We start from the raw sequence: 125446 nt of genomic DNA, 5'->3' as shown, positions 1-125446 counted from the left end.
CTTTAATTATTAAGAAAAATGAAAGCATATATCGACACTTTTTTTTATCTACATATTCTTTTATAACAATAAGTTGAGTTAAATTTAGAATCCCTGATTTTAAAATATGTCGTTAATAGCAATTTGTTCAAACTTAATAATTAGGAAACATCAACCTTAAACGCTAATTACTGAAACAAAATAATAATTTAGGTTCATAATGTCACCGAAGTCAAGCATCACTGGCTGCGGTCAGTGTGCGGGTGGGTGACCACTTGGATCAGTCTGCGTAGGGACCGAGGGTGTGCGGTATTGGTCCTCGTTAAACTGTGCTACCGTAAAGGGCTCGACTTCGCGCAGGTCGTCGGGCTACCGAAGCGGGGGTGTCATCCCCTCCGCAGAGGATCAAAATTGTGATGGCATGTTTTCGGATCATCCTCCGGGATGTTTCCCAGACCGTCGCCAATAGCCCATTGTGCAGCTCTAGTGCGACGTAAATTAACAACAAGACAAGACAACAAGGTTCATAATGACATTAGAAATTTTACAATTGCTCATAGATACTTAAATTTACGATGATATAATTTATAGATATTTAAGAGAATATAATTTTTAAAAAAAATCATAAATATTTAGAATAACTACATTAAAAATATGTTATGAAATTAGGAGAATTCCAACTATATATTTTATTTATACTTTTTATTTACATTTTAATTTTCTTTGACTTCATTCATTTTTTAATTTTTTCACCTGCCTTTCTTTTTGAAGTAACGAGGCGGTTTCTATTTAGATAATGAATTTTTATAAAAGTTCTTGACGACAGAATAACCGTATTGCTGTTTTATATTAACTGTGTCATTTCGGAATTCATTCTTTACATAGTTGTTCATTTACTTTAGGGAACACGCGAAAAATTATACTTTTTCCTTTTGTTTTTGTATCAGAATTTTTGCAAGTTGCAATTGCGCAAACTGGCATTTCGATAACAGTTTTAAATTCTTGTAAATTCACTGCAAAAACTGAGGAAAGCCATTAAAGAAAATAACAAATGTCTTAGAATATCTCGCAAAAAGAAATGATCCAATATTAGTTAGAGCTAGTAAGGCCAAACGCTCCGTTCTTGAAGTAAAAGTGCGAGCTTTGCGCCAAAGTGACGTCACTAGAGTGACGTCGGAGGATCGGTGCGGCGAGAGATACTTCAAAGGAGTGAACCAGCCCTTCTATTCTCTTTAGCCCTGGTACAACGTTAGCTGCCTCTTAGAGAAAATCACTCAAGGTAAAAGAATACTCATCAGGCTCTATAACTCTCAAAATAAACACGCATGGAGTTGGCCTACTATAATACATATAAAGCCTTGATGTATTATTTATCTTAATAGTAAGCAAAATGAAAACAGCTGGATTAAGATATATCCTTGTAATAATTTTTTTGTCTATTGAACTAATTTCTTCATCATGAATATGAAACAGAAGCATTAGAATAAATAATTTAGTTCTCACAGTTTATCTGTAAAGTAAAATTCTCAACTTCTTTTTTTTTTTAAGTATCAGTATCTTCAGATGCTTTAAAAATATAAACTCAGTTTCTTTTTATCATTTCATATAAAGTGAAAAAAAAATCATATAATATAGATTTTTTATAAACTAGGAAGTCTTATTTACGTCATTCACCATCCGCCACCGCCATGAGTATTTTGCAGTCATTTTTGTTTCTTGAGCATTAACAGGATATTCATCAATTAAAAGAAAGAAACTTTTATTGACCCTAAGAACCTTTTATATTGTTTTTCACCAAAGATATTATTTAGCGATAGTGCAAAAAGCTAATTCCTAGGTTTCTGTGCAGATTAAATACTTATTTTGTAATAATTATTTTTGTTGACTGGACGCAGTTTAGTATAAAAAAGGTAAATATAGCTTATTTTCTGTTAAACAATTGTAAAGCAGTTATTAATATGCAGTAACACGTAAAATTTTGGCTACTAAGGCCGAATATGTTCTAAAAAGTAAGAAAATATATTCTGAGATATTATTCTTAAAAGTAAAGTCACGAAACACAGAAATAACTACTAATAAATAGGTATACAAAAGTCTAAATTATAGTAATGATAATTTTATTTTTAAAATTAAGATAAAAATAACGGCATTAAATAAAGAAGAATTAGTTTACAATAAACTTACATTTTTATTTTTCGGAAAAAAAGTTTTGTTCTATTTCGAAAAATACTCGACATAACATGGTTTTAAGAAGTAGAAGAAACTGTTTGACATAGAAATTAACATTAAGTTCTATCTACCAATAAGTATTTGGACACCTATGCAAATGACTATATCTGCGGTCCTGAGAAACGTCACGCCCTCCTGGTATGGATTGAGACCCTTATTGGTCCCCATTCATGGTAAGCTACACCGATGCCTACTGCACTATTTTGGATGACAATGTGCTTCCTATGTTGTGGCAGTTTTACGGGGGGGGGGAACCGTTACTTCCAGGATGCAATGCCAGCTGTCATGTTGCGAGGGTCACCAAGGCTTGGTATGGTGCCAATTGGGGTTAATCGAATGGACTGGCCTGCTCAGAGCCCAGACCTGAACCCTATCGAGAGGCAAGAAATCACTGAGGCAAGAAATTAGATACTTTTTGAACTATTTATTACTCACATGTACGGCAGAATTCGAAGAAAAAGTGATATATTTGTATGCAAACCCAAGAAAAATCATTTTAATATTTGAATAAATTTGTTATTCAGGAGCAAAGCATAAAGCTAATATTTAAAAATAACTATTTAAATCTGAGAAGTATATAATAAATTGGCACCTACAGTGACAAGCCACTATAGTTGCCAAAGTAGAATATATGCAATTAAATTATATATAGGCGTATAGGCCTGCATGAAGCCCAGTACCCTACAGGGAAGATAAACTTTAGAACCAGCTGCACAACAATCCAATTTAAATTGTTGAAATTCATCTAAATCTCTGACAGATTGAGAAATAATTTCTGATTGAAATGCGCGATTCGGATGTTAGAATGACGTATAAAAATATCGAGAATTTAAAAATAATATGGAAATCTGAAACAAAAGCTGCAAAAATAGCGAGACCACGCAAACCACGTGGATTTATTCGTTGTTGATTCAAAGTGCGTTAATTATTGTCTTTTTGTTATTATTTATTTGAATAGGGATATTTTGATGGTTTTTAACCTTAAGGACCTATTATCTGGACAAACCTATTTTTCGGACTTATCAAAGTCCCGTCGATTCCGGATATGGGACTTACCGTTTGTAGTAGGCATGTTCACTTATGCATTAGTAGTTAGTTTTAAACTGTACTTTGATTTTATTACTTTAAAAAAGAAAGTTCCTTTTAACTATTAGTAGTTATTATTTTTAGTTACTTTGTAATATTTTAATGAAATTTATAGGGCTTCCAGTTTTAAACCAATTGGACTGCAAAGGAATTGAAGTGAAACACAGCAATAGCAAAAGTTACGTAATTTTGTTTGCAAACATCTACAGGCGTGCTCGGTAAGTTAAAAAATGGGTAACGAAAACGTATGCCTAAAGCCTAAATGAAATATAATTAGAGATACACTAAATTTATTGTACCCTAATGCCAAAAAAGAAAAAAATGCTATATAAATTTGCCTTAAAATCTATATAATAATTGCAATCTGTTTCATTTTATTTCAAATTGTAAAAAAACAGTTGAACAAACCTTAGTCGTCTTTAAAAAATTTAATTGTTATAGATTAACTAATTTCCAGAGAAAGTTTAATTTTACAGATAGATTTGGATATAGAAAAAAGATAGTTTAGTTAAAAGGTATATTTTATAGATATAAAAAATTTTTTTTACAACATTTCTTTTGAGCATAATCAAGGTGAAGAAAATGTTCTTAAAAATCTTTTTACTCTATATGTTTTACCTCTACATTTTGGAATTTTATTGTTATTTCTAATTTTGAAAAAAAAAAAATTGTTTTCCAAGGAAAAGGCTGCTTTTGGGCCTCAGACTGTTTCACCATACTATTATTAGTTTCTTAGTTTTCTTTGTGGCCAAAAATATTGTTACTTTTAATGAGCTGTTTAAATTATTTATGTAACAAGAGTGAAAACTATCTTTGCATAGATCCTTTTTTATTCATATAGTTAGTATGAGCTTTTAAATTTTTCAAATGTTATTTTTGGGCTAGGATGTTAATAATAGATAAAAGGAGTTTTTTTTTCAATTATAAAGCATTAATCATGTTTTTTTTTTGTTGGACATTTTGAATGATATTGTTCATTGTAAAAGCATTTTGTTTGAAAATAAATTTTTTTCATTATAAATTAATGTGAATTTTAAACTAACTCTCCTTATTTTAACTGTACTCCAATGATAAATGTGAATGTGTCAAATAGAGATTGTAAAAAAATAAAAATTTACTCTTTGATGAAAGGCGTTCTTTCAATTTTAAGAATATCAAGATACATTTGATGATACGATGCAATTCTGAAGTTTCCGAATTATAATTTATTAATTAAAATTAATAAATTCTTATTAATCTACTTCAGGTATTTAAACTGATGTTTTAGTTTATTCGTAAATGTTATATTTATTTACATTTTTTTCTTGTTTTTATTAATTTCATGAGTACAAATTACGATTTGTATCTTTTTAAAGTTAATTTTAAAAAAAATTTTGAAAATTTTTAGGAGCATATTTTCTATGTAATATATATTTATACATAGTAACATATCATTTATGATAATTTTTAAAGGCTCTTTTTTTGTGTGCATTTTTTAAGAATTTGTGGGTTATCAACTTTCTAGCCCTGGTTATTTTTATAAGTGACTTTATCACATTATTGTGAAAAACCAGGTTTTCATCCTGGTAGTTTTATTCCAATGCTTCAGACTTGTCTAAGAAGCAGTGTCAGCAGGCACACAATGCTGCCACAATCATGTTATTAATTTTGAATCCATGACTCTTTTAACGGAGATGCTACTTTTTTATTAATATATAAGTAATAATGAGGCAATTATTACTGATTATCTCATTTTGTTCGATATTAATTGTATGTTTTAAAGTTAATAACAAAAAAATTATTATTTTTTCCAGATTTTTTACAGAATGGCATCTGAAATAGATGAGCTGGTGGAACTATTAGAAAATACATCTATAAACATTGATGTAAAATATAAAGGCTGGGAATGCATTTTAGGTATCTTTTTGCATTGTTTGTGTATTAGTTTAAAGTTATTTATATTGTTCATTTAACATATCGAGGCTTATTTTAATATAGGAAGAATGTGTAACTTTTTAATGCAATTTTTACCTGTGGTTTTGCAAGATTTAATTTGACATTTACGTAACTATATGAGGCCTGAAAATGATTTTGCAAGTGAAATTTCTGGTAGGACATAAATTTATACACTTAATGCAGGGGTCGCATTCCCCCTAAAATTCATAAAATTTCTAAAAGTATGTGCAAACCCTAAAATTCCTAAAAATCTGATAAAATTTTGTTGGTGTTCCTAAAAAATTAGAGTTATAGGCTAAATATAAATAAAAAAGCAATAATCTAAAATATAAGAATGTAACTACGTTAATTAAAACTGTTTTAATTTTGCCACATGGGAATTCTGATCCTAAGAGAGGTTTTTCGATAAATAAAGCAATGCTTAATGTGAGTCACCATGAGTATACTATTATGTCGCTTAGACTAATTGAAGATACCATTCGAAATTATGGAGGAGTGTTGAAGATCACCACAACACTATTGAGGGCAGTAAAAGAATCTCACAAATCATATCAAGAATATTTTAGAAAAATGATCATGATTAATTTGTTTTTCTCTAACTTCTAATATAAATTGCTGATTTGAAATCTAATAATATCACACAATAGTTTTTCTTAATAAAGTAAGGTATTAATAAAGTTTTGATTAAGAAAGTAAAAATTAAATAAAAATCCAAGTTGGTGTTAATTTATTTTTTCTCTTGATTTATTCTCACTTTTGCCTGTTCCTGAATTATGCACTTAATTTCTGATAGGTAATATGTAAAGTTGAAATTTCATTTTTACGCTTTAGAGATTTCATTCTTGGCTTAATAAATTTCAGAGCTTTATTTTATGGCTTGCAATTATCTATGATATGTGTGGATGAATTGTAATAATCTTCTGTTATGCAATAAACTACCGTGTGATCTGTTTTTATCCTAGCAAAATCATATATTACCCCTAAAATTTTTTGAAAAAAGTTCCTAAAATTTCCCTAAAATTTTAAAAAACTTTGCTGCTACCCCTGTTAATGCTTTAAGAATTCAGAACAGTTCAACAAGAAAATATTCAAACAGCGACATCAAAAAAGCACCCTTTTGAAAAACAATTTCCAAGATGTTAGATAAGACATAGAAATGGCACTAAATAAGAAAAAATGAAAGAAAATTAATTATATTTGACTTAACAAGAAATAAAATTATTGAATTTAAGAATTTATTCAAAACATTTTCTTATTCTCTTTTATATCCTTTGTCATGTTTTTGTAATGTAATAAAATCATTCTGTACTCGAAAATTATTATGAGCCTGCAGATACTTTTGGATTGTGTGCACAGATACTGTATTTTTTTTTTAATCATGTTATAATTATGAAAGTCATAGGCAAATAATGTATGTGGGCTAAATAATTGTCGATGTTCTATTTCTTTTTGGATCGGCTTCTATCATAAATTAAATTCTTAAAAACCGAAACAAGGTCTATGAACAAAGTGTACCTTCTTGGTTCTTTTGTGACTGATTTAATTGGCTTCAAACTGCTATCTTTGTGAATAGCTTTAGAATTTTTCCTTCATCATCAATATAAATGCAACTATTTTTGAATTTTCAATATTTATTGTAGACGAAGTTTCAAAATTTTGGCAAAATGCTAGAATTCTATTACAAAATATTCACTTTTTTGAAACAAAACTTGAAAGAATGTTATAAAAATGGAGACTTTTAAAGAAAAATAAAAAGGGACAATCACAGTTGCTTAAAAGATCAGAGAAAATGCTTTTAAATTAGACAGGTCTCTTTGATATTGCATGTTGCAATGAATTCAAAAAAATAAAATACCTAAGCATTGATTAAGTTCTTGATATTGCATTGATTGAGTTCATGTTCAACATCTCACTCAGTCTGAAAGAGGATGTTTTAATATCTTGACACCACATTTATACTTTAAGACCTGAATAACTGCTCCACTAGCATCTGATGCACCATATTACGACATTCAGCTACTCAAAATATTTTTAGATAATTCAGCTTTTAATGTCATCATTTCCAAAGCTCCATTTCAAAAACCATCAAAGTATCTTTGGTACATGTCTGAAGATTTGATAGCATTCACTGTATTTGACAGTAACGTTCCTGTTTTTACATAACCACCTATGGTGAAGACTAAAAATGAAAAAAGTCAAAATAAACTACCAAAACTTGCTACTATTATACTTAACCTTTCAGAGAAAAAAGCTTGAAGATTTTGTGATTGAAAGATCAATTGTATTGTTGAAACAAATTCAATTTCCATGTGAATTCCTCTTTCATACTGCTTCAATTGTATAGGAAGACAGGGAAGATTTGCACCCAGCTTCCAAAACTGCAATAACTATAGCAGTAATGACAACGCTGAACGGGAATTAATCTTATTCACAAGTTCAGTTAATTATTTACAGAAGATGAGTTACAATTTAAATTCCTAATGCAAGTGGTGAAAAAGCACAAACGAGCCTATCCAGATAGTCACAAACATACAAAGTACCTCCCAGGTTCATCAAATGGAAAAATATAATTTGATTTACAATAAATAATTTACCTACTCTTTATTAAGCTTAAACCATTTATAACTTATGATTTTTTATTATAATAGCATTAAGTTAGATTATATTGAAATTGCTTTGTAATTTATTTGCTTATTACCATTAATCACTTGTATTACATACACTGAAATTCAAACTGCTTGAGCTACCTCTAATTTTAAATATTTTTTACATAAACTTGACAAACCTCATTTTCTCTTTAAAAAATACCATTTTTAGATGGTAAGACCAACAAAAATTTTGAAAATAAAAAATCATGCCATTTTAGGATCTATACATGTATTCAAAGATTCCAACCCAAAGTAAATGATCAAGCATGATGTGTAGGATTTTGAAAATGGGCTTAAAGGTACTTATTTCTGATTTACATTTTTTAAAAGCCCTTAAAGGTGCTTTTTCAACTGGGGGTTTGTAAAAAGTGCTTAATTTTTTTCTTTTTCAAAATGTTTTTCTTTGCTGTATCGAGTGTTCTCATATGTTACGAAAAAATCATGATTTTCACTATTTTTCTTTCAATATTTATCTGAAAATAGTTTTTTTTTATCATGATTATGAAAAGTCATTGAAAATATTTTTACGTTTTGTTGATTTTATGTTTATAAATGAACTTGTAGTAGAAGAAAGAAAAATTTATTATTACTGTGCATATCCTAATTGTGATTTTTTTTTTAAGTGATTAATCATTTTTGGAGTGCTTAAAAATACATAAAAGATGCTTATATTTTGTTGAAAAACTTGGCCTGTTAAAATAATTTTAATTTGTTTAATTTTATGAACACTATAAACTTAACTACTTGATTATTATCTCTGAAGTATTTGTTTAAATTGTTTATACATAGTGACTATCATTGTAAATCAAATTTGTAAAATTAAATGAACAATTGTGGATCCTAAAATTGAGTAACATTTTAAATGTTGTAGAAAAATCTTATGTAAAAACAGAAGAAGTTGGAATGCACTCAAAGTTTTATAATTTAAAAATAAATGTTTATTATTCTATGCACTTTTGTTGTAAACTAATTACAGTTTTTCCTCTACAGGTCTAACAGCCACAGATGAAGGGCAAAATAATCTTACAAATAAAAAGTTTATTACGTTTTTATTATCAACTCTAAACAAGAATGAAAAAAATGACCCAACTACTAATTTAGCTTACAAATGTTTAATCAACCTATCTTCCAGCAAAGAAGGTGCTCTTAAACTGATGTCATATAAAGATGACCTCATTATTGACTTGTTATCTAAAATGATTGATCCGACTCATAGTCATATTGAGCCAATGTGCTACATTGTAAATAATTTATCCAGTCATGTTTCTTTTTTGTCTGATGACGAACCTCACAGTTTTCCTATTGATAAATTGAAAGATGTGTTAAAATACTTTCTCTCAAGTGAAGGGAATATTAGGGAGAAATACAGATTTTTAGCATTAGTGTTTGCCAATGTGACCAATTATGTGGTCGGTCGAAAGTGAGTAAATTGTGTTATTGTCATTGGTTTTTGCAGTTAAGAATTTTATTTTATTTATTTCTTTTTGTTTAAATAAAATAATTCTATCTAATTTTGTTCTAAATAATAGTTACAACTATGAATAGATTGAAATTATTGTAAAAGTCATATTTTCAGTTTATTTTGAATGTTAATAGCCCTAATTTGAACAATGATAGTTTAGTTTTTGAAATTCTGTAAAAAATGGTACTTTTGTTATTTTTTCTTGCACCAAAATTATTGTCTAATACTAAATATTTTTTATTACAAAATTCTGTATGTTTAATATATTTTTATTATGTAAAAAATTGAAATATAATACAGTATACACTCGATATCTTAAAGTTGAAGAGACTCTAAAAAAATTCGAGATAACAAGTTCAGAACTAAATATGTTGTAAAAAGTGAAAAAATATATTCTAAAGCATTACTCTAAAAAGAAGAATCATGAAACATAAGAATAACTATTATAAATATGTATGAAGTGATGATAGTTGGCAAGTCTAAATACAACAATGATAATTTTATTTTTAAATGTCAAACAGGAGCAGCAATGCATTAAATAAAAAATAATTGTTTTACAATGAACTTGCATTGTGATTTTTCCAAAAAAAGTCTTTCTCTGTTTCAAAAAAAAAAGAAAGAAATTCTGCATAGTAAGATTTTGAGAAGAAACCCTTTGACAAAGGAATTCAAATTAAGCATTTGGTAGATATCTAAATGTCAAGGGGGAAAATATTTTTTTTTGATGTAACGAGGTTTTCAAGTTATCGAAGTTCCAGTCTCAAGAGTATACTGTAATTGTTATTTTCTATATTTAATTCTATATTTAAATTTTAAAACTAAAGTAGTATGTTAAGAAATGATGCATTTATTTAACAATTTGTTTTCAAATTTTAACATCTATTAAATAAGTTAGGTAATGTATAAAATATTGGAAAATCTTAAATTTTTCTCCATTCACTAAAAATAAAGTATCACATCACAATATTATCACAGTTTTTGAAAGATTTATATATAATTATTATTTTCCTTATTAATTATTAGAAATTTATAATTAAATATTGAATAATGAAAGTCTACAAATCTCATTAAATTTTTGTTTTTATTTTTATTATCAATTATTAGAGATGCTTATGTACATATTTGATTTAAAATAATGAAAATGTACAAATCTCATTGTATTAGGCACTATTATTTTTCTGCTTATTATTAAAGTATAAATAATGAAAGTGCATTAATCTCTATGGATTTTTATAATTATTTTCATTACCAATTATTAGAGATGTATGTTTATAGATCTCATGTAAAAGCAAAGTCTGTCAATAATGAAAGTCCGTAAATCTCATTGAATTTTTATTATTTTCCTTGCTGATAATTAGAGATGAATACCCGATAATTAACAATGAAATGGCTATGGACTGTATCAACCTGGTAGCAGAACTAGTGCAGCATGGTAGGCATTTACAATGCTCAGTAACAGCAATCTGAGCCGAAAAAACCATAATTGTTTTAAGTTTATCCTATAATTTTCCATTTCTTACCTAATTTATATTTCTTTTTATCTAGCAGATTTTTTTTAAAAAAGTTTTTGTTCATTTTTCCATTTAAGATCTTTTAGCACCATTTTTTTTCTCACGATAGTGAATTCTGCGTCAGGGAATACTTCTCATAACTTTTTTTCATGTTCCTTCGATGTTGTTTGTTGTATGGATGCCCAATTGAGTGTAAACGGAATCACTGAGTTTAAAATGATTTGATTTATTACAAAAATTATTTTACCCATTTCATTACTTTTGTATTGTATGAAAATTTAAAAACATATGTAATGACAATTTAAGTTGAAACAAAACATTGCTCTAAATATTATGCATTTTATATCTATTTTATATATTCTGTTAGTATCTATTCTGAAACCATCAACCCCCTCTTATAATTTTGAGTGGATGTTTTGGAGAAACTCCTCGATTAGATATCCATGTAAAGAAGAGTTTTATTATGTAATCATAAAAGAGGTCCAAAAAGCCAATTTAATTAAATGAAAAATAGTGCGTGGAGTCCCTCCGCGTGGAAGAAGTTAAACTTCGCAACCTGCGACATTAATTGTAGAAGAATCAGCAGTCGTAGAAGGATCACTAGTTCTGTTCAACGACTCTTTTTCCTGCTCTGCTCACTTCCGGGCTCTGTAATCATGGTAATATTGTGCATTTTTCCCTCGTGGACCTCTTGAACCAGTGGAAGTGAAGTGCTTGTGGTTGCCTCATCGTCTCGCCCTGGAAAGTGTATTTGTATTAATAATGTATGTGAATGCGTCATAATGTAATTTCAGAAGAGAAAACCTAACAATCAATTGATATTTACAAGAACCGTACCTTGACATAACCTTAAATCCGTCGCATTGTCCGTGGGATTGTTTTCGCTCATTTTTTACAATTGTTACCCACTAAGTTTGAAAATAAAAAATATTACCATATTAAATTATATGTGTATCAAAACAAACTAAAAAAATATTTATCGAAAAACAATACTTTTATGACTTTTATTATTTTTATGCTAGTGAGAACCAAAACAATATGGAAATGAATGAGGGAAAACTGGATTCTACCACGTAATTTCCCGGCCAATAAAAATGTGGCGTTAAACGTTTAACGCAAGCTTGTTGGAAGTCGCATAACAGGGTCCCCACTCTTTTAACAAAGCAAAAATTAAGCACTTTTTTTGAAAAAATTAAGGATTTTTTTTAAAAAAAATTAAGGAATTAAAAATAGTATGATTGTTTATCATCGAATAAATATATACCACCAGTGACAGTGCTAATTATTTAACTTTCTTAAAAAAAATCAATAATAAAAAAATAATAATAACAATTATATTATAAATTAAGTACTGATAATATTATTTCAATAATTGTTTCAGGGCTCGTCAAAGTAGGAACCAGAAAATTTTTTAAAAAAAATTCAGATTGTTAAGGATTAACGACATCTATGAAAATTATCTGTATTCCCTTTTTAATCATTTTATTGAAATTGAATTGTAAAATTAGGTGCAGAAATATATTAAAAAAAGAGTGAATAAAGAAATTTTGGAAAAATATTGAAAAAATTATTACAAGTTTTTATACACTGAGTGACCAAATTATTATGACCACCCCTTCAGTGTCTGCTTCCATACCCTATACGGCGCAATGTGCGTCGAACAGTACGTTCAGAGACGTTCACTGTTGCTCCTTGATTAAGATCACTTGCAATTTGTCGCACTGTTGCTCTCCTGTTGCGCTGCACAACCCTGGCCAGCCTTCTCTCTGATCGAGCATTCAGTACCCTGTGACGACCACAGGTCTGACGTTGAGATCCGGTTTTTTGCCTGATTGTCCATTTTTTGTACACATTAACAACTGCTGCTCTAGAACACTTCACAAGTGCAGCCGTTTTGCTGATGCTCGTTCCGACACATCTCGCACCCACAATCATTCCACGTTGAAAGTCAGTTAAATCACTTTTCTTTCCCATATCTGAGCAAGCAACACAGTATAACTGATGACTCACTTGTTCAGCATTCCCGTGTTATGGTTATCTTGCCCTCTAGCGGCAACGCTGTGACGCAATAACTCATTTGCATAAAACTCTGAGGTGGTCATAATAATTTGGCCACTCAGTGTATTTCGTTACTAAACATGCATCACATATTCAGCTGTGGGCCAATCTTGGTAAATATTCAGTTACGCCAAAAAAAATTCTTTTTCTCTATTAACAAAATGTTTCATTTATAATGGTATATATTTAAAAAATATTAATACTAAGAAGTTGAATTACAGTTATGCATGAGAGTAGTTTTCTTAACTATGTCACGTCAAATTAAGTCCTATTTTAAGTAAAAACGGGTCATACTAATATCTAAGCACCTTGAATCATTCCACTTTTTTCATGTATAGATATTTTTAAATTCATTGCAATAAATATTTTTATAAAATTTTTATAGAATAAAAATACAATTATGTTTAAGATTTATAATTTTCAAACTAGATTGTTCAAACTATAATGTTCTAAATATGCTTAATAGTTCACGGTTAAACATATTAATAATAGGATCCAAAATGATTTTTCAAAGGTATCAACGCATTCCTATGGCTAGAAAATTGGTAATGTTACTTAATTAACAAATATTTATAAATTATTTATTTTCTCATAATTTATAGACATTTACTTGTAATATTTCTTCATCATCCTGTATAATTCTTAATATTATTCTCTAATATTATTATGATTTGATATTTTATTTTTATGGTGAATTAATAGTTTTGAAAAACTCGATTGAAAAATTTTATGAAAAACATATTCAAAGTAATGTGTAACTTAACCACTTTGAAATTATTCCTCAACAGCAAATGTGTTATATTTACTTTTAAGATGAGCTTTACAATTATTTCCAGCCAAAACTGATATTAGGAATTAACTTTAATATTAATAAACAATCTGACAAAAAACATTTACTAAAGTTAAAGCAACCAAAAGTTGAATAGAAACTTTAAAAAAATATATTAAAAAGAAAAAAAGAAACAGTATATTAAGTTGCAATGTTAACTGAGAAAAATGATTATTAAAATCTAAGTTTGAATTTTATTCTAATCGACATTAATAACAAAAAGTTTGTGATCTTTTAATTGAGTAGATTTAAATTTTTATGTAACAATCCGCTTATCCTTAAGAAACAAAAACAATTTAACTGTGTAACAATCCAAAACTTTAAAAAAAAATTTACATTGCGGCAAAACAAGTTATAAATAGTTACCTAATATTTAACTTTCTTGTTAGGAGAAAATCATGCATTATTTAGAACTCAGAAATGAAAATTAAAAATATTTCTGAAAAAACTTGAGGTTTTTCTTCAAAAACTCAATAAATCTCAGGTTTTTGATACAAAACCTAGGTGGGATAGGATTTTTCAAACCCTGTTTATTACATATCTGTCTAATTTTTAGTACAATCAAGAATTTTGAAAAATGCTGCTGCTTTACAGTTACAGTTACTTATTACACACTAAAATATTATACAAATTTATTTAATTCTTTCAAGATTTATGGAAATAATTTTCATTATGGATTCTAGATCAAAAATTTTTTCTCATAGTTCTTTTCTTAGGGTTTTACTTTATATTCCTATTAGCAGATGCATTACCAGTAGAACTGAATTTCTTGAATTCTGTAAATTTTGAAGGTCAGTGTGGGTCACCTACTTAAGTACCTTAGAACTACCCCCCGAAAAAACACTATCTCTTCCATCTGCAGTATTTCCCTTGTCCACACTCTATTCTTTTCTTTTAGAATGTCACTCTTTTCATAGAGTATCATTCGAGGCAAAAGGCAGAATATATTAATGAAAGAACCAATATATTAATAAAAAGACATGTTTTCTTCTCCTTGCCAGTAGCCATCTCACACACATCACTTCTTATCTCTCTAAAATGCTTTACTCTCCGTGCATGATCTAATTCTAGGTGATAAAAGAACGACTTTTTGTTTTAAAACATTGAACTGAAAAATTGTCCCTATCAACTATAGTGATGCTGAAAAATTAAGCACTTCTAAGAACCTTGTACCAAAACTAAGTACTTTTAAGGGCCCTTATTTTCCAAAATAAAAGTTAAGCAGTTTTTAAGGACCGTGGGAACCCTGCATAAGAAGTATAACTTCAGAAAAGTAATACAGTACAGAACCCGTTATCCGGAAATCAGAAAACCGGAAGACCAAAAAACCGGAACGAAATTCGATAAATTTTCCCGCCATTTAAAAAAAATTTTTTTTTTTCCTCATAAGATTTTAGGATTTGTGTTTCTTTTTTGAAAGATGTTCACCTTACCATCATTTTGGAAATAATCATTAGTGTATTACTTCATCGTTTTTTCTTCTTTTTAAGATTATTTCCAAAAAAATTTTTTTTTTTAGTTGGGTTTAACAATAAAAAAACGGCTTTTTGTAGCGATTCAAAAAACCGGAAAAATCAGTTATCCGGAATAGTGATGGTCCCAATCGTTCCGGATAATCGGTTCCCTACTGTATAATAGAATACAATGTATTCTTGAAAAATTTAAATTATATTTTAATCAATATATTTTTTTTGTATTCGTATATAGAAATCATTCTATGGTAAAAAATGTGTCGAAATTTGGTATCTAAAAGTATCAGACTTTATTAAATTGTTGTTTAAAATCATTACATTTTTAATAAGAAAAAATTGTAGAGCATTATAAAATTTAAAAAAAAAAAGAAATTTTAATGCAAACAGGTGTATTGGAAAACAATTTACACTACTATTTATTTTTCAGCTTTAGCCTCTGAAATTTTTTTCTTAATGATTTTTAGGAATTTTACAATTTCAGAATTTATTTTTTATTTCTGAAATAAGTGTGATATTTGTTCTGGTAATTTTATGATTATAAGACTCCTAAAATTTGATATTTTTTATCACCATCCTGTATTAAAATTACAAGCAATTTCAGTAGAATCATATTTTATTTTAGACTTTTTATGGAAAATAACAGTTATCTTGCTGATCTGTTTATTGTTCCATCAAATGCTTCTGAATCAGTTATACGTCGCTTGGGAGTGTCACTAACTATTAGAAATTGCTGCTTTGAAACAGGTAAGAAAACTTACTATCCTTTTACTTACTATCCTTTTTTTAAAAAAACAATGATGCTATTGAGTAAAAATATTTCGTAACTAACAATTCATAATTCTCAAATTAATGATTAAAATTTTTTATTTTATCGCATTCATTCTACAGTTTTCCACACACTTTTACAATTTCAAGTTTCAGTTTATGCGTTAAAAAGCAAACTGTTTTCTAAGACAAAAAACCCAAAAAAGGAATTAAAATTGCTAAAAATTAAAAATAAATTAGGTTTTTAAAGGGAAAAAAAATGTATTAACTCATAAACAAAAATTGTTCTTCCAAGACGACAAGTTCAATTCCTCATATTTCCTGCACATTTTTCTAAACACCTTCATTTTTCATGCTTCTAAATCTCATAGTTTTTGCACAACAAAATAAAATTTAATGTAAATTTCAATAACCAAAACAAGGGTATCTATTGAGATTTTTTAATATTGATAAACTATATACTACTTGAAATAGGCTTTTATGTCACAAGTTTATGTAATTTTATAGAAAAAATTAATTTCTGGTTACAAGAAGTTTTTTTTTTCTTTTTTTTTTTTGTACTTATTTATTAAAAGAATTATATATCAAGAATGACCAAAGGGAAAGAAAACAAAAATTTCATTATATGAAATAGTAAGTGCTTTTTAAAAAAAGCATTAAAAGATTTCATTGCTTCTCTCATTTTTGTATTTACTTTCTTCTCTATGTGATTGCTATTCATTCATAATTGTTATTATTATTTTATAGTCTATATTTTTTGAAAAAGCAAAAGTCACTTTCTTAATGAAATGTATAATTGTTATAATTTTACCTAAGCACATTTCGTTAATGTGTTAATTGTAATGAAATGAATATTTACCAGGATTTGAAAAATAATTTACTCTGCCTGAAGAAAAAATTTAAGAAAAACAGAATGTTTGACACCATACGAGTAAATGAATTAGAAATAATTGTACGTTCTTACAATATAAACTTATTGACATAAAAATTAACATGCCTAGAATATAACGTAACTTGTGTAGTATAGGTAATAAACATAATGATTTATAGATGTAAGTACAACTTTGCTGTAAGTAATTAAGAAATCAAAGCAAAATTATTATTTGTTGCTGAAAAAATTACAATTGAATAAAGGTTTTAGTACCCTCTTGGGGCAACTCTTGCCAAATGTTGAAAGTGACACAATCAAGCATTGGGACATACAAGTCTTTCATAATGTCTTCTGACATCTTGTTCTACAGTTGCTGTAAAAACACTACAAAATAGACTAACAACAGAAGCTGTCCAACTTGCAGTCCCGATTGGCCCGTTGGTGGCAAATCTGGAGATTGAGCAGGCTAGGAAAGGGTGGTAATGTGGGAGAGGCATTCCTGCGACTCCCTTGCATTGTCATGTTCAAAAATGACACCTGGGCGCCTTGTTAACAGTGGTAGTACATGTATCTGAAGGATGTCATGAATGTGGGCTGTCATGACACCATGAATCAATATTAACGTTGATTGTGCGTCGTATATAATGACACCCCATACCATCAGTATAGCTGTAGAAGAGAAGTACTGCTGTATGTAGCAGGCAGAATTGACACCCACTCACCGTTGACGGTGTGTGAAGTCATGTGACTTGATTGGACTGTAACCGAATGGAACCAAATAGTCTTCAGGGTTTAATCCAGTAATGATCGCGGAGGGGTCTCTCTCCCTCCCTGTATGTATATATATGTATATATTAAAATTAACTAGGTTCAAATTATCTGATTCTCACAAAATGGCAATCATGAATTTGAACCTGCAGTTTCATTTTCATTATTCAAACTGTTTTAAAACTAAAATAAAATTAATGTATACAATTGTTTACCTGTAAAATACCTCTGTTTGCTGTAACAGTTAAAACCAAAAATTTTCCCATCAATCAGCAATAGGGGTATATATTTCTCTGTGGGATGATGAGTAATGGTGGTTGAAGCTTTCATCGTGGAAACGTTAAATTTCACTTGAAATAGACATTTTTTTTTAGTAGAATTCAGACGCTAAAAATTATCCATTTTTTTTAAGTGAAGTTAATGATTATTAAATAAAAAATTGTAACTTTAAAAGGGGCTGTGTTCCTTTATTTATAAAATGTGAGGGGAGAGAGTCCCCTCTACCCCCCACTCCCCAGCTCAGCGGTCCCTGTAATCCAGATTTAATTTAAGCAATGATAATCATTATGTACGAGTCTAGGACCTTTTGGTGAATGCCTCAATCCTACCTGTATTTAACCACAGCAGCTGCTCTGCAGAGTAATACTGAAAAAGTAGTATTACTACAGAGTATTACATTTTTAACTGGTTATAATTTTTAAACTAATTATCAAACATAGTTTTTGTAGCAATACAAAATGAAATGCAAATTTGTGCACCCAAAACACTAATGGGGCTTATAATTTTTTTACATACAGGAGAAATATTTATTGGCGAAATGACATTTATTGAAGGGTAATATTAAATTCAAATACTATAAATTGATACTATTAAAAAATCCCCACTCGTCTTAATTTTTATTGATGAAAGTAGATTGAAAAACCATATTGCATCCATATTTGGAATACTTGGTTTTTCCAATGCTGGTCCACTCCCGATCACTTGAGATAATCGGCAGAGTCTTACTGTTTTCTTTTAGCCGTTGCATACTTTTCATTTTAAACCAAAGTCAATAAGTTTCAGATTTTTCATTCCAAAAAATATTTATGGCAGGAATTTCTTTTCATTATTTTTCCATTTCCTAGATTGTCATAGCAAACTGCTGGAGGAGTTAACCTTATTACCAAATATACTTCTGCCACTTATGGGACCAGAAGAGTATAAAGAAGAGGAAATGGAAAAACTTCCAATTGATTGTCAATACTTAGAAGAAAGCAAGGAAAGAGAAGAACATCCAAAGATTAGAAGGACGTTGGTTCAAGCACTATGTTTGGTAATTTTTAAAGAAAAAATTTTTTTTCCTAATAATTTATATGTTTAGTAATTTGATTAACCACAATTAAGGAGATAGATTTTCAGTATTTATTGATTCAGATGAAATATTCTTAATTTTTTTTTCTTATTTGTAAAGAATTTTTTACTTTAATGAACTGAAACTTCATTATTAAATTTGTGTGAAGACTTGCTAAGATATCATAGTTACATCACTAGAAACATTATCTGGTAAATAAAGTGGTAAAACATATGCAGTCATTTCGAGAATATGTGGCAGTAAAAAAGAAAAAATCAAAGTGAATATATGATGCTAACCAGAAAGTCCTAGCTCACTTCATTTAAAGACAATCACAATTAATTATCTTAAACTATTAATAAGCTTAACAATTAATAAATCTAATTGGTTCAATTTTTCCAGCACTTAAATATTTTACCGTACAACTGTCAGGTTTCATATGCTTGTTCAAAATTTTTATGCACACTGGTGATCAAAATCGTTGTAAATTGCATTGTAAAAGTATAAACTTCAATACCATTTAAAATATTTAAAAAAAAAATTTAAAAAAACACCTGTAACAAGAGAAATTGACATGTATGTAGACTGCTAGAATGATGAAGTTAATGTTTTTTTTTCACGAGAATGATGAGGTTAATGTTTAACAAATTGCATTTGATAGTTAATTTGCATTGTTGGCTGCATAAAATTTGTTTCAGACAGAACTATATTAATAATGAAAAATAATTTTTCCTCTTTTTACTTAAAACTTGTTTTTATTTTTCAGCTATGTTATACAGAGCATGGCTGGAACTATTTGAAAGAAAATGGTGTTTATTATGTCACTCGAGAGCTTCACAACTGGGAAAAGGATGAAAGTGTGATTGAAGCTATTGAGACACTCCTGTTATATCTTCTTGTTGAGAATTACACAGCCCCCGATGCTAAGGGAAAAGAATCACTACTAAACACTGAGCTTGTAAGACCATCCGAAACAGACGTTGTCAAAGATTTACCTGATTTTATCATATAAATTTTTTTTTTTCTGTATGCAAGTGTTCATTTTTATTATACTTCAGTGTAGAACCATCTAAAAATTTTGCACCTCCATAAGATTCTAGGTTTCTGCCTTCTAATATTAATATAAACATTACTTTTTTTACCCTTTTTAAAGTTTTATTCCTAATTACAAATAGCTTAACATTTTTTTTTAATATACTATTTCTTAATTTTTGTATGCACAATATTAGTGAACCTTAGGAGTAAAAAATTTTGCATTTATGGGCCTATAATCTTCTAAAATTGTTTAAAAACATCTTTACTTTCTAATTCTGATTTATATGAAGTATTTTTGTATTTTTATAATAAGCCTCTAAAAAGTCTACATTACTTCCCTCTTTTAAAATTCATCTATTTTAGATAAAGCTAGGTGAACGGCCTGAGAGTTTGCGTACAATGAGGATGGGAGTCTCATTGCGATTCTGAGTATTTGTACAAAAGCAGTGTATGTATGAATAATCAAGGTATTTTTTTACCGAAATCAAGGATACAACATATTGAGAGTACAAACTAGTTTGGTCCAAAAAAATGATGGCTCTGGCTGTTATGAATGCTTCATAGTGACAGCTGGTTTCGGTGATTTTGGAGAGGTTAGATATCAGTCAATAATATTCAGTTTATACCGTTCTTAGTTTCATGCAAAAGCCCTGTTTTTTTACTTTGTTGAATATGTCAAATTTTGTGGTAACTAAGCAGCATTTGTGGAAGGTTTTACGTTTCTGCTTTAATTGGAAGAAAAGTGCAACTGAAGCGCATCGAATGCTTGTAGAAGTTTATGATGACAATGTTCGAACTGATAAATCATGAAGGGAATGGTTTCGACGTTTCAAAAATGGTGAATGGTGTTGTATACTATGAGCTGATACAACCTGGTGATTCCGTTACGGGCGATCGGTATAGGCTACAATTGATTCGTTTGACCCGTGCATTACGAGAAAAACGGCCGGAATACGAGCAAAGACATGAAAAGTTATTCTTCTGCGTGATAACGGTCGGCCTGATGTCGCAAAAGTCGTACAAATTATTTGGAAGCGCTCAAGTGGGATATTTTACCGCGCCCGCCGTATTCGCCGGACATTGCTCCTTCTGATTGATCTTCTTCGGACGGATGCAACACGATTTGGCAGGGCACCGGTTCACTTCTTTCGCAGAAATCGAAAATTGGCTCCTAACTTGACAAGACGAAAAAGGCTAGACAATTTTTCGAGATGGAATTCGAAAATTGCCTGAGAGGTGGAAAAAAGTAGTAGCCAGCGATGGGCAATACTTTGATTAATCTGTCATTTTTTTCTGTTATAAATGCATTTTTTACCACAAAAAAACGGACCAAACTAATTTGTACTCCCAATATTATCGTTTTATTTTATTATTTTTTATTTCATTATTTTTATTTTATTATTGTTTAACGTAATACAACTTATGTTTTTTTTTTATTTTTAAAGATGAGGTGACAATGTATCTACCGGTCACAAAAATTACAAATGTCACGAATTTGAAAAAAAAAAAATGTCCAGCAGTGGACTGATCTTAAAGACACGGTTTCCAGGTAAACACCGCAGTCAAGCATCACTGGCTGCGGTCAGTAAGCACGTGGGTGACCACTTTGATCAGCATAAGCAGGGGCCTTCCTACCAGGGCCTAAAATGCCTACCTACCTACCTTGAAAAAATCCCGAAAAATCACGATTTTTTTTAAAAAGAAAGTTATGGAATTTTTTCTTTTCAACCTCGTAATAACCTAAATTCGAAATTTGTGTGCCTTAATAATACCTTATTAATAGTATTTAAAATTGAAAAATTACACGAAAATGGCTCAAAAACGATAAATAACGATCGTAAAACTATGTGAATTTATGAAAAAATAGTTACAAACCGAAAGATTAAAATTGATACCTTCCCAGGTAGCAAAATAAGGTTTATTTTTACTCAGCAAAAACTTTTCAATGTAAACTTAAAAAGGTTTGTTATGCGGTTTACGTGTACAACCTTAAAACGAGACCTGAGACAATCTGCTCTATTTTACCCTAATCCAAAACCTTGGAAAACAACCTTCTATATAAAAACCTTAAATCGAGGTTGATTTAGGGTTTTCAAGCGTGAAAAAATCCTTTAATAAAACTAATCTCGAGGTGAAAATAATCTTAAATCTAGGTAAGTACAAGGTTTTTATTCGCAAATTCTTGTGTGCTCAGCTAAAATCCACCTTTTCATGATATTTTAAATGACAATACTTTTTTGGAAAAGCTTTAAAAAATAATTTTTAATACTTTTAGAATGAAAGGTTTGAAACTGCAATATTTTTGCTTCATTAAAAAAAGGTTTTTAGAGTAAACATTTTCATGACAATATAAAGAAAGTACCGACTCAAGGTTACATGTTTTCTGGCCTTGAATTTGAAATTCGCGTATTGTAATAACATCGTATTAAAAACATCAACATCTGAAAAACTAGCGAGAAACGTTCTAAAAAACGGATCAGAAAACAGTGTGAGTTTACGTTAAAATCTTTGCAAACCGAGCTCACCAAAAAGGGATGACTCAAATTTAAAATTCGTTTATCGTACAGTACACAACCCGTTATCCGGAAAACCGGAAGATCAAGAAATCGGAACGAAATTCGATAAATTTTGCAGCCATTTTTTTTCAAAAAAATGCGTTTTTCCTCATAAGATTTCAGGATTTTTCGTTCTTTTTTTAAAGATGTTTGTTTACCTTGCCATCATTTTGGAAATAATCATTAGAGTATTACTTCATCGTTTTTTTCTTCTTTTTAAGATTACTTCCAAATATTTTCTTTTTTTTTTAGTTGGGTTTAACAATAAAAAAACGGCTTTTTGTAGAAATTCAGAAAACCGGAAAAATCAGTTATCCGGAATAGCGATGGTCCCGATCGTTCCGGATAATCGGTTCCCTACTGTATTAAAAATATCGATTTACGCAGAAATGGCTAAAAAAAATCACATAAACAGCGGAAAAACGAACCGCAAACATCGTAGATTTACTAAGAAGTCGTCGCAGATCAAAGTCGTCAAAAAGAGATAATTCAAATGCGTATTGTATTAACGTCGAAATTTAATTAACCTTGTGGAAACGATCGAAAATGACGTGTATTTGTGACGGAATCATTGCGAAATGAGTGCCTTTAATAACGTCGAATTAATCGGAATTTAAAAAATCAATAGATAGCTGCCGGAAAACGTTTATAAATCGACAGAAATTTGCGATGGAATTATCACGAATCAAACACGTCAAAAGCTAATTACTCAAATTCGCTTATTATCCTAACATTGAATTAACAGAGTTTGCTAACTTGTTCCGGGCTACGAATAAATATTTTCTAGTTACAGTCTTTTAATTTATGATTCTTGGTTTAGTAAATTCGATTCATAGGGTTTTTACTCACTAATGCTTTTAAAGAATTCAAACGCTTGTGTGATACGCCACTTTATTGCAGTTAAGTTGTGCTAAGGCTTCAAAAAAATTAACCGCTGCAGGGCTGGATTGGCCATGGCCTGGGACCCCCTTAAAATGGATTTTTGAAAATAAATTTTTAAAAATTCAGAAAAACAATGATTTTTTAAATTTTTTCAAAATGTTATGATTATTTTCTAGTTCTAATTAAATAAAATGAAGTAAAATTTAATTTATTATTATTTATTTTTGTTTTAAATATGCTTTCCTAAATGAAAAGATATATAAATACTTTTATATTTGAATAAATAAAAAATATACGAGAAAAAATTTAATCTAAGAGCCCCAAAAATTTAAATGGCTAGGCTTCATACACTTAATCCGGCCCTAAACCGCTGAAAGGGCTTAAAAACGATACAAAAAAAAATAATAATAATAATAACATGGCTTTATGAAATCGTTGCAAATTAAATGCATCAAAAGGTGGTTACTCATATTCGAAATTCTTGATTCATAATAACATCATATAAAAAACATCAACATTTTAGAAAGCATGTGTTAATGGCAGAAAAAAAGACGGGCATTTACGATGGAATTGTCACAAACCAATCGCGTCAAGAAATGATTACTCAAATTCGCAAAACATAATAACTAATAAAAACATCTTTAAAATGTAGGAATTTGAAGCAAAAGGAAAGAAAATGCGTGAAAATGGCTGGAGAAAAAAAAATCGCAAGCGCTATGAAATCGGAAACGATGGAATCGTCTGGAACTGAGCCCATCAAAAGTAAAATCGTGTGTCGATAACACCATATTAAAAACATTAGAATTTGAAGAAAGAAAAAAGAACTACGTAAATGTCTCAAAAACGATCGAAAAACCATAAAGATTTTCGAGGAGATTGGCGAAAATAGACCTTCATTATTATTGTTTAATGTATGGGGCACTTAATCATAATTGGAGGGCTTAACGGGCGGTGATTTCTGCCCCAAAACAAAACATTTTCAGACTAGTTTGAAGAGTGAGAATTTAGTTTAAATGAAACACTGGAAATTCAAAATAACTAAACTAGGGAAGTGTGACTCGCCAATTTTGAAATAAACTAGTGGGATGTATGCCTTATGAGGAATAATTTTAGGGGGCAACATTCGTTTCGGCCCATAGAAGGTTCTGTGAGAGATAAAAAATAATTCAATATGTAGGAAAATCGGTATTTTATTACTTCAATGCAGACTATTAGTTATTGTAATTGTCTCATAATCCAATTAATTTATAATTAATTGGATAATTAATTAATTTGCCAATTAATAAATTAATTAACATTCGTTTCGGCCCATAGAAGGTCCTGTGAGAGATAAAAAATAATTTTAAATATAGAAAAATCGGTGTTTTATTGCTTCAATGCAGACTATTAGTTATTGTAATTGTCTCATAATCCAATTAATTTGGAATTAATTTTCTAATTAATTAATTGTTGATTAATTATTCATTGACTGTTAATTAATTATTAATTAATTAATTGATTTGCAAGTACATACTCCAATTAATTTGGAAAGTTTTTCGAAAAAATTTTTTTAAAAATTTGATGTCAATTATATTTTTAAATTAACCTAACAGGTTTTTATGAAAAATTACAGATATATAAAACTTTCGAAATCAATTTTGACAATAAATATGCATTATATAGTACAGTACCACAAAATTAATTTTAGTATGAGACAATTATAATAATAGTAATAAAATACCGATTTTTCTATATATTGAATTATTTTTTATCTCTCATAGGACCTTCTATGGGCCGAAACGAATGTTGCTATCTAAAATTATTCCTCATAAGGCATACATCCCACTAGTTTATTTCAAAATTGGCGAGTCACACTTCCCTAGTTTCCCTTGTCAGTCATGTCTCGAAGAAGCAGAAAGTTATTGATGAACTGACCAATTTGAAAAACAAAGAAAGTACTAATTTAAAAGTAACTGAATCTCCTGCGCTTCTCCCTAACGTTTAGTAAAGAAGGAAAATGAGAAACTGATATTTTTCAGTCTCTCAAACAAAATGTAAAATCCTAAAATGGCATTAATGAGTTGTTGTCTTCGGCCACAGAGGTGGTGCCATCTATGGCCTAGAATTCGACTTCTGTCACACTCATTCAGATATCCATCCACAGATCGTTATTTTGACCTGAACAAGAGAACGACCCATCTCTAATTCAGTACCTCCACCTATATAATTTGTTTTGGGAACAAGGAGGACGTTGTGACCAGACAGATTTAACGTGCACCAGTCACACGGGGAGTCTTCGTCAGGCTGAATTCGAACTCCCGCTCTCACGAACGTGAGTCCAGCGCCCTGCCTACCAGGTTATCCCGGCACCTGCAATAATGAATAATACAATGATTTTTTTAAAAATGTAAATGCAGTGAAACCTCTCGAGAGCGACCTCTCTCTGTTCCATAGTAAAATGGTCGTTCCTAGGGGTTATCTTCATTGATTTGAATCGATATAACGATAATCGATTGGCTTGAAATGATATCGAAGTGACATGATTTTTCGTAAGCAATTTTAGTCAATGTCATTTTCTTGGTGTGGATATGCCATTTGGATCGATGAATAAAATTTAGCTTTCATAAAAGTGACCTTAACTGTTATAATTTTGCGTAAAAACAAATTTTCCAATTGTGAATGATAAAACTATCTATATATATATTTCTCTTACACGGCGATAAAAAAAAGCCTCATTACAACTCCCCGAATGGCAACGCTAGAAAATCGACCAATCATTGCAGCTAAGAATGTCACATGGTGAGGTGGCTCAACATATAGCGCTTTTAAAAACGGAAACTGAAATAACCAGAGTGTAAAATATTATGTGCTTATGCGCAACGTATTTTTTGTTAAATAATTTATTTATTATATATCAGTTTATAGATGGTAACGAGAAGAGTTTTGTGGTTGCTATGGTGACTATTTAGAATGAAATATATATTTGTTTTTTTTTTTTTTTGAGTGAGTGTGATATTTCTTTTTTGGAACTGCGATTCTGTAATTTTATTGTTTAGTTAATAAATCTTCCTTTTGTATTAAACGTGATAGTAGTTTCCTTAATTATTTGATTCGAAGTTCATTGAGTTTTATTTGAGGTCAGTTTATTTTGTATTTTTTGACAAGAGAGAGCATTCTCACCAAATATGATTTCTTTTGAAATTCAATGTTTTGTTTATGTAAGTTTTTCCATTGCAATTCACTTATTTCAATATTTAATAGACTTAATTATAGCCAAAATTTTAACCTTTTTAAAGAGATATCAGTTTTAGAAATTTTATCTTAAGATTTTATACTATAGCACATTTCTAATAGGTTTAACGAATTGCATGTCATTTATTTGAATTCAAATTTATTTTAATGACTTAGTATTTACTAAAAAGATGTAATTTTTTTTTAAAAAAAGAAGTTGTTATATGGATTTAAATGATTGTTTTGAATTCTTAGAATTTTGTGAATTTGCAATGTATCTAAGTTAGTAGCGAGCGAAGCGAGCTTGGTTTGCGAAGCAAACCATATAAGATTGCGTAGCAATTTTCCGGGGTTGGCGAGCGTCAGCGAGCAGGGGGCGCAGCCCACTAGTTTTATATAATCAAGCAATTCTGTTTTTTTGTTAACGCTTGCATTTAATTTTATATCATAAAACTTAGTTAGCTTTAAAAATGAGAAGAGATATGTTTGTTTGAGATGTTTAGTTTTTTTCTAATTTAACTTTCAACTCTAAAAATAAATCGGTGATAGCATCGTTTTTAGTGCACTCTGACTTCAACATGAGGTTGTATATCGTTAAAAAGAGTAAACTAAATAAGAACCTCACACAAGTATTTTGAATACATTTTAAACTGCTTAATTTGTTTTGTTAAATTTTTTGTTTTGATATCTATCTATATTATATAAAACGCTAATACGTATGTATCGATAAAACCGATGCTATTTCTTTTCTCGCGTTGGCAACAATTTTCATTTTTTATTGATAGGCTTCGGCGCTCAAGAGCACGTAGTGAGCATCATATGGCTAATCTATATTATATAAAACGCTAATACGTTTTAATTGATAGGCTTCGGCGCGCAAGAGCACGTAGTGAACATCATATGTCTAATCGGGTGAATTCTCACCGAATTATCAAAAACATTCTCACAAAATTATCTTCATCGAAGCCGATGCTATACATCCGGCGTTCAGTACTATTTCATATTGTTTTACAACACATGGTCTTAGCCCTCTGGTGGGAAAGACTTTAAAACAAAACTTAAAAAAGTTACTTTTCTCAACAACTGAAATTTAGAATAGTGTGATTAAGAAAAATATGCGAACTGTTTTCAATTTCAAATTAATATTGAAATGCACAGGTTTAGAATTTTCTACAGTGAAAAGTTTTCGGAACTTCAGTGTTCAAAAAAGTATACAAAAGCTAGACGTTATGAACGTATCCAATGAGCGAGCAAAGCGAGCATCGGATTGCGAAGCAATCCGAAATGAACTGCGAAAGCAGTTCCGGGGGTTGACGAGCGCCAGCGAGCAGGGGGCGAAGCCTCCTAGTTTTTTCGTATTTCCTTATTTGACCTATTCCGCATTTGATGTACAGATTTGCCCGGTCGCTGGTTGAGGTTCTTCAAATTTCTTCAAACAAAACAGCAGTATATCTGGTTAACGATCCTTTGGAAAATTACAGCTGTTTTGTTTATTTTATTTTACTGATCTCATGAATGTAAAATCCATTCTATAGCATTTACAAAAATTTATTCATTTTTATAAAAAAATTAAAAGCAATATTTCCTGAAAAATATATGTTGTTTTTCTTTTTTCTTGGAACCAAGTAGATATCCTGGTCAAACATTTTCTTTTAATTTTAAAGTGAACAGTAAATATAAAAAAGGACGGGAACTTAAAACTATTGACTTCTTATTCTTCAGAAAATGTGTTTTCGGAAAATTTCTAAAAAAAAGGGGAATTTTTTTTTTTTTTTTTGGATGTGTGTAGGTAGGCATAACCCCTAAACTCTCATTTTCTGTAACACGAATCTTCTATTCAACAAATAGAATGACTGTAATTCAAGGGTATTTTTCGTAATCATCATTGTGTGAAAAGGAAGCAGACAAGTTATTCTTCCTACTCAATTTTCTTATTGTTCTATTTTCTTTGCATTAAGTTTGGTTACAATTAATGGCAACAAAGTTTTTAAGATCTGGATGTTGTCCAACACTTCATTTTCATATCATCATTAATATTCATTTTTTAGACACTCCTCACTTTTGAGTATTTAAAACAATCGCAGATGAACATGTTTCTAAAAAATTATGATTTGATACGTGTTTGCTGTTAAAGGCTTTCAAGCACTCATTTCGCAAGGCAAGGATAACAGCTGCTCCATTTTTTACGAAATCTGTATATATGTTATTGGTAAATCCTAAGTTTTACCGGTAAAAAAACGACAACTAGGATTTACGAAAGTGACTTGGTAAAAGTATAGTTTAATATGATTTCATTTCGGATTTGCAGTAAAACCTATGAGTTACCTATGCTTTTCGGTAAACGCCTGAAACGATAGAATTTAACTATTGCCGCAGTTATTTTTGCAATCGCCGTTGAACAACAGACTACGACTATCAATGTAATTTTGAACATAATCCAGATGACAAGGGAACTCCTGGATCAAGTATTGGGAGAAATTTGCCTTCGTGGAGAGCTTTTTGTGTAGACTTCCTTCAATGCACCCATCAATGTTAGATCTGGAAAATAATTATAAATAAATTCATTTTGTACTTTTAAAATTAGTTATTTTTACTTTGCGAGTTTATTTTAACTTCTTTTTTTTTCACGTTTGTTTGCATGCGATTTATTTTCCCTTCTCTTCATGCGGTGTTCGAGTTTTAAAAATTTAAAACACAATAATTGTGTGGTGCTTGATAGATAAAATGTCAATTCTCTATTTTATCTAACACTCACTACCTGAAAAAAATTTCGGATTTGAGAGTTGAAATGTCCCGACCCCGAACTATTTTAAGACTCCGACTTATTCTCTATTAAAAAGTTCACTGAATCCAAGGAAAATATTTTTTTTTTATAATCGTTGTTGAACAGCCGACCCAATTTTGAGTTTACGACAACTAATGTTCACCTCCGTAGCCATGTCATTTTGAACCCAATACAGAAGACAAGGTTACTCCTGGATCAAGTAGTGGGAGAAATTTGCCATCGTGGAAGACATTTTAATAAAACTAACCCCCATTAGCGTTATATGGAGAGGAAAACCACAAGAAAAACCACAGTAGCCTAACGGCAAGGGGATTCTAACCTATGATACGTTCACCACCGAGGATATTTTTATGTCACCACTGTGGTCTGGTCAGTGTGGGATTCGAACATGGTCACCTCACTGGAAGGCGAGCCCTCTATCCTCTAAGCCAGGGGTGGCGAACCTTCATGCACCAACGTGCCATTTTTTCTAAAATATATTTTAATGAGGTTATAGACGTGCCAACAAATAGTTTTGACTTCGTGATTATTGGGTAAATAATAATACTAAATACTATCAACTCAAAACTCTTTATTTACTACGAAAAAATGCAATTCTCAACTTTTGCAATGCTATACGCTTAGTTCAACTTAAAGTAACATCAGTGTGACTTCTGTTGTTGCAGATTAGATGACAAATAACTTATATTAGGGTTATAAGATGTTAGTTTAAGCAGAACTGTTAATTTTTTTTGCTAGTTATTTATTGTTTGCTTGTTTTTTTATGGTTATTAATTGCTTTTTTGGCATTAATTGTTCATTTTTTTGTGAATTTTAATTGAATTGTTAATATGCTTCATAGTAAACTTTGTGATCGGTGGCGTGCCCAAAATATTGGGTAGCGTGCCACTGGTTCGCCATCCCTGCTCTAAGCCATCACGGCTCAGTTAATTTTTTAAAAAAAAATTTGAAATATCTTCAGTAATTATCGAGAAAATTGTGCAGAAGTTCGGTTCTTTTTTTTTTTTTTTACATATGGGATGTTATTTGTGAAGTGGTATAAATATTGCATTTTTTTTCCTCCTGTAATTATCTGAAAAATAATTGTAAAACAGTTCCATCAACGGAATGCAATATAAAATAGTGCAATGAGTAAAATGGCCAAATTTCGTGTTGAGCCTTTTAAAAAGTCGGCAAAATTAACCAAAAATATGCACATTTTAGCCTACAGCACAAGTGATTCAAATTCATCATTTTCAGGATTGATTATAGTGCCCTCTGTTGGCGAGACAGAAATATGTAACAATATTCGTCAGAAAATATATGCTTTTAAATAAACATTGATGCGGTATTAATTGACTAATATTTTCAAGGTCATTTTCCCAGACTATCAATCAATCAAAAATAATAAGTAAATCGTTAAGTCGCCCACTACTCTCCAAATCTGCATTTCTGAAATTCTCTTCATTATGAGAAATCACCTCGCTTTTAAAATTTATATCGAAAATGGGTGTGTGACAGTATCTGGTTTGAGATTATCCAAGGACATAAAGATTCGATTTCTATCAAACCGGAAGAATATTGTTTGAGAGTCATCTGTTAGGAAATCGAAATCATTGCTTTAAATTGGAAAAAAATAAATGAATTAAATAAATAAAAAAAACATAAAATAAAGGTCAAATACGGATTTTCTAGGTTTACGATTTTAGGTTATCGGTTATCAGTCATATGGTTCTCACTTATTTTTAAAAAGATTTAAAATAATTAATTTTCAGAGTTTTTTTTTTTTTTTTTAATTTTTTTTTATTTTTATTTATTTTTATTTTTTTTTTGCTCTTAAGTGATAACTCTCAAAAACTGAAAAAAATTCAACTGTTTTATATATTCATTATACTTTTTTATAAGAAAGTTAAAATAAAATAAAAGCAGTTGAATTTACTTGCGCCCAATGACTTTGCATTCGTGACGTTATCGCCTGCATTGGCGATATTGTTGTTGTCGTTGTTGTTAATTTGCGTCGCACTAGAGCTGCACAATGGGCTATTGGCGACGGTCTGGGAAACATCCCGGAGGATGATCCGAAGACATACCATCACAATTTTGATCCTCTGCGGAGGGGATGGCACCCCCGCTTCGGTAGCCCGACGACCTGCACGCGAAGTCGAGCACTTTACGGTAGAACAGTTTAACGAGGACCAATACCGCACACCCTCGGTCCCTACGCAGGCTGATCCAAGTGGTCACCCACCCGCACACTGACCGCAGCCAGTGATGCTTGACTTCGGTGATCTGCTGGGAACCGTGTCTTAACGATCAGTCCACTGCGGGACCTTTTCTAGGAGGTATTGGTCTGACTGCGAAGCTAATGGCTGCGGGTTCGAATCCCGTTCAGGACATGGATGTTTCTCTCTGTGTGTTGTCCTCTGTTGTGTGTGAATGTGGCTCACCCTATGAACGGGTATATGTGGCGTGGGTAATGTTGTTCGCCTCCTTGACTTTGGTCACAAAGTGCTTACTAGGCAACGCAAAATGAGCAACACTTCCGTTACCTTCCAGTGCAGAACGACAGGTTCTGTGCCTGCCGTTTATAAAAAAAATATTTATCTGATCGTTAATACTAGTCCTAGTGTTTTGATTTTATTGGGCACCTGGGCCGCAAAGCGGCCCCTATCCCATTCATCTGGAATTTTAGAACAGTTTTGGTTGAGCAATGAGGTAAACAGGCAATGGAGTTGCTTTTATGAATGTTTCAAGCTCTTTGCTTGAATAACTAAAAAGGAATCAAAAATAAATTGAGCAGCTTGCTCTAAACTGTGTTTGTTTGATTTTGGAGTTGCTCAGAATTGTATCAGCATGAGTAAACGTTATTTTCAGAAAGGTTGATGAAATTATTTGTTTTGATAGTTATGATATGAAGCGTCGGAGGTGAAATGTGCAGCTATTGGTCTGTAGTTTTTATTTTTGATATAATTTTCAAATTTAAAGATTTCATTAAAATTTGCTGTTTTACATTCCATGGCTTTATCGAAAAAATCTGCGTTTAGCTTGTATATATGCTGTGATAGAGTTGGTATTTTGAGGTCTGCATGTATGTTGGTATTCCGGATGAACCATCTTGCACAGGTTATTTTTCTAAGGATCTTGTTTTGGCATTGGTTTAATTTCTTCAGTAGATGTTGAGGTATCGTTGTCCAGGCAGGTGAGGCATAGGTAAGTATTGGGCGGATCATTGCTGTATATAGTAGCTTCTTTAGTTTAAGTGACATATTCTGATTATATATATTAATGGTTGTATGGCTATTATTGCTGCATTTGCTTTATCTATTGTGCTTTTGATGTGATCATTCCAGGTGAGTTTGCTATTGATTATAAGGCCAAGATAATTTGCTTTTTTAACTATTGGTATTGGTATGTTGAACATTTTTGGTTGAAGTTGTGGAAGTATTTTAATTCTTCTTTTTTGTATAATTAATATTTGTGATTTTCCAGCATTCACTGCAGTTTTCCATTTTAAGCACCAGTCTTCTATTTCGTCTATATGGTCTTGTAGTTTTTGAAGAGCATGATTTGGGTCTGATCGTTAATACGAATTTCACTTTTAAATTTATGAGTTATTCATCTGGAATTACTCATAATAAATGAAGGAAGTGGTAGTCACTAATAATTTATTAGTGTAGAAATGATATAATTTTATAAGGAGTGTCGTCTCTTTTGAGGGTAAAACAAATTTAAAAACCCAATTCAATATAAATTCAAGTAGTATTAATATCCAAATACTAATCCAAGGTAGTAAATTTATCCACTTATCAAAAAAAAAAAAAAAAGTACGTACGTACAATTCATGCATATCTTATAAGATGATCTATTGTTTCTATCATTTGATGTGTCAGACGATAAAAGAAATAAATCATTCTTCCTTTGGGTGAATTTTCATTCGGCAAAAGATCGATAACTACAATGTGTAACAATAGATGTAAGGCTTTCTGCACTTTTAATGGTCAATAAATTAAATAAATAACAATGGTTTATTTTAAAGAGTGAACGACAAGCCTGGGAAATGTCTGACTAGCTTTCATCGGAGAGTCATAAAATGTTGATTGCTTCAGAAGTAAATCTGGCAGCAACATCAAGGTTGAACAAAATATTATTTCTTAAGGACGATGTATTGACGAAGTGATTTATTTTTTTATTTTTAAATATATATGCATTCTTAGTTAGGAATAGCAACTTAATGTTCTGAAGGAATATGCAAGTATAACGTGAGCCGTAACCGATTTTAGGTCGTTAATGCTGCAAAATTGAATGCGCATTGCTCAGTACTATGTTTACTAACACTTTCGCAACGAGCTTCTAACGATACGATTTAAGTTTGTAACTAGCACCGTATTTAGCCGGCATCCAGGCGATGTCCAGTGTTAGCGTAGTTTTGGGGGTTACTTGAACGGTGGTACAGTAAGTTGGATGCAGATGTGAAAAAGTTTTCATTATTCATTTTTTGTAATGCAAGCGTTTAGAATATATATATATATATATATACAAGAGGGCTCCACCCCCTGCTCGCTACCGCCCGCCAACCCCCGATAATTGCTACGCAATTACACCTTTGTTTGCTTCGGGAACAAACTTAAAGTCATTTTCCTGGAGATTAGCAGGCAATTTTTCTGCACCAGCAGGCAATTTTTCTGCACCATAGAGAGAATATGATAGGATTGTAAAATCTCAGAGGTGCTTATTATCAGCATTATAAACTTATATATAAAACAATTTTAATACAAACAGTATTATAAACTTATATAAAGCGAGAAAGCAATACAATAATGAAATAAAAATGTACATGAAAAAAGGTAAAATTAAAGTACAATGGGAAAATAAACACTAATGTATATTTACAGTATTTACAGTTTGGAAATACATACAAAAGGGGAGCGAGTTAAAGAAATGTGATTGTTGTTGTTGTTGTTAATTTACGTCACACTAGAGCTGCACAATGGGCTATTGGCGACGGTCTGGGAAACATCCCTGAGGATGATCCGAAGACATGCCATCACAATTTTGATCCACTGAGGAGGGGATGGCACCCCCGCTTCGGTAGCCCGACGACCTGCGCGCGAAGTCGAGCACTTTACGGTAGCACAGTTTAACGAGGACCAATACCGCACACCCTCGGTCCCTACGCAGACTGATCCAAGTGGTCACCCACCCGCACACTGACCGTAGCCAGTGGTGCTTGACTTCGGTGATCTGCTGGGAACCGTGTCTTAACGATCAGTCCACTGCGGGACTAAAGAAATGTGAGGATGTGTGTAAGTAAGTGTGTTAAAGTAGAGACCCGGCCGTCCAGGTAATTACCACTCGTGCCGGGTAGCACTTAAGTTACAGGGATTAGCTTACCCCTGATCAGACCCCGAGGGGTTTGTCAGGAAAGGGTAAATGATGCAGGACCGCCTACAACTACGCTATTTATTTTATTGAGTGGAAGACATATAAGAACCAAACCTTTCAGAACTTTTGGTAATTTTTCCAACATTTTAAAAGTTTGAAAACGAGAGAGAATTGGAATAAAGTGGTTTTGCAGATGAACTTTCAAATCATTTATAGGTAGTGGGGCGGAAAATAAGTTAAACTGAATAAAAAATAATACAGTAATTCGCAAATATAGCAGCCACTAGCTTAATTTTTTACAAAAATCATAGAAAGATGGCAGCCCTGGTTAATGTAGTAACGTTATTAGAAAAGTTTAAAGTGTCCCAGCTTACTATAGATTTTCTATGTTCTTTACTATATTCTATGCATATTTTCTATACTGTATGCTATGTATATTTTCTATGTTCTTTACTATATATTTTCGTTTTATTTCATTCAGGTGTGCCTTGTTTACCTAAAAAATAAAAGAAGTGGTAGAAACTTAATTTATTTTTATTATTTAATCTATTAAATTTTTTAAGTTTCACCATTTTAGAGCTTGGACAAAGTGGTGATTTCAAAGTGGCATTAACTGTAGAGTTATTTGCGTGTAGAGGTGTAGGAAATAATTGTAAATCACATTTAATTGTTACAACTTTAGACATTGTGGTGTGCTAGAGTTTCTAGATTGGTATTTACGGTTAATGTATGATTCTTACTCATACTCATATGTCGTGGTTATCTTTGCATCAGCCCCGCGTGGGGTTCTAACTAATTCATCAGAGTGGGAATGTATGATAAATCATCGAAGCACAATTGAATGGTGAAAGCTGGAGTTCAGTAACACTTAAGTAGAGAAAATTAAAGTAGACTGGCAGACTGCCTCGCCTACCCCCGAGGTATTACCCCCGCGCTGTATGATTCTTAGAGGGCTATCGACTACTAAGCTTTTTGGAGAAAAAAATTTTAGGGTGGTAAACAATTTAAAAAAAAATAAAGCTTTTAGAATTTTTGGTAATTTTGCCAAAATTTTAAAAGCATCGTCAGTGGCGTAGCGAGCTTAACTCGCGCCCGGGGCACAATATCCTTTTAGCGCCCCCCCCATTCGAAAACCACATAATCTTATATGTTAAATATACTCTCAAATTAATAAATAAATAAAGTAAAATAAATAAAGTCATAGACTCTAGCTAGGTTTTAAATTTGAGACAAAAAATGTAGTTGAGAGAACAAGACTAGATTTTGAAATGTATATGATCATCTAGAATTAGTTCAAAAGATACCTATTATTTATTTTACTTATTTATAAAGAAATATTTTAAAACACGCAGTTTTAAAACAATAAAAGAATAAACATTTATTATCTCTAAGGAGATACATATATTTAATGATCATATGATTATAATACATTAATAAAACTAATTACTATGTCTAAATTTTCCATGCTTTTGATGAAGCAAATGTATCAATAATATCATCAAAATTGATCATTTAAACTTTTACTCTTTCCATACTTAAAAATGCTAGGTCACTTAGGCGATCTGTCAAAATTAATTTTAATTTGCTGAATGAACGTTCGCAGCTAGCAATTGATACTGAGATAGTCAGGAGTATTTGAAATGCCGCTCTCAGATTTGGAGAAACATATTCTCCATTCGAGATTGATTATAAAAGTAAGAAATTCTAATGGAGTTTTAGGTTTAATTTCTTTTCTACTGCGGAGTAACATTTTGCTGTCACATATTTTGATAATAAGTTCGATTACATTGAAATCTGTATTATAAAATTCACCCAGATTTTTACAAATTTTTTTCAAGGTCGTTATCAACATTATCCTTGTTTAATAAATTTTCAACGTCCAGTAGAAATCCAATTTGAAATTAAGGTCACTTAATGGTGTACACATTTCTTGTTGGAGACAATCAAGAGTGCTTTTCATAACGCGAGAAATTTCACTTTCTGCGGAAAGACCACCATAGCCAATTCTCCAGGCACGTATTGTTGTATCCATATCTTATTTTTCACAAAGAGACTCTGCTTTTTCTATTGCCTCTTTACAGAGCTTGTCTCAAATTTCGGCTAGTTCAGTCGCTAATGATTCAAGATCATGGAACACTTCTTTAAAATTCATTCTAGGATCTTGTAATCTGAGCTGCACACGATCAATCCTTCTTAAGATTTCATACCAGAAATGAACTAAAGTTATAAAACTAAAGCTTAGTATATTTTGCAACAGAATTGTAGCTTCACTTCTGTTGAAACTTTTAGTGGTAGTGTGCTCTGCTAATTTTTCTATTAGTTCTTTTATATTCTCTAGCTCATAGATGATAACGATAACCGCTTGTATTCTGGCGCTCCATCGCGTTTCAGATGTGTGACCTGCCATCACGGCAGCATTATCTTAACATTGTGATCTGCAGTTTGTTAATGAAATTTCATCGTAATTTAATTTCTCTAAAATTGTATTTTCGATCGAGGCTGCATCTTCAGCATGTATTTCAATAAAACTCAAAAAAGATTCTTTGATGGAAACTTTTTTATTGATAAAATCAGCATCTACATACCTAGCGACTTGGGACATTTGTTCTCGATGAGAGATATCAGGAGTTGAATCAAACAAAAGTCCATAATATTTATTTCTTTTGATATCGTTTATTAGTTGATTTTGAACTGTAGATGACAGAAGATGAATGAATTCATTTTGAATCTGTAGTGACAAATATGAGAACAGAACAACAAATTTTTCTGTTAACAAATTTTTTCATACTCTATTCACTTAATAATAGAATCGTCGAGTAGATGTAGTAAGCAATCTTATTTGATTTATTACTTACCAAGAATGCCTTGAACTTGAAAGGTAGTAACATAGTGAAATATGCAATATAATTTATGCTGACATTAAACTTATATATAACATTTAATATTTATTAACATTTCATTTTTATTCTAAGCAGAGCTCGATGACAAGGACGTGAATTAAATATTGAAATATATTTAATATGAATATGAATTTAATATAATATTTAATATGAATTAAATATTAATTATTATGAATAATATTTATGAATTGACATTTATTATATTACACTGGCACTAAGTTAAAATATATTTTCCAGAAATCAATTATAATAAAAAAAAATTATTCGGCAATTTTTTGTTTTGCGGACCATTTGGCGCCCCTTTGTGAGTAGCGCCCGGGGCATAATGCCCCCCCTTGCCCACCCCTCGCTACGCCACTGAGCATCGTTTTAAGCAAAATTTTTGGAGCTTGAGCGAAGTGGCGTTTCGTTATGGTGACATAACTGTTGAATTATTTGAGTGTAGTGGTGTAGAAAATAATTATAAATCAAATTTACAAAACAAAGAGTAATACAGAACTTTGCTACCACTGGAAGAGATTTTTTCAAAAAGCGCAGTAAGTTGCCAGCCTTTTTTTTGATTTAGTGAACATAATTTAAAGTTATTTTTTCAGCTTTATATTTTAATGATTCAAAAGCTCATATGAAATGCTGTTTTGTTCTTTTGTTTAATCTTTTAATGAGCTACTTGTGTTATAAAATGTAACAAATTTCTGCAGCTTTATCAGGAATGCCAATAGCCCGGCTTCCATTAAAATATTTTATTAAATAGTAGAGGATTTGAAATTAAAAACTTGAATTTTTAAAATGTAGTAGTGAGTAAGATAAATTAAAATCATATTTACAGACTTTGGAATCAACATATTTCATTTCCAACCACTATAAAAACTATTTCGACAAAGCTGAGCAAGTTAGCATCTGTGTTTCTTTTTAAAAATCTTTTGCAGAATCAATACGGAACAGTTGGATTAAACAGAAAGGTTTCTATAAAGTAATGTTGATTTTTCGGTAGCTTTCCTTTGCATTGTTCATTTAAATCTACGATTAAAAGAATTTTTTTACAATGCTTTACAATCCATTTAAAAATAGACCGCTTCAAAAATTTATAGCTAACGCAGTGAGCACAAAACACTCATTCGAATCAAATCTAAGAAGAAAAAAAACTCAAGTTGTAAAGCGTTTTTTTCTCTCACAGATTATCATACAGACGTAATATATGTCAGATGCAGTTCGTCTAGTTTATGACGCTTCACGGACTGCACGATATAGTTTTAAGTTTACGATCATTTTGTATTCTCTTCTTTTTTAACATTCTTTTTCAACTTTTCATTGGTGACGTCTTCGTTTCAAACCTCGATAGTTTTCTCAATTCGATTTGAAAAGATATATTTATTTATTTTCTTGAAAAAATGCAAAGACAATGTAGACTTTGTTCTAATTTCGAAGTAGAATGCACTTTGATAAAAACATTTCTTAGCTTGTCGTAGATTTTTAAAAAAAAAAAAATTATCTTCAATAAATTGTACTTTTGTTTAATTTTATATCGTTTGCGAACAATCAGAATTTTATTGAAACATGCAGAGATAACTGTTTATAAGTTGGAGGAAATATTTCATATGTATTTTTCAAGAAATATAACTTCAATTTTAATTCAATCGACATTTATGATTGAGCAGTATTTTGTCTTTTTAATTAGTTAGTTACTCATCATATCTAAAAATATGTTGCTGAGCTGATTGTGGAATATTATTTAGATTTTGATAATTATATTTTGGTGTTTATGTTGCCGTGAATGACCTAAATCAAGAGAATGTCAACTTTTACCGGTGAATGTCAACAATCACATGGTCGCTTTGGTGAATGTCCGAAATATTTGCTATATCAGATTTGATATTAATTTATTCGTTGATATTATTATATTTATTCGATATTTTAATTTCTGCTGGGGATAGATCAGGAGAAACATCAGTGTTCATAGTACCGGTTAAATGCATACTGGACAATGTCACTTGACCTTAAGAAAACATTGATGTAGGGTAGTGTTTCCCAGACTTGTGACTTTTGTGTACCCTTTCTAAATTTTTCGTAACGTTGTGTACCATTAATAAAAAAATGATTGTACTTTTTACTATAAAAAACTTTACAAAACAAAAAAGAAATACACAAATAAAAACAAATTTACGAATAAAAAAATTTACGAACAAAAGTTAAAAATCACAACTGGCTATTGACACCACTAATTATTAACTGTTAACTCTGCATGAAACAGCCAATAGAAATATAAGTAATCGTTAAAAAGTAATCGTAATAAGTAAAAAAAAGTTGCGCAAAAGGTAAAAATCACAACTAGCTGTTGACACCACTAATTATTAACTGTTAACTCTGCAAGAAATAGCCAATAGAAAAATAAGTAATCGTACATTTTCATTTTTCATGGCCAGCTTTGTTTTTAAATAAAATTTTCTGTAATTTTCATCTGTTGCAAGATATTTTGCATAAGAACGCGTGCCCCCGCTAAACTGTTCCCGGACCCTTGGGGGTACGCGTACCACACCTTGAGAAACACTGATGTGGGGCATACCGGGCAAATGTATACCGGCCAGTGGCACTTAACTAGACCAAGTATTTATTTCGGACATTTACCCAGGCGACTGTTTGAATGTCAACATTCCCCCATTTCGGTCCTTCACATTAACATATGTTAAACAAAAATGTCTTTTCAATGATTTTTAGAGGTTTTTATTTAATTTTCAAAGAATTAAGAAAGGTCATCCTAAGACCTTCCTTCCATTATTACAATTACATTTTTCAAAGCTGACGTGATACAGAGGGTTAAAATTATGTATTAACTCACTTTATTTCTCAAAATCTTTAAAACTAACGATTACCGCTACTTGACCTCCCGCTGAATATAGTGGCTAATAACCGAGATTATAACTGATTCATTTATTTTCATTTAGTTCTTTAAAAATTGAAAACATCTTCATGCATACTATCCAATATTCGAGTTTTGAGCTAAGCACATTCATCAGTGGTAGCGAACTGAAGGCGAAATTTTAAAAATAAATATAGGTAGGTACTTTATTTATGTCGAACTACAGCTACACAATGGACTATTTTATTTTATAACCGTCGTTGAACAGCCGACCCAATTTTTTGGGTTTACGACAACTAATGTTCAACTCCGTAACCTAGTGATTTTGAACCCCTTCCAAAACACAAGGGTACTCCTGGATCAAGTATTGGTGAATCTTTGCCTTCGCGGAGGAGATTTTGATGGAACTAACCCGCATTTGAGTTACATGTAGAGGAAAACCACGAAAACCTACCATGGTTAGCCTGACTGCAAGGGGTCTCTAACCCATTATCCGTCTCCCACTGAGGATATTTCACGTCAGAACTGTGGTCGGTGCGAGCTGGGTGCGGAATTTGTTTCGACCAGCCGTTGCTGGGATTCGACTCTCTCGGTTCACCTCTTGGGAAGGTGAACGCTCTATCCCCTGAGCCACTACGCCTCCCAATGAACTGTGACGATCTGGTAAACATTTCCGAGTATGGTCCGAAGACATGCCATCACAATTTTAACCCTCTGCAGAGGGAATGATTCCCCCTCTTTAATAGCCCGACGACCTGCGTACGAAGCCGAGCACTTTAAAAGGTAGAACAGTTTAACGACGACCGATACCACGCATCCTCGGTCCCTACGCAGACTGATCATCCATCAGCCTACTGACCGCTGCCAGTGGTGTTTGACTTCGGTGTACTACTAGGAACCTTGTCTTTACGATCAGTCCACTGTTGGACATAATCCAAGTTAGCAAATTGAATGAGGTTACATCATAATGAGTTTCCCACCATTGATCGTTCCGATAATTGAATACAGGCTATAGGTGACATTAAATAGTCATAAAGTGAAATTTAAAGCTCATTAAATGAAATCAAAGTTTATCTTTCTATTGCTGCCTAATCAATAATTCAGAAGTCAATAATGCTTCGAGTGATGATAGCGCTCATTAAATAAATTCCAAGTAGCGCATGTTTCACGGGCTGTTTGACTATTTTAAAGGATATCTTTATAAATCTAAACTCGAATTTTTCAAACTTTTCTTTTGTGATCTCGTAAATAATAACATTTCATTAGAGTTATTCTCTTTTTTCTGAGATATTTTATAAAAAATTAGTTTTCATTTTTACTTTACTACTGTACTGACAATAGATAAAAAGAAAAACTGAATGCGAGGATTTTTTCTTAAGATTTATTAACGTGTTTGATTCATTAAAGTATCCCATTTAGACACAACTCGAATTTGATACCGTAAATAATAGCTCCTCCTTACAATAATTAACTTTTTCTTGTGCGTTATTTAATTATAAATGAAGTTTTTTTTTTTTTTTTTTTTTTTTTTTACTACTGAACAAACAACAGATAAAACAAAATTTACACTAGGATTTTTTTATGTAAAATTTTTACTGCATTTATCAAAAATTATTAAAAACTCTAAAAACAGGGTTCCCACGGTCTGGTAAAATTTTTAAAGTGGTAGGAAAAGAGAGATGTATATGTAGATGTTTTGAGCTATGAATAAATATTTAATTTCAAGGAAATACATATGGGGGTAAAAAATAACTCGGGAATAATTTTATAATTCACGAATGAAAGATAAACGTGAACATTTTTCAGTAGTCTTGAAAAATCTTAGCTACCACTCATTCATTTTATCGATTTGTCGGAGGAACCTCGAAAAACTTTTGTTTTTAACTGTCTATCACACTATTTCGAAAAAAAAGCGTAGTACTTGGCAGTTCTATATTTATCGTCGTATTTTTCACTGAACCAATGGGATATCTACAAGTGACGTAGTATGGGTATAACGATCCCGATTGGATTGCTGAAACGTGGCGTTTGCAACTGTTCTATTCTACTTCGAGTAAGCCAAGCCAGTCAAGTATTAATTGTCTTAAAAGACATACTCTTAATTCTTTTGATAAGATTCTTTCATAAAGATTTCAATCACTTCCCTTTGTATTTTCACGGCGACTTAACACAAAGACAGGTACGAAGTCACGTGAAACATAAACAAACAAATTATGGATAGAAGTTGCCAGGTGCACAAAACAAAAATATATCACGGTCACAATAAAAACATAAACAAATAATAAATATAAGTAAAGGAAGTAGACGCGAATTTCAACGAAATCGATGTGCGACAAGGGGATGTATTTAATCAACTTCATGTTAATTAACATTCTAACTTATGTGGGGAAGCTTAGTTCAACTTTAACACGCCATTTTGCTTATAAACGATCAGATGGCACTGACGTCATAGGTCACATGTATTATGATTTGCTTCTTTAAGCGCTAGTAGGGGAGAGTGGGGCCAATTGTAACATTTTTACTTAACTATTTTTAACTAACAAAAAATCAAATATATTATTAGTATTAATTGACAGACGAGTAAAGTAGACTATCCTCTACTAGAAAAAAAATAAATACATTATTTCAAACGTTATTATATTAGTTATTAACAATTTTTGACAGTCATGCACTTGTTACAATTGTCCCCACTTACGGAGTCAATTGTAACAGTTCATAAATTCAACTAAAACATAGTTAATTATAAAGAATATCATAGTAGTGATATATTTTTTTAGTGATCAAAATAGTAGTGATATTTTAGGAGTAAAAATAATAATGAGCAGAGACCTAAAGGGTTAAACTTTTAATTTTAAGGGGTTAAAAATTCTAATTTATGCTGTGAAAGGGGACAAATAAAATAATGCACTTGAAACATAATATGAATGATATAAGAAACTATTGGCGGTTCTTAAAGAGTTAAGTAATGATTTGTAAAAATAAGATTATTTATTTTCAGCTGTTACAATCGTCCCTTTACTTATTGTTACAATCGTCCCCAAGACGCCATTTCAGCTTCATTTGTTAAAAACAATGTTAGTTAATTAACAAAACTAATCTTTTTTTTGAAATGTTAATTAAGGTGTCCACTTACATATTCGGTTAATAATTTTTATTTGTTCAAATAAAATTACTTTATTACAATATAATATTCTAATGCCAAAAAAGTACTTACGTAGCGTGAAAATATCTTTTGTCATGTAACTCTTTCAAAAGTACATAAAAATGGTTGCCAGCAGGGGTGCACATGTAAATTTATTAAATACACCTTGTGCACCACCTAGGAACCAAATCTAGAACTCGTCACTCGAAATTTTTGCTCTGTTACAATCGTACCCTGTTACAATTGACCCCACTCTCCCCTACCCAATTAATACAAAATAATCTAATTTTGACTAAGTGTTAGCTTTAAGTTCTCTGCCGTATAATATATTCTTTCTCATTTCTGCAGATCATCCGAGTTGAGATTAATGGAATAGAAAGAAGAAAAAGTAACTCGGATAATTACTTATTGTTATTGAAACATAATTTTGAGTAACCTCAGAGACAATAAGGTCAGCGTTTCAAATTTCATTCCGATAACAATAAAACGGGATGGGCAAAGAAGAAAAATTAACCTAATTTTTAAAAATATCTCATCTTTTTTTCTTTTTTTTTTTACATTCAACAAAAATGATGTCATCAATTTTCTCTCTCAGAAGGGAAGTTGATATATCAATCTAACTAAACAATAAATAAATGGAGAAAACTTGTTTGAACTACACAATTCATCTTAAAAATTTTTTAATAGCTGTTGATGAATCAGTCGCTAATAGCATTCATGATTAACCATTACATGCTTTTATTCTCACTATGCTAAAATGAACTTGAATGAGAAATAATATGGAGGGCAAAAATTTAGAAACCTTTATACTGCAATGATTCATTATTAAAATGAATAACCCCGTGGAACAAACCTTTTATTGACATTTATACAAGTACTTAATCTTACCTAATTCGGATGTGAGGATTTCAAATATGAAATCAGTTTTGTTCCGAAAGCTAAAATTTTTTTCCTCCCGAAATGATATCTTTAGTTTAGTTTATTTTTTTGCCTGAATAAACAAGTTTATGAAGAACGTATAGCTTTATATACATAATTGTACATTTGCCCGATTCTTTAAAAATAACGCTAAAGACAAAAAACAGCCTATGACCTGAACGTATCGCTTTATAAACTGAAATGTATCATCACCTTCTTCCCACCACTCCCTACGTAGAAGAGAAATGGGAACATTTAAAATTCACCATAATGAAATCTAAAATAAATCCGGTTAAATTGCATAAAAAGTATAGTTCGTTGAGAGAAATTAATTTCCGATTTGAAATCAGCGACGTATGAATATCTGAGAGCAAAAATTTTATTCAACTGAAACAAAAATTGTTTTCCAGTGTAATTTAATTCTAATTTTATAGTTCTGCTCGTAACATTATAGAGTAAAGAAAAATAGGAGTTGACCTAACGGCTTAAGTCAACGTATTACATTGAAGCCTCCAAAATGTGAAGTAGAGGAATATTTAACAGCCGAGTTTGTCTTCTTTCCACACTTTGAGTACTGAGGGGTAATGGGACGGGAGGTCACAGAAGGTTAGTGTGACCCCCCCCCCCCCAAAGAGTTTCACAATTCGTCATTTTTTGTCTGGCCATTCTGTATATTCATGAAATTTCAATCCCTCCCAGTCTCGCTTTAACTAGGTAGTTTCATCAGAAGTTGAGAGATAAGACGCCAATTGGGTATAATATGAAAAAAGCACAACTACTTCGATTTAGTAGGAACAACATATGACGCAATGCTAAACGAATGGAATTTAGTTGTTGTTTATTTAGTTATTGTTATTAGTAGTTGTTGTTATTTGTTTTAGTTGTTGTTTATTTAGTTGTATTTAGTTTCAATAACTTTTCTTCATAATGCAATAAAATCTGGCGAGCAGCTATTTAAACGATCGAACACTTCGTTTGTTTATTTGTGGCTTGAAGTTAGGCTCGCAGAAAATGCCGTTCATGGGTTAAATTTAGTAGGAACAACACAACTTGTGACGTAGGCTATATTATACCCAATGGGACATTTTGAAAAAACCCTCTTGTTTCATCACCTTGCCCTTTTTTTCATGAAAAAGAAAAATTTAGAAAGTGTAATACATTAATATAATTTGATTAGTAATTTAGGCATTAGTTAGAAATTTTTAATGTTGCACGGAGTTCAAAAAAATTATCACTTTGATTACGTACTGCAGAAACTTATCTTAATTTTTAAATACATAAAAGTTTTGCTAGAACGACATGTTTAATTAATAGCTTGTGGAGTATGCTGGCCTGCCAATTACTACGCTTTTTGTAAAGTATTTTATAGACCAGGAGACATTTAAAAACCAAACTTTTCAGAGTTTTTGGTAATTTTTCCAATATTTTAGAAGTCTCGCCTCGAAACAGTGGCATGAAACCAGTCGCTTTGATTATGAACTTTTAAATCATTTATGTATAGTGGTGTGGAAAATAAGTTTAAAAGAATTAAAAAAAAATTCATACATTAAAACATAAACATAGTTACCACTGGAATAAGGTTTTAGAACAAACGCAGAAAGTTGGCAGCCCTGTATCTCACTGTATGAAAAAAAGTTACATCCGCCCTCACCACAATTTCAAAAATTGTTTGGTAATAGTGGTAGTTAAAAGTTTGATTTTAATATTGATCTATATATCAAAAATCATACTGCCGCAAACGATAAGGAACTACATGAAAGTGATTTTACTGCAAATAAATTTAAAATGACCTCACTTCACTTCCAAGGTGAAGAAACACTTTTTTACAAAGAAAAACTTATTTCGAAAAGGATTTTATTTCAGAAATAAAACAAAGTGTATAGTTCTAATTTTTATAAAATATTTTATGTCATGTTTAGATAGCCCACGGGTCTTGAAATAGGATGCAACAAAGGAAATAATTTTCCTCTTTTTTTTAAAAAAGGAGGAAAATATAAAATAATCGTAAACTTTAAACAATATATCGTGCCGATCGTGAAGCGTCGTAAACTAGGCGAACTGCACCTGACATCATATATTACGGCAGAATGATAATCCGTGGAAGAAAAAACGCTTAACATTTTTAGTTTTTTCCTTATCATATTTATCCATATCATAAGAGTGTTTTGTGCTCACTGTATTAGCTATAAATTTTTGAATCGTTTTGTTCCAAAAGGAACTGTCCAGCAGGAATAAGTAATTTTAAGTGGATTAAACAATTTAAATTTGTCTCATAAATATGGATGCAAACACAATAAAAAAATATTTTTTTTATTCCTTTCTAGTGTCTTGAAACAATAAGAATAGCAGTACGTTAAAAATAGAAATACGATATAATAGTTACAACGTCTATGTACCAAATAAATAATCCAAGAAATTGCATATTACCTGATAAAAAACTTCATTCGCTTCAAAAATATGCAAATAGTAGGCAAATAGCAAATAACAGTCGTCATGGTTTAAGCGCTTTAAAAAATAGACGCCCGTTTCCAAGACTTGCCAGATGCGGATAAAAAAAAAATCGTTGCCATCGAAAAATGCAAAAATAAAGGTGAGAAACAAGACTAGAAAATCCAGAGGGCCGAGAGAGCAAAAGATGGAAAACAGAACAAGAAAAACCAAATGGGTCGAGAGGAGCAAATCTGGGTAAAATCCATTCCTACTCGCTGCGGAGAGGTTGTTAGGAACTACTGTCGTTAACAAGGGAATTAGCATTCATATGAATAAAATAAGATTCCAGGGCATCAAGATGGGCTGATGTGACTGGGTTGGAAATAATTTTGCATTGTCTAAGTTGAATTTATGCCAAAGATTCCAACAATGTGCAGCAATTAATGATTTCTCGCTTTCTGGGTAATGGACATATCTATCGTGTTTCTTAAGTCAAAGTTTAGTTTGCCCGATGTAGCTAAGGTTGCACTGACAAAGAATGTGATAATTGCCCCAGCGGTTATCAAAGCTAATAGGATCCTTAAGATATTTAAATTTGATTTTCTTAATGCTGTTTTTTTTAGCCTCTGTCGCCAAGGAAAATAAAAAAGCCATAATTTAATTGCCTTACACTTGAAGCAATGCGATGATTTTAAACTTTATATATAATCTTGTCGTGAAGAATTATCTGGGCTTTAGAACAGACAAATAAATTAAGTAATTAAAAAAGTTATTAAACTTTTTTCTTCTTCAAAAATCGCTGATTTGGCGACATTTTTCCATCTAGATGAAAATTATCAAAATCACTGCCTTATTCTCAGTTTTTGCACATTTTTATGTACCCAGGCTATGCAGCATTGGAGTAAGTTAAAAAAAGACCTCAAACCCTTTTCTTTTTCACAAAACTCTGGCTTTTATCCATATTGACATTTTACGCCATTTTATAAATAATTGTTGACTCCGCTCACCTTTGATAGGCTAAACTTGAGCTAACAGTCACGAGTAACAGCTACAAGCCCACATTAGTTATAAAAAATAACATATTATTCGTTAAAAAGCATCATTTCATATGACGACGGAACCTTCGGAGAGCTGCCTTAAAGTTACTAAAATCTTGCCTTAAAAAATTATTTCAGAAGTGCTTTGAAACATTGCGAATGTCATTTGCTATTTACACCCTTGTGCAAATTAATTGAAACAAACTCAATAAATTCAGAAAACTAAGAGAAAATGCTATTTTATTTAAATTTATACAAACTCAAAAATTTTTAGTACATAATATGATCTCCACGACACTTTATTAACATTTGAACACGATTCGGCATGGATTTCACTAATTTTTTACCATCATTTATAATATTTGTGTCCTTGTACCACACATGAATTAACGCAGTGATTAGCTTCTCCATAGTTGTACAGTCCATATTTAATAGGCGATTCTTGCATATGGCCCAGAGATTCTCAATTGGGTTGATATCCGGAGAGTTCCCTGGCCATTACAATGTCTCAATTTGATTCTCAGACATGAATTTCTTGACAATTTTGGACGTATGGAAAGGAGCTAAATCCTGTTGAAAAATCCCTGTTCCATCAGGGCAGTGCCGTTCCTGGCGGGTATGCAGCGAATGCCCCGCACGCAGGCGCCCAATTTAAGGGGCGCCAAATTCAACTATTCAACTATATACATAGTATATAGGGGCGCACAAAATTATTCTTGCACGCAGGCGTTCGCCACCCCAGGAACGGCACTGCATCAGGGTATCGTTTCTTCAACTCTGGAACAACTTTTTTACCCAGAATAGTAATGTACTGCTCAGAACGCATCATACCGTCAATAGGTTGCAAAGGTCCAACCCCATTGTAACCGAAACAACCCCAAAACATCTTCTTTTGCGGGTGTAAAAAACACGAAAAAAAAAGTTTGTTTCAATTAATTTGCACAAGGGTGTACATATTTTTGAAGTAGGTAGCTTTTAAAGCAGGTAATTTCTATATACGTTATAACTTCTGTATTTGGCCTAGTAAAAAAGTATTATTATTTTTAATCTAGCCAATAAGGTCTAAATTTGAATTGCTGATCTTCAGAACAAAATCTTTCCTTCTCCTCTTGTATTTATGTTCAAATAACACGCAGAACTTATTCTGGAAACTTTTTTTCCCTCTGTTGTGCGTCGAAAAAAATATTTAAAGGACTAATTATTTTTATTGCATAGAACAATTTTTCTTGCAGGAAAAGCTCTTTTTTTTTATCAATATTTATACAAAATTTATCTATATTTAATTTACGTTTACAGGGCTGAATAATTTCTACGCTTTTTGGGAAAATTGTAAATAATTCAAAAGTTCATGTGAAATGCCATTTTGTTTTTCTCATTCTCTCGTTCTGAGTCTTTTAAAATATGGGTCCACCGCCTTCTTCCTTAGAGATGGTGTGCTGTCCAAATACTTCAATCCCAATTATGGTTAATTGGATCAAAATTTAGTTAAACTGCATACTCTACGCCTGTGAAGTCCGACTTGTCGGCGGGAGGCGAGGGAGTATGCAGGGAGTCATCCCTTTAATTTTAAATAATGTAAATATTTTCCTTTTCCTTATTTTTTCCGTTCACATTTTTTCCCCTTTATTGCATATTATGATAGATTACCCGGCATTCGACTTCTTAGAAATCATTTTCCATTTAGATGTCAGCTCTCGCTATAACCGTCCCCCTCAATTGTTTTAATTATTAATTGTTTTAATTCCGATGAAGGAGAAGATAATCCCAGAGATTAGGAATTCCGTAAATAACGTATCAGTGTATTCCTACCATATAAAAGCTTTCAGAATTAATGGTTCATTTGACAACATTTTACAGGTATGCCAACTGCTCCTCCTCCCGCAGTGGACTGATCGTTAAGACAACGTTCCCAGCAGATCACCGAAGTCAAGCATCACTGGCTACGGTCAGTGTGCGGGTGGGTGACCACTCGGATCAGTCTGCGTAGGAACCTAGGATGTGCGGTATTGGTCCTCGTTAAACTGTGCTACCGTAAAGTGCTCGACTTCGTGCGCAGGTCGTCGGGATACCGAAGCGGGGGTACCATCCCCTCCGCAGAGGATCAAAATTGATGACATGTCTTCGGATCATCCTCCGGGATGTTTCCCAGATCGTCGCCAATAGCCCATTGTGCAGCTCTAGTGCGACGTAAATTAACAACAACAACAGCCAACTGCTCCTCTTCCTGCGAATGTTTTAATAAATTGGTAACGAATTAAAAAGTCAAACGCGTGGAATAGGGAATAATTTTGCCCCTTTCAAAATTTTCCCCACACGATAACTGCAACAAAGTTGTATTCTATATAAGGCTTTGAACTATTGATTCGTAATGATTGAAAAATAACTTCAACGAAAACTTATTAAACAAAAAATAACTAAATTTTCGTCACAACTAGAAAAGATATTTTGCAAAGCAGATCGAGGCCGGGATAGCCTGGTTGGTAGGAGCCACGTCCAAGAAGTCGTGGGTTCGATCCCCGCCGGCCGAAAACTCCCCGTGTGACCGGTGCTCGTTAAATCTGTCGGGTTACAAGGTCCTCCATGTCCCCATAACAAATCAGTACCTCTGGGGGTACTGGATTGGACATGGATCGCTCTCTGGTTCAGATCAAAAGTACGATCTGTGTCTGAATGGATGGAAGTATGAATGGATCCGCCCTATAAACGGGTTGTGAGATATGTGTAGCTGAAGTCGCACTCTCAGCCATAGATGGTACCGTACGCTCCCGTTTATTTTAGATACTACCTATCTTTACGTAAGTTGGCGTGATTTAGGCTACAAAGACAACAACCTTGTTCATAGCTGTTAAATTTTGTTTTCTATTTAAGCTTACCTTCGAACTAAAAACATGAACATGGAAAGCGAATTTGAAGAAATGTATTAATCAAATTTAGAAATGAATCGTGTGATCTTCCAACCATTGGTTCGTCCAATAAAAAAAATAATTTTATTGCTTTTTGTTTAAGACTACGGTTGACCAATTGCTCTACTTCCCTAAGAAACTAGATATATTTTCGCTACTTCAAAATTATAAATTACTAGGAGGCTTCGCCCCCTGCTCGCTGGCGCTCACCAACCCCCGGAACTGCTTTCACAGTTCATTTCGGATTGCTTCGCAATCCGATGCTCGCTTTGCTCGCTCATTGGATACGTTCTTAACGTCTAGTTTTTGTATACTTTTTTGAACACTGAAGTTCCGAAAACTTTTCACTGTAGAAAATTCTAAACCTGTGCATTTCAATATTAATTTAAAATTGAAAACAGTTCACATATTTTTCTTAATCACACTATTCTAAATTTCAGTTGTTGAGAAAAGTAACTGTTGTAAGTTTTGTTTTAAAGTCTTTCCCACCAGAGGGCTAAAGCCATGTGTTGTAAAACAATATGAAATAGTAGTCTGCCACTGAACGCCGGATGTAAAGCATCGGCTTTCATGAAGATAATTTTGTATTTTTAATTCTCTGAAGGGCGCCACCCTATTAATATGGAATTTGTGAAATAAATGTATATATTTTTGATTGTTGATGAAGCCCATCATTTTGTGTTTTCATCAGTGTTCAGAATCAGAACAACTATAAATTTTTTATTTTATCACAAAAATATGAAATGTATAAAAAACAAATAAAAGAGTAAGAAAATGAGTATAGTCATAGAAAAAGTTGAAATTATAATATAGTATTTGTCAGTTAAAATAAAACTTTTTGTTTAAGTCATTGCTAACAATTCAAATTTCTCCGAGGTAATTCTAAAGTATAAATTAAGGCAGTATTGTTAAGTTGAAACACAATATTTTTAGTTTTGATGTCAACAATACAATTCAATTTTTCACAAAAACGATTGTTACCATTGTTAAGTTCAATGTCAACAATTCAAATTTTTCTGAGACAACTCTTAACGTCTAAATATTATTTTTTTTATTTACACATTTCTAAATGTCAGTATTCAACCACAAACAACTTAAAGTCCTCAAATTTAGCATTAAGTTGTAAAATGTAATGAAAGAGGGTCATAGCAATAATGAAAGTAGAAGTAAAGTTAGTACTGTAAAATTAAAACAATATTTTTAATCAATGAGCCAAGTTCTTCAAGAAACAGTTGTAGAAGTAGTTTTTTTATTTAAAACTTTTTATAGAATTTCTTTAAGAACACAATTGTTAATTTGGACATTTGGCGATACAACACTTTTAGAATTGAAGGATTTGTTACGTCAAGGCGCTCAGGTATCATAATTTTGATCTAGTTGCCCTTCTATGTCATTTTGATTTATGTTGCTAAGTTAACTTTCAAAAAATTCTATGGCTGGCAACAGCATTTTTATTTTTTAAGTTGTTTATTTTTATTTCTTTTAGAATTCGTTATTTTTTTAGCGAAATGTTTTTTAACCTAACAGAATTCTTTGCCGACTGTTTTCTCTATGAATGAAGAAAATAAAGTAAATATTTAACTGTTGGGAAAAGAATCTTATTTAATTGTACAAAGTACTTCAGCCAAAATTTGGGAGCCACGTAAGAGAATTATATATATTATATCAGAAACACATCATTAAAAGGCAGAATGCTTTGGTATTTTCAAAACAAAGCAAACGTTGCCACCGGCGGAAAAGAAATACAGCCAAAATTTGGGAGCCACGTAAGAGAATTATATATAATAGATATTTATTTTAACTGTGCAATCTAGTTTTAAAAAAAAGTAAAATAATCAATAGAGGTTCAATAATATTATTTTTAAATTTTAATAATAATACTAAGCAGAATACGCAATTGTCTGAATCCTTCAGAGGGAATCCCCGGAGTCAAATTCCTCTTCGGCTTTTCTTCTCCGGTCACAAAGAAAGATCATATTCCAGCTGAACTTAGGCAGCTAGCTTTGGAAATTTTAGGCGAGATTCCCAGTGACGCCGTAAAAATTTACACAGACGGTAGTGGACTCGGAAACCTAGCTGGTAGCGGCGTCTTCATTGAAAAATCTGGGCAAAATTACTCCATCTGTCTCCGTAATCCTGATTTCACTTCAGTCTTTCGAAGTGAATTAATCGCCATTGAACAGGGCATCGATGCTATAATCAACGAGAGTGACTTTGGAGATCTTTGGATCCTGTCGGACAGTCGCAGCTCCCTTCAACACCTACACAACTGGACTAAAGTTGGAGACAAAACAAGCATCTCCATCCTTCTTAAACTTCAACTTATTTCAAAGCACCACGACGTTCATCTTCAGTGGATACCATCCCACGTTGACATCTTCGGCAATGAGCAAGCGGATCGCTTTTTGCCAAGGAGGGCTGTAGTCATTTAACATCTTCGTCCTCAGCCCTTATCTTTTCAGAGAATCAGTCCAAAATCAAAAGCCATCTATCAAAAAAGTGGAGGATCCCCCCCTCACATCATTGGTATGCGGCCAAGGAAGCGGGCTCTTCACTTGTTCATATAGGTGGTAGAGCATCTCAAACAGCTATTTCCAGATTGGCAAGTGGACACACGAATAGTCTCTCGTACTTCAAAGGAAGAAAGACTTATGCAGTCTGCTCTAAATGTGAAGCCCAGCAGGCCTCAGCTGAACATATCCTCCACTGCTTGGGCCTTTCCAAGGAGGACTTATATGCTTCTCCACTTCTTGTAATCGACTTTTTGAGGGTCAACAACCTACTGGATCTTGTCTGACTTCGTCAGACAATTAGAGGATAAGAAACAACAACAACAAAGAATAAGCTGCATTCTTTATCGCTGAATTCCTCAGAATCTATAATCTACTAAATTTTTCTGTTCACAGATCTGCAGTTTTACATAGATCTTGAATCGTATGCCACAGCTTTAAAGAAATAGTCTACATCCATTGTAAATGTTTGCTTTGATTTTGTGGTCAAAGTTAAAATGATATTCCACTACGTTGGTGTTTTCAACTGACTGATTTTTGCAAAATCACTTAATTTCACTTTCGTAAGTTAGATATTTTTTCACGGGTGCATGCGCATTTCACCAAAACTGACGCATGCGCATTAGAACCCTAGAAATGCGTATACGCAATTACTTGACAATTTGTATAGTCAACAAAGTTAGCTTCAGTACGGTAGCGTACTGAAGCTAACTTTGCGAAATCTCCCTTTTTTTATTATCAAGTTTTAAGTCAGAATATTTAGAATTTTTCTTCAAAATTCTGTATTAAACGCTAAATATCTTTAGTTCTATTTCATTGTCATTTTAAAATTTTTTTTAATAGTTTTGTTCAAAACACAGGTATTTTCGTTCAAAACACATTTTTAAATGATATGTTTATTTCAAATGTTTATTTCGTTCAAAACACATTTTTGATCTAAAAAAAAATGATTCCGAAATTTATGCATTATAATTTGCCTTACAGCTGTTAAAGCGGCATGAAAATTTCTAATTTTTAAACTTAAATTTGTCCCTATTTTGAAAAATATTTTATAAATTTTTAAACTTTACACATTTATAACTTTAGGATCCTCGTTTACTAAACATAAGACTAAAATTTTAATTAAGCTTTTTCACTAAAATAAATTGTGTTTAAACCAGTCTAATGCCATATAAGCTGATTAAAAATAACTGTTATTCTTTAAAATCGTTTCATTAGCTGTTATTAGTAAAAAGAATTTTTCTCTTAAATATCAGGATTTAGTGAAATAATATTAGTTTTGCTAAAACAAATATGTTTGTCACGTGACCAGAATGTAATATTTCTACTTTAAAATATTTTTAACTAAATGTTTTAAAAAATTTAAAATTTCTACTGAACTTTTCTTCATTTTATCACATTTAACTTGTTTATTGCGAAACTTTAGAATGAGCTTTAAATAATTCTTGAAATTACTTTTTTTTTCGAATCTCATACCATTGTTCTACTTTATTGAAAACATAAAAAAGAAGTAATATATGAATAAAATATTACTATTGTTCTTTTCCTTTTAAATATTAAAATGTTTATTAATAATAAGTAGAAATTCCTCTTTGTAGGGATAAATTATGTAGTGTTAGTAAAGTTTATGGCTTTAAAATTTTATTTTTAGTTAGGTTAAGTGATTTTTCTTCCACTAGTATTTATAAATAATCGAAACATATACTACATATATTTTGTGGCGAGGCTTTTAACGCCAACCCAGAAACGAATGGTATTACCAGAACGCCGGCGTCATCAAAATAACAGAGTAAAGGACATGCCGGCCTATCTATCGCTTATATAACCTTTTTTTGTCCTTGACAGCTAATTTTTTCAATCTTGTATAAATATGTAAATACATGTATGTAGTTTTTCTATTATTTTTAATTTTACTACACCTGCGTAAATGTTAATATTATTCTGACCGCTGTAAATATTATTATATTCTAATCTAGTTTAATCTCAATTAAGTTAGATTTTCCTATCGATTTCATCACATTTTCGGGGATTGGTTTCTCTCCCATGACTTTACACTTTGGTACTTGGCAATCCCTCTCTCCCCAAATCTTCTCCCACTTCACAGATTCCCCCATTATATGAACGAATTGTGGTCTTTGATTCATTAAGATTGAGTCTTAGAACGTGAAAATCCGATCATTAGGATCAAAAGCTATAGGTCCGTTCTTTATTTTGCGCATTGCACATATTTGTCTATATAAAAGTAATAATTTTTTTATTTATGATACCACTTTCTTATTTTTAAAAAAGTAAAAGATATTTTTCAAAAATGCGCGGTTGAATTAGCATTGAATAGAATAGTTATGCATTCTAAAAGAGGGCAAAAGCTGCTTGTATAAACATGATACATTAGCAATCAAAATGAAGATAAAACAAGGAAAAATTATAAACATATGAAAAAAAAGGGGCGGGGGAATAATAAGTAAAAAGATAACAAACAAAAGTTAAAAAAAAAAAAGGATGAAATTTTATTTAAAAAAAAAACGGAAAAAAGAGATATAATCCTTTTATCAGCCCACACGATTATATCCACGAAACAGAGTGCTTTCTGATATTGTATTAATAAAGCCAAAGCAAAATATATTAATACAATAGTGTGAGAAGCACTCAAAAAAATTTTTTTTGCAAAAATTACAGCAAATAAAATAGAACACAAAAAGTAAAAATAACATGTAAAAACAGAAAATAAAATCAAAGAAAAAGAAAAAACAGTATAAAAAATGGACTATAAAGCGAGTAGCAAAATCAGATCTACTTACATGGACGGGAAATTTTTCAAGAATGATTTAAAAAATTTTTCGCAGAAAGATTGCCAGATTACAAATTATGAAAACAAAAGCGCAAATTGAGTGTAAATAGAGGGTTTTAAAGTGCCGTTCTTACTGCACTGCTGAAGTGATTTGTTATTCTGTGCATTGATTTGTTAGTTATCAAGGATGGGCCCGAAATGGATGTGCGCAAGGTAATATTATACTGGTTAATTTTAAAAATTGATCATAAATAGTTTTAGAAAATAGATGTTTATTTAAAAAAAATTTAAAATAGAAAAGAGAAACATAAATTGCCTGTTTTGCAAATAATTTTAGACACGGATTTGCACGAAATGGATTAGCACATGGAAAAATTAACAAAGTTTAGCCACTAGTAGTTTAGTTTTTTCATAACTTCCTTCTTGTTTTCTTGTATTTATTTTTTTATTATATATATATATGTTGTTACAGTAATCAACCGAAATGGGTGGTTGTTGACTTCCATCGGTGAATGCTGATCATCACTAAGTCGCTTTGGTGTATACTAGGTCTAGTTAAGTGCAACAACCCAGTATACATTTGACCGGTATGCCCTACATCCATGTCTTTTAAACATCAAGTGCCACTGCCCAATATCCATTTAACCGGTACTCCGAACACTGATATTTCTCCTGATCTATCCTCGGCAGATATTAAAATATCGAATAAATATAATAATATAAACGAATAAATAAATATCAAATAGTTCATAACAAATATTTCGGACATTCACTGAAGCGACTATATGGCCGGTAAAAGTCGATATTCTCTTGATGTCGGCCATTCACGGTTACAGATATATACTTTGGAAATTACATAGATCTCGGTGCGCTACTGCATATATATATATATATATATATATATATATATATATATATATATATATATATATATATATACTAGAGGGCTCCGCCCCCTGCTCACCAACCCCCGATATTTGATACGCAATTACATTTTTGTCTACGCAATTGCATTCTTCGCGAACAAATTTAAAATCGTTTTCCTGGAGATCAGCTCGCAATTTTTCTGCACCAACATCACATAAAGAGAATATGATAGGATTGTAAAATCTCTTATGTGGTGCTTATTATCAGCATTATAAACTTATCTAAAGCAATTTTAATGCAAACAATATTATAAACTTATATAAAGCGAGGAAGCAATATTATTTAACACAATACTATAGGACATTAGCTGGAAATTAATCTCCGTATCCGAAGCACGCATGACAGAGCCTAACTCAAATCAATGTTGATCTTATAGGATACCGGACTCTTCCTATATGGTGCTTCATCTCGCCCCCCCCCATTAATTTAAATTTTAAACTGAAAACAATTAAAACCTGATGAAAAAAATTTAAAATATGGCAAACAAATTAAAACATGCAATATTTATAAGTTGATGCTAAGTAATATTCCAAAAGCAAATACCATTGCAAGTTATTGCCCAATTAACTTCAATACTGTTGACTGACAAAATATTTTAGATTCTATCAGACAAAAAGCAAATTATATAATAAAAACATATGTAACTGAAATTCGGCAAATTAAATTAAGCAATTTAATTTTTTGGGTAGACTATATTTAAGGGTGCCCCTTGATTCTCGCCAAGTTGTGATCGCGGTTGATCGCCAAGCTGGGCGATGTTGAAACCCAATCGTGATTCTGATTGGTTTAGATTTTAGCGTTAGTTTTAAATTTTCAATGGTATATGTAATTTCAGAGGTCCGTTAGTTCTACGTTGGATACCAGCTGGTAACTTTTGCTTCGGGTCAATAAGATTGAAGGTATGTGGGCAGTCATAAAAAAGGACTTTAGAAAAAAATGTCACGGCCAGTCCGATACCACAGACGCCATTTTCAATTCGTATTTCGCCGAATTTATGCGGCGATAGAGGAACACAGATTCTATTCATGATAAAATTAGACAGTATCTAACTGCCATTAGAGAATTCTGTGCACCTAAATCTGAGGATATTCAAGCTTAATGAAGAAGTGAATTGTTTTTTTCCTTTTCTTTCTGTGCTTACTCCATTAATTTTTGTTTCGATTCAAAATGCATTTTATTGGTTTTATTAATTTTGCTTATATTGTGTTCATTGCAGCTTTATAAAGTTTTGGCCGATGTTTCGTTGAAATTTTCCAATGTTTTATTGAAATTACATTATGTTTTGGCAGAAATTCCTGTTACCACGGTGTTCCAAGCAAGCAGGAATGGCGCCAAACATAAGTCGCCAATTTCGCCATTGGGCACCATCAAATATATTTATACCAATTTTTTTTTGTCATACTGAATACTAATAAAAACACAAATATAAAGTGAAATAATTATGTTATCAATGATCAATAAACAATTTTGTCAGAATTTTTATAAAAAAATAAGGTGAAAACAATAAAATTGAAAACTATTTACAATAGATCTCTGAATATTCCAAAACCTAGCTATGTACATTTTTCTTTGATTTTTCTTTTTGCATCATTTTGTGTACGAATGATTTGCACTTTTATGCATTATTTAAGAAATATCACAAACAAATATAAACTGTTAATTAATATTTCTGTCTGAACAATTTTTTGAAAGTAAGTAAAAAACAATTAAAAGTAAGTAAAGGATATTATTCAAGTCTAAGATATTCATGGCGATCCATTTTATGTAACAAAGATATGAGTATTTTAAAGTAAAATCTGATCAATATATTTCACACATTCGATACAAATAAAAATCGCAACAAGCTTTAGTTGGTGAGTTTTGTTGTAGCACTTCTGCAGGCAGCATTATTAAAAATTACTACCTTTTCACAGACATGAGTTCTCAATTTTCATTGGCTGTTTAGTGCCTTACTAACCAGAAGTCTTCTGTGATTGGCTATGTGTTATAATTCCACTCTCTTCTTATATTATATAAAGATATCTATATATATCTATATCTATCTATCTATATATATATATATATATATATATATATATATATATATATATATATATATATATATATATATATATATATATATATATATATATATATATATATATATATATATATATATATATATATATATATATATATATATATATATATATATATATATATATATATATATATATATATATATATATATATATATATACACACACCATTTATCCAGAGTAATTTTTTTGCCCCCAACATGTTTCTTTTAAATAAAATATTTACAGATTGCTCAAAACATCTAGATATATCTCACTTTTTATACGACTTTAAAATAATTTACCAGATCATCGGAACACTTAATAAACTGACCCATGTAATCGGGAACGGAATATTTGTTTGAAAACGTTAAGTAGCTACGATAAGTAAGTAGTTTAAACATCATTAATGCGTTATCAGTTTTTGCATAATTACATAACACTTCGCACATCAAGGCAGTACGAAATGAAATTGAAAGTATTATAATAACAAATAATATTAAATTGAAAAAAGAATAATTAAAAAGATTTCTTTTATTAATTTAATTGGTGTGGTCAATTGTTTGAAAACAATTTATATTGCAAGGTTTTGGGGAAAAGTTTATAAAATTACTTTTTTTTGTATTATTTCTTTTATTAATTTTTCTCTGAATAATATGAAACTAATAATCAGTTATAGTTAAATAAATATTTGAACAATTATGAATAGATAGTAAATTTTATATATTACTCTTATTAACGCAATCTTAATTATTTAATTCAAATTTCTGGCGTAATTGTGAATATCCTCAACTCTAAATCTTTCTTCGAAGAATGTTGTTTTCCTTCCTTTTTATTTTTTAAAGGTTGAAAAACTCATTTAACGAAGTATTTCGTATTACGAAAGATTTACAAACGCAAATAAAAAAAAAAATGTTGTTTCAGCATTCTTAGCGGAAATAGATCGGATTTAATTTCAACATTTTCATTCCTTCTATCTCGCTGCAATCGAATATAATATCTTTCATTTCTCGTTTAGCCTTTCATTTCATTCCAACAGGTGATGTTTATTCGAAAAATAGAATTTTCTCGTTCTATTTCAGGGAAAGAAAAACAAAAATTCTAACTTTTCCTCAATGCTCGCCAAGTGAAATGTTTTAGCGGATATCATAATGCTTTGCACACGTCAAAACAAAACGTTTGTTTCAGTGTTCTCTTAATAAAATCCTCTTATCTGTCGACTGTCATAAGTGTAATTGACTCAATTTACGAGGAGAGGCCGTCTCCCTTTTGTAGAACTTTTTTATTACCATTTCTTCATGATTTCGTCCTTGGCGATGTATTTTACCAGCATTAAGCAGGAAGTCACCACTTTAGCAGAGAGATGTGCGTACGACTTGTCGCCAACGGCCCACTGCTTTTCCGAATCAAATCCAGGAAAGATTTCTCATTCGCTGGGTGCGAAAACGAGATGATGAAAGCGAGCGGAGGCAGGTGAGACAATATTCGAATAGCTATTTAATAAACCGACGATGAGCGAATCATCCGGTGAGCGCAAATGGAACTTTAAATCAGATGAAGCAATCGCTTCGAATGCTTCAGATAAGATATCGAATTCTAAATCAAGCAGAACAAGTCCCAAGCCCCCAAGAAGATGTCAAACGCCCGACTTCAAAGCAAATCGAAAATTTTATCTGCCTTCCCGCCCCCCTGTGCTCGAAGTCAAATCTCGACTTACCTTTGGAACTCCGGATTGTTTGTCTAAACTCGATGAGCAAACGATATCGTCACCCGAAGAAGAACGATTGGTTCGGACTCCATCATTCCTATCTAACGAAAGTTCCTTTCGATTTAATGATGCTGATAGTCTGCCCAAGACGGTGCCTTTTGGCCGAAGTCGAAGGATGTCCCGATCTTTACCGGAATTGCGTGATCTCCAGTTTGTTTCTGTGTTGCCGGACGTTGAAGAGGAAGAGTCAGAAGACTCTGATTTTCAGGGAGAAGAGGTGGTGTATGAGAAACCAAATAAATCCAGGATACCATGGCACCGGAAACTGGATTTTTTGTGGTGCAGTGCTTGTCAGGCTCTGGGATTAAGCAATATATGGAGATTTCCTTATTACTGTTACAGCAACGGTGGAGGTAAGTTTACATTTTTTTTTAAAATCATTAAATAGAAGCTTTAAAAATTGAATAATGCGAGCAGATATATTTAAACAAATAATCTAATTTTATCAAATTTGTGACCGCCAAAAACATGTAATTTTTTAATTAAATGTTGCTATATGAGAATGATACTAGGTTTTTTTCTTCAAGGGGAATAGGATAAGCTTGCTAAAATGGCCAGTTTCAGTATATCGTCATTATTCGGTATATTGTATCGATATTCAGCATATCGTATCATGGAGAGAGCGAAACAATATGCTAAAAATTTTAATTTTTTTTATTTTGATAAAAATGTCAATTAGTTTATGCGCAAATACCGTACCGCATTTTTCTTCTTAAATAAAGGTACTTTTTACATCACTACAAAATGTTGCATTATTACAGCGTTTGTTGTTTTATAGAAAAAAAATTTCTAATGGTTACAACATTTATGTTCGAATAAATAATTATTTGTTTAACCCTTTGTGCTTAAAGGAAGCCTCACTGTCACCTTTAAATCATTAACCACTCTAAATGTAAACATTTTTACACCTTAATGTCTAGTAACCATTATATTTAGTGGTTTACAGGTATTATATGGTAAAATTGTTCAGGCGCGTTTTGTCTAGTAAAATTTTAATGGTTGAGCCCGTTTTTTACACAGTTTAAAGAACACAGAGTGTAAAAGGTTAACAAACTTTGTTTATAGCTGATTTGACTACTGCAATTCTGATTGACTGATACAATTTGTACGGAGTACTTAACCTATGGGATTAAATATTTGAATAGCACACCATCACTAAGGAAGAAGGCGGTGGCAGGACTGAATTTGGCGTTTGTGCCAAGAAGTTCGAGGTCTAAGATCTTGTTAAATTCAAATGTACCAACTCTTACGCATTTGGCGTAAAATTTTATTTCTACATTTAAAGAGGTAGTAAAATGTGTGCTTTCTATATATTCCTTGCAATTATAAATTTAATTTATAATCTTTCTGACCACCACTATTTTTGAAAAAATATTAAGCATATATATTAATGTATTAATATATTATGCTGTAATAGTATTCAGCATAAGCTCCTCTAAAATATAGTGTATATTTCTATCTAAAATTGGAATGTAAATTTCACTTTACCAGTACTGGGGAAAATCATACTCGAAATAACTAAAAATTGGCAGGTGTGCAACGCCAAGTAAGTTTTTTACTGAGTTCCCGCAGTCCTTGAAAAGTTTTAGTTGTGATAGTAAACTTAGGTTAATGCTAGAAGATATTTCTTACTTTAATATATTACTTTATCGTTTAAGTGGTTTAGAAGCTGAAATTTTCATGCAAATATCTTTAGAAAACAATTTTTAGCTGTGGTTACACAGAAATTAAAATATCGACATTTTTTTTATTTTCGTTAAAATTTTTTAATATTTTCAAGGCCAGCGGGAGCCCTGTTTTAAAATGTTGGCGAAATTACCCAAAATTCTGAAAGCTTTGGTTTTTAAATGTCTACCACTCTATGAAATATTTTAAGGCTTAAATACATTAACTTAGATACAACTAGAATAAATTTTTACAAAAGTTGCTAGCCCTGTATTCTCCGCTATGTGGGTAAATTGATTCAAGTAGTAGTAAAAATTATGTTTCGACGCATGATTCTGAATTTGTTAAACCAGCACTACTCATGAACAATTCAAAATTGATAAACACTACTTTGTTCAAGTTATGTTGTGATGAACCTCCTGAAATAACAACAAAATGATCCAAAATTCTGCAACTTTTTATTTTTAATTTATCAGTTCATAAAATATTTTGTTTAAAGCTGAGTAACCGGTGTTGAACGGTCGACCCAATTCTGAGTTCAACACTGAGTTGGGAGCGAAGATGCAGTATCTTCGATGCCTTTTAAATATATATATACATTATTTATTTATTTCAATAATCATTGCGTTTTGGTAGTCATTTGACCTAAAACAAAATGAATATTTCTCATTGTGTGCTACCACTTTTACAATCGTAAATAGATTGTTTCAAATCTCTAAAAGAGTATCTTCTTATTATATAAAACGCTAATACGTACGTATGTATGTATGTATCAATAAAACCAATGATATTTCTTTTCTCGCGCTGGCAACAGTTTTCATTTTTAATTGATTGGATTCGGCGCGCAAGAGCACGTAGTGAGCAACCAGATAACAATAACCAGAGTGAGCATTATCAGGTTGTTCAATTCAGATTCATGCACTAAAAACATGACAATATTTAATTTAAACTCAATTAGGAATTAATTAATTAATTGAAGTGAGAATGCTTTAAAAGGCCGCTGTTGAATTGATATTTTTCTACTGGGAGCTACCTAAACGTCTAAAAAACGTTTAAGTGTTTGTATTGAATTTTTTTTATATTTCGCGTTTATTTATGCATTGAATTTTCACGCTTTAAAATGCAGAATATTAGTGAAGCAATATTTGATAATTTATTTTGATAATATGTTTCTTATTTAGCTAATGTTTTGATTTTTTCACCATGTACAATCTAAATAGCTAATATACTTTTTTAAAAGCCAATAAGAACATTGGTAGAATTCATCTACATAAGTACAATACTGTGTCTTTGATGATAAAATACTATGTCTTTGATGATAATATATTATGTCTTTGTGTTAGAACATTGTGTTCATTGGCGAGCGAGCGCAGCGAGCCATGGTTCACGGCGTGAACCACATAGGATTGCGTAGCAATTCTCGGGGGTTGGTGAGCGTTAGCGAGCAGGGGGCGGAGCCTCCTAGTTATTTATTTATTGTAATAATCATTGCGTTTTGGTAGTCATTTGACCTAAAACAAAATGAATATTTCTCATTGTGTGCTACCACTTTTACAATCGTAAATAGATTGTTTCAAATCTCTGAAAGAGTATTGATGTAAATAATATATTATGGTAGATAGGAACACATAATATAATACGGTAGACATGTACCTTAATTTCTGGGAAGTAAATGCTAAGAATGTAATAATTAAGTTTTCACTTTTTATCTTTTTTAAAAATAAAGACTCGTTCCCATAATGGGTACATCGGTATCTAATGGGTTAGTTATTGATATGTAGCTACAATTTAACGGATGCCAACTTCAAATTTTTAATTAAACTGGTAGCTAATTACGGGTGAAACTTTTAGGATAAGGATAATTAAGTTTACTTTTTAGAAGAATCGCCAAGAATTAACTGCCATAATGTTGCGTCCTTAATCATATTTCAAATTTTCGATATGTAGTATTGGAAAAATTTTTTAAAATGAAAAATACTAAAATAAAGACAACTTAATTTTCAATACCACTAGAAAATATATTTTTTTACAAAGCGGACCAAGTTGGCACCTCTGCAAGTTTAGAATGGAACTCTGCAAAATTTAGCAGTGAAAAAGGAGCAAGAAAATTAACACCTAAAGTTTTTTTTTTAGCAAAAAGCCTTGTTATGTCATTATACTTGAAAACTCTTCTGTACTTGTCTTCCTTTGTTTCTTTTATTTTATTACCATAGTTGCACAGCCAACCCCATTTTTGTGTTTACGCCTATTAATGTTCAACGCCTTAGCCGTTTAATTTTGAACCCAATCCTAAAGACAAGGGAATTCCTCGATTAAGTATTGGGAGAAATTTGCCTTCCTGAAGGACTTTTTGATGGAACTAACCAGCATTTGCGTTGCATGGCGAGGAAAACCTCCCACGGTTAGTCTAACAGCAAGGGAACTGAACTCTACCCAATGAAAATGAGGGTGGTTTGAGGAGAAGAATTGAATTTCTTCCAAATAGACAAGTGGTGTATTGTTGCCGATATGGGTTTCTTTTTCTTTTTTTTTTTGTGCGCTGAATTGAATGAAACGAATTCCGAGATAATTGGACTGATAGTGTAGAAATTATATAGGTTTTATACACAAGAAATACAAATTTGGATTTGTATCCATTTACACATCTGACACTGCTATCTAAAAAAGGAGACACTGTTTAATATGTAGTTTATTACATTGAATCAAATGAGATTATACAAGAGTCAATAGAAAGAATAGTTTAAAATTTAAAAGGTTTAGGTTAATAAAAGTACTTTTTTTTTGATATATACTAATGTACACTTTTTACATTGCTATCTAGAGGTCATCTAAAAATGCAAGGTGCATTATTCAGTGCAATTCTTTACGCTGAATTGAGTGAGATAAAATTCAATTTAATAGGATATATAGCTTTGAAATTGCAAAGAATTTTTTTGTAAAAAGTACGATTAAGAAATAGTACTTTTTATTGAAAAAACTATTGTAACTTTGAATATATTACTCTTTTTGATTTGTGTTTGTTTTAATTCAATTAAGCAAGAACATTGCCTCACTTTGTCTGTATGTATAACAGGAGATGCGTATGTAAGTGCTAAGTACACTTTTTGCACGCAAAACCTTAAAATTATTTATCATAAGCGCTACATCGAAAAATATACCCTAGTGTTAGCACCTTTAGCATTTTAAACACAAGTAATAAGTAATCAAATACCACGTTAGCAAGAATCTCAAAACACAATGATCCCGTTGTGAGTCAATTGACTTTAAAATACACCGGTGACAGTAACCCGGAAGTATAGGCGGTATGGAGCTTACAGCGTTCCCTAGTGTAGAAAACACCATCCATACATATGGTTTGTATTCCTTTCCTTAGACGCCTACTTGGAATTTCTACCTCCCTCTACGTAATATTTAATATCCCTTTAAAAGCCTGATACAATTTGAAAGTACTTGTTTTTTCTTGAATAAATAGCTCAAAAAACATATAAAATGCTAGTAAAGTCATTCTGTTATAAACAGTTACCTAAGAAATGAAACATAACCCATACAAACTATAATACAGTATTAAATTTATTGGTTTATTAGAATTACATGCATTTTCAGGCTTCTGTGCTCAATTTAGACTCACAAACCTTTGTCCAATATGATAGCACATTGTAGAGAAGACAGCGGGATTCGAACCATCTACCTCCAAGCTTTGCACAACGTCTGGCTGGAGGCCTTCCAGTATTAAATTTAAGATATAATATTCTGTTTGTAATGGATATTTTTAATATTAAAATGGAAACTATTAAAAAAGAAAATTTTGATTCAGTTTAAATTTGTTTTAAAACGTTTAAGTTGCCACTACGCACATATTGGGTTTTTAATCCTTTCAATACGGCGAAAAATCAGACCGAGTGCTCCCCATTGACGGGATCAGTTATTTCTCCTCCAAGCGATTATTAGATTAACTAGCTTTTATGCCTAAAAGGTTGAAGGTCTTGGAGACGCATAAGCGTCCCCATAACACCACACCATCAATAACAATTATTTCACAAGCTTCATTGATGGGACAGCATATGTCCCGCCGTGAGCTCAAAGCATCTAAATCCCGGGACAGGGTATGTCCCGGCCGGAATTCTACAGTCAATAACTCATTTTTATTGATATTTTACTTAGCATTTTGATGATTATTTTAGGCGATGTTCTTTTTCATTAACGTTTTCATGTACATTTGCGTTAACATTTTTATTTATAAACACTTTTCGAAATTAACAGTTACAAAATAAGGAAGGTAAAAAATTGAACAATTTGAAAGTAGTGAAGGAACAGCAGTATCTAAAGTTTGGGTTTCTTGAAGGTGTGGTAGAGTTGGAAACAGTTCTTGCACAGTGCTGCTACGTTGTAAGAGTTGCACACTATTTTCGAGCGTGCCTCTTTTTTCATTTTTACGCAACATGCACATGTTCTGCGCGTTTTTCCTTCAATTGGGAAATGGTTTCCAACATTGAAAAGTCTCGTTGTTGTTGTTGATGATGAGGATATAGTTTTGGAGGAAGAGGGCCTTTGCTTATTGACTTCCTTGTTCGCATTTACAAATGTTCTTTCTTTCCATTTCTATACTTTCGTTCGTACATTGGGCAGTGTAATTGAATAAGCTTTTGGGAAAGATCTTGAAGTAAGCATACACTTTGGTGGCTTCGTTGCCAATAGAGAAATTTGTTTGGTCCTTGATGTAACTAACTAGTGGCATTCGTGGTGCAAAGTTAGTTGGATAGGACCATGAAAATGACGGTGGATTCTAGTTCTGGAGCTCAACTTCATCATCAAACAAATCATTATGATTGGGTGACACGACTTCATTGCCGGTCTCCTCTGCAGTGTTTTCAGTTTTCAGAAGGCTCACTAATATAAGCGAGCTGTCTCAACTTGTTTTCAGGGCAAATTCTATTTTGACTCATTTCGACCCTTTATCTTTCTTTCGCAAAAACTGGGCACCTGGGCCGCGCTGCGGCCCCTATCCCACACATCATGAAATATTATATACATTGATTTAAAGACATTTTGATTTTAGCAACAGTATGGTAGCTATTTCTAAAAGTCAAGCGCTTTGCTTGATAAATTAAAACATTTTGTGCTACAATCAATTTAAAGATGGTTATTATATACAGGCATGATTTGAAAATATACATAGGTACTTATTTACAGACGTAATTGGAGATAGATACATTAATCATTATTTGCAACCTTGATCAATGAAAAAGAAACATTGTATTCAAACATAATTAGTGAAATGTGCAATAACTTGACTTGAAAATGCAGTGTAACTTTTTTATGGTAGCTTTTTAAAAAAGTCAAGCTCCTTGCTTGATAAATTAAAAACATTTTGTATTACAAGAAATATGATAATTATATACAGGCATGATTTGAAAAATATACGTTGGTATTTATTTACAGACATTATTGAAGATAGAAACGTTAATCATTATTTGCAAAAAGAAACATGAATTCAACCAAATTTGAGAAATGTGCAATAGTAAATAAATGCAGCTTGATATGAATATTATGCATAGAAATATGAAAGGTGAAATGGAAATTAAGCAATTGAAAATTATTGAACGAGTTGATGCATAGATAAAAACATAATTCGAGCTGTATAAATCTTTGGTTTTGCCAGACTTTAGTGGCGCCATCTGATGTATGCAACTCGAAATTGAATAAATTGAAAACATTCTATATTTGTTAAATAAGCAGTGTGAAAATACGAAATTAGAGTTCTGTGATTAAAATAAGAGTTCTAACTAAGGCAAAAGATATCACTGTTCAGGAGTGGTCTCCCTCATGATCGATTGTAATAGCTGGAACATTTCTTTGTCTTTTAAAAGTTCCTGAAGTTCTTTGATGATCGTTACCAATCTGTAAGCTTATCCTGTAGTTGTGAATGGAATAGCTCGAGGGCCCCTCCTGTGGGGACGAGCTTTACACCCCGTGTAGTTGGCAGTGTGGGTTTCCCCGCAATTGCAGCACATAGGTGGTGTGTCGATGTTCTTGTGGCACTCGTGAGATCGATGTTCTGCGGCACATTTAACACATCTTGGAGGTGAATTGCATATTTTTTGAGCGTGACCAAAATTTTGGCAGTTAAAGCACTGAATCGGCCCTCTCACGCCGCGGAACCTTTCAATTTTGACCGGGACATCACATATGCTGGTGACGGAGAAGATTTGTCGGTTATTTTCTGTTTCGATAAGAATTGTGAGAAAAAGCGGTAGGAGCCGATAGACCTCTTTTCTCTTAAACTGTATTACTTTTTGGATTGAGATGTCTGCTTTCCCCAATTCATGAGAGATATCTTCTGTTTTTAGTGCAGCTGGGAGTCCACGAATTAAGACTTTAATATGCTTGGTTGTTAGCACTTTTACTGGAGTTGTGGGTGGAGCTGCAGCTTAATTTGAATCATCCATGGGTGGAGCTAAGCAAGAATCTGGTAGTGGTGAGGAAGTGGCGGTATTTGTCGGTGAAGAATGGCAGCTTGTTGTAGTCATGATCAAGATTATCTTCAGTTTTTTTGACGTTGGTTTGCGTTTTCTTCTTCTTTTTTCGTTTTTTTTGGAGGGGGTTCTTTGTTATTTTTGGTTGAGCTTTCTGAATCAATGGTTGACGCTTTCCCCGTCTGATCCATAAGTTGGCCGCTTTCATGAATTTCCATGTCAGTGACATCAACTGTTGCAGTCGGCATTTCAGGCCTATTTGGCACAGGCATGAGAGACTGCTCCAACTTATTTAATTTCTCCAGTAGTTCTTTATTTTTCATTCCATCTTCTTTAATTCTCCTTTCCATGTCTGCAAACTCTTTAGCCATTTTGGTTTCAAAATCCGTGCATTTCTCATCCGTTGTTGAGTCACGTGCATGCCTTTCAGTCAGCCGCTTTCCGCCACGCCCGTGATGATGATAAGTAGCCATTGTAGCGTAGTTGAATTATCAGCTTAATCGGTATGGTTGCGTAAATTGATGACTACAATTTGCAGGCAGAAGCCTTTACATAACTTGCAACTACTCAAACTCTCAAATCAATTCAGCATTAGTAAAAGCAGACATAATTGCAAGAGAATGAAATAAGTACGACTCACTTGAAAGAAAAATGGTCAAATGCAGTCAGCAAAATCAAGACATCAAAATCCAGCTAGCTAGAATCACGACTTCCTCGACCCTTTATCAGAGGAAGGAGCCTTCGAATTGTTTAGAAATAGTGGTGGTTGAAAACCTAATAAATCGAATTTATTAAAACAATAATCACAGTTAATAAACTACCACTCGAAAATATTTATTCGCTGTCCGGAGCAAGTTGTCGCTTGCTTGATTAGATCTGGAATGATTGACGTGAGAAATTCATGGACTCAGATCGATGAGACGGCCTTAAAATCGGTTTGGAGACCAAAGTGGGCGTTATTTTCTGTCCCAGATATTTTTCAGTAACTGGGACATATGTTGTCCCATCCGTAATATCAAAAATTTACCAGACTGGGACAGCACATGTCCCGTCCGGTGTGAAAGGGTTAAACAGCAGGCAAATGTGTATTCATAATAACAATTCGGTCGTAATAGCGGAATGCTAGTCATTTTTATTTCGTGGTAAACATAGGCCTTTCAACTGCTACGCTTTTTGTAGAATATTTTATAGAGTGGTAAGAAACTAAAAACTCTAGTTTCCAGAATTTTTGCTAAATTTGCCAACATTTTAAGAGCTTCTCCACGAGTCGGGTAGAAAAAAGTGGTTTTTATGTGAACTTTCAAGACATTTACAGGCAGTGGTGTGGAAAATAACTTTAAATGCATTTTACAAAATAAAGAATCCTACATAAAAAAAACGTAGACCTAACTACCACTGGAAGACATTTTTCTTTAAACATTGAATTAGTCCTGTAATCACTAAAATTATACTATCTTTGATGTTATAATGTTCACGGTGATTAGGACCTAATAGAGGATTTACTGTAGTATGCCGTACTCGTTGTAACGAAATTTTACTGTACTTTTTAATGTGATGTCATAATTTATCCAGCGTATCTCAATTTAAAGTTTGGCTCTTGAATCATTGAGAATTAATATTCTGTTTTTTTCATTTGCTTAAAAAAGTTTTTGTTTGAAACTTTTACAGGGATGTCTCCGATTTCGGCAACAATTTTAAAAAATCGGTTGCGATTTAATTTTTAAAACTTGTAGAATAAGGTAAATTAAGCCTACTTTTCAAAAGTGTCACCATAAGGTAACTGCGATAAACTTACATTTTACTCGTATATTGTACTTCGAATTTTTGCTATGTTAGTGGTTGAGAAAGGACTTATAATGAAAAATACTAAGCTAAAAATTACTGAAATTTCGTTACCATTGTAAAATATTATTTTATATAGCAGATCAAGATGAGATCCCTGCTTTTTCTGGCTCACCCATACAATTGAACTTCGTCGATTTAAATAATTTTTTCACTCAGACGAATTAGTTAGAGCCCCTAACGGGGCTGATACTAAGATACTTAATTTACTTAGGCATAGGCTATTTACTGGTGTCATATTCTAAAAAGTCCCAGTTTTCGCGATGACATGCCTATGATGTCTGTGGTAAAAGTCTTTAATGTTCGTATGTAGTAGCTAAATTTAGTAATTTTTCATTTTTTCAATTAAAAAAAACTACACCAAAAGCTGAAATTAAATTAAGGAAAAATGAGAAGAAAAATCACCAAAAACATGTTTTAGAGAAATACTAAACTGTTGGATATGAACTTTTAATCGTTTATATGCAAGGCAGCCAACTTTCCAGGCTTTTTGTAAAAAATTATTATAGTGGTAGCTAAGTTTATGTTTTAATATATTATTTTATATTCAATTAAACTTATTTTCGACGCCACTACATATATATGATTTAAAAGTTCATACGCAATGCCACTTTGTTCTAACTCTATCGCGGTGAGGCAATTTATGTTGTCAAAATTACCAAAACATTTGAGAGCTTTGATTTTTAAATGTCTGCTACTCTATTAAATATTTTGCAAAAAGCGTAGAAGTTGGTTGACCTATATAATGTAGTGGTATGGAAAAAGCGATCAAAGAATAATACATTAAAACATAAAGTTAGCTTCCACTTGAATAAATTTTTACAATGTTGATTGCACTGTATACCGTAAGCCGGGGCGAGTCTACCCATTTTTTTCAGTTTGTCAACTTTCAAGTGGTCAAACTTTTGTAAATATTAAAGAAAAAAGGCTTTTAATAGGTGTTTCGGAATCGCTATTTATCCCTCTTTAAAGCTGTGAAATCGATTTTAGAAAATATTAACAGTTACGCTGTTACTGTATATTTTTATAGAACTGCTGACAAATCTCTCGTATGGGGCGAGTCTACCCATTCTACTAAAATGAATGTTAACATTGTAAATAATCAAATTTTACTATTAAATTGTTATTTTAGTTACTATATAGGATATTTATGAAGTAAAATTCGTAACTTTATTATATATTCCATTTTTTTATTCATAAAATAACACAAATTGAGTATTTGATCAATTATCACATTTTGATCACAGTTTTGTTTTTATAATCATTAACATTATAAAATAACATTTTTTTCTGATTATTGTTAATAAGAATAAATTTAAATTAACATAAATTTACAATTAAATAATTAATAAATAATAATAATTAAAGATTATTAACAAAAACGAAATTCAAACATTGGGAATCATGAAAAATCCTCTTCCCATTCTTTTGGGAGATAATAATAATTTATTAATAATAATTTTTTTAACTTGCATTAAATAAAAAGAGTTAATTTTGTAATATAAAAATTGAAAAAATAGGTAAAATAAACATATTTTATATTTACATTTATATTTAACCTATAAATTTTCTTATTAATGATAAATTCATCAATGCAGAATTAAAATAATATACTCAAATTCATTTGAAATGACTTAATTTTACTATAAACAAAATTCTAAATTATATTAATATGCTTTATTTAAAACTTAATCCGAATGGGTAGACTCGCCCCGCGAATTCTGGCTTTTTGTTTACAACAGCAAAACTTACATTCTTTTTGTTTTTTTTTTCATATAAAATTAATGTAATCTTAGTCTTAGATAAGTTTATCACTTAACCAAAGTGAAAATAGTAATAATAATAAAATACTTACGGAGCACCAACTAAAAGTTTGCTGATTTTCAATACAAATCTCTCAAAAGACGTTTGAACAAGTCGGTTAAAAAGACACCAAATAAATAAGAACGGATCAAACTACTACAGCGCCATCTTCCTTAGAGTCTGAACTAAGTCCTCCGTCGGTAAAAATTTTTTTATTTGAAATTTAAAATAGCGAAAATTAAATAAAACTAAAATGGGTAGATTCGCTCCGGTTTACGGTATTTTTTTTCGTGAAATTTTCATGCTGTATGTTGAGGACTAGCCACAAAAATCATTTCTAGTTTAGTGTCTTACTCCGTTCCTCCCTTGCACCACTCCCCCTTTCGCATTTTTTTAACAGCCACAAATTAAATATTTAATTAGCTTTTGTTGACAATGCAAGAGTTTTGTCTCAGTAAATAGATGTATTTCATCGAAAAAATTGGGCTTTCGACGTGCTGTCTGAGCGACGAATTGTACTTATGACGAATTGTGTTAGCGAGGGATTGCGCTTGCGACGAATTGTGCTTACAACGAATTGTGCGCGATAAATTGTCCCAAAACTGATTTTGCGCATCGAATTGACTATCGATGTGAAAAGTATTTTTGTGAGAAAATAAATAGGATACCCCCAGTGTTATATGTTTTCAGCGTTAGCTACCAATTTAGATAGAAAGAATTGGTTTTATATGATGAAGATACCCGTAAGATTTTTTAATTCTTATAGAAGGTTGCCACAGTCTGGAAAAACTTAAAAAGTGGTGAATTAGATTTTATAAGATTATCGTAAATTTCACAGTCATTCACATCATTTTTAGGAATTCAGTTGGTCAGTTGTAATACAAATAATTAATTTTCAAATATTTTTGATCCATGGTGATTAGTTAAAACAATTTGATTACTCGATATTTCACTGCCAGTTTTGAAAAGTGGCAATCTTGTTATAACAAATATTACAGAGCTGTTACACAATCGAAAGTAAATAGTGGTAAATTGTACATAATACGGTAAGATTTCAATTTGTTTCTATTGAAAAATATCAATAGATGCAACTACTTTTTCCTCGTTTCTGTCGTACTTGTAGCCTTACAACATTTTACAAATATAATTATTAACTTCCCTCACGAAGTCCAGTAAATCAGCGAAGCCACGCTTAATGATATTTTCGATATTCTAACAAAAAACATCAGAATTCGATACACAGCAGCCTCTACTTCCGTAGAGTTTCATCTCTCTCCCAGTTGCAAAAATTGTAAGAACTTCCCTTATGTATTTTATTGGCAAAATACTCCTTTTTTATGGTCCTCAACTCCATTTGCATATCAAACTGCCAAAATGTTTACAACGCTAAAAATCTATTATAAATCGGAATAGATCCACAAGCCACCCCAGATGACCACTTGATAGATTCGAATTTAGATCAGAAGAATATGTAGTTAGGATCCCCGGCCATCACAGCGGTCTTGTTGTTCTACAAAACGTTCTGTAGAGCACAGATGGTGCATTCGAATCCCGCTGTGCTCTGGATTTTTCTCTGTGTTTTTTTTTCCTAACTTGTGCTATCATTTCTTCAACTACCAAAGGACTCATAAGCCGTTCTTTGTAATGAGCATACAAGCCTGCATAAGTAATAAATAAATTACATAATGTTGTATAGATGCTCCCAAATGGGTATGCGTATCTGTCAACAAGTGCGGTTCGTTGAAAACATTCTACAAGACTGCTTTGCTAACACTTAAAAGCAAAATATCTTACCACACAGATATTATATGAATAGAAGTGAATATATCATAACGGGCTTAAAAAAATATCAAACTTTAAAATCCAAAATTTATGCAATTAAACATAACGGAAAATTATGAAAAAGATTCCTCGACGGCCTTAAAAGTTGACAGGTGTGACATTTTTAAATGGGGGTAAAATTAACCTGTTTGACGCCGACTATAATAATCAAAGATTTTAATCTGGGCGCTTGAGGCCTCTTATGGCTCTTTTCCTATCTATCTTCTAGATGATGACATTGAGATGATACTTTTTAGTGAGAGGAATGCGAAATTGGTGTAAAAAAATAGTAAGTGAAAATAAATAAGTATTTTGTATTCTAAATAAAACAGCGTCGCTACAAAAATAACCAGCAGTTGGCTTGAGCTTGATGTCGTCTTTCAAATTTTCAAATGCAAAAATTTCATTACATTTTACGGCATCACAAATTAAAGCTTTCTAAAAAAAATTTGCTGTAATAAGCTTTTTATAGATGATTAAAATAACACTGGGGTCACGGTAGAGTGGGTTTTATTTTGTTCATGTTATAACTGTAGGACAACATTTAATTATAAATTTTTAATTAATTATAAAGCGTTAATATAAAATAAATAATAATATATAAAAAATTAATTATAAAACATTAATTAAAAACAACATCTTTTATGATCATCCAATTTACAATTAATCATCAATAAGCCTTCGTACAGTTCAATTCCTTTTAAGTGCTAGTGTTGGCACTGTATATAACATCTCCCCTTTTAATTTAGGAAAGATGAAAAACATTAATTTGAGTAGCAAAACGGAATTAAACAATATAAAGGAAAACAAGTTTCAGATAACAATTATGAAAAGATATAATCATTAGATTTTGCTTCCGCTTTTTGTCCTAGTTGAATATTAAATTATCATTATTACTGTCGCTCACATAATCATCATTATTGTTTATTTCTATAACTATTATCAATATTATCAAAATACGCTGCATTTGACTGTTTCTTTGTTTTTCTTAAATCACACTTATTTCTTCTTATAATTCTACCACTTTTAGTTTTAATTATAGAAATGATCGAGGTGTCGAGGGTTCATTACCAATTTTCGCTTCCCCCCACTCATTCCCAATCCTTACCATTACATTTTCCCTTGTTTCAAAATCAGGTCAAACCCTGGAATTCCTGCCATAATAAAATTTAGCGATTTCCTGCTTATGAATTAATTTTGATCTAAAATTGTTATGAATTGACGGTTTCAGTTTGGATTTAGTTACAGGGAGTTTCGTTCTTAAGTTTCGAATTAATAACATCTGACTGAGCGATAAATGAATTCCCAGAATCGGAGTACATCTTTATTCTAGTAATACTTTATAAAGATTTGCTATTCCAGACTTTCTTAAAAGATTGGTAGCAATGTCTGCCATTTTCTTTGTAAAACTATGATTTAGGATATCTTGGACTACTAGTTGTACTCTCAAAACTCCAACTGGCAGCGAACCGTTTCATTCCTCTGTTGTTGAAAGCAGGTCTGCCAACTACAACGCTTTACGCTTTAAATATTTCATAGGGTGCTAAACCTTTAAGAGCCAAAACTTTCAATTTTTTTGGTAATTTTGCTTACATTTTCAAAGCCACACCGAGAAAGAGCTAGTTGTTGTTGTAGTTCATTTACGTCGCACTAGAGCTGCACAATGGGCTATTGGCGACGGTCTGGGAAACATTCCTGAGGATGATCCGAAGACATGCTATCACAATTTTGATCCTCTGCAGAGGGGATGGCACCCCCGCTTCGGTAACCCGATGACCTGTAAGCGAAGTCGAGCACTTTACGGTAGAACAGTTTAACGAAGACCCATACCGCACACCCTCGCTCCCTACGCAGACTGATCCAAGTGGTCACCCACCCGCACACTGACCACAGCCAGTGATGCTTGACTTCGGTGTTCTGCTGGGAACCGTGTCTTAACGATCAGTCCATTACGGGACAAGAAAGAGCTAGATGCTGGATATGAGTGAAATCTCGGCATTAAGCGCGAAGCGCTTCGAACCGATTCGTCGATTCTGTTGAGACATAAAACTAAAAGGTCATATGTGATTCATAGTTTTAAGCTTAAAGTTCAGATTAAAAGTCCTTAATGAGGTGAGCCATGAGTTGCAGACAGTAGAACATCAATTGGAAGGGGTATTCCCCTTGATTAAAGTCGTGAGCAGGTTTAGCACTTCTTCATCTTTCATAAATTGTTGAAGTTCTTTGATGAGGCAGAAAGAGCTAGACAAAGTGGCGTTGTAGATGAATTTTTAAATCATATATATGTAGTGGTGCGGAAAATAAGTTCAAAATAATAAAAAAATAAATAAATAATACATTAATATAGATATAAACTTAGGTACTACTAGAATAAATGTTTTAAAAAAAAGTAGAAAGTTGGCAGCCCTGCAAAAGCTATATTATCACAAATCATAGTTTTAGGAATACCATGTATAGAAAATATGGATTTTAGCTTATTTATTAAAACCTCGAATGAAGTTTTATTGTTTAAACGTACTACATCTATACATTTAGTTAAGTAATAACCTAGCACTTGAAAACTATTTTCTCCATAAAACAAAATACCGAAACAGATTTTTTCAAAAGGCAAATTCGGGAGCACATGATTAATAAGAGGCTTTTTAATAGTTCTAAGATCTATACAGGCCACAAATCATGTTTTAAATATCGTCATTGATTCCCGGCCAAAAAATTACTTTACTTGTCCTAGCTTTCGTTTTTTTAATACAAAAATGTGTCTGATGAAACAACATTAGCATATTTTTTCTTAAAGACACAGACACTACAATTAAGCAGGTAAAAACTAAAGGTACAGGTACACTAAGGAATATTCATTCATTTTCAAAACTTAGATCATTTTTAAACTTAAAGTTTTGTTTAGTAGCAGATACTGCTTTGCCCAGAGGCAGAATTTTTTAAAGTTTTCTGCGACAATTCTCTCTAGTACTAATACCTTTCTGAGAGACATTTACAAGAATACGTATTCTAATCTTATTGGCGATATTCTCGTGTTCTAAAAAAATATTTGTATAGTTAACCATTTTTAAATTTTTCCCATTTGGAAATTACTTTTTATAATATCAATCTGAAATTCTAGCTAAACCCAATGATTGCGGAATTTTTTTTTATTCAAAAAAAAAAAAAAAAAAAAAACATGAGAAAAAAATTCATGAGGGAGAAAGCCTTTTTTTAAATATAATTCTGCAGAAAGGGGAAAGAAAAGTTTTGGTAGACAAAGAAATATTTCGCCCTGTCGCCACGGGGCTGCTTTTGCAGACTCTCTTCTAACTAAATCAACATTGTGACCTTGGACAGTTTGAGTTCTACTTATTTCTGCAGATTTTCCAAGCTCCACTTAAGATCAGTCTCTCTGAGCATCCTTTCTTGAAGTGCAACAACTGATATGCCCTAACACGATATCGTAAGACCGAATTTGTTTGCTCTCCTAATTCACAAGACTTAATTAGATCAGTCACAACCGAATCAAATCATTCCCCTTCTTCTTGATTTCGCTTATTGAAAATAAAACGTTCAACAATATATATTTCGTTGGCTTTGTATGAAGTTCAAAGTTCTTCATCACCTCAACATAATCATTTTTCTGTTCTTCAATAAGGTTTAGAGTGTTAAAAACTTCGACAGCATCTAAAAAAAAAAGTGCTACTTTTACACCTGATTCTTTCTTATAATTTCCTAATGCTTTCAAATAGATCGTAAAAAGCTGTTTGAATGGTAACCATTTCTCAGACACGTTGCTATGAAATTTAAACCTTGAGGTGGTCGGCAAAATTCCATTACTTTAGGCTGCTTATAGCAAAGTACAAGGGATATTTCCATATCGTGATCTATCACTCCCACTACAATCGGAAAATAGATTTTGAACTTGCACATTTTTTTAAAAGATGTAGATGTTTGTCCGGGGGAGGCTACGAGTTTAGACTTCACGATTATTCTGCCAAAGATACGGAAATCTCCCCCAAGTACATGTAAATTAAAAATTATCTACTTAGCTGCGCCATGTTTTGTTTTGTTTATGCTATAACTGTTAGCATAATTAAAGGAAATCTTTTATGATCATCCAATTTACAATCAATCATCAATGTGGCTCAACAGAATTTAATTTATATATTACCGTGAATGAGCGAAATCAAGAGAATGTCGACTTTCACCGGCGAATGTCAACAATCCAGGCTTTGGTGAATGTCCCAACTTTGTTATATCCAATTTGATTTTAATTTATTCGTTGATATTATTATATTGATACGATAATTTAATATCTGCTGAGGATAGATTAGGAGAAACATCAGTGTTGGGTATACCGGGCAGTGGCACTTAATTAAGGCCTGTTTACACGGTCCAATTTCTTGAATCCGAGAAATTGGACGGATTTCTCTGTCCAAGAAATTGGATGATTCATTGACACTATCCAAGTTCTTGAATGTCGCTGATTCGTTGAAAGAAAAACTTGCGCATGCGCATTGTTCATATTCAACATTATAAAATAATACTTACATAAGTTTAAAATTACTAAATAAATTCAAATAAAATCATAATAATACAAATAAACCTCAACAGATCAATTTATTTGGACTAAAATATATGAAAACCCACAACAAAAAGACATAATTTGCTGCCAGCTTGTTGACGTCACGAAACCTAAGACGCTGATTGGTTAAGAGAGAAAAAACTTGGACGGAAAGTAGAACATGCTCTACTATCGTCCAAGAAGTTGGACCAAGTTCTTGGATGTTTGTTTACACGATCCAAGCTCAAAGCAAAACAAGTTTCCATCAATATCAATCAATCTCTGTCCAAGAAATTGGATCGTCTAAACAGGCCTTTACACCTAGTATGTATATCGGACATTAACCAAGGAGACTGTGCGATTTTCAACATTCACTGGTAGAGGTCCAGAACCACAAATTTCGGTCATTACATATGGTAAGACGGAAAAAAGCAAAAACTGGCAGTAAAATTTTTTTCTCGCAAAAGGCAAGAACGTTAACAGTTTCTTTGCTTTCATAGTTCATTACGTAAAAGAGGAAAGACATTTTAACGAATATTATAAAAAATAAATAAAAAGAGCGATAACAAAATTTTCCGCAACTATAAAATATTTTGAGTGTTTTTTGGTATGTTCCACAATAAGACCTTCCAAGTTATTTATTCGTTCTTTATTTGTTTTCCGTTGCTATGACAATCTCATGTTTATTTTACTTTTCCTTAAACATATATTGGCAGGAATTAATTTTTGCTGGCACATTTAATAACTTTTTTTAAAAACTGACTGAGTTCATAAATGCGAATACATATCGTTCACTTATACGGCATAAATACTAATTGATTTGATTTGTATATGAGTCATATGATAAACCTCATGTATTCAGTAGTTATCGTATGACTCATTATCATTATCGTCATATACTATTACATTAATTGTGATTTCAGGGGCGTGTGATGGTATATCGTATTATAGGTTGCTGTGTAGTTCCGATACTTTGTGACGTATCCTATCTCCTTTCGCAGTTAGTAACTACTGTATTATATCTGTTACTGTAAATGATCAAAATAGATGGTTTTTGACTTCCACCGGCGAATGTTCACAATCACATAGTCACTAAGGTAAATGTCCGAAAAATATACCTGGTCTAGCTTTCATGAGGCTTGTACAAATTCCATTATATTTTGACAGCTCTCACATGGTAAATTCTGGGTCTCACATGGTAGATATCGTTAATTTTATTAAATTTCAAATATTTATAAGGGTCCGTTGGACAACTTATAAACTTTAATTTAATTTTTTTCTTGAATTTTTCATATATTTATTGTAAACATCAGTCTAGATGTTTAATTTAACCTGTTAGTTAATCGTCGGAATAATCACAACTATTATACATGTAAAACGTTTAATTCTAGAGGGGAATTTGTTACTTTTGTATTTTTGTCCGATTACCTCCGGGCTGTTGCCAAAATAGTACTATGCTTTTTTTTCGTTTTTAAATAAATGCCACGGAGGGCATTTATTTAAATCATTTATTTAGTATCTGGCACACGCCGGGCCTCTCGGCCAGTGCGTGTGCCAGATACTCTTTGTCAACCTTTCGGCTGTGCGGGAGACTGTCACGGCGACAAGTTGAAAATTTTTCCAGCATTCCCATATTTGGGGGGATCGGGGACCTAATTAACCTTATACTAGGTCCAGCTAAGTGCCGCTGCCTGATATGCCCTTCATCAATGTTTTTTAAGGTTCAGTGCCACTGTCCGGAATACCCTACACTGATGTTTTTCTTAAAGATTCAGTACCCTTTGTCTGGTATGCAATACATCAATGTTTTTCTTAAGGTTTAGTACCACTGCCCGGTATGCCCTACATTAATGTTTTTTTAAGGTCAAGTGCCACTGCCCAGTATGCATTTAACCGGCACTCCGAACATTGATGTTTCTCCTAATCTATTCTCAGCAGATATGGAAATATCGAATAAATATAATAATATCAACGAATAAATTAATATGAAATGAAATATAACAAATATTTTGAACATTCACCATGGCCTCCTACATCAGAAAGCCTCCGCACGTTTTAATAAGTATTCTGCGCAGACTATTTAAAAAATGAACCAGCCGTACGCATGAACCCAAATTCTTTTTTAGAAGTAATTGAGAGATATCTTATATATTTGAGAATTGAATCTGTAGTGGTTGGTTGACAAGTAAATATGACAAACCAATCCTATTCATAAATTAAACAAATTTTAAGAGATATATACTACCACTTTTTTAATTTTACGAGATTTTGTATTACAAGGCTCTTTGGTAAACTACACTGGTTATCATAAATTAAGGAAAAATCACAAAAATAGCGATAACTCTTTCAAAAGTAAGCCAAACCGTGCAAAATTTGCATATGTTGTCCACTAAGAGTAGCTGAGTAAAATTGCAATATGCAAATTAGTGGCGCTGCACTCGGCTTACGTCATCTGCCTGGAGCATAAAAGTCCAAGTTTGAGAGAAAGCACACAAATTTTACTGTGATTGCGACATTGAAAATCTGAGATAGCCAATTCGTAATAATGACCTCTAGGCATCATTTGCCTGAAGAACTACGATGGAGAGCCATCGGGAGACTAGAGGCAGGGCAGAGTCAATCAGAAGTGGCCAGATGGCTAAATGTGAGTCCATCTGTGGTTCACAGACTTTGGAGGCAATTTAAAACCACAGATTCGGCATCTAGGAGGTTCAGTCAAGGACGGCCAACTGTTACGACCAGTGCCGATGACCGATATTTGACATTAAGTGCACGCAGGAATAGAACCGCTACTCCGACACATCTTAGATCCTCTCTTGCTGCAGCCACCGGAAGGTTGGTGTCAACGTCAACTGTGCGCAGAAGGCTCCACGAAGGTGGTCTGTATGCGAGACGACCAGCCATTTGCGTGCCGCTCACATCACGCCATAGGAGAGACCGTTTGCAGTGGGCCCGACAACATGTCCACTGGACGTCAGATCAATGGAGGCCTGTTCTCTTTACGGATGAGTCCAGGTTTAGTCTAGAAAGTGACAGTAGACGTTATTTGATATGGAGAGAACCTGGGACCCGTTATCATCCATCAAACATCCGTGAAAGAGATGCATACGGAAGAGGCAGTGTCTGTGTTTGGGGAGGCATATCCTTAGGAGGGCGCACATACCTCCATGTCTTTCCAAGGGGAACCGTGAATGCTCAGGTTTATCGAGACAACATCCTTGATGCTTATGTGCGCCCATATGCCGGGGCAATTGGTGATTGCTTCCTGTTACAGGACGATAATGCAAGACCACACAGAGCTCGCATTGTTGATGATTATCTTCAACAGGAAACAATTACTCGCATGGAGTGGCCAGCTCGATCCCCGGACTTGAATCCTATCGAGCACGTTTGGGATGCTCTAGGGAGGCGTGTATCTGCCATCAATCCGCCCCCTCAGACCCTTGCCACGCTTGCAACTGCTTTACAAGAGCAATGGCTCTCACTTCCTATTGAACTGATAGACCGCATAATTGAAAGCATCACACATCGCTGTTTGTGCTGTATTGCTTCTAGAGGCAATCATATTCCATATTAAAGGTACTTTTTCTATTGCAAACCGATACTTCCAATTTGTTTATTTTATACATGTGCTAATTTCTATACTACTATTAATGTCTGATAATTTCTTTTTATGTTGTTTAATACCTTACTATGTGTTGTATATTGTGGGTAAGTTTCATAAAATTCCATGTGTAATTTCTTGAGTTATCGCGATTTTTGTGAATTTTCCTTAATTTATGATAACCAGTGTAGTTTACCGTCATAGATCGAACTATCTGTAAAGAAACCGTGTGGAGGCGCTCTCTTGATTTCGGTCATTCACGATAATATAAATTGTGCTCCTCGCTCTATTGTATTGATATATTTTGCTTTGGTTATATTAATACAATATTAGTAAGCACTCCTTTTTGTGGATATAATCGTGTGAGTTGATGAAGAGATTATATCTTTCTCCGGATTTTAATTATTTTTTTAAAAATAATTCCTTTCTCTTCTTTTTTTCATTATTCTGTAATTTTTTTCCATGTTTTCTCTACCTTTTGGATTTATTTTATGAATTCTATATACTTGCAGCTTATGCGAAGTAAATAAAACTTCGTGTATTTCTTAATTTTCTCTTTTTTTCTTTTTATCCTTTTCGTATTTATTTATTGTGCTACATATTTATATATATAATTTATTATATTATGTATTATATTTATATATATAATACATTTATTGTGCTACATATGTATATATATAAGTTCAAAATGAAGAATGAAACAAAGAAAAATTAAAGACATATGGAAAAAAAGACGGGGAGGGGGGGAATAATAAGTAAAAAAATAACAAACAACAGTTAAAAAAAAAAAAAAAAGGAAGGATGAAATTCTGTTGTTTGTTATTTTTTTACTTATTATTCCCCCCCTTTTTTTCCCATATGTCTTTAATTTTTCTTTGTTTTATTCTTCATTTTGAACTTATCTAATGAGTTCTGTTTACTTGCAGCTTAAGCGCAATAAATGAAACTTATTGTTTTTCTTAACTTTCTTCGTGTTTTCTTGTATTTATATATATATATATATATATATATATATATATATATATATATATATATATATATATATATATATATATATATATATATATATATATATATATATATATATATATATATATATATATATATATATATATATATATATATATATATATATATATATATATATAATAAACTACCCTGTAGAGCAGTAACGGCGATCGTTTTGTGCAGTGGATCAAATTTTAGCTATTATACTAGGCCATGGGTCACTAAACCAGATAAGCCATTTGGTAGGAAGGGTATTTGGTAGGATACATACTCGAAAACATCGAAATTTAAAACAGAAAAACTTGGCAGTTTTTTTTCTGCTCTTACTTTCAACTTTCTTTTTCTCGGTTGTACAACTTTTCCTCAGTTATTAAATTTAAAATTAACTCAGTGCAATTATGTTTGTATTACAAATATATTAAATGCGTATGTTTTAAGTGATTTTTTAAAAAAAATCTATGCTTTCGTTCGTTGGTTATGTACGATCATACAACATATGGTCTCCTGTAACGCGTGATAGTCTAGAAGTTAGAAAGCTAAAACAGGTCCGATGTGGGAAATAAGACGGCAAAGATTTATTTTACTTTTATATCTTCGGTAGTGTTTTAATATGAATTAATTCATTTCCCCCCTCCTAAAAGGTGGACGTCGGCTTCTAGGTCAAGAAACGAGACCTAAAAAAAGGTTTTATTCGGATTTCTTCCAAATATCTCACGAACTCTCTGTATTGAGAAAGTATAAGTACAAAAATTGTAGATCTGTAAATTTCGCATAAAATGAGTACCAAAATAATATAATTTGTCTTAAAATGTGGTTACTTGACTTATGATGAAAGTTGACCTAAATTGTTAACTTTTTAAAGAAATTTTATTTTTTTGAACAAAATTAGTGCTGAAATAAAAAATATTTTGGTAACACTATTGTTTGAATAACGGCTCATTGTTTTTGATGATTCGTTTTTTCCCCCTACCAATAATGATACGTTATGCAACGTTTTACCTATCCTCAATATCAACGCGGAGGTGAGCACAGGTCAAGAAACGTGACGTGTAATTCTTTTTAAAGTTGATTCTCGTGAAAGTTCATTTTAATTGTTTAAAATGATGTTTTTAATGGCTGTAGAAATCATTTTGGGTTCTATTTTTATATCTATGGCAACTTCTTTGACGGCTTAAAAGTACACGTACTCTAAGTAAAACTAACGCATAATAAGTAAAAAGTTTACATTTGAGAAAGTAAAAGTGAAAAAAGAAATACCTAACGAATTTAAAGTAAATTTCGTGGAAATTTACAATTCATAGTAACCTTCCAGTTTATTAAAAAATTTAACAGAAAATATTTTTTTTTTTTTGAATTTAAATGAATTAAAATTTAGTTTATGTGTACAAAATTCAAAACACTTGAAAATGTTACAAATTTCATTGAAATAGTGAACGTTGAAAATATGCAGCATATAAAACGGCATATAAAACGAAATTGCATATAAAACGGAGTTATAAATTATGTTAATTTTAAAACTAACAAATCTTGAAAAATTTTGTTTTTTATTTCAGAATGTGTAGTAGTAAATTAATTTGTTGAAAAAATTCAATAACATTATAATTTTTATTTGAAGAAATAAGTAAAAAAAAAAACATTATGCACAGAAATCCATTAAATCCTTGAAATCCATCAAAGTTCAGTGTTTGCTTACAAAAAGGAGTTGTATTAATTTTAAAACTGGAAATTTGTAGTAATAAATTAATTTGTTGAACAAATTTGATAAATATTCTATTTTTCGCTTTAAAAACTAAGTAAAAAATAAAAAAAAAAATTCATATAGCAGTAATTCCTTGAACTCTATTAAATTAAAAACTATATTTCGTTTTTATGAAAGTTAAAAAAAATAAACAATTTTAGAGTTTTAAATGATTAAAAATTTTTTATTTGAGACATGGATATTCCGTTCTGAATTCATTCAACAAAAATTGAGCTCAAAAGTTATAGTTTTACATCTGTTATAACGTTTATCCATATATTTATATGGTAAAATTCGAAAAGAAGAAAAAATTATTTTTTTCAAAGCCAAAAATATAGTAAAACTCTGGAATTCTTTTATTGCTTACTACACTTTAAATAAATGAGGCATGACTCTTATATTTTAAAACTTAAATGTCAGAAAATCAACTAATACTCTCGATATTAATTTATATATACATTAACACCGAGCCCATTAATTAAAATAATAAAATACTTCGAAATACTTGGAAAATAGAAGGGAATACTTGGTTTTAGTTCTGACAAAAATGAATAAATAAAGACGTATAATTTGTTATTTTTCGAATTTGTTAAAAAATAGACAATAATTTTAAATTTTAATAACCCCAAAACTAGTACAAAATTTTTATTTTTAGTCACAAAGATACGTGACTGCTGAAAGTTATTAATATTACAAAAATATTTTTTTTAAAACTGAGAACAGAAGGTTTTACTGTTCTATCATCTTGTTTCCGATTGAAACAAAATTGATGAAACCACTAGGATGACACCACCTAAAAATTTAAGAATTGGTAAAAACTTAATTCATTTTCTTATACTTAATCTATTTAATTATTCAATCATCGCTACCACCAAATTATTCATATATAAAACAAAAATTTCGCTTCTATTCTTTTACAGTATTAAACTGAAAAATATATGCTAGGCAATGTTGCTCTATTTAATCTCATTTTTCCTTCTTTTTAACATCTTATTTGTCTCCACTTTAGGCACGCGTAGAGCCCCTTAAAGTTTAGGTCTTTCTTTGAACTTATTTAATATAAAAAATCTTGATGATCCATGTAGAATTTGTCGGGATTAGTAAGAAAATAAAATACACAGGAAACAGTAAGTCTAGTTGACTTTCCAACTTTTTGATTTTATTATTTAATACTTGGATAATAATAGGGTAAACTAACCAGTGAAGGAACACTTAAGCTTCGCTTGCCTTTTAAAAAATCACATTAATTTCAAAATTCGTAATTTTAGTTAAATGACAGTGTCAACATATTTGTTACTAATTGCAAATTACGTAAAAAAATTGTCGAGAACTTACATAATAGTGTTTTAAAGTTTTGGAGGTTTAAATAACAAGTAATAAGAAGACCAAGTGAAGGAACAGCTCTTACCAGTGAATGAACACCCAGTAAAGGAACACTTAATTTTGGTTATTTTTTAATGCTCTTTATGAATTTATATGCCATATAAATATTAAAAAAAAGCCTATTCTTGAAATTATAACATAGAAATACTTGGAAAATGTTAACTTTTTTTTGTAATCATGAATTGAAAAGTAAAGTGTCAACATATTAACACATATTGTTCATTCACTGGGAAATCTATGCCCAGTAAAGGAACATGCCTGTTCCCTCTCTGATTAGTAGTTGTTTTTCGTATTTTTAACATACTTTTGATGCGGAACATCGCTAAAGGTACAAGAAAATTAAAGTTTATCTTTTATTTTCATTTACTTAGAAAAAAAAACCAGTAAAGGAACACTTGTTCCTTCACTGGTTTTTCATCGTTTGGTGATCCAGTGAATAAACACCCCCTTATCTCAGTACTTTATTATGCTATGATGCTTAAAAACAAATAAAACGTAACTTCAATAACTATATTTTGAATTCTCTTTTCCACAGTGAGAAAAATAAAACTATTACATGCAATTAATTCCACTTCAAACATATAAATACAAACACTCACCTTATAATTTTTTCAACGAAACAAGGTGTTGCAGAGATAATAACAAATTCAAAAAAATTTCTAGAGAAGTCTATTTGACCAGGTAATCCAAAATATTGCTAGATGACTTCCTATTGTTTGGCAGTAAGCTATTGTTATCAATCAATCTAAAGAAAAACTTTCAAATTCTTATTTTTAATCAATATATATGAAATGTTCCTTCACTGGTTCGTTTACCCTACTTGAACATCGTGTGGCTTCATTTAGATGTAGGCTACTGGCCAATGATGTAAGAATAAAACATTTAAAAGTTATAGTGATGAATTCATAATAATATTTATACAAAACTTTTCCTACTAAGCAAATTTTCCCGGTAAAAATAGCACATCTTAGTGAATTAATAAATTCAGTACAATAAACACTAGTTACTCGGGAAACTTCGCACTTTTACATTAGCTTCCACACGTAAAATTGAAGCAACTGCACATGTTCATGTTTATTTTGGATTCTAAGTATCTTTACGTTGTGTTGGCGTGATTTACTCTACAGAGACAAATCTACAAGCATGCTGTTTATAGCTGTTAAATGTTGTTTTCTGCTTAAGTCTACACCTTCGAACTAAAAACATGGACACGGAATGCGAATTTGAATAAATGTATGGATGAAATTTCGAAACGAATCACGTGATCTTACAGCCATTGGTTCATTCAGTAAATAAATAAATAATGTTGTTGGTTTTTCTTTTACATTATGATTGTCTAATTGCACTAGTTCCATAAGAAACTAAATATATTTTCGCTATTTTAAAATCATAAATTATCTGTATTTTAACAATACAATTTAGTTAAAAGGAAATAAATAATCGAAAGAAGTTTAATATTTTTTTCAAATAATATTGATAATTATAATAATAATCTTTAACCCAATCATTCTTTATCGCTGAATTCCTCAGAATCTATAATCTACCAAATTGTTCTGCTCACTGATCCGCAGTTTTAACGTAGAGTATGTCGCAGCTTTAAAGAAATAGTCTACATCCATTGTAAATGTTTGCTTTGATTTTGTGGTCAAAGTAAAAATGATATTCCACTACGTTGGTGCTTTCAACTGCCTGATTTTTTTAAAATACAGTAGGGAACCGATTATCCGGAACGATCGGGACCATCGCTATTCCGGATAACTGATTTTTCTGGTTTTCTGAATCGCTACAAAAAGCCGTTTTTTTTTATTGTTAAACCCAACTAAAAAAAAAAAAATTGGAAATAATCTTAAAACGAAGTAATACACTAATGATTATTTCCAAACTGATGGTAAGGTAAACATCTTTCAAAATAGAAAAAAAAATCCTGAAATCTTATGAGGAAAAAAGAAATTTTTTTTTTTGAAAATGGTGGGAAAATGTATGGAATTTCATTCCGGTTTTTTGGTTTTCCGGTTTTCTGATTTCCGGATAACGGGTTCTGTACTGTATCTTATTTTCCTTTACGTAAATTTGATATTTTTTCACGGGCACACACGCGATCTCACTAAAACTGACGCATGCGCACTAGAAGTGTGCATGTGCAATTACTTCTAAATCTTACGTACGGGAGAGTACGGAAGCTAACGCAAATTTGCGAAATCTCCCTACTAACAATTGAAAAACTACTTTAACTCACTTGTTCATAGCGTCTATAATAAGTTATATCTGAAAGTACGATTCTTTTTTTTTTCTTTCAGAAAAGGAAGGAAAAGATAGTTCATGTGCTTAGATTAATAGTATCAATTATTTTAACAATTAATTTCGTCTGTAGTTATGGTTCAATTAATTCTAAAGTTGCATTGGTAATTGATTTAAGTAACTGTTCACCAGAGTGCAAATATGTGGTGCCACTTTTTACACATTGTACTCGGACCTTAATCAGTCAATTCCTAAACAAGTTAATTGTTTACAATTTAACTGAAACACAAATTTCAATGCAAATCTAAACAAATAACTACAATGATTCAAAATTTTTGATTTCTAAAAAGTGAATTGTTAATTAAAGTAACATAACCATTCAAAAAATTCGAAACTTGTAAAATCTTGAATTATGCCCTATCTCAATACTCAATCGCTGAAATTCTAAGTAAAAGAATGTAAACAGATTAAAAACAGGTATAAACTGGGATAGTATAAGAGCAAACTTAATGCAACTAGTTTTTTCGCTCGATTAGATTGACTACATAAGATTTTTTTTTCTTCAGATTTTTATAATAGTCTTTATAACAGTTTTAATCTTCATTCCACTGTTCAGTTTAAGCTAAGAAGTAACCATAATTTCTAAAATAAAATAACTTAATTGGAACGGGATCATTTTCATTAAAAATCTTTAAATTAGTTAATAAAGAAATACTTTTATGTAAATGAATTATGTTTAAAGATACTCTACAATACCACACTATCTTTAGTATAACATACCATCTTTACCATATCATTACCATATTTTACAATAATGCACCATTATTTTCTAATAAAAAAAATCATTGTAATGGTCTTACAGGTTCATTTGTATTGCCCTACCTTGTATTTATGGTTGTGTGTAGTGTCCCTCTACTGTGTATGGAACTGGCTGTAGGACAAGTCACGCAATCTGGACCGATCTCAGCCATTGGACAGCTCTGTCCTCTCATGAAAGGTAAATATATATTATTATATAAAACGCTAATACGTACGTATGTATGTATGTATCAATAAAACCAATGATATTTCTTTTCTCGCGCTGGCAACAGTTTTCATTTTTAATTGATTGGATTCGGCGCGCAAGAGCACGTAGTGGGCAATCAGATAACAATAACCAGAGTAAGCATTATCAGGTTGTTTAATTCAGATTCATGCACTAAAAACATGACAATATTTAATTTAAACTCAATTAGGAATTAATTGAAGTGAGAATGCTTTAAAAGGCCGCTGTTGAATTGATATTTTTCTACTGGGAGCTACCTAAACGTCTAAAAAACGTTTAAGTGTTTGTATTGAATGCATTGAATTTTTTTTATATTTCGCGTTTATTTATGCATTGAATTTTCACGCTTTAAAATGCAGAATATTAGTGAAGCCATATTTGATAATTTATTTTGCTAATATGTCTCTTATTTAGCTAATGTTTTGATTTTTTCTAATAATATCTAAATATTCAATCTAAATAGCTAATATACTTTTTTAAAAGCCAATAAGAACATTGGTAGAATTCTTCTACATAAGTACAATACTATGTCTTTGATGATAAAATACTATGTCTTTGATGATAATATAGTATGTCTTTGTGCTAGAACATTGTGTTCATTGGCGAGCGAGCGCAGCGAGCCATGGTTCACGGCGTGAACCACATAGGATTGCGTAGCAATTCTCGGGGGTTGGCGAGCGTAAGCGAGCAGGGGGCAGAGCCTCCTAGTATATATATAAAACATCATTATAGAGTCCCAAAATTTGGCGTTTAATCTATGCAGTGTTGCGAAAAGATTATGTCCTATCATATTATCTAGTACAATAAAAACGCTTTTACCGGAGATTTCCTTACTCGCAAACTATTAGTTGAAAGAATCTGGTCCCGTCGTAATCTACACCAGGGTATCTTAAACTTTTCGACACAGGGGCGGATTCAGAAATTTTTCCTGGGGGGTGTCATAGGACTCAGATTCCCCCCCCCCCCACAATTAATTTTTCTTATGAAAAAAAATTTCTTTAATATTTTGTTTTGAAAAAAAAGAAAAGAAAAGAAACTGAGATTTTTAATGCTAGTCTTCGCATTTATTTTTTTTCATAATGAACGATAGAACAATACATAAATAATTCAAGTATTCAAAATCTTTAAATAATAAATGTCCCGCGTTTTTTAGAAACTTCGGCAAATCTGTCAATGATTTTTTTCAACATCGAAATCAATTTCTCGATGAATGCTTAATAATGCGAGTCCGTATAATCGTTCTTGATTTGAATCGTTCTTGGCATGGTGCCAGATTTTAGTTACGAGTTTTGCAAGTTTCCCCTCTTCACCTTTATACAATCTTTGGTTAAACCTGTTGAAGCACGCTTCAACGTTATTAATGTTTACAATGAAACTATGACGAATTTCGTTTTAATCTTTTGGATTATGATTCTTGAAACAGTGAAGAACGTAATTAGATAGAAAAAAATCGATTTTTCCGACCTACTTAGGTGTATATGCTCCCTTAAATAATTTTTAAAATATTTTATTTCTTTTGCAAACTATTAAAAAAATTGAATTTTTTTTTCAAATCTAGAGGGGGGTCATGACCCCTATGACCCCCCCCCCCGCGTGCGCTGGATCCGCCACTGAGGGGACCTTCTAATGTAAACAACAATTTTGTGGGATCCTATGGATGGTTCGCCGTGTAAAGCTGAGCACAGATGGCGCTAGGAATTAAAATCCGTCGTAAAGACTTCTGGATTACTACTCCCGATTTGATTTTTACATCAAAGTTTGAAAAAGGGAGCCATCAAGTATAATTATACTTGTAGTGTTTACAATATAACGCATTTTTAAATTTAAATTTCAACGAAACAAACAACATACGAATTTGGAAGACACCGCAAGCATATTTATGCCCTACAAGAAGTAACCCAAAAAATAACTAACCGTGATATTTTACACAAATGTAGCCAAATAAGGGATAACACTCAAAACATGGCAAACCTTGCACTTTATTTATGTTGCGATATTAATTTTCCTAATTTTATTTAAGGCTCACGATCTTTTAGAATTTATAAATAACAGAAAGCTATTATGAATGGTAAAATTACGCGTAAATTAAAACACAAATCACAGTAGTAAAACTTCCTAGAATATTAAGCCTATTCACACATCGCCTCGTAAGCATAACGTAAGCGGAGGGATACACCGGAAGTTTTCTAAATTTCTTCCGGTTTTACAAAGCTTGTTATTGTTCACATTCAGTCAAGTCAACCATTCATTGCCATCGTGTAAATCCAACATACTGTTTGTCTAAGATAGGTACTCTGACCGCCACTAAGTCTGCGGCAATCTGGTGCTATGGAAGCAAGAAGAGGGCATTTTAGGGAGGGTAGCTACGATGAAGAGGTCTCCTTTTCTCTCGCCAAAACTAGTCCTTAAGAGGAACCCCGCACCCCTACTTGAAATAATCATACCTCGTTACCATAGTCACCGCCACAGCTCCAGACGAATGTCTGGCAGAGTACCTATCTTAGACAAACAGTACGTGTGAGTCAAATTCTTCTTCTCTCGTACTGTAATATACTAGTGCAGATTTAGGTCATTAACTTTAATTTTTAATTTTGAGACATAGAATAATGTTGAAACTTTACATAAGTAGAAATCTTACAAATACATTTAATTACTTGTGTAAATTCAAAATTAATTATAGTCTGAAAGTAGAGTGTTCAGTAGTAACCGCTTGGATGATTACTTCTGAAAAAAAAAACTTACTTTTAACAGCCTGAAATTAAGTATCAATAGGAAGGTTGTGCCTGTTTATTTTTAATTCCATATTATCAAATCTTGGCAAGATAGTGGACACCTCTGGACGAAACACCCTTTCAGTATTTTTTAGATTTGATCGACACTTATATCTTCTGGATGCTAAAGACGAAAATGCCAACACAAATAAGTCGTATTAATATCAATAAGTCGTATTAAGCCAAATAAGCCTCATACAAAGAAGTCGTAGAAAAAGGGTAAAAGGAAGCTTATGCAGTGCCAGAAATCGTTGGAAATTCTTTTATGACTCCTAGCCAGAAGTTTTCTGAGAACTTCGCATTAAAATTTATTTTTTAACTCCGAATCATTTGATAATTAGGCTAAAATTAGAATAAGTTAAAGAAAAATCAATATTGATAATATTTTTGGCGACCCCTTACTACGCGATCTTAACTGGGGAAATGACCTACGGTTTAAGAACGTGACCTACGGTTAAGAAACTCTGATCTACACAGTAAAGGTACACAGCTACACATTAAAGGTCTGATCTACACAGTAAATTACAACGGGGTTAAGAGGGTTAATTTTTCAAAAAATGAAGAAAAGATATTTCATTTTTCGATTATTTATCTTTTTAAGATTATTAAACCAAAATATTGAATTGATTTTCTTGAAAGTGAAAAAGTTACAACAAAATATGTCGAGTAGGCAGCACCATGTATAAACATGCGCGCTTTGTTGATTCGTAAATTTGCTCACACTTATCAAAAGATTTCAATAAATTATTATCGTTTTAACTATTTTACTGAAATGATTTGTTTCAATTATGTAAGAAAAATAAACGGTGCTTTCAATATAAATAAGGGAAATTGAAACTTAATTGGCTGTAATCATTTTAAATGAGGGTTGTAGTTTTGGGATTATTAGAAATAAATATGGGCCTAGCAGCCTAAGGCTCAAAATGAGTATGTCCACAGAATTTCGGCTACTACTTTAAAAACATATGATGCATCACCCGAGGGACAAGAAAAAGGTCAAGACTAGCACCCGAGACGGATAAAAGTAACATCTTACCTGGTATTGATGCTTTATAGTTATTTACAAAATTTTATATAGATTATTGATCACAAAACTGTAACGCAATTTACTCTAAACTATGTTTCTCTTACTTGCTGTATCTAGTACAATTTAACTAACTAGTTTTTGTTAACTACTACATTTTTCAATCGATTTACTTCAAATTTTGGCACAATGTTTGCAATAAATATTTTCTTTTTTTTGTTTGCACGTGGGGATTTTTCAATTGGATTGACTGATTTTGAGTAATGCACAAAAATGTAACTTATTTCATGACATTTTTTTAAATTTCGTTTTTTAAAACACCGCCCTTTTGTGAAGAGAAAAATTAAGCTTTAATAATCCTACGTGCAACGAAAACTACATTCATGCATGTTCAATTATCAAAACGGAATGAAATTTGGAGGATTATTTTTTCAAAGTTATGGATAATTTTAAAATAAACTATAAACATCGTATTATATAAGAGGTAATTTTTTAAATGTTTGTGTTTGTAACGTGATTAAATGATGAATGTAAAGATAAAAAAAAAATGAAAATGAACTTTAAAAGTTAATTTTTTCTCAATCGTCGCAAAATTCATTAGAAAGAATCCTCCATATTTACAGACTTCCACTCTGTTGCTCCCGTTTAAACGAGTCCCCATTTTAAAATCACACGAGGAGCGAAATTTCGAGCTATGGTGTATAAACATTTGTGGGGACTTTTTTCATTCTTCAGAATGACGTAATGATTTTAAATTTTCAGGCGTTGGCGTTGCAAGCATGATGCTGTCATTCTGGCTGACAGCTTACTATAGTGTTCTCACTGCTTGGACAATGTTTTACGTCTTCAATTCATTCTATTCTCCTCCTCGGTGGACACGATGCACCAATATGTGGAACACAGAAGAATGTCTGGATCCCCCATCCCCTGCTGAAGATGTAACGAGTGCGACTCTTGAAATGACCACCATACAGCCTTTCTTGAACATGTCTGGACTTGCATCAGATAGTAACGACACTCAGGCTGATGTTGTGTATGACAGGACAGTAAACTTCACACATCCAGCTGTCGAGTTCTTTAAGTAAGTCATTGGAATTTTTTTGAAAAATAAGTTAATAAAATCAAATATTTTGTTGAACAAATAAACCGTTAACCAAATAAACAGGGTTTATATGATCCTTAAAAAATTAAAAAGTTTTTGTTGCTGTCGAAGGCGATTAGGGCACTGGGGTTGCGGTTGTTCTTGTTTTCCAGGGGCGCCATCTATGGCCAAGAATTCGACTTATGTCCCACCCATACGTCACCCCTGTTTTTAGACACCTCCAAGAAGTTTACAATACCCATGTTTACAATAATTGTCAAAATGGGCGATAAAATTCTAAATATTGCAATTCATTCATATTATTTATTTGTGGTTTCCAATAGCTTGCTTTCAAAAAGCAACGCAGTGGAGCGATGAAACCGGAAGTTTATGACGCTTCTTCCGGTTTTTTGAACTTCTGTTTTGTTTACACTTGTTTAACCATAATATAATCGGTTTTATAATTTAGAAAATCACAGTAGCTATAAAGAGTATTGTTTTAGAAGTAATTGAAAAGTAAGTGTTGTTATTATCATATTATCTATCATAAGCTTTATAGGATGGGGATCATCTGCTATAAACGTCATTATCTATATCGTCATAATATCGATATGGTAATATAACGATTGGAAATGTTATAAGAAATTTTTTCCCCTTAACAAAATTGTCGTTTATCCAAGAAAAAATTTACGTATACAATATAATAAAAAAAATTGCATATTTCCGACAAATAAGTTCTTAAAATGTCTCGAATTTTACTTTTAAAAAAAATACTATCTTGACAGATGGAATATTGAATTTTGGAATTTTGAATATTTTTAAAATTATTTGCTATAATGCTTCCTTTTGTTGTTAAACACGATATTATATCGTGAAAAGTATTTACGTTTGGGATATAAAATTGGAGAACATTTAGCTTTGCTTCGTTACAGAGTGAAAAAAAAAAGATGTCTATTTTTTTCAGCGAAAAAATCTTAGAGAGGAGTGAAAGCATCGGAGAATCAGGAGAGCTTCGATTCGAAATTGTCGCTGCCGTTCTGTTCGTCTGGATCATGACTTACTTCGCTCTTCGAAAAACCGACTTCTTCAGAGGGAACGCCATCTACATCATCACCGTCCTCTCTCATCTCCTGCTCTTGAGCATCTTTCTAAGAACTCTCAGTTTGGAGGGAGCAAAACTAGGGCTCTATCATCTCTTTCAACCAGAATGGAATAAGATGTTTTCTCCCAGGGTAATTATCTATTGATTCATTTATGAACTGTATGTGTTACGGTAAAATCTGATCATCATTAATAATAACCGGTGATTATTAATAATGCATTGATTGTTTGATTTTTTAGTAACCCCCAAAGCAAGACCGTTCCTCGATATAAATGTTGTGACTAACTTCTAGGGGAGTTAGGGAACTTCAACAGGTTAAAAATTGTGTATGAACTCATGCCCGGAAGTGGTTCTTACAACGCTAGGGGAACGTCTCTATTATGAACTGTTTCTTTCGTGATCCTAGAGGAGTGTGAGGACATATCCGGGCATAGGTTTCTATTAAATTCAAATGTTGATAATGTGCCCTAACTCCTCCAGAAATGTGTCTCCACATTTATGCGACTCCTTGCTATTTATAAAATTTTTAAACTTGCTCAAAAATATGGGCCCAATAGTTAAGGCAAGAAAGTGGTTGATCGTTCTAGTCTCTTAATGCTTATTTCATTTCAACATATTTTGCCACATCTCTGGAATTGTTGGAAATAATAAAATAATTTTTCCTTAAAGTCGTAAAATTCATTGATCCAAGGATAATTCTGTGTCAAAAATAAATTTTTATGAGTGTTTTATTACTTTAATTATTTATTTTAATAAAGGTTTGAAAATGTATAGAAATTTTGCGCAATTTTTTTTATCTGTATAAAATACGGGGAATAAAAAATATATTATCAAATGAGTTTTTAGCAGTTTTTATTATTCGGTTTAATTTAGGTGTTTTTATTTCCAGGTTTTGATGTATGCTTTGGCTCAGTCATTCCACTCTCTTGGCGTCATTTTAGGCCCCAGCATCTTAATGGGATCATGTCATAAGCAGCACAACAATCTTTTAAGGTGTTAGTTCACATTATTTACTCACATTTTATTAATTTATTCAAAAATTACTCGTAAGTTGTATTTTATTCATGCAGTTGGCTTATTATTTAAGGCTATTTTGTGAAGCCTCCGTCGTAATATGAAAGGATACTTTTATGCGAATAACATGTTATTTTCATAACTGCTGTGACTTTGCAACTGTTACGCATGACCGTTAGGTCGAGTTTAGCCCATCTAAAGCCAGCGCTGTCTACTCTTATTTTGAAAATTTTGCAAAACATCAACGTGGAGAATAGCATTGGTTTTGTGAAAATAAAAAGCGTCTGTGGTCAAATTTTTTAATATTTAAAAATTTACTCCAATGCCGCATTACCTGGACTTATAAAATTTGCGAAAACTGAGAATAAGACAGTGATTTTAATAATTTTCATCTAGGTGTAAAAATGTCGCCAAACTGGCGATTTTTTAAAAAAGTTAAGTAATTTTTAAAATATTTATGTTATTTGTCTGTGCTGAAGACCAGATAATTCTTCAAGGCAAGATTATCTGCATAGTTTTAAATTATCACATTGCTTCAAGTGTAAGGTACTTAAACTGTGGCTTTTTTTTAATTTTCCTCGGCGACAGAGCTTCAGAAAACTGAGTTGACGACTTTAAAAGGTATCGAAAAAAATCACTCTGTCTGAGAACGGTACAACACCGGAAAACACATCGTGGCGAATTCTCTACAATCGCAGCAGTTGCAATACTTCACCTGCTAAAAATTTTCAATCAAAATTTGTTGTGTCGGAAAGTGTTACGGTGATAAAATCAAAGTTAAATTTTCTTATTTTGCGTTGCTCACTTCTCTTATTTCTTTAAGAAGTTAGAAGAACAGCTTAGAACAGGGTATTGTCGATAAGTCCCGCAATAAGGCTGTTGCAGAATTCAGACTTGCGGTGGGCCATGATTGCCAGGCGAACCACCTCTGACGCATCGGCATTCTCGCTGACCCAAATTGCCCGTTATGCTCGAATAATGAACTTACGGACAGGAACCATCTATTGAGATGCTCGGCTCTGAGTGGGGACTCTGAGGTGAGGCGCTACTGGAGTGGCCGACATCTGTTAATGAGAAAGTGAATTTTTTCTCTTACTTGTTGTTCACCTTTTTGTAAGAGTTTGTCATTTTCTTTTGCCATTAGAAATAAAAATGTAAAAAAAATTCTTATTTTAACCACCATTTTAGTTGTTAATATTCACAATGAGTTTATCCCAATAAGCAACAGATTATTATTAGGTGAAAACATATTTTCTGCAAAAAATAGTGGTCTTATTATCCTCTGTTCTATTAACACATACTGTTGGAAAGAATTTGGTCTCGCGGTGGCACGGAATCGATAGAGAACGGCTAATCTTTATTTTACCGTAAATGCAGTTTTGAATTATATCTGGGTTGACACTATCGGGAAAAGTTTTTTAAATAGTAGTGAAGAGCCGTGATTTCTCAGGGAATAGAACGTTCGCCTTCCAATGAGGTGAACCAGGATCGAATCTCGGCCGATACGAATTCCGCACCCAGCTCGCACCGACCACAGTGCTGCCGTTAAATATCCTCAGTAGTAGACGAAATATGGGTTAGAGTCTCCTTACCGTCTGGCTAACCGTGGAAGGCTTTCGAGGTTTTCCTTGCCATGCAACGTAAATGCAGATTAGTTCAATCAAAAATTCCTCCACGAAACTAAATTTCTCCCAAAAGTTGATCCAGGAGTTCCTTTGTCATCTGGATTGGAGTCAAAATGATAAGGCCATGGAGTTGAACATTAGTAGTCTTTTTTGTTTTAAAGCAGGAGTCTGTCCAGACATTTTGTGAAGGGTCCGTTTTTCGTGAAATTGTGTAAAAATTACTCACATTCTTTCAACCAGGGTCCGCTTTCATGAATTTGTGCAAATAGGGTCCGTTATTGCAAAAAAATACTTTTTCAAGGAGTTTTCAAATTGTAAAGACATACAAGATCATGCTCAACACTGTAAAATTATAATAAAAAAAATTAAATTTTAAAAAATAAACAACAACTGCTGCTTCTAAATTAGAGATGCAACATACAAATATTTGGTATTTAGCCTATATTGCTGAACGCAGAATATTAATTTCGGACGAATAATGGAAGAATCGTCTCCCGAAGACAAAACTTAATTCGTTTACATCCATCTTTCTTTTTTACTGCCCTGGAAAGGGTTTATTCGATTAACAAAATAATAATGAAGATAAACAAATTTGTGAAGGATACGATTAAAAGAAAAATCATTTTGTGAAGGGTCCGTTTTTAAGTTAAAATATTTTGTGAAGGGTCCGTTTTTATGAAAAGATATTTTGTGAAGGGTCCGTTAACGGACCCAAATTTCTTCTAAACAGACCCCTGTAAAGAAAGAAAAAAATTCCTGGAATTTGATACCTTTAGTACTGTTGTGCCAGCCGTAATTATATTCTGAGTTACAAACATCCTATATTTTCCATGTGAAATTGTTTCCTTTTATTAACTTTGCACCCCTACTGAAGATGCGACATCAATATCTCTTCTGATTGTTACTGTTTATTTTCTTTGTAATGTTTGTTTGCATTTAGTTTATTTCTAAGTAGCACTGTTTTCGGGATTTCATATTTAATATTCTACCTATTTGTTAAAAGTCTAATTTGAAAAATTTGAATATGTTTGCTTATGTAATTGAACTGTTACGCTCACTTCGAACTTTCGGAGTGCCCCCGGATGCCCCCTTACGGGGGCGGGACGGGCTTAAGCTTGTTATTAGTAGTCATAAACTCAAAAAATTTGGATTTTTTTTCCAACTTCTTTTTTCGGATTTTATATTTCAGTACAAATATTGTAACAATTTGTATCAAAATATAAAATCCCCGATATCCCGATATTCTAACAATTTTTTAGTCACTATTTAACTGTTTTTTATAATTAAAAGACACTAAAATGTATTTGTGCTTGCAATTAGAACGCCAGAAAAAAAGTTTATAAAAGGAACACCGATTTTCCATCTGTGTCAAACGGTCCATAGAAAACTTAATTTTAAGCATTTTTTCTGTAAATTTGTGAAAACGCAGCTATACCAAGTTTCTCTGCTCTGAGAGAAGCTTTTAAAGTTACAATTAGTTTTTTTTTTCAATATAAATATAAACAACAACAATCTCGGATTATTCTGAGTGGCGATATTTTCAAACAGATTAATTTTATTTTTAGTAAAAGAAGTAAATTATATGATTTCTGAACTCAAATCTGCTGTATTTTATACGATATTAGTGATATATTAAGTAATTCTGATGAGTTTGAAGTGAAAATTTGTTTCAGTTATTTAGTAATGTAGTGTTAAAAATGGTGACATGGTAGCTAGATGTAGAAAGAACTCGCTTCTTTTGGCAGTTCTGATTCGACCTCTTTTTACTTGTTTATTACTGCTTGTTTTTGGTGCAAGTCGTGCATCATCATATGTTTGTGTTAGCATGTTGTTGTTCGAGCAGCGAGATTAAGTTCATATTACAAATTATCGTTTGAATTACGAAGTTGGTCGTATATTGTTAACAAGGAAAGAAATGTTTTATGACGATTCTTTTTTTCAAATGACAATTCTTACCTCTTGAAACAACGATTCTTCTTTTAAACACAAATAATAAATCAGGTTACAAATACATACAAGAAATGCTACTTAAGAGAGTCTATAAACACAATGATCACGTCGTGAGCCAAATATCTTCAAAACACACCAAAAACAGTAACTGGCTGTCAAAAGCTTGCAGAGCTCCCCATGGTAGTAACCTCCCTCCATTGGCGAAAGTGAACAAAATTCTTTGTAAAATCTTTTAATGAAAAGCGAAGCAGTTGGTATTCTTCAAAATTTAGTTCGCCCTTTTTTTGGATCTTGTTAACACTAAATGCGTAGTATGTATAATATTCTTTGCATTTTATGTAGATTAAATCAGCTGTTACATTTTTATCTGTTTTGTTATAGGGATACTGTAGTAGTAGCGGCTGTAACTCTTTCAACAGTACTGTTGGTCGGCTGTGTCACTTTCGCTACGATTGGACATCTATCTACGAAATTGAACAAACCTTTTTGGACAGTCTTAAGTGATGGTAATATAACTTCATATAAGTTAATCTTACGTCATAATCAAATTTTTATGATTTAGTAGATGATTGAATTTTGAAATTTTGTAACAAAAATTTCTAAATATATAAATAAAGATGGTTCGTTAGTCTTCCAGTTCGACGTTGGTCCAATGGGTCTGGGTGTGTCGTCTCGCAATGCTGCATCGCCAGGTTGCTGGCTGGCGAGCCCTGTGGATCTGGATATGAGCTTTCGCTAGCTCACAAGCCTCTTTCCTCCATCGATTCAAGTGTGGTGTCATGATCGTGTATACCTGGGACTTGCGGTTAGGGTCGCTTAAAACAAAATCAAGAAAGGGATACTTGCAAGTGACGTAGTGTGTGTATCTCGATCCTGATGGGTTGTTGAAAAGCGTCATTTGTTTACGTTAGCAACTGTTCTTTCCATTCTCTTTCGAGTAAGCTAAGCCTGTCAAATACCAAATCTCCTAAGTAACGCAGTCTATATTCTTTCACAGAGATTTTGATTCTACCACTATATTTTTACACAAAGACAGACACGAAGCCATGTACAACATAAACAAACTTACAATGCATTGAAGTTGCCAGTTACACACAAAAAAGTATATAATGTTTACAGTAGAATACATGAACAAATAATAAATCTGAATTAAGTAAAAGAAGAAGACGTGGGAGAATTATATTTCAACTCATTCGATGTGCTACACGGCTTTGCATTTAATGAACTTAACGTTAATTAACATTTTAAGTTGTGTAGAGAAACTTAGCTCAACTTTAAACTCCATATTGCTGATAAAGTTTAGTTGGTGCTGACGTTAAAGGTCACATGCGTGGGTATTGGCTGTTTCCTTCTCCTTGGAATGCAAGTACCCTATTTTAGAGCTGTAAGTTTTTAGACTGATTATAAATCGTTAATAAATTCATCAAAAATTCTCAAAACGAAAAGTGTTTTAGCTAACTACTTATCACTTTAAATATGAATGCCGAAGAAGTTCGATTATCGGAAATAATTTGGTCCGGATCTGTTTCGAAACATTTAGATTTGGAATGTAATTTCGTTTTTTTTTCCTCAGAAAAACTTTGAAAGCTGAAAAAATAATTTTAAAAATAGTGATGATTTCTACCAAATTTAATTGCAGTAGAATAAAATTATAAAAAGAAAAGTCAAATTGGTTTGAAGATATCATATTTCAGAATTCACTCGTACTAGTGCTATAGTTACAGCTGTACGCATCCACCCAACCTCTCAACCATAGCCAAGCCTCTAGCCCCGTTTTTAGGGCTCTATCTATTTAGGACCATAGTAGGAACGCCACTTAATTTTTATCCTAGTCAGATGACGTGGACAGCGCTTGAACTGATGTTCCTCTCATCAAACTTCTCATAATGGACTAGAGGACGTTCAGTTCTGATAGATTCAAAATGCATTTTTCTGAGTATACACGCCGGTTGTTTTGTCGGTTGCAAGTATTAACCTATTATACAGGGTGCAAAAAAAATGAATAAATATTTTTAAAACAAAAATCAGATTCTTACGTATTGAGTCTCAATCCTAACGGTTTGAATACTTTACCCTAAATATGCTAAATTGTTGGTGCAGGAAGTATTTTAAGTTTCGAAAAAGAAAACTAGATAGAAAATATATAGAATAGAAATAATGTACAAAAACATACTTTCTTTTGAAAAAACTTTTTTCGACGAATTTGAATTCTTCTTCTCCGAAATATGGAACACTGGAAAATATTGTCTAAAAAGTTTACGTTGAAGAGGGGCGGAAAGTTTCGGTCCCTTAATTTCAACTCTTTTGTTATTTCATATTCTGTTTCTCAATTTTTAATGCTTTTGTGTCTGATTTCGTTTTTTAAAATGTTGCCTCCACTAATTAATTGTCTCGTGATGGACTGACCGAAAGAAATGGTTCCCAGTAGAACATCGAAGTCAAGCCTCACTGGCTGCGGTCCTCGTTAAACTGTTCTACCGTAAAGTGCTCGACTTCGAGGGCAGGTCTTCGGGCAACCAAAACAGGAAAGCCATCCCCTCTGCGGAGGATCAAAATTGCGGTGGCATGTCTTCGGATCATAATCAGGAATGTTTCTCTGACAGTTGCCAATAGCCCATTGTGCAACTGAAGTGCAACGTAAATAAAGTACCTTCCTACCTCATTATTCAATTAGCATATTTAACGTTAGGTATTCGAACTTCAGTCCAAGTATGTGAAAAGCCTTAGATCAAAAGTTATTAAGCCATGTCTTTTTGGGTATACTGCATTTTTACATATCAATGTTTAATGTAGGTATTTTATTTACGTCATACAAGAGCCTGCACAATGGGTTATTGACGACGGTCTGGGAAACATCCCTGATTACGATCCGAAGACATGCCACCGCAATTTTGATTCTCTGCAGAGAGGATGGCTTCCCTGCTTTGGTTGCCCGAAGACCTGCTCTCGAAGTCGAGCACTTTACGGTAGAAAGGACCGGACCCTCGGTCCCTACGTAGGCTGATCAAAGTCATTACCCACCCGCACACTGACCGCAGCCAGTGATGCTGACTTCGTTGTTCTACTGGGAGCCATGTCTTTAAGATCAGTCCACTGCAGGACACATAAATGTTTAAAAATTAGTTGAAATGAGTTGTTCTCTTTTTTTTTTCTAGATCCGGGCAACGTGTATGTGATTTATTCTATTGTGATAGGTACAATGCCTCTCCCATCCTGTTGGGGTGTTTTATTCTTTCTCGCTTTTCTCTTCTTTGGATTGGATTCTGAGGTAAGAAACAATTACAGAAGAATTCGAAAATTAATAGTGGTAATATTTGTTTTGTTTTTATTGGGAAGACAGATACTTTAGCTAAAGAATATAGATAGGGGAAGAATGCTAGCTTCCATAGCCATAATGTAAACCAGTCCTCCAAGGTTTAGTGTGATCCCTGTGTATACAGAAAAAACAACATTTAGGGCACGGAGCAGAAGTTCTTGAAATTGGTTTCTACCCTCCTCTCCCCCCAACCAGTACTGGGGAGAAGAGGAAAAGTTTTCTCTTTTTTATTTAATAGTTTTGTTCTGCATTTTACACTTTTGATAAACGGTACTGTTAATAAAGATATTCCTTTGAGAATACATTAATTTCATGTTGATTAAATCTGCTAAACACATTTTGACAAAGAAGGAAAGAATAAAATGGTGGTGCGAGTTATAGCGTCCCAATCATACAATTAGAGTTATCAAACAACCGGTTCACAGGTGACGTACAGTTTGTCTAAAATAAGAACTCCCCCAGACATTCGTTTGGATCTGTGGCGGTGACTATGGTAACGAGGCATGATTATTTAAAGTAGGGGTGCGGGATGTTTCGACTCGGGTTGGCGAGAAAAAGGCAATCTCTTTCTTCGGTCTATTGTGTTAGTCCTAGCTACCCTTCCTAAAATGGGCCATTCTTGTTTCCATAGCACCAAACGGCCTCAGACTTTGTAGCGGGAGGAGTTCATAGCTTAGACAAACTATACCTCCTGACAGTCACTTTGCTTCTTGTGCTCTGGTTCTTAGTACATATGATGCTCTGTTAAATCTGAGTATGCTGCTCACCCTATAAGTTGTTTGTCTGGGATAGCATACCGAACCGAGCAGTTCCTATTGTTAGTTGCGTATTCTAAGAGCGGGATTTTTTCTCCTTTCTACATTCTTTGGTAAAGTGATACACATAACTAACAATTCAGGGGGGCAGGTTTTTTATTCTTTTATTTTCTGTTGGATTAGATTTTTGCACTTGTTCGCGTCACCGATTTTAAATTTGCTTTCGATTTCTATCTATAATCTATTATTTAATGCAATTTAATAATATATTCTTAAACAGGATTTTTTCAAGCTCACTCGAGTGAATATTAACAGTGTCCCAACTTCTCTGCTACGTAGAAAGTGGTAGGAAGAAGGAGATAATACATTTTAGTTTATATGATGTTTTAAGTTCATATGTTCTTTTTCCTTCAGTGTTATTTTCAAAAGAACTGACAAGTGCATGCATATAAATATAAATTTATACGTTTATTTATATACTTGTACATTCAGAAAAAAAACTAAAATACACCATTTTGAGATAACTCTGCAGGTTTCAGAACAAAACTAATTTTAGATTTGAAATCCTCACTACACAATTAGGTAAGATCAAGTACTTACATAAATGCAACAAAAAATTTGTTCCCAAGCTAGAATGATATGTATAATGTCAGATTTCAGAAAATCAGTTTCAATAAAACTTGTCAAGACTTTTTTTAAATAATAAGTGGTAATTGGCATGTTAGAAGAATTATTTATTAGAAGAATTATAAGGAAGTTTCTTTAAATCAGTAGCTAACGAAAATCTAGCTTTTTTTCCTTATACATCTTAGGCTGTATCCAATTAACCGGCTAACGCCCAGCTTCATATATTTAGGACAGTTCCTTTTTTCAAAGACATTCATTGTGGTGGGAAACTTTTTTCAGCATTTTCATTTATCTGGGTGAATTGAAAGATTCTCAGATACCACAATGATTTAGTTATTTCTGATTAGATCTAGAATTATAAGGAGCAAGTATTTTTTGATCTATCAATGACTTTTTGGTTGCCCTAACAGTAGAAAAACCAATTAATTTCGGTAATATATTATACCACTTTTTCCATAAAACCATCTTTTGTATCATTTCAATATATAAATTCGAGGCAAAACAGGTTAAGCCTGTATAAAATTTAGCATGCCTAAGAATTAGCTACGTAATTTACTGTAATTTAGCTACGGCGAAAAGTGCTATTATACAAAAAAAAAAAGCAGTAAAATACCAAAATATTAAAATCAATTGGTAATTTTCTTATATTGGCAACCTCTTAAACTAAAAAAAAAACATATTTTATAAGTATTGAACTATATTTTATAAAATTACTTAACGCTGTTTTTCGAAACTCTGCATTATACTTGGTGCCTTATGCTTGGAACATGGTGATGATTTTAAACTACATATATAATCTTGCCATGAAGAAATATCTGGGCTTTAGAATAGAACAGACAAATAACTTGAATATTTTAAAAGCTATCAAACTCTTTTAGAAATTTATTTACATTTTTTCACCCAAATGAAAATTATCAAAACCACTGCCGTATTTTCAGATTTTGCTCATTTTTACGAGTCCAGGTAATGCAGCATTGGTCTTTAAATATTAAAAAATTGCACCATAAATGCTTTTTATTTTCTCAAAACTGTGGGTTATTAAGGTTTTGCGCCATTTTCAAAATAAGCGTAGTTGGTTTTAGATTTGCTGAACTTAACTTAACAGTCATGAGTAGCAGTTTTAAAAATAGTCTATTATTCGCGAAAAAGTATTATTTCACATTCTTCGAAAAACAGCTTCTTTTATTTCTTCAGAAATATCCTGAAAAAAATACCCTCAAATGTTTCTAAGAAGTTAATTCAATAATGCCCAGCCATAAAAAAATATAAATAAATAAATAATAAGAAAAGTCTAAGGGAGAAACTTTAGGTAGATGTTTGCACATAAAGTGGATATTTCTTTCTTTTACCTACCACTTTAGCTATAAATATGCACTCAGTCATCAATCGAACTTCGTCTTCAAATCCAAGTATGGGTATTTATATCATTAATGTTATGTGATTTGCAGAAAACAATTTAGAATAAATAGATTTTAATGGTGAATACAACTTGCGCCCAAACATTTTTTTAGACATAGCTAAAGTTACCTAACCCGGTCAAAGTAATCATTTGTCATCAAATGAAGTGATGCTTCATTTCATTAAAGCGTTGCCTTAAAAGATACGAGGACGTCATGCATTGAATAATGGTGCAATTTGGGTTGTATTTCATATAGCTTTATCATAGACAATTGTAATTCTTCATTATCTTCGTAAACATCTTATCTTCATCATAAGATATACTTTCGCATGTTGGTGATGTTTTAAAGCAAATTCCAGATAAGAGGTCAAAATATCTTGCTTTCACTTAAAGATAAATTTTAACGCAGCTGCTGTAACCAAATTCTATTCGGCTGTAGAATCTTAAATCATATATAAATTGGAATCCCGATTCTCTACTTCTAAAAATAAAGTTCATAATCAATAGTGAACGAGGCGCGATGGCTCAGGGGATTGAGCTTTCACCTTCGAACGAGGTGCCCGGGTTCGAATCCCAGTGGTGGCTGGAAGATACCAATTTCGCATCCAGCTTGCACCGACCACAGTGCTGACGTAAAATATTTTCAGTGGTAGACGGATCTCGGGTTAGAGTCCCCGTGCCGTCAGGCTACCCGTGGGAGGTTTTCGTGATTTTCCTCTCCATGTACCGCAAATGCGGGTTAGTTACAACAAAAACTCCTCCATGAAGTCAAATTTCTCCTAATACTTGATCCAGGAGTTCCCTTGTCTTCAGGATTGGGTTCAAAATGACAAGGCTAAGGCGTTGGACATTAGTAGTCGTAAACTCAAAAATTGGGTCGGCTGTCTAATGTTACGGTGGTTTAAAGACACAAACTACTACTTATCATTTTAACCAGTGATCGTTTTATTGTCGAATTAATTTACATACTTTAACTATTTAAAATACTTAAACAAGTAATGCTTTAATCAAATACAAATTTAAATAACAAATTAAATTAATTAAAAGGCTTTGATTAGTAACAAATAAACTAATTGGCATGGAGAGAACTTACCCATACTAATGTTCATAGTGGAAATTGGTGAACCTCTAATGACTCGGTTCTACTCTCTCGTTTGTTGTCTTTTTTTTTGATCTTTTATACTAAACTTTTTGCTCGATAAAACTATTACTAAATTCTGGAAAGGTCACATAAGAGATCAAACTTGGACTATAGACTTGTGATTAACCCTTTTCGACACGTTTTTCTTAACTTTAATCAAGAGTATTTATTTGCATTTGCTAAAAGGTTCTATGTACTAGTGGAAGTTTCCACAGTATTTTAAATCTAATCAATTATTTTGCAATTTACAATAAATCTATTTTAAATGTTTTATTGTGATTCTAAATTAAGTGACGATAAGCGTCACACTATCGACGGTTATAAAAAAATATATTTCTCGTAGATTCAGTGAAATTTTTAATAGAGAATCAGTCGAAGTCTCAAAATAGCTCGGAGTCAGACATTTCAACCCCCCCCCCACTTTGCAGTTTTGTTCAGTGATAGATATGTTTCTGTGAATGACCGAAATCAAAGGAATGTCGACTTTCATCGGTGAATGTCACATAGTCGCTTTGGTAAATGTTCGAAATATGTGCTAGGTTTATTAAAGTGTTTACATTGGTATACATTTTCCCGGTATGCCCTACATCGATGTTTTTTAAGGTCAAGTGCCACTGCCCATTATGCATTTAACCGGTATTCCGAACACTGATGTTTCTCCTAATCTATCCTCAGCGGATATTAAAATATCGAATGAATTAATATCAAATGGGATATAACAAATATTTCGGACATTCACCAATGTGGCTGTTGACATTCACCGGTGAAAGTCGACATTCTCTTGATTTCGGTCATTCACGGCAACATAGATAATAAAAAAATTGGTATTTTACCTATCCATCAGCTCCACACAATTGGGTATAATATAGCCTACGTCACAGGTTGTGTTGTTCCTACTAAATTTAACCCATGAACGGCATTTTCTGCGAGCCTAACTTCAAGCCACAAATAAACAAACGAAGTGTTCGATCGTTTAAATAGCTGCTCGCCAGATTTTATTGCATTATAAAGAAAAGTTATTGAAACTAAATAAACAACAACAACTAAAACAAATAACAACAACTACTAATAACAATAACTAAATAAACAACAACTAAATTCCATTCGTTTAGCATTGCGTCATATGTTGTTCCTACTAAATCGAAGTAGTTGTGTTTTTTTCATATTATACCCAATTATTGTGTTTTAAATTTTTAAAACTCGATCACTGCATGTAGAGATGAGAATATAAATGGCAACAAACGTGAAAAAAAGAAGCTCAAATAAGCGCGTGAAGTAAAAATAATTAGTTTTCAAAGAACAAAATGAATTTATTAATGATCATTTTTTTTCCAGATCAAACTAATGGCGACCTTGATTGGGGCATTGAAGGAAGCCTACACATATTACATAAAGCAAAGGTTCCAGGGTCATTCCTTGTTCTTGGCAGTCATTTGTGGTTTTTGCTTTGTCGTCTCCATACCTTACTTGACACAGGTCGAGATATTTTCCTTCCTTATAACTTTGTCATTATTAATGCGAATCTGAGAAAATAAACATTTTGTTTTATATTTGTTAAATATTTGTTCGTAAATTAAGTTTTTTTTTTAACATTTAATTTGTTAAGGAAGTTATCTCTAAAGACTCATTTTATAACTTAAAAAATATATCTGGAAATTTTAGGGTAAACTAACCAGTGAAGGAACACTTAAGCTTCGCTTGCCTTTTAAAAAATCATATTAATTTCAAAATTCGTAATTTTAGTTTAATGACAGTGTCAACATATTTGTTGCTAATTGCAAATTATGTAAAAAAATTGTAGAGAACTTACATAATATTGTTTTAAAGTTTTGGAGGTTCAAATAACAAGTAGTAAGGAGACCAAGTGAAGGAACAGCTCTTACCAGTGAATGAACACCCAGTAAAGGAACACTTAATTTTGGTTATTTTTTAATGCTCTTTATGAATTTATAAGCCATATAAATATTAAAAAAAGCCTATTCTTGAAATTATAACATACAAATACTTGGAAAATGTTAACTTTCTTTTGTAATCATGAATTGAAAATTAAAGTGTCAACATATTAACACATACTGCTCATTCACTGGGAAATCTATGCCCAGTAAAGGAACATGAATGCTCCCTCACTGGTTAGAAGTTGTTTTTCGTATTTTTAACAAACTTTTGATGCGGAACATCACTTAAGGTACAAGAAAATTAAAGTTTATCTTTTATTTTCATTTACTTAGAGAAAAAAAACCAGTAAAGGAACACTTGTTCCTTCACTGGTTTTTCATGGTTTGGTGATCCAGTGAATAAACAACCCCTTTATCTCAGGACTTAATTATGCTATGATGCTTAAAAAAAATAAAACGTAACTTCAATAACTATATTTTGAATTGTCTTTTCCACAGTGAAAAAAATAAAACTATTACATGCAATTAATTCCACTTCAAACATATAAATACAAACACTCACCTTTTAATTTTTTCAAAGAAACAAGGTGTTGCAGAGATAATAACTAATTCAAAATTTTTTCCATAGAAGTCTATTTGACCAGGTAATCCAAAACATTGCTAGATGACTTCCTATTGTTTGGCAGTAAGCTATTGTTACCGATCTATCTAAAGAAAGACTTTCAAATTCTTATTTTTAATCAATATATATGAAATGTTCCTTCACTGGATAGTGTTCGTTCACTGGTTGGTTTACCCTACGTACTTATTAATTCGAATAATATAAATTAGGAGCCTTCAACATGTGGCCCACAAAAATATCAGATTCAGTAAAAATATTTTGAAAAAAAAATTACTGTTATTTCAGACTATCCCAGGGAATTTAAGCGTCATGGCTGATACTTCGAAAGAAAGATTGACAGGTTAATGTATTTGAAGATGAGTTAAGACTGGAAGGAAAAATACACAATTAAGTTTCGCATCAACATATTCAGCTTTACTTTAAAGCAGTTTTCACAAAGATTCGCTTTTAGGCTCTCTGCTTGGATGCATATTAAATGAAAGTAAAACAAGGACATACATCATTGTACGTTGTTAAAATCCGATGCGTGTAAAAATATTAACATGATGGTTTTACTTTGGATTATCCATCAAGAAAACTTTACGTCTTTTTCATACTTTGAACGCGTTTTAGATCCAAGAATCACATCGAATCATAATTTTTATTCAGATAATCGCTGTCCGAACATGGTAACTTCTCGCGGCCGTGTAAGATGTGGCTACTGCAATTAATATTGAAGAGCTGAGTTGTGGCTGCATCGTAAATCATTCGGATAAGTTTACCCTATGAAGTGTTGTATTGCCACTGACTTAACATTAAAAAAAATTTAATTTTGAATGCAACGAAAATAATGTTAAAAATTAAAATTATTTTAAATTGTGTACTGTGAAATAAAACAGTTTAAGGATGCTGATTTCAATCACAAAAAAAAACAAATTAATAACCCTTTTTTTAAAGATAAATCTGCTTTTTTCCCTCTTTTTTGACTTACATTATAATACTCTGTAGTATATACTGAGTAGTTGGCAAAGTATACATATTATTAACAAATATGCATACTTTGCCAACTACTAAATTTTTTTTTCCAAATAAATTTTGCTCATTCTAGTAAATTTCTTTATCTTTTAGGCGGGAATTTATTTCTTCCAGATAACAGATCATTACGTAGCGGTCGTTGCCACAATAGTCGTAGCGATCTTTGAAATCAGTACTCTAAGTTGGATTTATGGTAATTGAAAAAAGTCTTTATACTATAGATTGTGATACACCTATTGATTTCACTTTAGTATGTATCATGTTAATTTGAGTTAAAATTAGAAAACACATAGTTAAAGTTAAATTTAATTATTAAAATATTCTTGATTACAATTTGACATAACATTAAGTAATACAAAGGGGGAAAGAATCTAGGATTCACTCACCAGGTGTGTCATCTCGAAACCAGGTCACCTTTTCTCAGCTATGCAAACTTTCTACTGATTCCTAAATTGTTGCAACCCCTACAGCAAGAGGAAACTTTGCCAAACTCACCCTTTGGCTCACTTTATCGATGTTTTTGGCGCACTTACTATTTTGGGACTCCTTGCTCTGCATCAATTGTCGCAGTAATTGATATCTAATTTTTAATTTAAACTCATAGTCCGGGACACCCTGTGTAGTAAATGGTGACTGGTGCACGTTAAGTCTGTCAGTTCACAAAGTCTTCCATGTTCCCATAACATATTATACCTCTGAGGGTACTGGATTGGAGATTGAGCGTTCTCTGGTTCAGGTCAAAATTACGATCTGTGGATGAATGGATGTAGGAATGGATCCATCCTACGGGTGTGACGTATAGGTGTGGCGGAAGTCGAATTCTTGGCTATAGATGGTTCCCCTGGAAAACACGAACAATCGCTCCCTCTCTGCCTTATTAGCAGACGCCAAGAACAACAACAGTTTAGACTTATAGTATTGAACAATAACTTAGATCGTCTGAATATAGACAGACGAATAGCAATTATTGTTGAATCCCCTAAATTAAAATATTGTAATAACTTTATGGGCAAACAAATTTAATGTTTAACATTTACCAATTAATATCCAAAGCTCCTTTTTAAGGATAAACTTTTTTATAGAATAAAATTTGATCTTTAAGAAAAGCAGATGACTAGCAGGGTTGCCAGACTCTGAAAATAAATAATACTACGACTTCATCCGAAAAAATACTACAAAATATTACATGTCTTAAGCGCTATCTACAGGACTTTTTTGAAAGCTTATGCAGACGAAAACTGAGACAGACGATTATTATTATTATTAACATTATTTATATCGTCTGGCTAAAGTTTTTTAGAATTATATTTAAATTTATTTTAGTTGAGGATAAAATAATATTATAATTGAAAAACAATTATCCTTTAACAATTATCCTTTTGTGCAATTATACTTCAGATATACGTGTAGTAACTAATATTTTTATCAGCAACTTTGTCTTTTGAAGAATAAACAAAGAGTTGTGTGTATCATAATAATGTCTTTTGTGTATCATAAATGATTTATTTCAAAGTTGTATAAAATTGAACCTAAATGAAAATATAAAATTTCATATTTTGTTTCACATCCTACATAGAAAAGAAACGTAAAATCTACTTAATCAAAGTGCATAAGAAACAATTTATATTATAGTTTACTAGTATAAACGAACTTTTACTTTTCACAATAATCACTAGATACAGTGACTAATAAAAAATAAACTGTTGGATTATTTCAAAAATTGTTTTTTACTTCAAAACTAGAGTGAAACTTTTCGTTGTTTTAGGAAATGAAAATAAAATAAATAAATAAAAATAAAATAAAAATACCACATTTTTAAAAAAATACTACGAAAAATACCATACCCCTTTTTTGTGAAAATATACTACCCTAGTATTAAAAATACTACGTCTGGCTTGACTAGCTTTTCTTTTAACATTTGCTTGACAAACTAATATGAAAACACTTTTATTCTAAGAATCGTTCTTTTTAGCAGCAAATGTTTTGTCAGATGGCAAAATTGTAACCACAATTTGAAAGAACATGCTTTTAGAAATGATTTCATTTTAACCATGAAAAATTCCGAGCGACCAAAATGAGGAAGTAAATAACTTCTTTTTAACTTTAATACTGCTAGCAATTTTTGAAATCAGTCGCTACTTTCGCAATATTTATATTAGAATGCTTCTTTGATTATAGAGGTATCGAAAGTGGAAATCAGCTTTGAATTTCTTATGCTCATGTTAGTCGATGCAATACAAATTTCGCATGGATAAAAAAAGACACCATTTCTAAAAGCATCAAACATCACAATTTAAAAGCATCAAGCATCAATCATCACAATTTTTGCCAATGAAAGAATAATTGCTTAGATGGAGTTAGTATGGAAGTGCCTCCATAAATTTGTTCAAACCCTTCTATTCCAGCCGTGAGGGCTCAGGAGATAGAGTGTTCGCCTTTCAATGAGGTGAACCGGGTTCGAATCCCAGCGATGATGGGTCGATACAAATTTCGCATACGGCTTGTACCGACCACAGTGCTGACGTTAAATATTCTCAGTGGTAGACGGATCATGGGTTAGAGTTCCCTTGCCGTCTGGCTTACCGTGGGAGGTTCTCATGGTCTTCCTCTCCGTGTACGCAATAGCGAGTTAGTTCCATCAAAAGCAATCCACGAAGGCATATTTCTCCTAATACTTGTCTTCTGGATTGTGTTCAAAATGACAAGGCTACGGAGTTGAACATTAGTAGTCGTAAACCCAAAATTGGGTAGGCTGTTCAACGACTAACAATAAAATAATGTCGAAGATCATGCAGTTTCAACAGAAATGATTTTTAAAAAAAACTTGTATTCATTGTAGGAGCAAAGAACTTGGCCAACTGCATACAACAGATGACTGGAAAAACAGCTTCCTATTTTTACCAGTTTGCTTGGATTATACTGACACCTGTTACTATTTTGGTAAGGAGTATTCTTGCACTAGAAAACGCTTTCTTGATTTTTTTATAATGCGGAACGTTTGGAGATAAATATCACGAGAGTACAATTCTTATTTTTAATTTGATTAAGATTTTTTTAATTGATCTTAGATATTTTCGTGGCGCTAATTTCAATTTTGTAATCATTTTTTCCCTTCAAACTGTAGTTTTATGCAATTTATTATTTTGTCATAACCAGGATTTTTTCAAATTCACTCAAATGAATACAAAGTGTCCCAACTTCTCTGCTACGTAGGGAATGGTTGGAAGAATGCATTTCTGTTTATGATACGATACGTTAATGTTTGTATGTTTTTTTGTCTAAAATATTATTTTCAAGGGGTCAGAAAAGTGTATATGCAGGCATGCACTAAGCATTAGCCACCTCAAAGGCGATGCGATGGCGAATAAAATTGTGTTTTGGCGAAAGTATTAGCGAATGATTTTTTTCCACTGGAAAGAAAAATTTATATTAGCTCGATCCTCAAAATTAAGTCAAAAAGAATTTTTCTAAACAAATCAGTATTTTTTATTCGATTACAGTAATTTTCGGTAGATGAGCGGCATTACCAACTAGAATTGGGTCCAAATAATATACGCCTGAAACTAACTACCGTAAAATAGTTTTCTATGGGAAAAAATTAATCATAAAAAAATTATTAAGATTTAGAAGATTTTTGAAAATTGGCGAATGCTGAAATTGGAGATTCGGCAAAATTTTTGAAAATTGGCGAATGGGGTTAATTTACTGGCTAATAATTTGAAATCCTTAGAAACACAACCTCAGCTTCTGCTTGTAGTCCAATCACGTATTGTCTATTAATTATATTTGTATACAACAGGGTATAATTAAAAATGAACATAACTGTTTAATAAAAAAGAATTTATTGATAAAATTTACAGAGCGTGTAGAAGGAACTGCAAAATTTTGTATACAAGCTTCACAGATTTACTATGTGAATTCCTTTGGTGACACGGACAACATCCAGGCTGTAGTCCATTTCACGTCATACATTCTGAAACTTTTGTGCCGTCACCAACGTTACAAATTTCGTTCTTTGAGTTCTTTAATTGTTTAAACATCGTTCTTTCTTCAAACATCCTATGCCATCTGCGCATGTTGTTCCCATATGGAGATTCATGATTGTAACGCTGACGAAATCTACTCTGCACTGTGATGACAGAATGACAATGTTAAATTCTAACACACAGAATGCTTTCTGCACGGAATACGCCATTTTCACTCATGAACTTACGCATGTGCAGGATTCCGCTTCACTGCTCCAACTATATTCTATGTTAATCCTATCGATAAATTATTTTTCATTAAATAGCTATAGCTGTATGTAATAGCTATATTCATTTTGAATTACCCTATATTTTTGAGATATTAGAAATGCTAACGAATGTTTTCCGTGCAGGCCACCGTGTTCTACAGTGCAAGCGATATTGGTGGAACTGTTGTGAAGAGAGGGTACACGTACCCCAACTGGGCTCACGTGATGGGATGGATGCTCTTCTCTCTCACACTTTGCTGGATACCCTTCTTAGCCATTGCAGCCTACCGAAAAGCCCCCGCATCTCACTTCATAAGTGTAAGTTCAAGCTTCACTTACTCCGTGTAAGGTGTTCTCCAATCACCTTCCTTAAGTTATGTTTTTAAAATCGTGGCCAGAAATGCAGATGATTAAATGTACTCATTCAAAATCTCAAACTAATATTTAAGAGGATAGAACATATTTAAAAAATGTAACAGTATGGTAAACCACTATCGAAGATACAGGAGTATTAAAAAAAATTAAAACCAATTTGATCGCCAAATGAAACTTGAAGGTGTTAAAACACTCCCCTCACACATCTTTTCTGTCTGTTTCGGTAATTAAACATGTTTTAATGTTTCCTTACTTTTCTCATTCGTGATTCTTTAGGCTTTAAAAATGTCTCTGGTTGTTTCTTTTTCAAAAAAATATTAATTTCGCCCTCTCATACGGCACATATTTTTTTATTGCCTGTCTCATTAGTTAATCTCGACAACAAAGGTAGATAGAGAAATGAAAACAAATGCTACGTTTTTTATGATAGCTGTAATTTTATACAGAAATTTTGACACAAATTGTTTAGTTGCAAAAGTTGCCAATAGATGACGCTACAAAAACCTTGTGTTCTATGGATAGTTGACGGTGTAAAGCAAAGCACAGCTGGAGCTAGCAGTTAATATTTGTCGTAAGACTTCAAGGTCACTATACTTTCGATTGAATTTTACGTCTGAGTTTGAAAAAGCGGGCTATCCAATATTATTATACTTGTAGTACTTACATTATCCGCGTTCTTTTAATTTAAATTTCAACGAAGCGTATAACAAATGAATTTGGAAAACTCCACAAGTACGCTATGATTCTATCCAAAATATAACAAACAGCGATATTGTACACTAATATAACCAAATAAAGGATAACACTCAAAGCATGGGAAACCTTACAATTTATGTATGTTGTGATATTAATTTTCTTAAATACTTTTAAGCCCTCCCCCCCCCCACCTGCTAGAATTTATAAATTACAGAAAACTCTTATGAATGGTAAAATTACGCGTATATTTAAACTTAAATCAAAATAATAAAAAGTTCTTAGAATATTAAGTCTGTTCACACATCACCTCGTAAGCATAACAAAAAATGAAGAATACGCCGGAAGTTTTCCACATTTCTTTCGGTTTTAAGATTATTGTTTACATTCAGTCAATCATCCATTGAACGTCGATATCACAGTCCTATTATAGTCCTACGGCATTTTGTATTCTTTACAAGAACTCTGAACTGCGCCATCTGTTAATAAACTTTGTAACTAAAACTGGAAATTTATGCATCAAATTTTTACAGTTTTCACAATAAACATATAGTATTTATTCCATTCTCTTATCAGTCCATCATTACGATATTTTTAATTTTATAATTAGTCAATCCTCCACAAGGCATTATGTTATATATGAATATAGACGATATAAAAAAATGCCCATTCCAAACACAAAAATTTATATATAAGAAGCAAGAGAGGAAATAAGAAAAGATTTTTTTTTTAAATAATAATAATAATTTAAAAATATATAATTTTTGACTTATTATTGATCAGCTATCAAATTTTAAAAGAATTAAAAGTTAGCATTATAATTGCATCCAGCTACAACCAGTAGAAAAATCTCGAAAAAAGAGAACGGGGCGTTAAAAACCCCTGGATTGCAAGTTAACAAGCGGGAAAAGTTTTTTGAATATTCTATGCTTTCGCAAGAACTAAAGTGATAAACAAGTTAATTAACATTTCAAAATTCATTATACAATAGATGCCGAGCCTCAAGTCTTTGCCCTTCCCACATGTGAAATATGAATAAGTGGTAACGTATCACCTATTAAAGTTGTTGTTGTTGTCATAGGCCATTGAGGGTGCGGTTGCTCTTGTTTTCCAGTGGCGCCATCTCTGGTCTATAATTCGACTTCTGTCACACCCGAATATGCTACTAATAATATCCTACTTGTAAACTGTGGAGACTGCATTTCCAAGATGTCTTCACCACAAATATCGATGAATATACCGGCCAAGACCCGAATTTAAATATCGCGATATTTTTCTTAATTAGCTAATTATTTTTTCATAGGCAAATTTCCGTTGCCCGAATAAAATGTATCAATGCTCGCAATTTTGAAATAGCTCGCAATCATTATACAATAGTCGCGATTTTATTTTTGTGATATGTTATGATATCTATAATGATTGCGATTTTGAGAATATTTGATACCCATTTATATTATCGGTAGCCAGTGATTTATGTAGTAAAACGAAATCTGGCGTTGTTAACAAATTTTCCTTTCTAGTTCCTATAAGCAATGAGTACCATTAATAAGAAATCTTATTTAGTTTCATTTAGCCTCTCTTTACAGTTTAGCTTCCCAATCAAATGATTTTATATAATGTGTTTACTTTAATTACTTATCAAAATCATTACAAATTAAATCTATTAAACCAAAATAAAACTGTAAATTGGAACATTTTAGTAGAGTTATTTACTATATATCTGATTACCAACCTTTGGTAGTTCTGCGTAAAATTTCATTTTTATATTTTCCAATTTATATGTTTTTATTTAAATAATCTATCTATATTATATAAAACGCTAATACGTACGTACGTATGTATGTATCAATAAAACCGATGATATTTCTTTTCTCGCGCTGGCAACAGTTTTCATTTTTAATTGATTGGATTCGGCGCGCAAGAGCACGTAGTGAGCAACCAGATAACATTAACCAGAGTGAGCATTATCAGGTTGTTCAATTCAGATTCATGCTCTAAAAACATGACAATATTTAATTTAAACTCAATTAGGAATTAATTAATTAATTGAAGTGAGAATGCTTTAAAAGGCCGCTGTTGAATTGATATTTTTCTACTGGGAGCTACCTAGACGTCTAAAAAACGTTTAAGTGTTTGTATTGAATGCATTGAATTTTTTTTATATTTCGCGTTTATTTATGCATTGAATTTTCACGCTTTGAAATGCAGAATATTAGTGAGGCAATATTTGATAATTTATTCTGCTAATATGTTTCTTATTTAGCTAATGTTTTGATTTTTTCACCATGTACAATCTAAATAGCTAATATAGTTTTTTAAAAGCCAATAAGAACATTGGTAGAATTCTTCTACATAAGTACAATACTGTGTCTTTGATGATAAAATACTATGTCTTTGATGATAATATATTATGTCTTTGTGCTAGAACATTGTGTTCATTGGCGAGCGAGCGCAGCGAGCCATGGTTCACGGCGTGAACCACATAGGATTGCGTAGCAATTCTCGGGGGTTGGCGAGCGTTAGCGAGCAGGGGGCGGAGCCTCCTAGTGAGTTTGAATTTTGATTACCAAACTCACATGAATACATATATTTTACGGTCTATGTGAATAGTCGGTTATTATTAATAGTAAACGGTCAATATTTATAATAACCAAATAAGCTTATTACAGTGAACGATTTATGCTCATTTATCACATTAACAGATTATTATTAATAATAACCCAATAAGTTTGGTCAATGTCATTCTTTCGCGTTTTTATTAGGGATAATTCCGTATCGTGATCTGCCACGCCAACTACAATCGCCAAGGCTCCAAATTGATTTTACACTGGAAAAATTTAAGGGGAAAAAAAATTGCAGATGTTTGCCAAGGGGTGGCTACGAGTTATATCCTTCAAGTTGGTCCCTTTCAGCGATGTTTGGTTTTTTTTTTTAGGTTTCTCGACGGCTGCTGCCCAGAACTTGCCACGACTTGACGATAATTCTGCCACAGATCACGATACGGAAATCTCCCCTTTTCATTTCTTACTTAGACCAAAAGAAGTTGTTATTATTTATTTTGACCGATTAGTATTAATAAGAACCGGATTTATCACTTTAACTGTAACACATATACAGAGAGGCACACCCATGTCCCAATGCTGTTATAAACCGTTTCATCACATTGACTTCATTGGTTACTATTAATAATAACCGGTAAAAGTGAATAATTTACGATATTTCTCACTTTAACAAAAAGAGGCTGTTATTATTACAATTTAGTCTTAATGATATAACCGGAACATTTAACCGTAACATTTATATAATTCAATTTTTATTTTATTACCGCACGGGGAAAATCATAAAGATAAAAAGATGTCAGGTATATGTGTTACATGGATATAAAAAAAAAGTATAGAGGAAAAAAAAAAGAAATTGGAAGGCCTATTAAAAAATAAATAAAAAGTCTAACATCAGCCCGTAATCAAATTTATATGTTTTCATTCGCTTTTATTGCTTTTAGATTGCCTCCTATTGTTGTTAATCATTTCAACTCTTGCGCAATCGTACGATATTCAGAAAACACCTTTTCCGGGTTAGAAGGCACCTCTGATGACGACTAATCCTTTTCTGTTCTTTACATGTGCATTCGTTTTTCTCTTGTGAATTGGGCTTATTTTATTTCGTTTTTTTTTTTCTTACTTGGATGCTCCGTTCCTACTCGCTAACAACCCTCGAGATTGTTGACGCAGTTCCTTTCAGATATTAAATACCCTATACCAGGGATGGCGAACCAATGGCACGAGACACAATATTTTGGGCACGCCGCCGATCACAATTGATATTACACAAATGTTATTACACTATGAAGCATATGTAACAGCTAAATTAAAATTAAAAAAATAAACGAAATAATAAACAATTATTAATAAAAAAATTAACTATTAATGCTAAATAAACAATTAATAACCATAAAAAACAAGCTAACAATAAATAACTAGCAAAGAAAAATAACAGTCCTGCTTAAACTAACACCTTACAACCTAATATAAGTTATTTGTCATCTAATCTGCAACAACAGAAGTCACACTGATGTTACTTTATGTTGTTTTAAGACATGGCAAAATGCATTTTTTTTCAATGTAAATAACGAGTTTTGAGTTGATAGTATTTAGTATTATTATTTTCCCAATAATCACGAAGTCAAATTTATTTGACGGCACGTCTGTGACCTCATTAAACAATTTTTTAGTAACATTGGCACGTTGGTGTATAAAGGTTCGCCACCCCTGCCCTATACCTTCGCTACAGTGTGACTCAATACGAATACTGTAAAATCTTGCACCGAGGGACCAATATTGATATGCCTAAATTTTTTTAATATTGGTTCTACAAAACCGTGGTGGCTCAGGGGATAGAACGTTCGCCTTCCAATAAGGTGAACCGGGTTCGAATCTTGGCGATGGCTGGTCGATTTGAATTCCACACCTGGCTTGCACTGATCACAGTGTTCCCTTAAAAATATCCTCAGTGCTAGACGGATTATGAGTTAGAGTCCCCTTGCTGTCGGGCTAACCGTGTGAGGTTTTCCTCTCCATGTTACTCAAATGCGGGTTAGTTCCACCAAAAAGTTCACCACGTAGATAAATTTCTCCCCATACTTGATCCAGGAGCTCCCTTGCCTTCCGGATTGGGTTCAAACTTACAAGGCTATGGAGCAGAACATAATATATATATATATATATATATATATATATATATATATATATATATATATATATATATATATATATATATATATATATGTAATACATATATATATATATATATATATATATATATATATATATATATATATATATATATATATATATATATATATATATATATATATATATATATATATATGTAATACAAAAAGTAAATACTTTTGTATTAATAAAAGAATTAAATCTCTTTCGTTTTCATAAAATGTCTTTGTTAAAGAATAAGCGTAGAGAGATTCTATTTTAGGAATTCAAGGCTGAAAACATACCATTGAAATATAAATAGATTTATATTTCAAGGGAAGAGTTATTTTTAGAATCGTTCCCTTTTTCAATACCATATAAGGAAGCAGAAATGATTTTCCTTAATGCGTAAGGTTACAAGGAATGTACGAATGTGCCTTTTTACCTCTAATCTGTGTTGGTATAAAACGTAAGAGCGCATAGTTTTGCGTGTCCTTTTCATAATGATGTGATCCAAATAAGCTGTGCCGGAATTGTCCGGAGTCTTGTCCACTCCCCCTCCCGTAGGGAGTGTGGACGTCAACTGTCAGCAATACCAGCCAACATTTAATAAACCTGTTTAGAACGTCTGATGGCTTATGACTGCAATTATTTCAAGCTAAATACAACACTGATAACAGGGTTGGAGCCCTGTTATTACATATATATAATAATTTACATACACCAGTTTGAGATGTAATTCTAAAAGTCGTAAACACAAAAAATGAGTTAACTGTTCAACGGCGGTTATAAAATAAAACATAGTTCCTAGAAAAGGCCTATATAGAGCCAATATAAGTCCTATATTGGCTGAATAATGAATATAAAATATCGGGTGAACCGGACAATTCTATATCGGGTCAATATCAGAAAAATAATGGCCCTTATTGAGTCGAGATTCGTGAATATTGGTTCAATAAGAGCCCCAAGTTATTTTGCTGCTTGGGTACTCGCTTCCCTCGTTCTTTTCCACTAAGTCTTGTTTAATAACCAGCTTTTGTATCTAATATTTTTAATACTTTGGTTTCGTTAAATTTCAACCTTCGAACTCTGCTTTTTATTCCTCACCGATTTTTGGTTATGTTTTCTCAGTTCTTTTCTATTTCCTTTGCTAGCTTTCTTCACCTCTCCCAACCTATATTTTACTTAATAACCGTCGTTCAACAGCAGATTACGACTGCTAATGTTCAACTCCGTAGCACTAAAATTTTGAACACACGACGATATGGCGCTCGTGCTTGCCCACGGACTCGGTAGGGCATCTAGCTTGATATATGAAATCTACACGAGCCCGAACTATTAAGTAGCTCGGAGAGATCACTCCTAGATAAAAGTTGAAAGATTTACGTCACCTTAGAAAGCAATTTCTTTTTGTAGTTTAATTTAGTTTAGTCGCTGGGCTATATTAGAATTAAAACACACACATAGTCCAGCTTAATATATTAACATTGATTTGTGTGACTAATTATATTTTTCATTGCAGAGGTTCATGTCTACAATTCAGCCAAACATTCGTAGCCAGTCAGGATTTTGGGAGCCAAAACCCGTCATCATACTCAACGGTTCAACGGTTACATCTTCAGAGTTTCCAGACTACAAGTTGCCCGAGCTACCATCTGTTCAGAACGCTGTGCAAAATTACGTGGAAAAACATTCCATTCTTCATAATAAAGCAGAGACTAATTTTTAAAGAAAATTATTTAAAAGTATATACACGGTATTCCGTAATGACCGCTTTTAATATGTATTTTTCGAATCTTTGTACAAAACATTCGGAATTATGCTCATTTAGAGATTACAATTAAGTGAGAATAAAAAATATTTCCATGATCAATCAATATTGAATGGTCTCAGCAGATGTCAATACACTTGCCTGCCTTCTGAAAATTCATCAATGATTGCTAGTAACAACCAATAGGAATAAATTTCTATTGGAATACGAATAAGAGTCATCTAATAGGAATGGTGTTAGCAACCAGTTGCCATTCACAACTATAAAATAACTGTATCGGATTGAATTTATTAGTCAAGTGAACAATGGGATACCTGCAAGTGACGTCCTGATTGGTTGTTGAAACGTGGCATTTGTTTACGTCAGCAACTGTTCTTTCCATTCTATTTCGAGTAAGCCAAAGCTTTCAAGTATCAATTCTCTTGAGTGATACATTATGACTTCTTTCACAAAGATTCTTTCTCAAATATATAAATTCTTTCACTATATATTTACACAAAGACTTAACACAAAGACAGGCACGAAGCCATATGGAACATAAATAAGCTAATTATACATCGAAGTTGCCAGGTACACAAAACAAAAATATATCACAGTTACAATAAAATACATAAACAAATAATAAATCTAAATTAAGTAAAGGATGTAAACGAGAAAGAATTATATTTCAAGAAGTTCTATGCGTGATACGGCACCGTATTTAATTAATTTCACGTTATTTAGCATTCTAACTTATGTGGAGAAACTTAGTTCAACTTTAACACGCCATTTTGTTTAGAAAAGATCAGCTGGTGCTGACGTCGTAGGTCACATGTGTGGGTATCTGTAATCATCTTCGTCTTGAAGTGTGAGTGCAAATTTTTGCAAATGCAAATTTTAGTGAAGTGCAAATTTTTAAGGAGAAATATATATTTATGGAAAATATTAATTTATATGTGCAACGAAAATTTCTTTTTTTTTTTTTGCCTTTTTTTTAAGATATATTTCTTTTATTTGGTTCTCCATCAATGAAATACATTTACCTGCGAAAAATTCGCCAATCAGGCTCTTATAGACAGGAATAATTAAATTTTTCGTTAGCAGCCAGTGACCGGTAGACTTTAATAACTTAGTCACTTTTTCCTCAAATCTAATGAGTCCGGTGACCAATAGCGATAGGTTCTATTCACTTAATAGCCACTTTTGATTTTTTTTGTTTTTTTTTTTGCTTAAATTAAATTATATATATTTTTTTTATAAAAAAGTCCATACTAGAAATTATCCAAGCCTATAAAAAGATTTTAAACTAGAAATAACTTAACATCAAGGAAAATAACGTTTTAAATAAAAATAAAAACAATATAGGATTTATGTGGATAATATCATAACTAAGTCAATAAAAGCTTTTAAAAGCTAATTATTTCATAAAATGCGTGGTTATTTTAGTTTTTTTTTAAATTTAATAGTTACTTAGAATAGTCAAGATCAATTTTAAATGTAAGATAGAAGAATATATTCACATACTTTTGAGATTCGGACTCATAAAATTACTTTGTGTTATTTCTGTCTGACTTCCTGTTAATTGTATATTTCTTTTATTGTTCTCAAAATGGGTTGATCTTAGTTTAAAAAATCATTTTTGCTCTTACTCGGTGAAATAACGCCTAATGCGCTTAGTTTTCTCATTTTTACAACGATTCTAAAAATGCACGTTAAGAGCGATCGTAGCAAAACACCCTGTAGACTCTTTTACTTCAATGCAATTTGTCACCTATGAGATTTCGCCTAACTATATCATTTTATACATACTGTTCCATTCATAACATACTATGTAATCATAGCGTAGATATGTGATGTTTAATTATGTTTGTATATGTGCCATACGTTTTTATACATGTTTATGAAGGAATATGATTATAATAAAAAATTCAATCATACGACGAATCATTATTTTATTTATTTCAGTGCTTAAAAATGTGATTAACCTTTTGTAATACTTTTCAAATTGACATATTTTTTAGGCGGGAAATGACGATGATCTGGGGGGGGGGGGAATTAAATGTACTCTAGACCAGTGTTTCCCAACGTGGGGCCCACGCCCCACCGGGGGGCAATTTGATTGTGAAGGGGGGCAATTCAAAAATGGACTCGACATGAGTTTCAACCTTTTGCTCTGGG

General features: G+C 32.0%; 2 protein-coding genes across 5 annotated transcripts; both read left to right on the top strand.

The window, feature by feature from the left end:
- Positions 1-3255: 3255 nt before the first annotated feature.
- On the top strand, positions 3256-19972 carry LOC107439257 (co-chaperone protein HGH1 homolog). Of its 4 annotated transcripts, none has more exons than XM_071181945.2 (6): positions 3256-3512; positions 5088-5190; positions 8868-9297; positions 15832-15953; positions 18738-18925; positions 19710-19972. In XM_071181945.2, exons 2-6 carry the CDS (start codon positions 5100-5102, stop codon positions 19953-19955), a joined length of 1077 nt encoding a protein of 358 aa, XP_071038046.2. In that variant the 5' UTR covers positions 3256-3512; positions 5088-5099; the 3' UTR covers positions 19956-19972. The 4 variants fall into 4 exon arrangements, with proteins under 4 accessions (XP_071038046.2, XP_071038047.2, XP_071038048.2 ...); XM_071181946.2 differs by having other exon boundaries at positions 3482-3809; XM_071181947.2 differs by having other exon boundaries at positions 3487-3867.
- Positions 19973-60188: 40216 nt separating this feature from the next.
- On the top strand, positions 60189-125205 carry LOC107439258 (sodium- and chloride-dependent betaine transporter). Its single transcript, XM_087160592.1, has 12 exons — positions 60189-61358; positions 89989-90123; positions 94729-95047; positions 96012-96279; positions 97039-97142; positions 101120-101244; positions 103894-104006; positions 109312-109452; positions 111601-111700; positions 114347-114447; positions 115886-116059; positions 123041-125205. The coding sequence occupies exons 1-12, from the start codon at positions 60749-60751 to the stop codon at positions 123245-123247; spliced, it is 2397 nt and encodes a 798-aa protein (XP_087016718.1). The 5' UTR covers positions 60189-60748; the 3' UTR covers positions 123248-125205.
- The last annotated feature ends 241 nt before the right edge of the window (positions 125206-125446 follow it).

Source organism: Parasteatoda tepidariorum, chromosome 4, assembly GCF_982258835.1.
Source record: "Parasteatoda tepidariorum strain Cologne lab strain chromosome 4, Ptep-v5.0, whole genome shotgun sequence".
NCBI lineage: Eukaryota > Metazoa > Arthropoda > Arachnida > Araneae > Theridiidae > Parasteatoda > Parasteatoda tepidariorum.
This window is presented reverse-complemented; position numbering and strand designations above follow the sequence as displayed.

Coding starts and splice junctions, on each gene's coding strand:
- LOC107439257 (XM_071181945.2), top strand. CDS start 5,100: ATGGCATCTGAAATAGATGAGCTGGTGGAACTATTAGAAAATACATCT. Junction 5,191..8,867: donor AGGCTGGGAATGCATTTTAG/GTATCTTTTTGC, acceptor TTTCCTCTACAG/GTCTAACAGCCACAGATGAA. Junction 18,926..19,709: donor TGGTTCAAGCACTATGTTTG/GTAATTTTTAAA, acceptor TTTATTTTTCAG/CTATGTTATACAGAGCATGG.
- LOC107439258 (XM_087160592.1), top strand. CDS start 60,749: ATGAGCGAATCATCCGGTGAGCGCAAATGGAACTTTAAATCAGATGAA. Junction 61,359..89,988: donor CTGTTACAGCAACGGTGGAG/GTAAGTTTACAT, acceptor ATGGTCTTACAG/GTTCATTTGTATTGCCCTAC. Junction 90,124..94,728: donor GCTCTGTCCTCTCATGAAAG/GTAAATATATAT, acceptor TTAAATTTTCAG/GCGTTGGCGTTGCAAGCATG.